The sequence below is a fragment of the Ochotona princeps genome, chromosome 3 (genome assembly GCF_030435755.1).
Source record: "Ochotona princeps isolate mOchPri1 chromosome 3, mOchPri1.hap1, whole genome shotgun sequence".
NCBI classification, from domain to species: domain Eukaryota; kingdom Metazoa; phylum Chordata; class Mammalia; order Lagomorpha; family Ochotonidae; genus Ochotona; species Ochotona princeps.
In genome coordinates this window covers 9,758,444-9,902,622 of record NC_080834.1, presented here as the reverse complement: position 1 = coordinate 9,902,622, position 144,179 = coordinate 9,758,444, and the positions used below count along the sequence as shown (strand labels likewise).

At 43.0% G+C, this 144,179-nt stretch overlaps 2 protein-coding genes across 4 annotated transcripts; one reads left to right on the top strand and one right to left on the bottom strand.

Annotated features, from left to right (window-relative positions):
* Positions 1-43,850: 43,850 nt before the first annotated feature.
* Positions 43,851-49,595, top strand: PFN2 (profilin 2). Of its 2 annotated transcripts, none has more exons than XM_058661429.1 (3): positions 43,851-44,224; positions 46,105-46,297; positions 47,933-49,595. In XM_058661429.1, exons 1-3 carry the CDS (start codon positions 44,093-44,095, stop codon positions 48,028-48,030), a joined length of 423 nt encoding a protein of 140 aa, XP_058517412.1. In that variant the 5' UTR covers positions 43,851-44,092; the 3' UTR covers positions 48,031-49,595. The 2 variants fall into 2 exon arrangements, with proteins under 2 accessions (XP_058517412.1, XP_058517413.1); XM_058661430.1 differs by having other exon boundaries at positions 43,852-44,224; positions 48,256-49,595.
* A 3,861-nt stretch (positions 49,596-53,456) lies between these two features.
* RNF13 (ring finger protein 13) lies at positions 53,457-132,050 on the bottom strand. Of its 2 annotated transcripts, XM_004597700.2 has the most exons (10): positions 131,903-132,050; positions 113,595-113,721; positions 104,934-105,014; positions 88,533-88,658; positions 71,368-71,455; positions 66,510-66,600; positions 61,705-61,810; positions 58,457-58,550; positions 55,037-55,117; positions 53,457-54,797 (listed from the first exon to the last, which is right to left on the bottom strand). In XM_004597700.2, the coding sequence occupies exons 2-10, from the start codon at positions 113,706-113,708 to the stop codon at positions 54,436-54,438; spliced, it is 1,143 nt and encodes a 380-aa protein (XP_004597757.1). In that variant the 5' UTR covers positions 113,709-113,721; positions 131,903-132,050; the 3' UTR covers positions 53,457-54,435. The 2 variants fall into 2 exon arrangements, with proteins under 2 accessions (XP_004597757.1, XP_058517411.1); XM_058661428.1 differs by lacking the exons at positions 104,934-105,014; positions 113,595-113,721; positions 131,903-132,050 and having other exon boundaries at positions 71,358-71,455.
* Between the last annotated feature and the right edge of the window lie 12,129 nt (positions 132,051-144,179).

Here is a 144,179-nt window from a genome sequence, read left to right as displayed (position 1 = left end):
GGGAGGGATGTTTCCTCTCTGGGCTTTGAGATACACAGTAAGTGCTTATTAACAGTGAGCAGACTTGGTGGCAGGTAAATTCTGATGGGCAGGGAGAGACCCTCACTGGTTTCAGACTGAGCCAAGGATCCTTTGACCTAGGTGCAAGTACTCCAGGTTGCCTGCCTGTTCTTTCATGACGAATCACAAAATCCCTAGCCCTCTCTGCCTTCTACAGATTCCTGCTAAGGATACCTCTCTTACCAGGGAGGTGAGGTTCACCTGCTGAATTGCAGCTCCCTATTTGGGACCCTCTAGGACACCGTGCCATGGTTATGTGGGAACAGAGTCAACATTGCGAAGTCATCAAACTTAGGTGAAGGCATCAAAGACCTTATGAAGTGTGGCCTCTATCAGAGGTTGTCAAACTATAGCCTGTCACCTGATTTTGTAAACAATATGCGCTATTGCTCTTTTGTGCTTCAAAGCAGAGTCAAGTGGTTCCAACAGAGACCATTCAGCTCTTAAAGATCAAAATATTTTCTACCTCACATTTTATGGCAGGAGTATATAGACCCTGGCCAAGCAACTTAGCCTTAATCCTATTATCCAGAGAATGTTGATAATACTGATCCAGAAAGTTTTATAGTAATACTAATAGGTATCAAACAAAATGTGTAAGTGCATTTGGCAAACTCTACTTTAAACAAGGATGTCCTTTACTAAGAAACCCTACCAGAGCCATTAAGAAGCCAGGCAGGAAAGCTGGCATGCAGTTTCCAAATTAGTTTAAACTTGGGATTCTACTGTCATAGAATAATATAAAGAATTTGCCTTGTTAGATACATGTGTGTGCCTTAGGGGTACAGCCCTAGAGATGCAGGTGGTTGAAAAGGAATCAATTTCAAGATCCTAATTCCATACTGACTTTTAAACAAAACTGATCCACATGAGAATAAGGCTGCCATACCAATATGGTGGTCTTCTCCCCTCTGGAAGACAGAGACTGCTACCTCACTCTCGCCACATCTTACCACATGTGTGCCTCTTCACGGGGGTCCAAGTACTCTGGATTACCTGGTCCTTAAAAAGACAAATTATGAAATGCCTAGGGCTCCCCATCTTCTACAGATTTTATTAAGCCTAGGGCTTTGCATTCATGAGGTGTGTCAGGGCATGCTGAGATGCTCTGAATTTAGAACAGCAGTGGTACAGGCTTGCGATGCAAGCTAGCAGATACGTGGAAGGAAATGCATAGGTAAAATTTTTTCCTTTACTTTTTTCAGATTTGGTGCTTTTAAATCAATAAGCTCCTGCAACTTACTTCCGTAAGTCATATTATGACTATTTTTATATTTTCCACTCCTATTAATAGCAAAAAGCCTTATATTTATGGTGAAAATTTTTAGATGGTAACTCAAAAGTTTGTAAAGGATCTATATATAATTTCTCAAAATTCTTTTAGAAGGTAAGGGAGCAAGCAAGTTTGGAGGCATGTTTTTGTTTATTTGTTTTTGCAAGGCATAGAAACAGATCATACATACATGGTTTCACTCTCTCAATGATCCAATCAGGGTTGGGCCAGGCTGAAGCCAGGAACCCAAAACTCTATGCAGTACAGGAACCCCAGTACTTCAGCTGTCCTCTGCTGCCTCCCGGGATGCACACTGAACACAGAGTAGTCAGGTCTCCAACCCAGGCCGTTTGATGCGGATGTAGGTGACCCTAGCAGCAACTGAACCAGTAAGCCACATGCCCGCTTGCTCACCCGCCTTTATTTGCAAAGATTTAGGCAGAGTAACAGAGGGAGAAAGGACAGAGAGAGCTCTTGCATCACTGGTTGGCTCCTCAGATGCCCCCAGCAGCCAAGATGGAGCCTCATGGTATCCCCCACGCCCCCATGAGTGGCAGGAGCCCAACTAGTTGGGCCATCTTCTGTTACCTCACATGTGCTTTAGTGGAAAGTGGAGCTACTGAGACACAACTGGGTGTGGTATACTTGCGATGCAAGTTTCGGGTTAACCTGACGGGCTGCAACCCGACCCCTCCTTCCCTTTTAAATTTATTGGAAAAGCAGGCAAGCTAGAGATTGTCTCTTTCAGGATCAATTTCTCAGCACTCACGTCAAGGCACACTCAGATGGACCTGTTCAAGAACACATCCCTAGGGTCCAACATGCAACAGCTACTTGAGTTATTCTCAGCTCTCTCTCTCCTCCTGGCATCCTTCTCCAAGCCAGTCTGATCAGTGACTCCATGTTCTTGCTTCCCCCTCCAAAATTCTCAACTTGGACTCCGTAGAGAGTTTGATGAAGTCATTCACTTGGAGAGATTTTTCCAGCGGGAACCATAGGGGGCAGTAGGTGAGAGACGCCATAGCAGGGAGCTGCGTACTCCCCGACACCATCACGGGCTGTTGGTGCACCTCTCTCTCACGCAGGCCATTTTTCAGTGAGTAGTGTGTGTTTCTGGAGCTCTGCACAAGGAACCTTTCCCAAGAGCTGCCTCAAAGCGCGGCTCGGCCCCCTGTGCCGCGGGAGACCGAGAGCGCGTACAGTCACTTCCTGTCCCCTGAAGAATTCTAGAACACTGCTGTGCCGTCTGCCTGCACCACCCACGCCCAGCCAGCTTGTGGTATTTGGGGCTCTCTCACTTTTTTCAGAAGTTAACGAACAAGCTGGATGGACTGAGTTTGTGGATTTCCTCTAGGCTCACAGTGAAGTGGAGCCACCTAAGAATTCCGACCCATCCTGTGAGGGAAGCCCAGGAATCAGGGCCAACCAACTTGCCCTGATGATTAGGCTCATGTCCTGCTTCCGAGGCAAAGCCGCATCCACAGGGACTGCTCTCAGAAGAGTCCAAACCACCCTTGCTAGAAGAGCCAGGAGGAGTTGGCTTCTTGGAGCCTGATTCCTGAAGGCAAAGGCTGCGGAGCACACCATAACCCCACCTGCTGATTTCCTTAACCTGCCACTCTTTCACTCAAGATCCTTTGCCAAAGGGTGGATGTTTGGCACTGCAGTGAAGATGCAGCTTAGGGAGCCAGCATCCCCTGTCTGAATGCCTGGGTTCAGGTCTCTGCTACTTCATTTCTAATCCAGCTTCCTGCCAATGCACACCCTTGGAGGCAGCCGATGATATGGTGGAGACAGCTGAGTTCTACAGTAGAGACCCCAACTGAGTTTCTAGTCCATGCCTTTGACCTGGCTCAGTTCTACTATTTGGGGAACGAACCTTTGGGTAGAAGGTCTCTGTCTGTTTCTGACTTTCTAATAAAAATTTGAAAAGGTTTTACTTTGAAAATATGAAAATAGTTCCTTCACATCAGCACAATATGTAACAAGGTAACATTGGCTCTGAAATCAATATACTTCCTGATTCTGAAATCCAGTAATAGCCGATGTACTGAGCTGCGGTTCACACAGCTGGCCAGGCAATGGCCCTAATGTCCTCACTGCTACTTTGTTGCAACATGGGCTGCAGCCTCTGATGGGTGACAGTCTACCTGGGCCCATGGCCTTCACTCATGACAATAGCACTTGTAGGCCTCACAGGAACACCCATCATTGCCAAAGAAAAGAGTCTTGCCAAATAGAAAAGGAAAAGTTTTCTTTCCCGGGAACTACAGCAAGTGTCTCGTTTCACAGACTGGGTTATATGCCAAGAGCCAATCACTGGATTTAGGCTACTGAGGTCGATGCCTACTGTGGAGCCACAGTAAACCTTACCCAAACCATTCACAGGCTCGATGCTTTCCTCTTCTTGAGACATATTCCTTGCTTAATAGGACCAGTCTGGCCCTAAGTATCATACTGAGTAATCCGATGTCTGATTTTGCCTCACCCTCCGTTTTCTCCCATGAGTTACACAGCACAAGACCCCTGCCAGATCTAATTGGACAGTCTTGATCGCTCCAGCCTCCAGAACCCAAAGCCACTTTTTCTGTGTGAATTACCCAGCCTCAGGTCACATGTTGCAGTAGCAGAAAATGTACCAACAACAGAGCCATTCATGGTGAGCATGGGCCTTCTGGATCCAATGGCCTGGCATGTTCTCCAGTATTTACAGCTTCTTCACTTCAAATTGCGTTTCAGTCACCCTGGCTGTGGTGTGTTATTTGCACTGCCTGGCTTTTCTTTGCCCTGCTGGTCCACCATCTGCGTACTGAGTCTCTAAAGAAGAGACGGACATTGGAACAGGATCAGCGTTGTTCCGATGGCTCAGAGCAAGAAGGTCCACATAAGCATTTGCACCCTGCTTGGTCCCAGGCACGGGGATCGTCTGTGTGAGCCGATGTTGCTAAGCAGAAAGTCTGAAAGTTTTCTCAAACTCAGTGCTGTGACTCGATGCAGGCTTCTCAGTTGTTTGAGAAAAAAAGTCAGAACACAGTTTAGAACCATTAAAGTCAAGTTTGAAAGCAACATTCTTGGGTCTGTATGTGAGTTGCTAGCGTTTCTGCACCAAAAACCACTAATAGTCCATGGTCAGCTCTTCTTTTAGTCACAACAAATCTGAACATTATAAATAAACACAACAAATCTGATGCAATATAAGGGGAGGAAAGTATTCCCCATCGTGGGGCCTGGTTGGTTTTACCACTAACTCCTTGTTAAAGAGCAATCCACCAACAAGGAATGGCAGGCAGACTGTAAGAGATTACATGTGGGTCCAGTATTATCATCAGAGAGAGGGTGACTACATCCAATCTGTGTGAAAATCAGAGTTGAAAGGAAGTCAGTTCTGCCCTTCCATTATCCAGAAGGTAAAACTGAGGCTTTAAGAACTACATTCAGAGTCAGTCAGCTTGCTAATGGCAGAGCTGGAGAGGACCTGAGAATCTAGAAGGCAGGTGATGTTAAGGATCACCAGGGCTCTTGCTGTCTTGCTCTCGCTGCCTGTCCTGCTTCTATGGTCTGTCCATTGGTAGCGCTCAGAGAATGCAGCTGAGAACATCAAAGAAGAAAAAGAAAGCTGTGTGAGAGCTGCCCTGCCCGGAACTCAGGCTTACACTGAACTGGGACTTTAATGTAGCATATTAATGAGCACTATTATTTGTTGGGGATGTGTTATAGTTTCAAAGGTTACATTAGGCCTTTCACAAAGCTCATCTCATTTAATCTTAGCCATAACTCCAGGTGGTAGATATAATTGCCCCACTTCTACTGATACAGAAGCCGAGGCACAGAGAATTAAAGAGGTTTAAGCTGAGCCACAAGGCTGCATTCAAGCCCGTTTGTCTGACTTGGAAGTCGTTATGCCTAAGATCTGCAGCATACTTTATTTATTTAATCTATCTTTCAAGTATTGACTAGCAGAGAAATATCAGTAAATACAATTAAGAACATTTTCCAGATTGTCTGACCTCAGAATTGCTTTAATTGCACATTAATAATGGAGCCGTCATTGGAAAGATGAAGATGTTTATAATTGCATTGATCTGTGAATGTTTGAGTCATCTTTGGCTCCCTCTCTTGTTTAGGTTCTGATTTGTTTGTTGTCTCTGCTAGATTCAAGAGAGCCAAGGGGAACTCAATAAGGGCTCGTGTAAGGTTTGGGGTCCACCCCTGCAGTCCTGCAGGGGGCCTTGACTTGGGGGAGATGGTGGGCAGTTTCTTCATTCAAGCCGTGAGTCAGGATCTTAAGATACAATGAAAGCAGTACAGTACTGTGAAATGGAGATTAACATCCAGATGTGAGGAAGCAGTATAGTATGCATTTCTGCTTCCAGACAAAGATAGACTTACAATGAAACTGTTTACTATATCTTGACAATAGGATGCTGGACTCTCTGCCATTGTCCATGCCCGCAATGATGGACATATGACTGTGTATGAAGAACTATATGTTAGTAATGATATAGAGGAACTAGGTGGGGTGGAAATGGGGAGGGAATAAGGGCTTATGGAACTGTATCATAAAATGATAATAATAATAATAATAATAAAATGAAAAAAAGATACAATGAAAGCAGGACCTGTCTTCCAACTGTAATAAACAACTGGCCTTAGTTCTACTACCTGTGGTTGTGAAGCACCTTGTAAAGCTGACAAGCATGTTGGGAGATGGTTAAACATCATTCAGGGCTCTCATCTTGGTCCTTTTTCTTCTGCTTCAGCAGACAATTTGAGACTGGGTAATTCACACAGTAAAGTGACTGATGATTCTGGAGACAGGGGAGTTCAAGAGGCCCACTACGTCTGGCAGGTGTCTCATGCTGTGTAACTGGGGTAGGAGATGAAGGGCAAGTGGGCACATGCAAGAGAGTGCAATGGCAATAGCCTGGCTTGGCAAGAATCCACTGTGGAACTAGGCTGCAGGAAATAGGCTCCAGGCTGGTGAGAGTGAGAAATCACTCCTGGCAGACAGCATTACTACTCAGCTGAAGCTGTGGCGTAACCAGTAAAGCCGCTGCGTGCAACACCAGTATCCCGTAAAGACTCTTGTTCATGTCCTAGCTGGTCCACTTCCGATCGATCCAACACCAACTAATACCCTAGCAAGTGGCCCGAGCACTTGGGCCTCTGCCACTCACATGGGAGACTAGAAAGAAGCTCCAGGCTTTGGCCTGGCTCAGTGGTGGTCAGGGTGACTATTTGAGGAACAAATAAACCAGTACATGAGAGATTCTCTCTCTTTCTCTCTCTCTCTCTCTCCTCTCTCTCTTTTTCTAAAACGATGCCTTTCAAGTAAATAAATAAATCTTTTACAGGTTATCTATTTTCCAAGTACTTATCACTTCTTTGGCAGTTTATTCCTGAACTTAAAGAAACAATACTTTCCAAGTTCTTTCTTAACTTCAGTCACTTGAATCACTTCTCAAACTGTCCTTCAATCTTTTCTAGACTACCCTTCAATCCTACGAAGAGGAAACAGGTGCTCACTCTCCCCACACTGCTCTTTGACGTCACAGTGACAAGTAACATCCATGGGGCATACCAACTTTGGTTCTTTACGGAGCACTTGTTTAATGATTCCCTGCCCTGAACTTGTAGGTCTTTGGACGAATAAAGGTCAAAGGAAAGGCTCAGTGTTTTTCACTAGGTTTTCTTTACTCCCTGAGCCCCTGACATCACTCATACTTTTGAAATCCAAAAGCCCTTTTCCTGCTATAATAATCTGAGGCAAAGCATTTGCCTGCCTAGGGAATGCAAAGAAGCAAAGAGACATGAAATACAAAACCACATTAGTCATTTACATACTCAAACTTACATATTAGCAATAGGTGAGTATACTATAAGTTTCTCAGCCTGAATACATACATAAACATATTAATATTTTAATGTTAATATTTACACACATAGGCATGACTAACTCCTGTGGTTTGGGATCATGGTATTTTTTTTAAAGATTTATTTATTTATGTATTTGAAAGCCCAAATTACAAAGAGAGAGACAGAGACAGAGAGAAATTTTTCACCCTCTGATTAACTCCTCAGATGGTCGCAATGGCTGGCTGGGTTGAACTAGACTTCAGTGCCCGTTGACATGTATGAGAGCTGAAGGGGATGTGAGACAGACTGGACCAGAGTCTGTTGTACATACCGGCAAGCATGGGAAACAGGGCAAGGGGCGGGCATGGTGAGGGCTATTGGGTGTTGCCCCAACTAGGCTGCAACTCCCACCGGTTTACATGTGAAGTGTGTGGTGGGCAGGATTGGGATGGGTTCCAACACCCATTGGTTTGTGTTGAAGATGGGTTAGAGGCAGAATTGACCCAGCAATGGCAACCACCAGCATATGCATAAGCTGACTGGGGCAACGATCTGTGCCAGACCCTGTACTGGCAAGTACACACAAGAATCTGGTCTGGGATCACTTTAGGCAAAGGTTCTTTGGGGATCTCTCCAAATGAACTGCCAAACTCAGAACCCCAACCATGAAGAGAATTGCAGGTTCCACGGGCTGATCATGGAGTGCATGTGTCAAAGCTGAGCCACCTCAGTGGCTCAGATGGAGCAGTGGACAGCACATCCAAGTGCACATGGAGAACACGACAGGACATTGGAGCCTGCAGAGGACACCTAGTGCCACAACAGAGGACAGAACAAATTGATCAACTACCCCAGCCAAGTGTTGCCAGTGAAGATCTGGGCAAGTGGAGATGCTAAGGTAGACTATGTCAGCCAGTGGATTCTGAAGAGATTTCATCGTGCTTGGAATGGTGATATTGGCAGCAGTTCATAACAGTTGAACTATCAAAACCACTTGAGCAGTGCCCTCAGAGCATGCCCCACATCGGAGATCCTGGGATGGTTGGGAGGGTGGATGTGGCTTATCCCTTTGTCTCTCCCCTCCCCCCAGATACAGGAAGGAAAAAAGAGAATGTGGAAACAATGGTCTTACCCACTTTCCTGTAGCCCTTGACCCTTTGAGCTCTAATCAACTATGCAAAGATCATTAAAAAAAAAAAAGAAAATAAAAAAAGAAAGAAAGAAAGACCTTAAACTCCACGTTAAATAGGATATAGCCAAACTCCCGGCATGATAGTGTAATGGTTAAGGTCCTCGCCTTGAACACTTTGGGATCCCATGTGGGCCCCGGTAATAATCCTGGCAGCTCCACTTCCCATCCAGCTCCCTGCTTGTGGCCTGGGAAAACAGTCAAGGATGACCCAAAGCCTTGAGACCCTGCACCCACATGGGAGACCTGGAAAGAAGTTCCTGGTTCCTGGCTTTGGATCGGCACAGCACAGGCTGTTGCGGTCACTTGGGGAGTGAATCATCGGACCGAAGATCTTCCTTTCTGTCTCTCCTCCTCTCTGTACATCGACCTTTCCAATAAAATAAAATAAATCTTAAAAAAAAAAAAAAAGAATTGTAGTAGGAACTTCTATTATTTTTAGGTGAAACAAATAGGAGAATTATTCTTGAATACACCCAATTGACCATGACGTCAGAAGTCTGTGCCAGAGCTTGTGAAGGCTTCTGTATAAATAAAGCAGACAGCTTTCTTGCATTGTCCGTTATGATCCTGAAATCGTAATGGTCCGTTTCTTTTCTTCACCTAATCCACATACCCTTCTCGAGCTCCCAACTCGGCTGGAGCTGGACTCTAGCATTTTTCTTTTATTTTGTTTCTCTTATTCTCTTTCCCTCCTTCCTTACTTTTCTGAAGATTTCTTTATTTTTATTTGAAAGGCAGATTTACAGAGAGGAGAGACAGAGAAAGATCTTCCATCTACGGAATCACACTCCCTTCGCACTCCCTCCTCAAAACATGATTCCAACAGTCAGAGCTGAGCTAATCCAAAGCTAGAAGCCAGGATCCCCTTCCAGGCCTCCCACATGGGTTGAGTATCCCAAGAACTTGGGCAATCCTCACTATTTTCCCAGGCCATAAGGAGAGAATTGGATCAGAAGTAGAGCAGCCAGAACATAAACCAGCGTCCATCTAGGATACCAACATCGCAGGGTGGAGGAGTCACTTGCTGTACCACCACACCGGCCTCCCTCCTTCCATCTTTCTTGAAAATGTATTGATAATTTGAAAGTCAAACTTATATAGAAAGAAGGAGATAGAAGAAGATCTTTCCAGATGGCTGCAATGGTCAGAGCTAGGGCAGGCCAAAGCCAGGGACCAGGGCTTTTATCCGAATCTCCTACATGGGTGCAGGAGTCTGGGCCATCTTTTGCTGATTTTTCCAGGTGGGGAGCTGACATGAACACACACCCATATAGAATGCCAACATCACAGATTGGCTTCACTCCACAATGTCTGCCACTCTTCCACCTTTCTTACAGAAGCTTAGGGAAAAGAGAAGAAGTGAAGTGAGAGAAGAGTTGCGAAGAAAGTAAAGACTAGAGAGAGAGTACTTGCCTTGTACCTGGCACTGTTCTGAGAGCTCTGCGTGTGTTAACCTGCACATGTTTTAAGTAGTGAAGGCATGCCTGCTCTTTTTCCATCACAAGAAGAAACAAATGGTTAATTAGTTGACCAGGTAAAGCGGAAGCCTGCATGTTTCCACCTCTTGGTAAAATCACACTCAAAATTTTTTTTGCATTTTACTGAGTAGTTTTTTTTAAAAAAAGATTTACATATTTGAAAATCAGAGGGGGGATGACAGTGATAGAGATAAATGGGAGAGAGAGAGAGATCTTCCATCATTGGTCCACTCCACAGTGGGCTGCAATGGCCAGGGCTGAGCCAGGTCAAAACCAAGAGCCTTGAACTTCCATCTGTGTCTCCAGCTTGGCTGGCCAGGGCCCAGCACACAGGCCATCTTCTGCTGCTTTACTGGATGCAGTATGAGAAGCAGAGCAGCCAGGACTTCAACTGGAGCTTCGATACGGGACTCCAGCCTCGCTAACAGTGGCTTCCTCCGCAGTGTCACAATGCCAGTCCAACTGTGTGAGCCCTAGGAAGCATGGACTCTGTATCTACTCTCATTAAAACTGTCTGGCCTCTCTTAGCACTGGTTTTCAACTGATCTGAATCCAACTCAAACTTTCTCAAGCCAAAAGGGCTTCCATTGAGTCCCTTGTCACTAAGGGCATTCTCTCTTCAGGCACGGCTGGATCAAGGCCCATTCGAGATACAACTGAGCTTTGAGTGTGTTCCTCTGTCCACCTCTTGGCTCTGCTTCCACAGTGCAAGCGTTTTGTTCTCCAGAAGGCTTCCTCCCCACTGTTAGGAAAAACTGCTTCCAGCAGTTCCAAGCTCACCTAGGCCCTGCAAGCAGAGAGAGTAAAACAGACATCATCTGTGTCCCAGTGACCACAGATTGTGCCAGAGGGAAGTCTGGGGCGCCAAAAGATGGGGACCGCTGTTGGCAAGGTAGGGCAATAGGGGCTGGGGAAGGTCAAGAGGGAACTCAGGCCCTCCAGAACTACAGAGGATGAAAGCCTGGTGCCCCAAATAGAAAAACAAAGCTGTTATGCGGCAAGTGGAGAGAACAGAAACTTGGCAGAACCAACAGGCATCCAGGACATTGCCAGACACCACCACTCTCTTCCCACTGCTGTCATCCAGAAGCCACCATCCCCTAGCCCTGCACCTCTGCATCAGTTCTGCCAACTGTTCTCTGCAGCTTTCATTTCTGCTTTGCCACTCCCCTCTCTCAAGGCCCCTTCCCCATTTAGACTTGCATGCCAATCATTCACATTTTAATTTGATTTATTTTGCTAATGTACCATATCTCTCAAATAATATTTGCATTTAAAGCCTAAGTGAGCCATTATAGCATTTATTCCCAGCTTAAATTAATTCTAGTGTAGGCATGCAGGGGAGGGGGTGGCCCTTCCCCCACAACGCACCAGAGGCGACCAGATGTGTGTCTTCCACTATGCAAGCCGTTGTCTCTGAGCCTCCCACTGCTCCCCCCTGCAGATTGCCACAGCCAAGAGAAGAGCATCTGATTGCAGCCCATATCCAGAGAATTCCTTCCACAAACAGTCATAGAGTTTCTTTTAGGCATGAGACACACGGGCAGCCACTTTCCTTCAAGGGGATTTACGGGAGCTCAGAATGAGTTTAGCTTCTCTGGTTACCCAAATCAGTTGATCCAGCCATAGTCATCTGACGTCACCATATCCGAGCAGTCCTTTTGCACTCTTGCCTAACGCTTCATACTTCTTTACACCTGCTCTCGTAATCTCAGCAAAAACACAGCCCCTTACCCTGAGACCTTTGGACCACTGCATGCTTCTTCTTATACCTGGGAAGTTAACCTTCTGGATGAGCACTGCCCATAGCAATAAAGGAGGGTAAAGCTGTAGAGACAGGATGACAGAGCAGCCTCTCAGATGCTATACATGGCCAGAGTTTACAGAAGATAGCATCTCTTCCCCAGCGCTGGACAGAGGTGGCACTCACAAAATCAGTCTACTGAGAGCTCCGACCTAGGGACCTCTGCTGCTGGGTCCACCTTTGGTTCTTAACTACATTCTGCCCACAGGTGGCTCACTGTTGCCCCCACAGTACCTCTTAATGACAAAAGGAGACACTGCCTACCTCCATGCCAAAGCAATACAAGCTAAGCCTCAATCCTTCAAGCCAAGCAATCACGTGACATGTCCAGGGAAGAGGACTGTGTGACCCATTCCGCTGTTGCTTCCACATTCTTCTGGCTGAATTTGCATTAATTCATGTAACCTACATGAACTCTCAGGAAAAGGCTCTACAAATATAGGAATACTAAACAACACACATATCACCAGAGCTATTTTCCCTCATTTCATTGGCGGCATTGATCCCCATGATCTGGTAATCAACAACAACTTTCTAACGCTTCACTGTAAAACACTTTGTTAGAAAACACTGCCTTGCTTGGGCCTGGTGTGATAGCCTAGTGGATAAATCTTCGCCTGGCACGTTCCGGGATCTCATATGGATGCCAGTTCATGTTCTGGCTGCTCCACTTCCCATCCAGCTCCCTGCTTGTGGCCTGGGAAAGCAGTAGGACAGCCCAAAGCCTTTGGACCCTGCACCTGTGTGAGAGACACGGAAGATACTCCTGGCTTTGGATCAGCTCAGCTCTGGCCATTGTGGCTACTTGGGGAATGAACTAGCAGACAGGTGATCTTTCTGTCTCTCCTTCTCTCTGTAAATCTGACTTTCCAATAAAAAAAAAATAGCGCCTTGCTTTTCTTTCTTCTTAGGGCATTCTCTTGACCAGCAGTATGGTAGGTGGGACTTCTAGGCACTAAGTTTATCTTTCCAGGTCTGCACAGATCCTTCTAGAACCCTCTACCAGCAAAGAGTCCATTGCAGCGTGTGTTGGCATGAGGGTCAATAAGCTTTGGGGGAGAAATGTTTACAAGAAGAATTAGTATGTGTGCACAAACAAGAGTGAAGAGATGACTGTGAGTTGGGGCTCACACTTGGAGTTGGCCCCCTGCTGCCGACCCCCTCGGCTTTCCCCTGCACTCTCAATCCTCAGGGCTCTGGCTAGAGTTGGGGAAGGAGGCTGAAGCAGTCAAACAAAGGAGAAAGGCTGCAGGAATACCTCTGTGAGACTTTAAAAGCAGCAAGAAGTACTCCCTTGTGGCTCATATTGCAGAGTGCGGCACAAACTAAAAACACATGACTAGCCCCATTTCGGAAGGGCAATGTGTGAGCCCAGCATCATTGTCCAGGGTAGCAGAAAGCCAAGATCCTGAGCTCAGAGGCAGGCCCAGGGACATCTGAGGGAGCAACAGGCCGGGACCCGCAGGGAGCAAGTATAAAACCACACAGACTAGGAAAGCGCACCCTCCTCTAGCTCCCTGACTAGTAATTTGCTTGGAGGGGGAGGAGCAGGAAAGATGTGCAGCGAGAATTTCTGTGATTCTGTGAATAAAGCCAAGTCCACTTCTAACCATCCTTTGGTTAGTATTTCTGTAGCCCTGCTTCCCACCCCTCCAGGTGTGATGGAGAAGTGAGAGGTTCACAGTTGTGATAAAAGGCATGCATTAATTGTCTGTGGGGTAAACGTAACTTGACTCTTCATTGCCCTGTTTCTCTAGCTCTTAAATCGGCGGCAGGCATTTGGAATCCGACTGGTTTTGGGGGTTGGTCTCATAACATACACCTTTCTCAAGAAACCCCTCGAAGCATGGAATGCCACAGCAGTTTCAGAGGTTATAATACTGGTTTCAAACCACAGTGGGAAATGGAACAGGCCAAATGTGTAACCAAGCTTCTACTGGTTGTCTCGCTTTTAAGACAATTTGAATGTCTGCAATTATTTGCATTTTTGATACTAATTGCTCCTGCCATTGGTGCAAGCAGCCACTTTTGGGTGCAATTAGCCCCTCCTGGGAACAATTACATATAAAAACAGTGCTGCACGTGCAGCTAATTGTGACAAAACAAAAGGAGGCTGAGGAGGACAATTTGGCTCATCAAGTCATAACTCAGGCTTCATACAATGCGCCTACAAGAGGGTGGGGACAGGAGAGTGATACCACAGGGTGTTATGGGCTGGAGCGCCCTGCCACTGTTCATCAAGGTGCTTTAAGAGGATTAAGTTATGCTCTAATTTAATTAGGAAAAAGCACCTCATCACACTGCTGCTTGGTTTCTTGCTGAAGTGAGTTCTAGGCTGCCTGTCAAGCCAGAGAGCCCCCAAAGGAAGAAACCAAACCTTCAGGAAAAAATACCAGATTCTAAGAAAACTGTGGTGTGTTTCTTTTCAAGAATTAACAACTAAAAACATTTTTTTTTGAAAGGCAGAGTTACAGAGAGAAGAAGAGAGAAAGAGAGAGGAGATCCTTCATCCATTGGTTCACTCTCCAGTTGGCTGCAAAGAGCACTGTTGGACCAGGCCAAGCTAGGAGCCAGGGGCTTCATCCCGGTCTCGCAGTGGGTAGCAGGGGCCCAGACAGCTGAGTCATCCTTTGTTACTTTTCCCAGGGTATTAGCAGAGAGCTGGATTGCAAGTGGAGCAGCCAGGACTCAAATTGGACTCCACATTGTCTGCTACATCAAAATGGTTGTCCCCTGTGGCTTTTTGTTTGTTTGTCTACAACATATACTGTCACACCCACTGCAGTGAATTCTAACATGCGCACAACTCCCTCTTCCTCTCTGTACCAGACAGAAATAGAAAGGCAATACAGCTGCTGCAGCTGATGCTATTATGAGCTGCTGTTTGGAGTCCAATCTCAACTGGTAGTAGGCATCCCACACAATCCATGTCATGATTTCCAGGCAGCCCACATAACACTTCACTTACCTGGTTCACATTTAAGAAGGAAGTGAATGTAAGCCCACCATCAGCCTATTTCAATTGAAATTTTCCCTCTCTCTCTCTCAGATACACTCACATGTACATACATACACAGCACCATCACACTGTTAGCTAATTATCTTCAGGGAAGGCAATCGACCACATAGGCTCTACAGTCAAAGTGTCAGAGATGAGAGTGCAGCTCAGCCACTTACTGTCTGAGCAACTTATTTAGCCTCATTGTGCCTCAATTTCCACCTCTGCAAACAGGGAGATTAATGGCTCCTAACAGGGCTGTGACAGCCACTGGAAGGACCAACCCACTAAATACCCAGAAAGGGGTCTAAGCAGTCCCTGTGTGTTAGCTACTTTTGTCATCACTTACAACCTGTTGCTGCAATTATTCTTTTTTTACATTTATTTATTTTTATTTGCATACTAGATTTACAGATAGAAGGAGAGAGAGAGATCTTCCATCAGCTGGCTTGCTCCCCAAAAGGTCACAATGACAAAAGATAAGCAGATTGGGCACCAGGAGCCTGCAGCTTTTCCCAGATCTCCCACATGGGTGCAGGGTCCCAAGGACTTGGGCCATGCTCCACTGCTTTCTCAGACCACAAACAGCAGGGAGCTGGATCCAGAAGTGGAGCAGTTGAGTCATGATGCCAGCAATTGCAAAGGATTAGCTTGCTACACCACCATGCTGATCCCACAGTTACTTACTCTGCTATGCCAAAACGTCAACCTCATAACTCTTCTCTAACTCAAGAACAAGAATGTAAAACAAAAGAATGTACAGCTTTTCAAGTCATCTCAAGCAGCATTTAAAATACATGCTAAGGGCAAGTGACTGGATTCTCCTTGCTGTTGATTATAGGTCAGATTCTGGATAATGAGATATTAATTTGAAAAAGATTGATAAATTACAAATGATTTTCACACTACTTGGAATGCCCACATTCTATATTGGAGTACCTGGTTGGAGTCTCGGCTACTCCACATTCTAGCCAGGTTTTGCTGATGTGTACCCTGCAAGGCAAAAGGGGAAGGTCCAAGAACTTGGACCCCAGCCATCCACATGGGAAGTCAGGATGAAATTCTGTCCTTGGCTTTGCCATTGCCCAACACTGCCTATTGCAGACATTTCGGGAATGAACTAGCAGATAGATCAATCCCTTTCTCCCACTTGTTCTGTGTCGGCAACGCCCGCGTCACCATGTACCCTGAGCCGAGTGGAGTTACAAAAAAAGACAACACACAGTGGGATATTCTTGTAAAGAGAATGCCATTTATTCGAAGTTGGCCTGCCTCCTTTATAGTCTTCCTAGTTCCTCCCAGTATTATCACAATGCTCAAGCAACTCCTAAGCTCCCCCGGGGGCATCTTAAAAAAGGTGAAGCAGGGAAGAGGGAACTTTCAGTCAAGCCAGGGGCTAAATGTATCAGGCCAAGATTGCCCATCCTGTTACCCCTAGAGAAACAAGCCAAGCTGTGGAGTTAACCCTTGGGAGACCAGGCCCTGCAGTCATGGCTTTCAAATAAATGGGAAAAGCAAACAGAAACACTGGAAGAATTCTAAAGGTTAACGTCTAGGAAGAAATTAACCAGTTTTGCACCAAATAAATCCAGCTTATTTCTACATTTTATTTCTTCTTCGCATTGACTGTGTCTTTTTCATCATTCCTCCTCCGATCCAATCTTGCAATTTTGCTGGTATCCTCACCAATAAATTAAATAGATCTTTGACACATGCTCATCATATTTTGTCCTGAGTGAATTTTGCTTCTTTAAATTATAAATTCTTTGCTAGAAGTCATAAGCTCCCTGCAGGTAGGGCTCTATCTTAGCCATGGCGGGGTGCACATTCAGTGTTTCACCCATTTCAACTTGAATCCAAATCAGCTTTCCTGGGGAGAGGTGTATAGTTGGGAGTTTCTAGCAGCTGCTGGCTCCAGTCCTGAGTACGAAGACTGGACCTGAAAAAGAAAGGTACTTAGAAATGTCTACATAACATTTACCTATGTCTCTTACTCCCCACCACACACACATCATTTATACAGAGGATGTGATTTGGATGGGGCCACAGTTAGCCAATCTTGTTCATCATAGTGACCTAGTTATATGAGAGATGTGTCAAGAAATGAGAGTGCATCCAGCAACAGAAAAACAGTCAGGATATCCAAACTAAGCCACTTGCAATGGCCCCTAGCTAGAGGCCCCCTTGCAGGACCCCAGGATGGCACTGGCTATTCCCAAAAGCCCTGGGGACTCCCGCTAAAGAGATGCATCATCCCCGGCTCCATGGCATACAGAGGGCTCTAACCGAGGAATCTATCTTCACATGTCTATAGTCAGCAGGCAAGATGTTCTCCGAGCAGTGTAATCATGCTGCCTGCATATGAATTTATGTAACTTTGGAAAGGCTTCCCCAGTGGTTCTCCTTAGAATTGGAAACCTGAAACAACACATGCAGTTGCTAGCCCTGGGTCATCTACACTTCATCTTGCGTAGAACCGGAATAAACAGCCTTTGACAAGTAGCCCCACAATCATGTTACCACTGAGGTGAGTCAAAACCATCAATGTGGATTCCTTAAGCCATTCCAGCAATATTAAGCTGTCTCTACTCATTTTTGGAGCCTTGCAAACTTTCAAAAATAGCAGGTTGATTCATTTTTTCTTGTTTTTAAGATCTATTTGTTTGGAGCTCAATTGGCTAATCCTATACCATCAGGTGCCAGCATCCTTATAGGTTCTGTTTCATATTCTGGCCGTTTCACTTTCCAATCAGTTCCCTGCTTGCTGCCTGGGAAAGAATCAGAGGACAGTCCAAAGCCTTGGGACCCTGTACCCGACTGGGAGACCCAGAAGTGATTCCTGGCTCCCAGCTTTGAATCAGCTCAGCTCCAGCTATTGTAGCCATTTGGGGAGTGAACGAGCAGATGGAAGCTCCTTCCCTTTCTTTCTCTCCTTCTCTATAAATTTGCCTTTCCAATAAAAATAAGTCAATCAGATTCATTTATTTATTTCAAAAGCAGTTACAAAAAAAGGAACAGAGAGAGAGAGAGAGAGAGAAATCTTCCATCTGCTGGTTCACCCTCCCGACAGCCTCAAGGCAGGAGTTGGTCTAGGCCCCAGCTGGGAACTTAGTTCTGGTCTCCCACATGTGTATGGCAGCCTTAACCCTTAGGCCATCCTCCACTGCTTTCCCAAACACATTAACAGAGAACTGGCTTGGAAGTGGGACAGCTGGGTCTCAAACTCACGCCCATATTGGCTGCCAATATTGTAGGTGGAGACTTAACCTGATATGCCACAGTGCTGGCCAAAACAGTAGTTTCAGTTCTTTGTAATTACAGCACCAACATATGAGAACTGCTTTTCAAGGGAAAGTTCTGGCTATTGCAAAGTATTCGTGCATCCTGCCCAGGAGGGGCCCCTTTTCCAACCACTTGGACCTAAGATGGGCAATGTTGCCTCCAAGGTTAAAAATAACAAAATACACACCTAATGGCTATAATTAAGCAATCAAAACATTATCAGTGGGTGATTATGCGGTCAAGCATTGTGGCTGAGCAGGTTAAGAGGCCGCTTGGGAAGCCAACATCCCATAGCAGAGTGCCTAGGGGTTGGGTCTTGTCTTTGTTTCCTAGTCAGCTTTTTGTTAATACACCAGGGGGCAGCCAATGATAATGGCGCAAGTGCTTGGGCTCCTGCCACCCACACAGGAGACCCAGATGACATTTCTGGTTCCTAGATTCCACCTGATCCATTCCTGGCTGTTTGGAACAATGGGGGAATTTAGCAGCAGTTGTAAGTGGTCTCTCTTTGTTGTTCTGTGTCTCTCTCCACAATAAATAAATGGCTATGAGGTTTCCTTTGGTGTTTTAATAAAATACTTTTATTATTAAAATGATAAATGACTTAAAAAACGAAAGAAATTTCTTGCCAAAAAATTCCTTGGGTAAGGACAAGACTTTTGCTTCGGCCATCTGTTTTGCCCTCTGTCCTAGAACCCCACCTCATCCCCCCAACCTGGCTCCGGCTCCTCCTTTCTCAAAGGGAACCACTATTGAGTACAGCGCCTTTCCTTCTGGCTCTCTTCTGAATGTGAACAAATGCATGTATGTATGTAGTTTTGTCCTTTGTGCAAGCTATTTCTACGTCTTCCCTACCACTCTCAACTGTGGTGCAGCGACATAAGGCAGGGCCTGCAATGCCCGCATCTCATCTGGGGCCCCTTTTGTGTCCTGGCTGCTCCACTGCTGACCCAGCTTGCTGCTAATGGTCTGGTGAAACAGATGAAGATGGCGCAACCACTTAGACCCCTGCACCCATGTAGGAGATCCACTCCCAGCCCAGTGCTAGCCATTGTACTCATCTAAAGAGTGAACCAGCAGACAGAAGGTCTCTCTCTCTCTCTCTCTCTCTCTCTCTCTCTGTTTCTTGCTCTCTCTGTGTAACTCTGATTTCCAAAATTTAAAATAAAATGAAAAAGCTGCATGGTGCCAGATATGCTGGCAGATCTTTGCATCTCTGTGGCTTGCCCATGTGTAGGGCACTCTCCTGGCTTCCTCGCTCCCCTCCAGCTATTTTTTCCTCATCAGTTTCCTCTGCAGGCTTCTCACCTCCCAGGCCTCTGAACTCACATCCCCTCCAACTGTTTCCATCTCCATGTTCCTTCCCTTGGTGATCTCAGGCTTTCTCACGGTTTTAAACACCACTGAGGTGCTAAGATATCCAAGCCACATCGTCCCTTAACTTCAGATTTTGCATTTGGCTTTATGCACTGTATGCATTTGTGAGTTGTGAATCCATAGAAGTGGAACTAAGAGAGAGAGGAAGCTTTTTAGAATGAACGGTACTGCAGCCAAGGTGATGGAGGCTTACTTTCTTGGATTTGATTGATGAGCTGTTAATCGACTTTATCATGGGATAATGAGATTAGAACGCAGAAAGGGAAACCCCAATTAGAAACAGAAAAGTGTTGTCCTGCACGCTTAGTCTGAAAATATTAACTGACTGTGTTGTAAGGCAGGCCTGTGCAGAGAGCAGGGTCTTGGTTCTGACACCAGGAAGGCAGTCTAAGAGAGAAGAGTCACTGTCCACCTGTGCTCTCCCATCCTGCTGGGCAGGTGTCGTCTCCACCAAGCATTTGGATCTGTGCTCTGACTCCTGTACATTATACACAAACCTTGCAGGCCTCTCAGAGAACACCTGTCAATCAACAGCCACATACAGAATCACCAGAGCAACAACACCGTTCACTCCGCACCTGGCAGTCAAGAATGCCTCAGGGACAATCAACTTAGTCTTCTGTTCTTCTGTTGAGGTGAGTAGTAATGAGCTCCATTTTCCAGCGGAAGGAACTGGAACTCAGCAAGGTTCGATGACTTGCTCCAGAAAGTGGCAGAAATAAGACAAAGGGCACAACCCATAGCCTCAGCTCTCCTCCAAGCCTGGATCCAGTTAAAGCAAATTAGCCTTTTGATGCCAGTCAACGTTAAGGGATTAAGTTAAACCGGTGTCCAGCCAGGTTGAAGACAAGGCCCTGTCCTGAGATGGCCAAAATAGGTGGTACCATGGCGAAGGGCTTGGTTGGGAACCAGCGAATGTTCCATCTGTCCCAGTTTGTCCTTCTCACCCCAAAGCAGACACGCAGCAACAGCAGGGACCATGGTGTTTAGGTGAAAGGCCTGAAAGAAGCAAAGGATTCACAAATTTGCTGGAGATGTTGGCTTCCTTCTCTTTGTTGGTTCTGTATCTATCCCCAGGATTTGGTCTCCAGGATGACCTGCAGCAGTGTATGTGTTAGTAAAGAGAATCCCTCTGGCCTTTTCAGCCATCCTCATTCAGAGGTTTCTGCCAGGGGCCCAAAGAGTTGAGAGTTGGGGGACATTTTAAAAAGCAAGACATCACATATCAATGAAAACAGCATCAAATTCATGTGCCTAGGCTGGGAAAAGCAGTAAGTGATCGTCTCAGAAGGGTAATGAAAATACCCAATACGGCAAATGAATAGTGGCTGTTGAGTGTTGGCACCGTGTGCCAGGCACTTTGTATGTGCTCTTTTAGATCTTCTCCCCGAGACCCGAGGAGGTGTGAGTCATGCAGTGCCACTCTCCTCTGTAACGGCTGCTGAGTCAGGATCTTTCTCCTTGGAGCCAAGTTGAGATCACTTCTAATTCTGATGTCAGGCTAGTGTTGCTGCAGCAATGGCTGTGCCCTGACAGCAGAGCAGAGACCCAAGACGGAAGGAAAAGGAAGGCGCCCAGGGCAAGCTGCCATACCTGGAAGTCAAACAAAAAACACAGATTTGTTCATTCACCCACTTATTCAGTCACTCATTTGCCAGCTACTTTGTGACACTCATACTGAGACATAAAGGACCAATTTTTCTAAGAACTTTCCCAGAAGAGTGACTTCAAAGACACTGGAATGGGATTCAGAAGACATTTCACATGTTGATGTAGCCCATTTCTTTCTTTTTCTTTTCTTTTTCTTTTTCTTTCTTTCTTTTTAATTACAAAGTCAGATATACAGAGAGGAGGAGAGAAAGAGAAGATCTTCCGTCCGATGATTCACTCCCCAAGTGATCACAACGGCCGGTGCTGCGCTGATCCATAGCCGGGAACCAGGAACCTCTTCCGGGTCTCCCATGCGGGTGCAGGGTCCCAAAGCTTTGGGCCGTCCTCGACTGCTTTCCCAGGCCACAAGCAGGGAGCTGGATGGGAAGTGGAGCTGTCAGGATTAGAACCAGCACCCATACAGGATCCCAGCGCGTTTAAGGTGAGGACTTTAGCCACTAGGCCATGGCGCCGGGCCCGGATGTAGCCCATTTCCAAACATGTATGACAAGGATGCATTTGTTTTGATGGTACAAGGAAGGTTCATATTGACTCTCCAGTTTTATCTGTAAGAATCTCTTGTGAAATTCAGTCTTCTAAATAGAAGGAGTAAAATCACCCCTAGATCCTCATACCTGTGTTCTGTTAAACAAAGGGTAGAGACTGACCAGCTAAGACCTTCAGCGTCAACATTCTAGGCTGGCTAAAGGTGTAAATTCAACTTCATCTGGAAGGAACTGCTTTTTCACAGGTAGCTCCCACACCCAGGGCCACATCCAGGCCACTGACCCCAGTCTTAACTCTGAGCTCGGAGCAGAGCTGAGAAGATAGAAAGTGTCTGGGTAGGCGTGGTCACATTGGCAGACAAGAGTTAATATGAAAGGAGTCCAACTCCACATTCCTTTAACTGTTGCTTTTCTATTTTTTTTTTCAATCCCATGACTTGTGTGATTGTATCAAGTACTGGGTGATTAAGTGGAATATTCTCCTTGGTGCAAAGAAAAAAAAGTTACTGCTACATCGTGCAAAGGTGTCTCAAAGAACACACCAGATCTGCTGAGCTGACATGGCTTCCCCTCCTTCAATCATTTTCTGTTCCTTTCTGTTCTCTCCGTGGAGTACCTCCTTATTACAGCTCCTGGCTCTCTCATTTTGCAGTTCAACCATTTGATATTGAACTCACCCTTCCTTCTTATAGGAGCTGCAGCCTCTTCTTTCTCCTTTTCCAACTCTGCAAAGATAAAATCTCAGCCCTCAATGAAAATTGAGACTCCGATATGTAGTATACTCAGGAATTAGCTTAATTGGCAAAAATTACTTAATTAATGAATGGGCCAGATAACTGACCCCAGGCCAAATCCAAGATGAGATCCAGTTGAATTACTTTCTTTTTGTGATCTCAGGATGGCACCATGGTCACTGCCTTTTGAAAGCTGTAAGCAACGCAGCTCAGAGCATTTCATGGGGCAACAACTATTTTAACCAAGAGCTGATTGACCATTTCAAACTTTTAACACGTCTTCCCCTGTGCTGACTCTACACTCATGACTTATCCCATTTTCCATTGAGAAAAAAACAATGATCCAAGAGGAACTCTGATTGACCTAGGATACGGACTCCTTACCCCACAGCACCTCATCTGCCTTCGCCCCCATTAGCATTAGTATGAGAGAGACAATTCGCAAAGCTACCTTCAGCATCTTGGGCTTGATTTGTTAAAGAATTATTTATGTATTTCAAAGAGAGAAGAGGTTTAAGTATTATAGAGAGAGGAGAGAGAGACACACAGAGATAGAGAGATCTATTTGATGATTGTCTCTCCCAGATTGTCCCAGTGGCCAGCACTGGACCAGGTGAAAGCCAGGAATCAGGAGCTTTCTCTGGGTCCCCCACCTAGGTAGTAGGGGCTCAAAACATGGGTTATGTTCCACTGCCATTAGCGTGGTGCTGGGCCTGAAGTGTGGCAGCTGAGATATGAACCAGCACCCATATGGGATGCTACCAAGACAGGCGGTGACTTTACCTGCTACACACACCAAGATGTCAGTGCCAGCCTGAGCTTCAGTATCGTAATATTTTTCAGCTGTTGCTTAATTGAGTCACTGGTTTGACAACCCATTGATTCACAAACAGAGACACATAAAATTGGCAATGATTCAAACAACATTTGTCATTGGTCACTTTCAGAGCTTGTGGCTAACAGACAGCTTGGTACAGTTCTTTGTCCGGGTGCCTTTCCCTTTTTTCCTACCTTGTTCTACGGGCTTACAGATGGTCAGAGTCTAAGAAGGAATCCTGAAATTTTCCTCTGCTTTTCAAAATATATTTTTAGTTCATTTTAACCTAGCAGAGATGCCAAGCAGCACATGGAGCGGTAGGCTGTGTGTCCTTGAATGGGAATGGAGTGTTACAAAGCTGGAGAGATTCAGAACTGTTCTTGATATTGTCGGCACTAAATGAACTGAGTTATGTTGGAGCAGTGGTGGGCAAGCAACAACCTGCGGGCCAGATTTGGCCTGCAACCTGCTTTTGTACTGCTCAAAGATAAGAATGATTTTTACATTTTTAAATGGTTGCAGAAAGGACAAGAGAAGACTAATATTTAGTATTGTGTGAGATAAAAATGATGTGGAATTCAAATTCCATGGTAAGATTTAATGAGGAACTCAAACTGCTAATTCATTTAAATAGCCAAGGCTGTTTTCATGCTCAGTGACATACTAAATGTTTGCGACAGACACAATATGGTCCATATGGCCTAAAATATTGACTTTCAAGTTCTTTACCAAAAATATTTGACCACTGTCTTAAAGTATAAGAATCCCTACACGTTTTGGAAGCTAAATTTCTTTTAGTAATCCCATTATGGGAACTGTTATCTATGAATGATGTATGGATGGTATTGCTAATTAACCTTTGTTGATATTTTACTAACTCCTGGGCCCCCTGTTGGATGTTCTCATGCGTTCTCTCACTTAATCATGTCCTGGCCTCCATTGTATGGATGAGAAAGAAGGTTAAGGAGAGTCACTAATTTGCTTAAAGTCACTCTTAGCAAATGTCCAACTGGGATCCAGAACCAAGACTATCTCATCTTAATGTCTATATCCCCAACCATGGAGTCACTATGAGGTTGTGTCACTTCTCAGCATGATGGACAGCATGGATCAGATTGCCAGGTGACCTCAACAACAGAAACACATCCTTTCCAGTTTGGAAGGCTAGTAAATCCAACAGCAAGGTGTTGGCAGGAGCAGCGTCTGTGAGGGGCTGCTTCCTGCTTGGCAGACAGCTGTCTGCGAACTCCTGTCTTTCTGTAGGAGCATCAGTTCCCTGGTGAGAGCACCTCCCTCATGACCTAAAGGCCTCTCAGATGCCCATTCGCAGAGACTACTACCTTGCAGATCTGGGGCTTCAGCATAGGAATTTTACAGAGAAACACACCTTCAAGCCATTGCAATGACTGTTATACGAATTGAATTCTCTTTTTATTTGTCCAAGTTAGCTTGCGCTTAATAAGTCTGTGTGAATCCTCCCACGGCTTCTTCCCCGTTGCTTGGAATTCAGTCCCAACCCTCTTGTAAACCGTTTTTGAGAAGGCAGGGGTTGTTACTGTGCTCTGTAGACGGAAATATCCCCAACTCTTGGTCTAGCTTGCTTTGATTTGGTTTCTTTAAATGCAGTGACCAGAAAAGAATTCCTAGGCAGGATAGTTCTCTTTTTCAGTTCCCATGTCTTTCCTAATGGTTTTTAGCCTTTTATTGTTATCTTGCCTCATCTTGCTGGGGGCTTCAGAAGCAAAAGGGGGCAATGTTTTCCATTTACAGTGACCACCCAAGCATAGCCCTGAAACAACTTGGTCAGCTCCGAGCCAAGGATCCTGTTACATTGTTCCTCTTAGTTTCCTCTGAGTAGTTTGGACAGCATTGTCCTGCAGAATTCAAAGACGTCAGTTAGTTTGCATTCTACTGTGCAAAAGCCACGCACAAGCGCTCACGCTCCGTGTGTGTGTGTGTGTGTGTGTGTATGTGTCCTCACTCTGGGAAAACTGCCCAGTGAAGCAGGCAAGACCTACAGTGCTTTGCAGGAACTGAAACCGCCAGACATCTTTCCAGGAATCCTGGATGCCAGCTCCTCTCTCAACTGGAAGTCAGCAGACTTGTTCCATACTTGTGACTCCAGATACATCTCTCACCAATCAGGCCGACACTCCACAGGGACAGCATCACCTGGGCAGGTGGAGAGCTCGTGTCTGTGAAGGACTCCTATCTTCCCTAGGAACAAAAACAACATTTTGAATTAAATGCATTTCATTCCTGTCTTCTTATCTCCCGCCCTCAGCCATCTATCTCCACCGCATTCAGATGTGAGCCTTCGAGCAAGCTGCGATGTGATTGGCAGCTGGGGGACAGAACCCCGGACACAGCCCCAGCCAGCTAGGCCGGGACACTCCACAAGGATCGGCTTTGCAGGCTGTGTATTGGACATGATGACATTTCCACACTGCATGAGAAAAGACCACGTGCCTCCTGCTTAGAAATCTGCTTCCAGAACAACACAAGCTGTGGGAATGAGGTTCTTTCTGGACACCTGAGTGGCTTTTTCCGTTTTCTGCAGTGTCTCTCACTGCCCTTCCTCTTCACACTACCTATGCTGAGCCGGCCTGTTGCGCTAGCTCCATGTACCATGATATCTCTCAGTCTCTAATTAGAAAATACAATGAAAACTCCACCCCCTCTCATTGTTCAATACTTTCGTTGTCCTATATTTGGATTTTGTTGCTGTTTTCGTTTTTCAGAAAACTAAGGCAGAAACATAAAGAAGTGAAGCAAGATTCTTCTGTAGGAACAGACACCAAGTGTGAGCTAACCCTGCCAGCTGAACTGCGTGGACTTTCCCAGCCAAGTGACCGTCGCCGGGGCTCAAGTCCCTCTGGGCTCCCATCACTTTCAGGCAAATAAAGAAAAGTGGGGGGCTCGGCAGCGTGGCCTAGTGGCTAAGGTCCTTGCCTTGATCCCATATGGCCGCTGGTTCTAATCCCGGCAGCTCCACTTCCTCTCTATCTCTCCTCCTCTCAGTACATCTGACTTTGTAATAAAAATAAAAAAATAAATCTTTAAAAAAAAAAAAAAAAAAAGAAAAGAAAAGTGGGCCCTTCTGGCCTCAATAGAATACATACAAACTGTGAGAAATAAACAGGACATGATATCAGAATTACTTTTCATGGCCTTTGCAATAAACACATGTGATAAAACCATGTGTGAAGACAAAATGTAAGCAGAAAACATTTTATTTTCTTATCAAGAATACTACAGAGTAGAATCTTGTCTTAGCTAGAATATGCATTCTGAGATCTATGTGTAATAAGAAAACCACATGGCATCCAGTGTACTTCTAAAAGAAGAATCAGTCGAGTAAGCACACCTTTTGTACCTACAATTCTACATGAGTGCCAGACGACAGAATATTATTTAAATACACATGCCAAATATATTTATAGGATTTTAATTCCATGAAAAGGACAGTTGTACTGAATTAATAAAATCTACATACAATGTGATTCTGCTATATCTCACATCTTCTGAATAGTAGTAGTAATAGTAATGACGATGATGATGCTAATGTTAAGGTGTTCGCTATAGGGACTGGCACAGTGTGTAGCTAAGTAAGCCTCCGCCACTCATGTGGGCGCCAATTCATGTCTTGACTGCTCCCGCTCGGATCCAGCTCCCTGCTGGATAGACCCTGGGATAGACCCTGAAGTCCCTGAGTTAATCACATGTCTGCTCCAATCTCCTTTCGCGTTGCAGAATCAACCTTGGGCAAGGACAAAATGACGCTATAGCTAAGTTCAGAGGTAAACCAGTGAGAGCACAGTTCCAATGTCTCCACACAGGAGCCCCACCTACACTTCTGGCGCCTCTAGTCTAATTGCTTACTTGCCTTCCTGGCTCCTTGCTTCAACCTGGCTCAGCCTCCCACACATGATGGCCTTTTGGGGAGTGAACCAGTGGATATTTCTGTGTCTCTCGAAAAGGCAAAATAAATCTTTAAAGCAAAAATTATCAATGCTTTCCATGCATTTCCAAAATCTCTTATTTCCAACTAAAAAATTTAAGTGTCTTTATATCAGTCACAGATTCCCCTCCAACCAATCCCATTATTGGCATACGACTGTATACACACAAGAAATTGCAATCATGAACAATGGAATATTTGCACCTAAAAATTCAGTCTGGATCAACAAATTTTTGTATTCTATGTTTTTCAAAATATAATACTTCATGTCATAATGTCAAGTTTTAGAAAAAACTTTTTAGTTTGATTTTTAATTTTAAAGTTTTTATTAAAATTTTAGTTAAATCTTAAAAGTTAATTTAAAATTAATTTTAATTATAATTTTAAATTATAAAAATTTAAATGTATCTTATATATTTTTAAAGATTTATTTATTTTTATTGGAAAGGCAGATACACAGAGAGGAAGAGAGACAGAGAGGAAAGATCTCTGTCCGATGGTTCACTCCTCAAGCGGCCGCAACGGCTGGAGCTGAGCCAATTTGAAGCCAGAGCCAAGAGCTCTTCCGGGTCTCCCATTACACAGGTGCAGGGTACCAAAGCTTTTTGGGCCGTCCTCAACTGCTTCCCAAGGCCACAAACAGGGAGCTGGATAGGAAGCTGGGCTGCCGGGATCAGAACCTGCGCTCATATGTGATCTTGGTGCATTCAAGGCGAGGACTTTAGCCACTACGCTATCGTGCTGGGCCCTATTTTAAATTAAAATAAAAACATTTTTAAGTAAAAATTACAAAACTTACATTTATTCATTATTTTATTATTTCATTTTATCATTTTGTTTTACTATATTTATTTATTATTTTATAAAATTGTACCTTCATAAATTTTAATTAAAATTTAATAAACATTTAACAGCTTTAAATTTTAATTTTAATTAAATTTGTAGTTTTTAATTATTATTATTATTTGCTTAATTTAAATTACAGCACTCATTTTGTCCTAGTTGAAATCTTACTTTAAAGACATTGAATATTTAATCTAGTTCACATAATCTGCTGATTGTTCAAGAAAATAATGTGATGCCCAACTCAATGTCCAGATCTTACTGTCATATGTAAGAATTAAAAGGTTTAACTTGCTAGTTGAGTTTGAGGTGTTAACTCAGACACAGGATTTCTTTGTTCCGCAAGATTCATTCCAGAGCTAACATAGCTATTACTTCTACTGATACCTTCTTCGGAGCATGTCTTCAATGCAAAAACAAAATTCAGTTTAGAGCTATGCTCATAGTTCCGGCAGTGGAGCTTACATCTGTGACACAGAACTGCTAGTACAGGCACGGGAAGCAGCCAGGCTTAGGCAGGAGCCGCAGAGCAGAGTGACGGAGAGCCAGATGGACAGCTTGCCGCCAGACGGACAGCTTGCCTCCGCGATGCACTCCATCCAAGCCATTCGGTGGCCACAACTCAAAGGGAAAGCCTCAACTCTGTTGGCTACTAAGTCCAAAAGAGGGTGTTGACAACTGCCGAAGATCGGGAGATTAGGAGCGTAAATTCCAAAAAGCAGGCAGCCCAAATTTAACAATCCTCACAGTTTCCTAAAGGTGAGTGAATTATACATTCCAATCCAAAGGCACAGACTATTAGGCTGCAGTTTATTTATCTTTGTAAAATTAAGAAACTATAGTTCATTTATAGTTCAGGCAGAGTGACAGAGTAAGAGGAGGAGACAGAAAGAAATCCTACATCTTCCAGGTCATTCCCCAAATAGACGCAACGGAAAGGGCCAGGCTCAAATCAGGAACCGGAAACAACCCAGCTCGCCCGTGTGAATACCGGGATCAGCTGCTGCTGACCCAGGTGCACTGGCAGGAAAGCAGAGCTGATGGGATTCAAACCAGCACTCTGCGTGGCTTGCTGGTGCTTCAGGTAGCAGTTTAACCCGCTCCCCACAACACTGGCTCCCACGTTACCTAAAAACAAACACACAGCTATATATTATCTGTAAGAGATAGCTTATCATTGAATAAATGTTCCCTAAAAAGTCTATAATGAAATTATGATGAATTATGATGAATTATATATCATGCATTTATAGATGATGAATTTTATATATATATATATAATGAAATTAGAAATATTCCTTGTTTTGAACAAATGGATTTAAGATATTTGTTTCACTTAAACTATTACCAACGCCCTTAGGGTAAGTGTAATTACCTGTGGAAGACAGGCAGAAAAACCATCCTGGGCGAACTTGCTGGAAAGGCAGAGCCTCAGATTCTCCTTGCATCAGAATTAACAAGACTCTCAGCTGATTGTTAAGCAAAACACCAGATAGAACATTGCTGTAAAATATTTTCAGTTTTCATGTTTTTGCTTGTGGCCTATTTTGAGCATTAACACGGAGTGTTGGATAATTTGTACTCACTAGTAATGATATATATTGATACGCTGAATATAGAGGATATTGAGAGGTGGGTACTATTAAGTCTTAGTGTGACACATGCTTCTCTTAAGACCACTAAAATGTACATGATTTTAATTTAATCCAGAGACAATTTTCTTCTAACCAAAAGTCACCTCTGGTTTCATAATGGAAATCCATGGGAGAGAAGTCACTCACTACGCAGGTTTTCTAGCAAATGTCCCTGGCATTTCTCAGCTTTATGGCTTGAAGCATGCATTTTTTAAAAATCATCTCTGAATCACCAGAGTTCACAATCCCATCATCTTCACTGTTCACTGTTGCTTAGCCTGAAGATGAGAAATGAAAAATAAAAACAGGGCTCTGATTGATGCTGCTTCTGTGATGACGGAGACAAGGCTCGCTGGCTTTTAAAAGAGAACATTCAAGACCAAATATTTTATTTGGGCATATTTGAAGAGCTAAAATATTTCTATTGAAACTCTTTGTGAGAAAACATTGTAGATATGAAACATCTGTTTTTGGTCATGTCAGTTAAAGACTAATATTTGCACAGGGCAGGGAGGCCCAGTGAGGCTGTGTTGTTTTAAGTACAGTGATGTCTACATGATGGATTTGGGTAGAAGTAGTCACCTTATTAGCCTAGTTGAAACATTCCTAACATATTTGGGAATGTATATATTTGTAACATGGACTTCCTCCTTTTTTTCTGGGGGGACAGACAATGTGTGTGGGCAATGAGCACAGTGACAGATACACCCTGCAGGCTTGAGGTCAGGGCAAAGTGCCTGGGAACAGACAAGAGAGCCACAAATGCTGAATGCAGTACTCCACAGGAGGGCTCATGTACAGGGTCCTGGGGCTCTCAGCAAGCATGACCATGGCTCCTGCCACTGCCTTTGCTCTATTAATTCTCAAACTCAGCCCTGGGCAGTTACTAATCTAACTTCTATCTGCATAGAGGTTTTTCTTTTTTTCCTGGACACATCCTTTCCTTCTGGCCCTACAGGATACTCCCAGCTCATGCTCTGTTTTTTTTTCTGCATTTTGCCTGAGACACAATCATTTCTTCAAGGAGCACTGGTTTTGCCTGTTGGCGTCTGATATTCAGAAAGCAAGACCTGGGTGATGGGTCTGCTCGTTGTTATCTATGTCATTGCTTCCAACTTGCTAGTAATTCATATATGTATGCCCACCAATATACTCATGACCCCTATTTATTTTTGTTCCATCCGTGCACACACTAATGTAAGTTCATGCTGATACCTGTGATGCTAAACTGGCACCATATGGTTCGTTCTAGCTGATCCTCCTTGCTGATTTGCTTTTTCTGATAGACAACCTAGCTCTTGCTATCTGTGATATACTTTTTTATTCAATTGTATGTGCATGTGTATTGGGTGATGGGCACATCTTAAATACATGACCATGTCTTAACCACTGGAAGTTGTGAATATAATGATATTTGGCAAAACAGACTTTAAAACAAACGAGCACAATAGTTCATTGTCAATTACAAACAGGGGCTGGCATTGTGGCACAGTGGGTTAAGCCACTGCCTATGATGCTAGCACCCTGGTGCTCTGCTTCTGATCTAGCTCCTGGATAATACACCTGGAAAAGAGGAAGACGGCCCAAGCACTTGGGCGAACAGAATGGAGCTCCCAGTCACTGGCTTTGGCCTAGCCCAGCCCTGCCTGTTGTGGTCATTTGTCAAATGGCCAGGCAGATGGAAGACCTCTTCCTTTTCTGTTTTGTCTTCCTTTCTTTCTCTGCCTTTCAAACAAGTAAATAATTAAAAAAGTTTAAAAAGGGTCTTTATGGTACAATTAAGGACTTTAGTAGCCTTACTTTGGGCCATCCAGGTTAGCCCTAAAACCAATGACAAAGCCCCCGGGTACATATGAGTGCGCGGAGAACAGCCTCTCAGAGGGGAGAAGGCCTGTAGGCGCAGTAGAGGGTCGCAGCTTCAACCTGAGCACCTGAGCAGAGAGCCTGCCGAAGGCAGAGATGCGAAGGAGTCCTGTGCGGGACTCAGAGTCCACAGCCCTGATAACATCTTGATGTGGGCCATCTGGTTTTCAAACAAGTGGGAGAACAAGCTTTTCTTGTTTTAATCTGTTACAGCTACAACATGTAAAGACTTTCAAAGTTTTTAACCATTTCCTTGTGAGAAACAAACATACCCATTGCTCCTGCCATGAACCGGCCCTCACATGGGATGCCGGCTCTTTTGGAGGGGTTGTTAGCTAGTTGAGCCACTGTGCATTGCCCTTTTTCCTAGATGTTATATACCTCTGGCTCAGAGCCTCTTTCGAGTTAATTTTCTTACACTGAAATGGAAGGGTAGAAGTTAATTTTCTTCAGAGACGCGCAGTTATTCCAACAGTATATATATTTTTAAGATTGTCTTTATGCCTGACACAGTTAATTATCTTCACATGCATGTTGCAAAACTGGCCACTCGGGGCCAGTGTGATAGCTCAATCAGCTAATCTTCCATCTCCAAGAGCCAGCATCCTTGCTGCTCCACTTCCCATGCAGCTCCCTGCTTGTGGCCAGGGAAGGCAGCAGCAGATGGCCCAAACCTTGTAACCCTGCACCCACCTGGGAGACCTAGGAGAAGCTCCTGGTTTTCGATCAGCTCAGCTCTGGCCACTTAGCAAGTGGACCAGCGGATGGAAGATATTTCTTTCTGTCTCTCCTCTCTGCAAATCTGCCTTTCCAATAAAAGTGAATAAATCTTTAAAAAAAAAAAAAAAACAGAAACTCACCACTTACTGATATATTACAGGACTCATAGTTGGTTCTATTGTTCCTTGTGCCAAAATTAAACCCACCGTGATCCTGATAATCAATGGCAAATGCTTCCCAGTGTATCCTCTCAAGATTTTCTTTATTATTTTTGGTTCTTTGAATTTACCTATAAATTTTATAAGTAGTTTGTCAATTCTCTGTCTTGTTCTTGCTCACTCTGACACACACACACATCTCTGCTGGCTTTTAGGGGTTTTTTTTCTTTTGAAAAGTAGCAAAAACAGAAAAATGCCAATAGTAGGTATACAACTTGATACATTTTTTCTGAGTTAACACACCAAATTAACCAGTACATAATGAGTACTTGGTGCTAATCAGCTTAAGCTAGACACAAAAAAACACTGTGTGACTTCCATTTCCACAGTAGTTAGAATAGTCAAAATCATAGAGACGAACAGTAGAATAGTAGACAGAAAGTATAAACAGGACAGCATGAGCACCTCAAAGGTGTACCTTTGGGGCAGGGGGTAACGCTGCCACCTGCAATACTGGCATCCCACATGTTACTGAAATAGATACTCCACTGCCAATCTGGTTCCCTACTAAGGGTCTGAGAAAAGCAGATGATCCGAGGTTTGGGCCCCTGAACCCATGTGGGAGACCTGGATGAAGCTCCCCGTTGCTGGCTTCAGCTTGTCCCACACAGTTACTGCAGCCATCTGTGGAATAACCCAGCAGACAAGATCTCTCTCCTCTTCCCTCTGTAACTCTGACTTCCAAATAAATAAGTAGCTACATATTAATATACTAAGTTAAATAATGTATTAAATATACATACATTTGAAAGTATACCTTTGGGCCCGGCACAATAGCTGAGTGGTTACAGTTCTCACCTTGAACGCACCGGGATCCCACATGGGCGCCAATTCTAATCCCAGCGACCCCACTTCCCATCTAGTTCCCTGCCTGTGGCCTGGGAAAGCAGTTGAGGATGGTCCAAAGCTTTGGGACCCTGCACTCGCATGGGAGACCCGAAGGAAGCTCCTGGCTCCTGGCTTCAGATTGACTCAGCTCCAACCGTTGCAGCCGCTTGGGAAGTGAACCATTGGATGGAAGATCTTTCCTCTCTGTCTCTCCTCCTTTGTGTATATCAGCCTTTCCAATAAAAATAAATAAATTCTTACCTTTTATCTGGTTTCTTACTCTTCATTATGTTTGTGAGGTTCATTCATGTTGCTGACAATAGTTCTATTCATTCACATTGCTGCCTTATATTGTGCTGTGTGACTGTAGCAATGTATTCATTCATTCTTTGGCTGGTAGGCATTTGGGCAGTTCTGTTTCAGGATATGACGAATTGCTCAGTGTTTTAATAGACACACACAAGTATTTTCACTTGTATAAACACCTAGGATTACGTGGTGTTTTGAGATCTGTGCATGTTTAGTTTTAGTAGATGGTGCAGACAGCATTCCAAAATGATTGCATTATTTTACACTTTTAATTGGCAGTGTAGTGCTGATCTAATTAGTAGCACTTGGCATCTCCTGTCTTTTTCCTTCTTTGCTATTCTGATAGGTATGTAGTAATAGTGCATTGTGGTTTATGTTTTAAAGTTGCACTGAAGTACAAATAAGGCTTGTCATCCTGATCCATTTTAAAGGTATAGCTCAGTGTCATTATGCCTTAGTCCCTGCTGGCCTGAGGAGGGCTACTCGGGACCGTGTGAAGCATGCAGGCATACGTTTATTTCTCAGCGTCCTACAGGCTGGGGGGCCAAGGGGAAGATGCCCACTGCTTCATTGCATGGTGGAAGGGCTTGCTGCTCCCTCCCTTGGTGGCAGGGCAAAGGAGGACACGTAAGAGAGACCAGCAGATCAAACTACAAGCCTTCAGCCCTCCTCCACTTTCAAAGACTTATTTATTTTTATTGGAAAGGCAGATACACAGAGAGGAGGAGAGACAAAGATCTTCCATCTGCTGATTCACTCCCTAAGTGGTTGCAATGGCTGAAGCTGAGCTGATCTGAAGCTAGGAGCCAGGAGCCTCTTTCGGGTCTCCCACCTGGGTGCAGGGTCCCAATCTTTGAGCCATCCTCTACTGCTTTGCCTGGCCACAAGCAGGGAGCTGGATGAGAAGCAGAGCTGTCAGATTTAGAACCAATACCCATATGGGATCATGGAGGGTTCAAGGAGAGGATTTTAGCCACTAGGCTACTGCACCAGGCCCAACCTCAAGCCCTTTTATAACCAACATTAATCATGGAAGTGAACTAAACATTGGCCATTAGGTGCCACTTTCAAGCCACTGCTGCCCTGGGGGTTACTTGCAACACATGCCATTGACAGAACACAGCCAACACACAGCTCCATCACCAGCTTCCAGACCCAGGACCCTTTTAAACTTGTCAAATGGAAACTCCATAGCCATTAAATACCTCATTTCCCCACTCTGCAGCCCTGGTATAGACATTCGACTTTCTATCTCTGCAGGTTTGATCAGGCATACACACGCAGAGTACTCATCTTCTGGGACCGGTTTGTTCTGCTCGTCACAATGTCAGGCAGGTATATCCATGTTTTAGTGTGTGTCAGCCTTCACCTCCATTTCTAAGGTGAAAATATATCACTGTCTGCACACGACTCACGGATCTGTTAATTGGTCAGTAGATAGCTGATTTGCTTACAGCTTTTCAGTCTACTCTGAAGATGGGGAAACACCTATTTGAGTTCCTGCATTCGATCCTGGGTATGCACCCTAAAGTGGAACTTATATTCATTTGGTCATTTTATTTTTGAGAGACCACCATACTGTCTCCCAGGGTGGCTGCACCATTTTTCCCTCTCTCCAACAGTGCACAAGGATCCTAATGACACATGTCATTACCCACACTTACCTGATCTTTTTGTTTTTTAATAGAAGAGTGATAGTAAATTGTGATCTTACTTCTCCCTTTTTTTCCCTTGTAATCGGTGAAAATGAGTTTGTTCTCCGTGATCACTGAGCTTGGGACTTATTTTATGAAGTGTCTATTCAAGTCCTTGTCTCTGCTTCTTGCACGCTGTCATTCTTTGTCATCATAGGCGGAGGTTTATCTTTATAGTCTTAATAAGTATGTTGTCAGGTGTGTTTTGCAGGTACTGTCTTATTCTGTAGCGTGTCTTCTGCTACAGTAGCAGGAATCCATGGTGTATATTTCAGTTTCTTTCATTTCCCATCATTTGCATACGTTTGTCTTTTCTATGAAACACCTGTATCATTTTCCTTTAGCTTTTTCATTAATTTCTCTGTCTCTGCCCTTAACACCTGGCTCTGTGACCCTGACTGCATCCCTCTCTTTCGCGTGTTCTACACCAGCTCATGCCACTGGAGTTCTCAGCTCCCTGCCTTTCTCTCACACAATCTCTACTACATGCCTACATGGACAGTGTCAGAGCTCAGTGCGACATGATTTCAAAACGTCAGTACTATAAGGCAGGTTTCCCATCCACTGGGAACTGACAGCAAATAAATGCTGCAAACAGTTGCAGAAGTCATCCCATGAATCAAATCTCCACAAGATGAAGGAAGAGTATCAGAAAAGCTTCACCTTATCCTCTCAGATTCCACTTGGAATCCCATGTAACAGTCCTGAGGACCACCTCTGTCGTCTGCTTAGTGTTGTTTACTTACCTCTAACGTGTATTTTTAAAGGTTTATTTACTTTTATTGGAAAAGCAGACATACAGAGAGGAGAGAGATATTCCATTCACTGATTCACTCCCCAAGTGGCTGCAATGGCCAAAGCTGAGCTGATCTGAAGCCAGGAGTCAGGAGCCTCTTCCGGATCTCCCATGTAGGTGCAGGTCCCAAGACCTTGGGCCATCCATAACCACTTTTCCAGGCCAGAAGTAGGGAGCTAGAAGGGAAACAGAGCAGCTGGGATATGAACTGGTACACATATGGGATCCTGGTGCATGCAACGTGAGGACTTTAGCCACTAGGCTATCGTGCCAGGCCCACGAATAATATTTTTGACCTGCAATGAAAGTACCCGATCGCAGATTTCTTTGTGCTTTTATTCTGTGGTTGGCCTTTTTAGTACTCACTGATATCGTGACTCTTAACCAGCCTGAAACTGGCAGGTAAAATGAGGCATCAGAGACATGGTCTTTGAGGAACCTGCTATGTGCATAATCACTTCCTCAGCCTTGAGTCGGGATGCGGGAACTGCAGGTGGTGGCCGTGATGTTACACTCTTCAAACAGTGCCTACACTTGAATATGCACTTTAAAAACCGCTTCAGATAGAACACACCCATTGCTGAACTTACACTTTTAGTTCTGTAATCAGTATGTTTCTAGGCTTACAGATCATTTTTTTTTCGTAGAAGTTATATCTCAGCCCTACTGAAGAAAAACAAAGCATTTTAAAGCCACATTTGAACACTATTTGGAGTAGGGGGAAACAGCCATTTACCTACATTAAATTTCATTGCTTGTCATTGGTCCTGAGATGAACAACAGCTGCACCATGTCTTTGGGGGTGTCCTGACGGAGTGTCTACCTCCCAGGTATCAACAAGAAGGAAAGCAGTCAGTTTTTTTTTTTTTTTTAACAACCATGTTCCCTTTCCTCTTGAAATTCTACCAAACCACAAAACAGCAAGCTCTCTCAAGCGTAAATTTCTTGGAATGAAATGTACTACATGTGACTCCAGAAACCTCTTTCTGTATCTGGTGAAACAGAGAGGACTCAAAACCCACGGGGAATTGTCCGCGTGTGAGTGAGCTACGCAGGAAGGTACAACAAATCACTGAAGCCTCTATGGCACTGTGCAACGTGTGACTGTGGGGAGCGGGGTGCTAAAGCCACTCCTGGGACTGGGGAGGCCGTTGCAAGATGGTGGCTGGTCCAGGGCCAGGAGGCAGAGCTGGTCTCGCCAGCAGGTAAACAGGAAGTCACAGGGATAGGCTAATGCCCCTGCTGCGATTGCTGGCCTATCAGATAGCACCAAGTGGACCCACGGGGAGAAGTGATTGGTGGAGAACTATATAAAAGTAGCCGGTAAAAGCTGGACACGGACGGACTGGGACGACAGGACGACAAAGGGCTGGGACAGATGGACCGACAATGACAACGACGAAGAAAGACTGGGGGTGATACGGAGACAGACTGGGGGGCGATGAGGAGAAAAACTGGGGAATGAAGCAGAGAGTACGGGAAGAAATGTGGGAAGAAGGGTGGCGGAAAATGGGAGGAAGGGTGGCGGAAGAAGCAGAGAGGAAAGCTTCGACCAATGAGTGCAGGAGCAGCGGAGAGAAGGTTTTAAATGCAACCACTTATGGCAGTGAGGGGTTCGGTTGTGGTTCCGGCGTTTCCCGGACCCTCAAAGTATGACTCAGCGTTTTAGTGTCACCGTTGCTGGGTGGCAGCAACATGTGACTGCTACACAATTGGCAGAGCAGTTCCCTGCGATGTGGCCAATTTGGTCATTATTACAACAGGGATATAATAAACATAAAGTGAGCCCCTAAGTGCTTATCTCATTATCAGTGAACCAGAAAGCTTAGGGACCTGAAGGGCAGCAGGATTGCTGGTGAAGGTACAGTTTGCTGGGGGCCAGCACTGTGGAGTAGCAGGGAAAGCTGCTGCTTGTGGGCACTGCATCCTGGAACTCAAGTCCTGGCTGCTCCACTTCCAATCCAGTTCTCTGTTCATGGTTTTGGAAAAGAGCAGAGAGTGGCTCAACTAATTGGGCTCCTAAACTCACATGGGAGAACCAGACGAAGCTCCTGGGTTTGGTTTGGTTTAGTCTAGTCCTGGCCACTATAGCCATTTGTGGAGCACACTAGCAGTTGGAGGACTTTTGGGTCTCTCCTTTTGTAATTCTGCCTTTCTGATAAAGAAAGAAAGAAAAAAAAAAAAAGATACAGTTTGCCCTTACCGGAGGCTGGTAGTAGTAGCTTAACCAAATGAGGTGTTTACTTGCCTCGTCTAATGGGAGTCTGGGGGCAGGCTAGTGAAACCCCTGGAGCAAATAGGTCCTTTTCCTTCCTTCTGCACCACAGTCCTTAGCGCAGACCCAAAGAGCTCTCCCCACCCCCACTTTCACAGCGCACAGGATCCCGACAAGGAGGAGGACAGGCCAGGGGCAGAGCATCCAGGCCAGGGACCAGTCCTTTCCCTCTTCGCTGTGTGGACAGAGATACAGAACCAAACTACTTCCTGTGAGGTGATGCCTGTCCCTGCACATTGGCAAACTGTTCAGCTGAGCCCCTCGCTGAAGGGCAGGTGGAAGCATTTTCAATCACAGCTGTTACTCCAAGTAACTTCATGTTTCTGTTGGCAGCCCCTCTTCAGCACATGCAATCTGCCTTCAAGGCAGGGGTCCTCGGGCTGAGTCACGAAACTTCGCACATATTAAGATAAAAACGAAATAACGGTTCACAATCTATGGTCACAATCTATGACGACCAAGGACATCAGAAGGCAAACCACCATGGGAGACAACGCTAAACGGCACACAGTGTATTTAGATATTGGAACACATACATGGTACACAACAACAGGTCTGGAATGTTTAGGGAAATATTTGCAGCCACAAAGATTGGTAAGCAACAGAGATGCCCAGGCACAATGCAGAACAACAAGGCAAGACTTTTAAAAATGAGCAACAGATTTGTAGCAACCAAAAACGACATACATATTTAATTCCAGTGGAATACAGAAGCATGAACTGGAACATGCAGCTGAAGCAATTACCCAAAATGCTTCACAGAGAGCAAGAAGATGAGCGCCACGGAGCACAAGGACAGACAGAAGCACACAGCTCTTCTGGGTCCTCCGAGGAAAGAACGGAGATAACTGAGGAAAGGAAGCATTTGGGAACTTGGCCAAAGTGGTGACAGAGAGAAAACCACTTTCCTACGCAGAAGAAAAGAAACCTACATATACACACACCACAGGAAAACTCCAGAACAAAGGGAATGTCAAGTGCGCGAGACAGAAGAAGAGGAGCAGGGAGGGTCCAGACACAGTGGAGTCTCTTCAGAAGTGTCAGTCTCCTGTGGTAGGCCTGAACCATTTTTCAAGAATGAAACCAGCATAGATGTTTTCAAATCAACAAGAAGGGAATTTACCAAGAGACCTCCATCGGTGTCAGTGAAAAGACGGATGTTAGGAACATTGAGAGTGATCACAGAACGCTAACAAACAGGAAACACACAAGCATCTGTGTGAAATGGTCTAGCGAGGAATAGCCTAAAGTGTTCCAAGCTCCTCAGCGTGTCTGGAGGCACAGTTTAACGTGTCATTTAATTTAAAACTTTGATGTATTAAATATGTGAGAGAAAATTTTTAAGGGGAACACTAATAATAACTGAACATATATATCCCCCTAAAAAAGGAAAAAAAAAATCTCGAAGAATAATACATTTTTTTTCAAAGCAAGGATAAAAAAAAACCCACAGAAAACTAATACTAATAAAGTAGGTTTAAACAAGTTCAAATAATGTCAGTAATTATAATTAACATAAGTGGCATAGACCTGTCAAGTGAACAGATCTTTTGCCATATTGGATAAAAAGTCAAAACTCCAAATGCAAGTACATGAACTTCATATGATATACAGCTAAAATGGAAAGACAGGGAAAAGTTGGAAAAGAGGTATAGCGTGGAGAAAGCTATATTAACTAGCTACTCGAAAAAAAAAAAGATATGTAATAACAACTTAATATCTGATTAAAAAAAAGGTTCAGGTGAAAAGTTATACTGGTGGTAGAGGGAACACATAGTACTTTTAACTTAGTTTTCTTTCTAATTAACAGCTCAAGTCCTCGCCTTGCACGCGCTGGGATCCCAAATAGGCGCCCGTTCTAATCCCAGCTGCTCCACTTCCCATCCAGTTCCCTGCTTGTGGCCTGGGAAAGCAGTGAGGATGGCCCAAAGCTTTGGGACCCTGTATCCACGTGGGAGACCTGGAAGAAGTTCCTGGCTCCTGGCTTCGGATTGGCTCAGTTCCAGCCGTTGTGGCTGCTTGGGGAGTGAACCACTGGACTGGAGATTTTCCTCTCTGTATATCTGACTTTGCAATAAAAATAAATAAATCTTTTAAAAAAGAAATTCATAACATTTCACTGTTAAATGGACAAATCTAGAATAAGAACCCCTAGTTCTTTACTGTAGAAGCTTAAGTTAAGTAATGAGTGGATATGTTCAGAAGATAATACTGTATTACTTTCTGCACTGAAAAGCAACTTTGCTATCTTAATTATCCTAAGAATTACTTTCACAATTAATATACTATTTCTAAAAATGATGAGATAAAAGTGCAAATTTTAGATGCCTGAGGGGCTAAGTCAATCTGTATTTTGTTCCTACCACAGCGTTTACCAAGCTGTACACTTTTTTAAAAAAAAGATTTTTTTTTAATTGGAAATTCAGATACATAGAGAGGAGGTGAGACAGTAGGTTGCATACATTTTAACTTCTCATTTTTGTTTCACTCCAAAGCCAACTGACTTAGAGCTTCCAAGGCTCACAGGTCCAAGACCGTGGTTTGCCACACATTCCTATTTCATTCAATAAGAATGGAAGAATTTTTAAAAGAATGAATGATGGAATCCCAACTGAACTATGCTACTAGCAGCTTTGCGGTGCTATCATTCTGGATGCTCGCATCAACAGACGCACTGCTGGCTTCCGATGACACTGCTCTCATTACTCTAGTGATTAGGTACCCTCAAAAAAGTAAAAAAGGATACAAGCTTGTAATTCTTATTTTTCTGCTGTTCAGAATCCTTTGGATTCAGGTTAAAATACACTGTTATTCCGAAAACTCAATATTCTCCCCCTACATACATATTTTTTTCTTTTTGAAAGAATTTTGTTGTGTGGTAAGCAGTATGTAGATGAAATAGCAATAGGTCGTTATGTGTGTGTGTGGAAACTAAGCCCTGGCTGCAAAGCAAACGAGCACAGGCTAACTTGACCAGAGCTCGGAAAACAGACAGCGAATGGAATATACAAAAATCTAAAGTGTAAAGTTCAGCTCATTATGCAGAACATGGTTTTCACTGTTGTTTCAATTTTGGAAAAAGATAGTACTGTGTTGGAAAAGTAGGAGTAATTTAAGATTTATTTTATTTTTAAAAATGTGGAAAAAGGCAGGAATTCTGAATTCTTGTGAATTTATATACTCGACAGATGCATTTCAGAACTGTTTGCTTCTTGACTGTCCAAAATACTCAGTTGGTTGGCCTGTCTAGGCCTTCCATGGGCTGAAGCCAACAGCAGAAGAGTAAGCATTGAATGCGGTTATTTCTAACTGTGCCAAACCAGGATAATCAAACTCTACAAATGAAAACTTACGGGAAAAAAAAATGACAGACTATATTGATGAAGCTCCATGTTAAGGTCCTTCTTAAAAAAAATTTTTTTAGGGTTTTATTTTATTTTTATTAGAAAGTCAGATACACAGAGAGGAGGAGAGACAAAGAAGATCTTCTGTCCAATGATTCACTCAAGTGATTGCAATGCTCGGAGCTGCGCGAATCCGAAGCCAGGAGCCAGGAACATCTTCCAGGTCTCCCACGTGGATGCAGGGTCCCAAGGCTTTGGGCCATCCTCAACTGCTTTCCCAGGCCACAAAGCAGGGAGCTGGATGGGAAGTGGAGCGGCTGGGATTAGAACGGGCGCCTATTTGGGATCCTGGCACATTCAAAATGAGGACTTTAGCCGCAAGGCTTTCGTGCCAGGCTCTTTCCTGTTTTCAGTTTAAACGCACTGAATCATAACACATGTAAAGAAAAGCACAGGACCCGGTGCCATAGCATAGTGGTTAAGATCCTCATCTTGAACGCACCGGGATCCCATATGGGTGCTGGCTCTAGTCCCAGCGCCCCCACTTCCCATCCAGCTCCCTACAAAAGGCCTGGGAAAGCAGTGGAGGGCAGCCCAAAGCTTTGGGACCCTGCACCCACATGGGAGACCCGGAAGAGGTTTCTGGTTCCCGGCTTGGGATCAGAGCGGAGCGCACCGATCGTTGCGGCTCACTTGGGGAGTGAATCATCGGATGGAAGATCTTCCTCTCTGTCTCTCCTCCTCTCCCTATTTCCCGTTTCCAATAAAAGTAAATCAGTCTTTTAAAAAGGAAAAGCACAAACTACATGTGAACAGTAAGATAACATGTGCACAGTGCAGTTTGCATCCGTGTTCCCAGCACGCTGAAACCGAAGGATGAAAACCATCCCCAACATCTACCAGAATGCAAACCAGTGGACAAGCACAAGCGGTGTAGTTCAGTCCGGTGGGAGGCACTTGGGGTTCCCATTCGGTGCCACACAGGTATTATCAGAACTTGAGAAAACGCTTGGTATCCACCTGACAGGTCCCTAACACGCTCACCTACAGTAATTTCCTACCCCGCCCCTCAGGGGTTGTGCATTTCAAAACAAACAGCAGGAAAGCACAGGAAACTTCAGAACCTATCAGATTATTTAGCCACACTGGCTTTTTCCACAAGAAGTACCAAGTTTGACCTCACACGGTAACTTTTACCTTGCTCCGTAACCGTAACGTGGAAAAATAAATTTTCGATGTTTCTCCTTCTTTCCCTGAATTGCCAGATTGCTGTTAAGGTATAACCGAGGGCATTGCTGTGGGACACCTCCAATTCCGTGCCTCAGCCTCTGCGTCTTAAGAGGCTACTAAGACCCGCGAAGGTTCCTGGGACACCCAAGTTCACCTTGTACGAATTGTTTTCAGACTTGGGTTCTCCACTTTCTCCCTCTTTATTTTCACATAAATGTTATGATTTTCATTCAGTGAACCCTTTTCTAAGTCTGATTCTTTGTATTTTCAACGATTTCTTTGCCCCATTGGTAACTTTCCCATTTGCTATCAAGCAGCTTGCACTGGTCTCCCTTGGTTTTGTTCGAGAATTTAAGTCACACAAAGTGATTCACGGCTCTGGGCGAGTTCCTCCGGGCAGCGAATCCAGAATTCCAGGCCCCTGGTACCCAAACGAGGTGACAATGAAAGATCTGCAAAGCTCAGCAACATTCCTGAGAGCTGCGGGCGCCCGCTCCGATTTCAGGAGCACGCCGGCCAGGAAACCCTTTGCGGCCCAGGTGAAACGGGGAAGAGGGAGAGTCAGGGCAGGGGACCCCGACGGAGAACGCCTCCACTGGGCGTGGGCAGCTCTGTCCCCCTCGCCGCCCTCGGCCTCCAACAGTCAGCGCTCGGCATCCTGTCTCCAAGGCAACCCCAGCACCCGACACCGAGGCTCAGGATTCCGCATCCTCAGCCACCACGCACGGCCGCCCGGCCGCTCGGAGGCGTCCCAGCCGCCGCCGCCCCGGCTCCCCGGGATGTCCGGGGCGTCGTGAGGAGAAGCCCCCCGGGGCCGACCCGGACGCTGAGGGGCCGCCACGCCCCGCCGCTCCCGGGCCGGCGCCGCACCGCGCCGCACGTGGCAGGCGGCCGTGATTGTCCCGGCGGCGGCGGCGGCGCCGTATCCCTCCGCGCCCCCGCCCCAGCCGCCCGCCTTGCCCGGACCCTGTCGGAGTCGGGGGCCGCGGAAGGATCGCACGCACGCGCGCGCGCACGTCCCGCGGTGGCGGAGAGCTGAGGGCGACGCGGTGAGGAGCGGGCGACGCGGCAGCCGCCTCAGCCCTTCAGCTGCCTCAGCCGCCTCAGGCCCTCAGCCCCTCAGCCGCCCCGCAGCCCCGCGCCCGCGCCGCCGGCTCGGCGGGCCCCTGGCTCGGCGCGTCCGCGGCTCGTCCCTCGGCGCCGTCCCCGCGTCCTCCCGCCGCAGCTCCGCGGGGAGGGGGCGGTCGGTGCCTGCGCAGAGCCGCCTCCCGCCCGCCCCCGCCCCGCCTCCCGCCGCCCGCCGCGCCTGCTGCTGCTCGCCGTCCGCGCTGCAGTGCGAAGGGCTCGAAGATGGCCGGTTGGCAGAGCTACGTGGATAACCTGATGTGCGATGGCTGCTGCCAGGAGGCCGCCATTGTCGGCTACTGCGACGCCAAATACGTCTGGGCAGCCACGGCTGGGGGCGTCTTCCAGAGCATAACGGTGAGGATCGGCGGCGGCCGGGGAGCCGGCTCTCCCGCACCGGCTCGGGGAGCGAGGGCCGAGGCCGGCAGGTGTGCGGGGCGGCCGGCGCCCGGGGGTGCGGCAGCGGGGGGCGGCGGCGGGCTCGGAGCTGACCGCCCGGGCACCCGGGGGCGAGGGGGCTTCGGCCGCTGCTCGGGAGCCCCGAGGTTTGCACGGCCCGAGGTTGAGGGCAGCAGGCGGGGAGGATGGGAGGCGGGGGGCCCGGGCGGGGGGTCCCCCGGGGGTCGCGGGGTGTGGGAGGCGGCGGCGGCTGCCCAGCCCCCGGGATTCTCGAGGCGACTTTGCGTAGGCTGGCCGCTGTCTGGGCCTCCGCGGCTGGCGAGCAGCGTACGCGGACCACGTAGGTGGATTCGTGAATCTCGACTTCAGCTTCGGCTCTATAGGGCTTGCTTTTTTTTTTTTTTTTTAATTCTCCAAGATGGCGAACTGCCATTGATTTCTCTGTTCCTCCTGTGGAGATTCATCGATATACCGTTATTCCCCGTTACGCAACCTAGCTCTGAAAAAATGAGAGTGGTTTTATTTAATGGGCTTTCGGTAAATCTGTGAGGACCGAGGGACGCTTCACTTCTGCAAGTCCCTCCTCCCTCTGCACTGATGGGAGTGGAGGCACTGATGCGCGTTTATGCCCCACGTTGCATGCTTGTCCCAGGACTGGATCGTTTTTTAACTTGCTGGCCACATGTGCGGGAATATTTGTCACCTTATTGTTCGGCCTGTTTGTCCCCAATCTCCCTCCGAACTGTGACAGTCCTGGCCAGTGTGAGATGGTGGCGTGAATCATCTCATTCCCGAGCGCCGGTCCCCGTTAGGAGTGCTCATTGTGCCTCTGGCACTCAGCACAGTTTAAGATGGAACTGTAGAACTAGGCTCCCCATCCTAGCACTTGCAGGCCTTCTGTGTCCGCAGCCCACTACGATTCTTGCAGAGAATCGGCATCTGGCGAGGAACTTTTTCCCCTGCAGTCCTCTTGTCTTTGTGTGTGAGTTCCCGCTGTCTGGCTGGAAGGTTGCTGGAGTGAGCCTGCAGAAGGCTGGGGCCTGCTATGACTCGGCAGTTCTGATGGGGGCGACGCCTTCCTCATTCAGGGAATGTTAGCATGCACGTTGTCTGCTTTCCGGTTCTCGGGGCTGCCTCAGTTTCTTTACCTCTCCCTCCGCTTTCTCTGTTCGTTCCCTGCTTGCAGCGCTGTAGCCAGCATCCTCTTTGCATTTGCCCAGCAAGAAAACTGATGACCCAGATGGGAGGGGAGGGGGAGTTGGAGATGGAGAGGGGAAAAGAAAGAGCAGTGACTAGAAAAATAGGAGGCAAACAGGAATATGGAAATGTGCTGATGTTGCAGGGAGTGGAGTTCAGAGGGGTGTTTCACGCTCTTCCGAGCAGAGAAGTGAAGTGATCTGCTAAAACGCGGTCCTTATTGTGGGAGACTCTGGAACAACTTTTAAATTTGATGCGACTGACTGCAGTGTGATTAAACACAGGAGACAAGCTGTTGCTGAAAGAGTATCAGCTGTTTGCTGAGCGCCAAATCTGGACAATTACATAAGCACCTTGAGGCCCCACCTGGCTTGCTGTACTTTCTAAATCACTCTCCAGTTTGTAGTGTGTCTGGTGTCACTGCCTGATGTTTAGGGATCCTTTGTCCGGCCTGGCCTTCGGGTAGCTGACCACAGGTTGTACCCTGCAGGAGAGCGCTGAGTGGTGATCGCAGGTCACTGAGCCGGGCTGACCTGCGGCATCAGTACAGACCCAACCCATCCTGTGGAGCCTTGAAAGGAATGAACTATAACTTCATGGTTTTTTTCCCTTGTTTTTTCTTTTGTTTTCTGTGGAGGCAGCCGGTAGAAATAGACATGATTGTAGGAAAGGACCGAGAAGGTTTCTTTACCAACGGTTTGACTCTTGGCGCCAAGAAGTGCTCAGTGATCAGAGATAGTCTATACGTGGACGGGGACTGCACCATGGACATCCGGACGAAGAGTCAAGGTGGGGAGCCAACGTACAACGTGGCTGTGGGCAGAGCTGGCAGAGGTAAGCGAGGTGGCCTTCCGGTCAGAGTTGCATGCAGGTGGACGTAGGAAACAGTTGCTTTAACATTTTGAGTAAAGTTAGTCCATAATGGCTGTTAAGGGAGTTTCTGTGAACTGCCCAGCACTGAAGGGAGTCGTGCCTTAGGGTCACCCACCCGGTGGGAGCTGTTCAGACAGCTGGCCCCCTGCCTCCTGGCTTTCTTCTTAGAATGTTCGCATCCATTCCTCATTTTCTGCTGTGCACTTCGAATGATGAGCCTGTGGTGAATCAAATGGTCGATTGTTCACATTCTTTGATTCTGTTCGTCGTTTTCAATCTTTGAAATCCCTTTCCGGTTTTTTGCCGTGTTTGCATTTTCATTTCACTGCCCAGCATAAAGAAGAAAAGTTAATAGTGGTTCATCTTCCTGCTGGAAACTTTGCCATTAGGTGAGCATATTGAAGGAAAGTGCTCATTTACTAAGATATTTTTGAAGTATGAATGTATCTGACATTCAGATTTGAAAAGTAGAAAATTATGTTTATATTACTTGGTCCAAAAATTCTGCTGAGTCCAGATTCTTGTCTTACTGCACTAAAAATCTTCCTGCTTTTTCCGAAGAAACACAAACTGGGGTTCATCACAATATTTAGCTGATTCAGAAATACTCTCTAGTGTGTCAACCTGGATCAGCATTTTGAAGAGGACTTCTGTGCAGCTTCGTGTAGCTGACTTGGCACATCTAATTTTAAGACTAGTTTTCCCTCGTGAAGGGACTTGTGAAGCATGGTGAGCTAGAATTTAATTTTGGGCTTCTATCATCATCTTTGATTGTTTCAATGGGTGCATCTATTCAGGTGTGAATTTATGCTCAGATTTATCTACACGAAAAATGAATGACTTTGAAATGGATTTTCTCAACTTGAGCTGTTCTGAGATTAGCCACATGATTTTTTACTGAAGAGCACTACTGACATCTAGCGGTTGTGACTAGAAAATGACATACTTGTACAGCGGTTCTGCTGATTGTTCAATTTGCATCATAGAAGCACCTGTTAGAAATAACATGCCTGTTTCAGAATTTTAGAGCCAGTTAAAACCATAGCTACCTGAGTGGGGAATGTTAGTAACAAGCACAAGGTTTGAACTAGTTTAATTTGGCTTTTTCTGAGTGACCCATGACATGCTGTTTAAAATTTGGTCTTAATTTTCCTCTGGACGTAATAGACACATTTAACTTTAATGGTAAGACATAATAGTTTGTACTTGCCAAATATATTAAATCTGGGGAGCATATATAAGTAATCATTCACATTTTTTAAGATTATAGATTTTTTGGACCAACATATATATTGTAACAACTAGAATTGTTTGATAAATGAGCACTCCCCCCCCCCCCCCCCCCCTTTTGGAGATACCTGTGTAGAACTTGCTCTTGCCTTGATTGAGCCAAGGGCCACCCCGTCGATGGCTCCTGCTTCTAGTGTGTTACTGGTTTGGAAGCTTTCCACTTTGGACACTAGTTGACTTCAGTGCTCGACAGTTTATGGAAAACTAACTTAATGTTAACTTATTAATCGGGGTCTGTCTGCTAAAACTTATGTGACTTCCTTGATTAACACTTCTTTTGAAATACTTTTCTTCTTTCTCTTTCAGTCTTGGTCTTTGTAATGGGAAAAGAAGGGGTCCATGGAGGCGGATTGAATAAGAAGGCATACTCAATGGCAAAATACTTGAGAGACTCTGGGTTCTAGCTGCTAGGCAGACTGTTAAGTATTAGGGGAAAATTGCTCTTAAACTTTCCTAGCTGTAAGCTTAAGTCTTAATTCGGGAAATTTTATTAGCAATGCAGGGTGATGGGGTATGAACCTGTGTCTCCTTTGTATCCCTCTGTTGGTGGGGAAAGGTGTCTTTCTTTCTGCCCTCCCCCCCCTTAAATAATTCTGTTCACTTTTGTTTTGTTTCCTTGTGTACTCCAGCATTGGTTATAGTCATGGGAAAGGAAGGTGTCCACGGAGGCACACTTAACAAGAAAGCATATGAACTCGCTTTATACCTGAGGAGGTCTGATGTGTAAGCAGCCTCTCCCCATCTACCTAGCAGCTGTCTTCATCACCACCCCAATTATGGCCACAGTGCTACCAGACTGTAGATGGTAGCTAACTTTTCTTTACCTGTTTTCTGAAGTCATGATTCCTGTTTGCCCAACGAAATCACTTGTATGTTAACCACTGTATGTAACCAACCCTTCCCTGGAAGTGTAATTGCAGCACAATAATGATTTGCATGATACCTTGAAATTGGGGGGAGGGGGCATGCCAAGTTGGGCATTACATTGTCTTAGCAATTAAGGGATATTGATTACTGAAATCAGTTACTGTTGAGCAAGGTGCCGGTTGTACAATCTGATTTGGTCACTGTCTTTTCAGCACTTTGAACATTAACTTGGCTCGTTCAGTCTTCCTTTCGTAGCGCATGGTTGGGAGGGAAAAGTGCATGCATCTTTCCTTCACTCCTCTTCCCACTCCTCCGCACATGAGGCATTTGGTTGGCTTCCATCCTCATTTACGCAGTGCCTGGTTGATTTAACCGATTGCTATCCCTTTTGCTGACGAGCTGTTGAGAGCTGCAGTAGCTTGCTTTAGTATTGTTGCACTTGAGTAGGGCCAGACCTTTCTGAGTAGTGTCTATAGGATGTGTGGAGTGCAACTACAAACCAAGAGCAAAAGGCACTTCCTCCCGTGACCTCACCAGACGGATTGAGCCCCCGGGGACAGTGTGTCATTGCAGTAGCTCAGATTTTTGTTCCTTTTTCTTTGCACACCAGTTCTACTCTTTGAGTAAAATGTCAGAAGGCTGCATTATGGACATTAGATATCCCAGCATAACCATCTGGAGTGTGTCCACTTTGTTCTTCATAGGACCAATTTTGATTTGCAGCTTGAGTTTTTATATGAAGTTGCATTATTGTGGACTTGGCTGTCTTGTGATGAATTTTTTTCATATGTATTCTGTGCCATACTATTGTTAAAATGAACTGTTGCTGTTGTGAGATGGATTTTAACTGACCTATTAAGGGTATCTCTTGAATGGCACTAATTTAGGGACATTCTAGTATTTGCTTCTGTTGTTTGGGCCTTGTGGATGATGTACAGATTTAAAAACAAATCTTGTTGCTGATTTGTCCATTTCTTTCCCTGCACTTTGTTACATCTGGGATACAGTCTAACTCATCTGATTTAATATGCATTTAAACAAATGCCATAACTATTAAAACACCTTGTTTACAGACAGATGAAATAAATTTATTCCAACCAAATATTTCAGACTCCTGTTGTTTATGTAAATTATTGACTTACTGTTACCACTGGTTACTGATATAAGGCAGGGAATGGAGAAAATACCCCCAAGTCTGCTGCAAGCACAACATGGCTAATGAGCCCCTTGTGTTGGCTGACTCTCGCATGCCCACAAGAGCTGGCACTGGGCCAGGCAGGAAACTAACTCGTGCCTCTTGGGATCTGCATCGGCCACAGGCAGGAAAAGAACCCAGGCATCCAAGGGTGGGATGTCTGCATTTTGACCAGTAGGCCAAATACTGTCTAAATTTAATAACCTTTGGTCTATTAAAAATGGCTCCAGGTCATTTTAGGCTTCTCTTCAGCCTTAGGGGAGAAAAAACGACTTACCTCCTAGGAAATAAATATTATACCCCTGTTTCTGGCTGTGGATGTGAGATCTGATTGTAAGCAGTAAGGATGGCCATTGTAGGTTCTTAGTATTGAACCATCACATTCCCTTAGCTGTAGAGGCTGTACTGGCAGGCTGCTGTAGCCAGCGGGGGCCCTCCTGTGTAAGAGGACATGACAGTCCTCTTCACAAAAGACTAACGAGATGCTTCTAGGTTTTCTGGCTGTTGGAGTAACCTGTGGCTGTGGGGTGAGTATGTAAATTTCAGACTATTTCGGTAATACACATCACTTCTGCTATGAACCGACAGGCAGACACTCAGAGCAGTCAGGGCAGTAGGCGTTCTAAAGCTGGTGGCTCTGAATGCTAGCTGTGCCAACTCCGGACTTGGGGAAACGCAGGTAAGAAAGCTTAGGTATTGCATTTCTAGGAACAATCTCCTAGTTTGATTCATTTTAACTGTATGCTACCCTTTGAGAAAAACAGCCTCATCCTTTTACCTTACTGAGAATATATATGGATGCCAGGATTTCAAAAACTTACACGGCAAAATACAAACTTCTAATTCCACCTTCCATGACAGCTTTGAATTTAAAGTGCCCATATCTGCTGTACATAGCAAAGTTTTTCTTTGACAGGTTCTGTATTCTGATTTTGTATATCTGTGTAGAGAGGTAAAAATATGGGAGACACGGGATTTGGGACTGCTTTGGTAGTTAGGCATAGCCTAGAAATTGTGCATTAATAATAACCTAGAATCAGTTTAACCTTCTAAAATCTGTTGGCAGAGGGTTTGGCAAAAACATTTCGAAGTTAGGTTGTAATTTGCGCTATCATAGTAATGGCATATTCACACATCAATTGTCAAAGAAATATGAGAGTGAAGTTACAGGAACAATGGCCAAAATTATGAAAGCCTCCATAAATGAACCTACCAGTGAGCAATCTATGTGTTGCAGGTACGGATGGATATATGACTAAGATGGCAGAAGGTTGAGTTTATCAATAAAATAGTAAAATATGAAACTAGTTATCACCCATTAGCAATTTAAATAGAAAAACATGGAAATAAATGCATTGCATTTCTATAAATTCAAGCCTAAGGAAATGGAACTACACGGACGACTACGCCAAAACGTCCATCTGCCGGCACTCTGTGCAATGACCAATCTGGGAAAACTTCAAGGGAGACAGGCTAAATGAGTAACTCAGTGTCCACAGGGAAGAAAATCGCTCCCGAGTGAAAGTGTTCATTAATGAATGTTAAATAGTATGAAGATAAACCAGAAATAGATGTTTGAGTAAACATATGCATTTTTTTTTTAAGATTTACTTATTTCCATTGGAAAGGCAATTTACAGAGAGAAAGCTTTTCCATCCACTGGCTCACTTCCCAAGTGGCCGCAACGGCCGGAACTCAGCCAATCTGAAGCCGGGAACCTCTTCTAGCTCTCCCACATGGGTGCAAGGACCCAAGGCTTTGGGTGGTCCTCGACTGCTTTCCCAGGGCACAGCAGGGAGCTGGATGGGAAATGGGGCCACTGGGATCAAAAAGGTTTTACAAAGTTTAAAAAGAAATTTTTTTGCATATAAAAATTTGGATTTTTGCTTATTTACTTTGTCTTATTCGTGAATCTGATTGCTTCTACTATAAAGCCACTAAAGATTTCAAGTGAGTATTAAATAAACTAGTGATAATCCTAGTCAGTGCTGTTGATACTTTGTAAATTTTGTTATACTCAAAAGTAACTTGAGTTTCAGTAAAAATTTCTATTTCAGAAAAATGCCTAAAAGAATTAGATCATTATTTTTCTAATCTATCCTGAGAGTTACAATGAGTGGGTGAAAAAGTGTCCACATTCCGCAAATGGCTGCACCAGCCAGGGCCACACCAGGCCAGGCTGAAATGAGCTTCCTCCAGGCTTCCCATGTGGAGGCGGGGCCCATCGGACCCTCCGCTGCCTTCCCAGTGCCCACGGGGGAGGCCGGCTACCTCAACGGTGGCCCGAGACCACAACAGTGATCAAAATGTGAATAAAGGTTGAAGGAATAAGCATGCAATAAACAGCCACATGTCACAGTGACTTTCAGCTTTTTCTTTTTCTGAAATATCCAATTTTGGGTGTTTTTTTTGTGGTTGTTGTTTTTAAAGCCAGCTATTGCACACTTGTTTCAAAATGGTGGGCTTTGTGTTTTACATATTTGAAATGCAGGAAGATAAAAAGTCTTCAGTTTGCTAGGTCATTCGGCAGACAGGGCTGGGCTGGGCCAAGCCAGGAGCCTAGAGCTCTGGGACTCTGGGTGGCAGCGCTCGGGTGCTTCGCAGGGGGCCCCCGGGAGAAAGCTGGATGTGAAGGGCAGTAGGCAGGCCTTGAGATGAGCTGTAAGGTACGCTGCGGTATCAGAATCACTTTGAGCTCTCTTATTTTTCTTTACACTCGCTTAGGTTAAATGAAAGTCAATAAATGACCAAATGGGTTTTAAAACATTAGGGGTACACCATAAATCAAATTTCAACCTCTATAACTACCATGGTAAATCGACATCACATTTCTTAGATTGGTATTTTATGGGGGTGGGAAGGATAATAAAGTAGACCCAACAGATGTTAGATACAATCTTGATTTTTTTCAAAGTGGAGCTACCTGTTTGTGTAATGATTATAAAATTTTCTTGGAACCAGTGTGGTGGTGTAGCAAGCTAATCCTACTTCTGCAGCACTGGAATCCCATATGGGTGCTGCCTCGATTCTAATCCTGGGAGCTCCACTTATCCAGCTCTCTGCATGTGGCCTGGGAAAGCAGTCGAGGACGGCCCAAAGCCTTTGGACCCTGCACCCTCATGGGAGACCTAGAAGAGGCTCCTGGCTCCTGGCTTCAGATCAGCTCAGCTCCGGCCATTGCTGCCATTTGAGGACTGAGCCAGTGGACAGATCTTTCTCTTTCTGTAAATTTGCCTTTCAACTAAAACAATTTCATAAAAGCAATTCAGAAAGTAAAATTTCCCTTCATAATGTTACATGTTTTTAAGTGCATTACTTTTTTTCACAACAAAAAACTCATACCTATTATACATGTTATTGTGTAATATGCTTTTATTCATTAATACTGACCCAAGTCAACACCAATGTAGATATACAAAAAGTGTCTTCGAGGCATTTCTGTACATTATATAAAGAAAAACTGCATAGATTTCAATTTTTTTTGCACAAAAATAAACACCTTTTAATTTCCTTATGTACTTAATTCTCCCAAGGCGGCATGGCAGGCCCAAGATGCATTGATGCGCAGCAGGTGCCAGGGGACCGGGTTTGCAGTGATTTGAACCACAGCCAGCTTCTTCAAGGATTCACCTAACTGTCATAAAGTTACTGTGACAAAGTTCCAAGATGCAGTGTGTGTGTCTGAGCCCAGCCAGCTCTGCACAGTATCATGCATATATATAAGGCTAATATGCAAAGTAATTGTCCAGGACAGCAAGCACTCATTCATAAAGTGAAAAACATGTTTATTAACTTTCAAACTCCCTTCAAACAAGGCCATATAAAAATTCTTAGCATTTTGATTATACGTGTCTGTATCTTCCACATAGTTACAATAGTGTATAATATAATTTAGCTATTCATAATACATTGTTTTAATACATCATTAGTTCTGTTAAACGTAAGCACTTTCAAACCAATACTTGAACAATTTCCTCTGAACACACTTTAGCAGGGCTAGATAGCATAAGATGCTCCTTATTAAGAGGTATATGATCTGAGTATTAATAGTTACTAAGTTTGGTATTTTATGCAGCATTTTCTTTTTTACTTTGATCACAAAAAAACAAACAAAAACCCTTAAGGATACTGAAATTCAGTGAGTCAAATCCAGAGACGTGACTTTAACTGCTGAATTAAATTCATAGATAACACTACAGTGCTATTACAGACCCTATGAGGTCAAGACTGCCGGGAATTCAAAGGTGCCAGCTTTGAGTTTCTCTGGGGGTGCTGATAAGGAAGATGCTAAAATGCCTTGTTGCCTCTCATGAATGGTGGCAATCTGGAGAAATACCAGAACCCACATTCTCCAACTCGGCCATGCTAGGTAACCCAGTGGAGGTGCAAAGCGACTTAGCTCTTGCTGGTTGCTACAGCACTGACTGGGTGCAAAACAGAAAATTTGCATACTTTGATCTGCATCTTAATTACAAGCTGTATTAAAGGTTTTTATAAAAATGTTTTGGTTATATTTCATCCCAAAGAGCTGATTTGATGCTTGAGTTACAGCACCAATGTGTTAATTATTAGTGAAATGAACGTATACTCCTGAAGATAACTACTGGGTCAAAAGGCTGTTTCAGTAATATGATTAAACTAGAATAGTAAAAAATAAGTTACCTCTACAGAGATCTCTGAAGGGATCAAAAAGTGAAATTATGTACCTAAAAAAATTGTACGGGAAATAAACCCATCACCCGTAAGATTAAACAGTGTTCGCTATGTTGTAATCCCACTCATTAGGCTGCAGCTGGACCACAACGCTATGCTCGTTCACCTCGTTCTCCGCGTCGCTGCTGTCGCTTCCCTCATTGTCTTCCTCCTCGTAGTCTGAAGACTCTGTCCCGTTCTGATGGGAGCGGGATTCCGACAGCGCCCCAAAGGACTGGGCACTGCCGGAAGCTAGAGGTCTGAGTAAAGGGGTGTGCTCGGACACCTCGTTTTCCTCTTGACTGCTGTCTGTGTCTGAATCGGAGTCACCTTGAGAAGGAACAACTTTCTGCTTGCACACTGGACAGGTTTTTTTGGTCTTAGTTAGCCAAGGGTCCACACATTTGCAGTGATAAGCTGTGGAGGCAAAGGAGACATCTTCCATTAGTATTTCAGCATTTGCCATGCTTGTTCATGTAGGAGCAGCAGAGAAGCTATAAAGATTCATAAACACACCTTCCTCCTTAAGGGACCATCAGTTAGTACGCAGGCTGGATGATGCTGGGTTGTTGATACTTTGGCTCCCCCCTACAATATCCAAGCTAAATAGAATTTAATCTATTCGTAAATGCAAAGCAGTATATAATTACTCATACCATGGGAACAGGGAAGGATTCGCAGCTTGTCTCCATCTTCATATTCATCTAAACAAATAGCACATACATCATACTCATCTCCTGTAACATAAAACGATACAGTGATTAAAACTACAGAAATAGTGTTAACTTCCCAAACTTAGTTAAATCATCAATTAGTTTAAATACTTTTTGATTGATTAATCACTTTTAAACGAAACCTTTTGTCTGTTTTCTATCAGAATCAAGAAGCTGTTCAAGGGCCCGGTACAGTGGCCTAGTGGCTAAAGTCCTCGCCTTGAACACGCCAGGATCCCATATGGTAGCTGGTTCTAATCCCGGCAGCCCTGCTTCCCATCCAGTTCCCTGCTTGTGGCCTGGGAAAGCAGTCGAGGACGGGCCAAAGCTTTGGGACCCTGCACCCATGTGGGAGACCCAGAAGAGCTCCTGGCTCCTGGCTTTGGATGGGCACAGCACCGGCCGTTGTGGTCACTTGGGGAGTGAATCATCGGATGGAAGGTCTTCCTCTCTGTTTCTCCTCCTCTCTGTATATCTGACTTTGTAATAAAAATAAATAAATCTATTTTTTAAATAAATAAATCTTAAAAAAAAAGCTGTTCAAGTTCATAGGCCTAAAGTTTCAACTTTAACTAAAATAGGCTGAGTGGATTTAAAACAGGTTTATCTTGTTTTGCTTTGTGAAAGACTCCAATAGAATGATGCTTATATTAGATTTTTTTTAAAAAAGATTTATTTATGTTTTAACTGGAAAATAAGATATCCAGAGAGAAGGAGAGACAAAGCTCTCCCGTCGGCTGGTTCACTCCCAGGTGGCTGCAACGGCAGGAGCTGAGCCAATCCCAAGCCAGTTTTGAAGTATTTCTTGCCAAAGGACAAAATCTCCCTATTGAGATTTCTCAAAGTCTATTTTAAATACATAAGCAAACATATCAACATGTACTCTAACGTATTTAGTATGTTAATGAATACGAACAGATGTGCGATGAGATCAGTGATATCAGAGCCTCAGCAGCTGCAGGTCTGAGGCGCTGGGCAAGTGGCTCGGCCTGTGGACAGAGTCTGTCTGCATGCGGCGAGGATGGCGTGAGACACCATGAGCAAAGCCCATCACACCAGGTACTCAGCAAGCGATACGCATCACTAATACCTATCTTTCTTACTATTGAGTTTATCATTTTTTTTTAAAGATTCATTCATTTTATTACAAAGTCAGATATACACAGAGGAGGAGAGACAGAGAGGAAGATCTTCCGTCCGATGATTCACTCCCCAAGTGAGCCACAACGGGCCGGTGAGCGCTGATCCGAAGCCGGGAACCAGGAACCTCTTCCAGGTCTCCCACACGGGTGCAGTGTCCCAATACATTGGGCCGTCCTCTCCTGCTTTCCCAGGCCACAAGCAGGGAGCTGGATGGGAAGTGGAGCTGCTGGGATTAGAACGGGTGCCCATATGGGATCCCGGGGCGTTCAAGGCGAGGACTTTAGATGCTAGGCCACGCTGCCGGGCCCGAGTTTATCATTTTTATAATCATAAGTTTATTTATACGTTTTTAGGATTCAAATAATTACAAGGTTTTTAAAAACATTTATTTTACTTATACATTTACTTTACTTAAAAGGCAGAATTACAGGGAAAGGATGAGGCTGAGATCTTCATTGCTGGCTCATTCCCCAAGTAACTGCAACAGCTGCAGCTGGGCCAGTCTGAAGCCAGGAGCCAAGAGCTTCTTCTGGACCTCCCTCAAAAGTGCAGGGGTCTAAACAGTTGGACCATCCTCTGTTACTTTTCCAAGCACAGCAGCAGGGAGTTGGATCAGAAGTGTAGCAGCCGGGACTCAACCAGCACCCATATCATATGGGACCCAGGCGCCGGAGGCAGCTCAATGCTGGCCCTGACAAGTTTGTAAAGGAACTGTCAGTATTTTAAATGGAGCAGCTTTTTCAGGTTCTGATCAGACTCAACTGGAGGCTAGCACTCCATAGCAAATTAACTTGCATGCTTTTACGTCAGGAATGAAATGATAAAGCATATATCAGAATCCTGGGGTTTGTAATCCTGGTCCTTTTATTTATTAGCTATGAGACACTTGCCATTTTTATGTCTAAATTTCTCAAAAGCTAAACAAATACTAACATACCTATGCCTTAAGGTTGTCGGCATCTTTTTTTTTTTTTAAGATTTATTTTTTTATTTTTATTACAAAATCAGATATACTGAGAGGAGGAGAGAGAGAGAGAGGAAGTGGAGCTGGCGGGATTAGAACCAGTGGCCATATGGGATCAAGGCGAGGACCTTAGCCACTAGGCCACGCCGACGAGCCCCCAACATCCTATTTGAGTACCAGTTTGTGTCTCAGCTGTTCCACTTCCGCATCCAGCTCCCTGCCAATGCCTTGGGAGAAGCAGTGGAGGCTGGCCCCAGAGTCTGGGTCCCTGTCACCCACAAGGGAGATCTGGATGAAGGTTCTAGCTCCTCACTTGGTCCTGTCCCAGCGCTGGTGGCTGCTACCACGTGGGCAGCACAATGAGGATCTCTTTCCACTCCATCTCTCTCTGTGACTTTTGAAATAAAACAAACAAACAAACAAATTAATAAATAAACCTTGGGGGAGGGAGCTTTTTCTAAAGCTAATCCTGAACCTAGTTCTGAAGTATGAACAAATTGTATCTAATTTACACCTCACAGTGACAGTACCGTACATGTTATCAGTGTCTGTTGACTTCTTACAACAGGGCATTCTTTTTTCCTAATTTTTTTGCTGTTAAATTGTCTATTTCAAATAAAATAGTGGTAAACATGGTAAGTTCTTAAAGCATCTTATGACTTGAAAACCCTGCCTTCTTTCTCTACTGAATAAATAAGCATTTGTACTGGTATTCGAAACTGAAATCTGGAGAGTACAGGTCAAATGGATTGACTACGCATGCGTCTACACCGGAAGCTTATGAGCACAAGGAGGGCCAGTTGCGTTACTACGCTAAGACCCCTCCCCAGCTCCATCTGTACCGTGGATGTCACACTGGGTAACTGCTGCCGGGAGTCTCTATTTCCTCATCTATGAAGAGAAGATAATAGTAGAACTCACCTGACAACAGTAGGACATGAAAGGAGATGATGCATTGGAAACAGAGCGACACATGCTAGTGTGAATGTGTCTAGATCATCCAGTGACGGGTGGGACAGACGAGGGTGGGGCTGAGGGGCTGAGCCAGCGTTTAGAACTACTGAAAACTGGTGGCATGCAGAAGCATTCCTGTCATCTTTGTAACTATTTTAAATTCTCTGTAGAGCATGTGCCCCCTTTGCCCCCCGCATCACAGCACCAAGTGAAGGACTGTGTGCTGCTTCTCCAGTCCCACAGTAACCACTCCTCAGTGCATGCAGGGACGCAGAGGTAAGGTCAGAATAATATTCACTCACCTTTCTTGAATTTATGTATAGGGAGTTTCTTAAGCTGATCTTTACGAAGTCTGTTTCTTCTGGCTCTATGTCTGTCCTGAACAAATTTCGTAATCTAAAATTAAAAGAAAAAAATAATACATTCAGACACTAAACACATGAGTGGGAAGCTGCTATAAACCAGTACATTAGGGCTCGGCAGCGTGGCCTGGTGGCTAAGGTCCTCGCCTTGATCCCATATGGCCGCTGGTTCTAATCCCAGCAGCTCCACTTCCTCTCTCTCTCTCCTCCTCTCAGTATATCTGACTTTGTAATAAAAAAAAAATAAAATAAATCTTAAAAAAAAAACCAAACAAACAAAAAATAAATTATGCTTGATTCACAATCACACTGATCCTTAATTAAATCATTAAATCACATTAGTGAGTATTTAACCCATAAATTATCCTTGGAATTTTTTATTCACTGACCTTGGCTATATTTTATTTACTAACAGACATTATAAGCAATATGGAACTATTTGTTTGCATAAATATAAATGTGACTATAGACTCCAAAGATTGAAACTATTCAAGAACAGAAGGTTATGACTGTAATAAATTATAAATGAATACAATTTCCACTAGTCATTATAATTTTAGTTCTGGCAGCATAATGGACAAAACACCTCCACCACAAATACACAGAAATGCTAGATAAAATAGACAAAATGCTTTAAACTTTAACTGGTGTATCTGCAAGAATAAAAGCAAAGTCCCCTGAGACAGAATCAAGTTACAAAGACACTATTCATAAAACGAAATTAGGATAAATATGACTTTATCAAGTTAAGAACTACATCCTCAAAAACAAAAAACAAACAAACAAAAAACACTTAAAACAATTCATGAAACTGGGACTTTTTGGCAAACTGAATATTTGATCAGGGGTTTTTGTCCAAATACATAAGAATATTTAAAACACAATAGTAAGAAAACAAGCTACCTAATAGGAAAAAAATGGACATTACTGATGATATTTAGCCACAGAAGATACATGAATACAAAAATGCATTCAAACATGTTCAGTCAACAGGAAAATGAACATCCAAATCCCAGTTAAAAACGACCTTCCACGAAGAAAAATTAAAATTTCAAAAGTTGACTAAACCAAGTGTTGCTATGAAAGTAGTTGAAGTGGTACTTTCAAACTACCAGTAGGACTGGAAAATGATACAACCGCTTTGGGAAATATTTTGACAACTTTTTATATATCTAAGAAAGAATGCAGACATAGAGTATACATGTTACAATTGCATTTACATCACGATGTGGAAGATACAAGCTCATCCAATGGGATCAAAAGCTGGTCTGTGGAAGCCTGGCTGTGGGAGAGGGCTAGAGGGAAGGAGCACCAAGCAGTGGGAGGACACTTGTGGTGATCAGTAGTTCATTACCTTGGTTGTGATAGTGGTACTTATTTCTAATTTACTAAATTGTAATCGCTTCTCGGCCTTTTGGCTAAGATCAAGTGTACTAAATTGTAGAATTTATGTGTAATCATTATATGCCAATAATGCCTCAAAAATAAAGGCTTTCTTTAAAAAAAAAAAAAAATCCCAAGGAGCCACAACTGAGCCGATTCAAAGCCAAGAGCCAGGAGCCTCTTCTGGGTGTCCCACGCAAGTGCAGAGTCCCAAGGCTCTCCTTGGCCACAAGGGAGCTGGATGGAAAGTGGGGCTGCCGGGATTAGAACTGGCGCCCATGTAGGATCCTGGCATGTGCAAAGTGAGAAATGCATCTGCTAGGCTACTACGCCGGGCCCTAAATGCTTTCTTTATGTACCTGAACAGTAACTCGTAAGAGGAGGCCAACATAATGCAGGCTTTCAAACCAAGAAAAAAGAAACTAAAATTTAAATAATTTAAATTCATTTTAAAAACACAATAAAAAGTAAATAGGAATTATTCCAAATATGTGACTACAATAAATGTAAATGAGTCAATTCAAACAAAATTTTAAGGACTTATTTATTTGAAAGACAAAATAATAAAATGAAAGGGAGAGCTAGAGAGAGATCTCTGCTCTGCTGGTTACTGCCCAAATGCCCAGGCCCGGCTCCCTCGTGGACGGCGAGAGCCAACACACTTACGTCACCAGCTGCTGCTTTTCCAGGTGCATTATTTGCAGGAAGCTAGGTCAGAAGTGATGTTGTGGGGACTCACCCAGCACTCAGATTTGGGATGCGAATACCCCAGGCAGTGGTTTAAACCACTGTGCCACAGTGCCCACTTCTAAATTCACTTTTTTTTTTAACAGAAATACATCACATTTTATAAGGAAAAAATGCAACTGTATGATATTTGGAAGATTAAACTGAATGACACAAATAAAAAAAGTGGAGGACTAAAGTTATGCCATGAACATCCAAAGCAAAAGAAAAGTTGGTGCATCAGATAAAATATATTTAAGGCAAAATTTATCATTAGGAGACACTTTACCTAGGAAAATAACAAAACTATGGGAAAAACACAAAAATTCCCAGGATCAGCAATTTGAAACGCTGGCATTTCCTATCAGAGTGCCACTTTGAATCCCAGTTCTTGGCTTCTTATCTCACTTCCTACTGATATGCCTGGGAAGGCAGAAGATAGCCCAGGTATTCAGGATGGAATTTCAGGCTTATAGTTCCTGGCTCTGGCCTGGCCCAGATCTGATTATTGCAACCATTTGGAGAGTGAACCAGCTTGTGGAAGATACATCTGTCTGGTCTGCTTTTCAAATAAATACATACACCTTTAAAAAAATTAAAAAACTAAATACATTATTGAACATTAAGACACCGACTGGGATGCTCGCCCTTACCCAAGTGCCCGGGTTCAAGTCCAGCTGTGCTCCTGGTTCTGGGTCCTGCCTAACGAGCACCCGGGCAGGCAGCAGGTGAGGTCTCCAGTGGCTGCATCTCTGACCTCCAAGTGAGGGAACGGGACTGCTTCTGGCTCCTCCCACCGCAGACATTTGGGGGGCGACCCAGCGGATGAGCTCTCAGTCCCTCAAGCCAATCTCTCTTTCGCAGCAAGTCACTCCACACTATTTCCGGTAACTTCATCACCTTCCCTATCCCCCCGAGGAAATCACCATTCTGATTTTTTTAACTCAGATTGCTTTCTACCTTTTTCAAAACATCATAAAAATGACCCCAAACAGGATGAACTCTTATAGAAGGCTTCCTTCATTTAATGAAATACTTCAGATCCATCCATGCTATCTTTAAAAAGCTTAGTTACCTACCATGAAAATGACGATGAGGATGAGGCAGATGCCTACTATGATGAGGAAGGGGATCAGGTAGTACTCCAGAGGAAGGCTGAATTCTGGAACCAAGACAATGTGGCCTCTAGAAGAAAACCAAAAATAACAATTAAGAACTGGTAATTAAACTGCTTTAGAGACATGATCACATTACAATTAAACTACAATGCATAGCTCTTTCCTAATATATGATATTTGATAATTTAAATCTATTTCACATGGTTTTCAAAACAACCTGTTGTAAAATTAAGAGAATCTATTAGAGTACTTAAAGGAAAACAGCCAAATAACATTTACTGAGTCGGCCCAAAAGAGACATCGTTTGCAGTATTCCGGGCAAAAGTCACATTTTATATCCAACACCAGGATTACAAGTCGTGGTGGTATCTTGGGTAGCACCTTGGCATCGTGTCAACAAGAACTTCCACCTCAACCAAATTAGGTCTCCCATGGCAAAATCCTACAACCCATTCTAATCAAAATATACTCCTTTCTCCCAACTGTTTTGCACGTTGCTGTTTCACCAGATAAAAAGAACATAGCCCTTGTAACATTCATTCAACTCTGAAAAGTGGAATGAAAAACCGGTTAGTTAAGAAATTTCCAAGTTGTGGCTTCCTCTCTCTTCTCCACTGTTTGAAATGTGTATGTTGTGCGGGTGAGGAATCGGAATGCTGTACCTCTGTTAGCAGTCATTATGGTTATTAACCATGTCATCAGTCACTGTATTGCGTCATCATACAATCTGAGTGAGACCCCCGAGATGAAACTGTGTGAGAAGTACATGCTCTGTGTTGCATGAGCAAATTTTACATGACATAAAACTCTGTGTTGAACATTTCCTGATTTAGGGAAGGGTCTATTTAATGTTCATGTCTATATAATGACTTATACTGTCTATATAATGATTTATCCATCCTTAGGTCTACTGCGCTACCGAAGCAGGATGGTGCTGGCAGTGCCACTTTGTGACCCACCATGGAGTGCTTGCTCTAGGAAGTGAAGCCAGGTGCTTCACAATACGAAGTTAAAACGACAATTTTCAATATAAATGGGGCCAAAAAACCAGGTTGACTCTTGGTATTCCTAGAATACCATAGACTTCAAGAAAAATAACATGAAAGCACATTTTTACTTCAAAACTGCTCTGCACTCTTCCTTCTGTCATTTATTATACTAATATTAAAGAAGCTCAAGCAAACTGAACCAGAAACAAAAAGAAAATACCAGAAATTTCCCCTCAAAATTCAAACACTTTCAAAAACCTATCAGAATTGCTAAAATGTAAGTTGCTTTTTATTTCAATCACTTTCCAGGAGTCTGGGGGATGACATACATTTCTGTACACTGACATATGTGGGTAGGGGGATTCAAAACATCTGTGGAAATTGTACATTATGAAAAAACTATAGATTTCAAAACAGTTTTGCACAATATACATATTCATATTCATATTTCACAAACTTTTTCATGTGTCCTTGCATGATCAGTGCAGAAACCACAGCAGCAGCAGCAGGCCTGGGCTGATCAATGTAATACCCCCACCTTCAGATCGAGGCCAGCTCCTTGGAACGTAGTTTCTGCAAGTGCTGATGCCAATGGCCCCACTTGTACCTGTCATGGCTTTTCCGTGAGTTGCTAATCATTTACCACATCTCAAACCCCAAGTCCACCAACCTACTGTACAGCAACAATGTGAGAGTTTAAGCAAGACTATAATATATCCTGACATTAACCCACTGTGGCTTGATATCTCAGTATTGAAAAGGCCTACACCTCTTACATTCCGGTCTTCTTCTCCCTTCTCTTCGTATGTTTAGGACTTTCTATGGCACACTTTGCCTGGCTGAGATAAATAGTGTCCTATGAAACAAGCTCCAGGGTTCCTCATAAATGAACAGAGCTACTAAGTGGGAATAAATAAACCAAAAGTTCAGGGACTCCAAGCAAAGTAGAAATTAAGAGTCTTTACTAGAAACTAGAAATGTAATCAATTTCACATTTTTCTAGAAGCTCTGTGTAGGATTCATCAGCCTAGGTTCTACATTTAATTTTCTAAATATCCCATTACTAATCACGTGCTCTATCTCAAATCATTTGTCTGTCAAAACACATTGTTATAATTTTAAATGCTCTAAAATTGACAAAAAGTTCTAAGCATTTTCAGTCAAAAGCTCAATTCAAGCTCAAAACACATTCAAGATACCAATTTTTTTAAATCAATATTGCCAGTGGTGGACTTGGTGGCAAGGATGACACAGGGTGAAAACTACAACAGAACATCACTCATTTGGCTTCATTTCAATTTCCTTGATCTGCCCACGTTTCCCACAGCCGAGCCTGCAGAATCATCTCCGTCCTGGGTTTATGTGCATTTGAGAAGTAAGGTATGTTGAACATCTTGCCAACCTTCATGTCCACCCCTAAATACTGTGCAGCCCAGTTAAGACTTCATTCCAGAGTCCTAAGCAACCCTGGGTACAGGGTGCTTGTCTCCTTCATCTGTGTTCTCAGACTATCTTAAAACCAGGTGGCTAGGCCTACATTTCAAACCAATAACCAATCAAATCCCTCAAATCCTTGGTTTACACAGAAGCTCTATCTCATTGTTCTTTCCAACATCCAACCCTCAACCATGAATCCTCAGTGGCTTTCCATCCCAGCCATCTGTGCTACAGATCATGTCAAAAAGCACTGCAAAGTTGCTCTACAGGAAGAGGAATGATGGTTATTTTCTTAATACATTTTTTTTGAAAACCTAGAATCTTACTTTAAAAAGGACATGAGAAGCTTTCTCAGTAAAGTAAGGAACAAGACAACAACGTTTATTATCTTCAACGCTCTGTAGCATGATATCAGAAATATTACAAATGCAGTTGGCTAAAAGGCAGCAATATGAAATTTAAAAAGAAAACAATGATTATGTTTGTGCCTTGTAGCACAGAAAAATAAGATGCATATTTAAAAACAATTAAGTGAAAACTCTATGGTCGGAAATCAGTATGGAGAACATTCAAACAACTCAAATTCAGCATACCATATGATCTGGCAATAGCACTCCTAGGAATATATCCAGAACACTTGTTTTATGAGAAACCAACATGCACTCCTATGTTCATAGCAGCACAATCAGTAATTGCAAAATCATGGAAGCAGCCAAAATGCCCATCAGCAGAGGATTGGCTAAGAAAGCTATGGTTCATCTACTCCACGGAATACTACTCAGCTATTAAAAAAAACATAATGCAGTTCTTTGTGGCCAAATGGGCCAAACTGGAAACCATAATGCTAAGGGGAATGAGCCAATCCCAAAAGGTTAAATACCACATGTTTGCCTTAATTTAAGATGACACGATGTTATGCATAACATGTTATGTTAGGTATGTTATATGTTGTGTATAAACTAAAATTGAAATGTCAATGAGGTGGTCACAGAAGGTGGCTAGGAACTCGCATTTACTTTTAGCATATTGGTTACTCATTACTATGTCAATTAATTCCATAATGATGTAAATTTTTGCTGATGGTATGTTGGAGCTTTTAATTGATCGGGATGATACTCTGCTGGCTCTGTCTTCAGACCAGAGAGGGTATACCTAAGAAGCCGTTGAACTTGACTGGACAATAAGATGCTGGACTCTATGTTTGGTATATGCTTGCAATGGGGGAATCTCAACTGAACTTGAGCTGTGGTTATGCAACAAGGTGGAGGAATCCACCATGGCGGGAGGGTTTGGGGAGGGGTGGGGAGAATCCAAGTACCTATGAAACTGTGTCACATAATACAATGTAATTAATGAATTAGTAATAATAAATAAATTTTAAAAAACCTCTATGGTCCTCATTTTAAAAATAGAAGCGAAACAATATACACTAATGATTTGTTGTATCTTTAAAAAAAACCCCATGCATTTCCTAGGAAAGGGGGACATTTAAAGGTGGAGTCATTGGGGACCCTGAGATGACATCAGGTGGCCATCCCCACTCCCGGGTATTGACTGGGATAACATGGAGTGGTGGCTTCCCCCCTCTCTCCCTCTTTGCCTAGCTACAGGAAGAAGGAGGAGAACATTGAAAACAATGGTCTCATCCTAAGCAGTGGTCCACATGGGCACGCACCCTTCTCAACTATGTAAACATCAAAAGATGTTAAAAAGAATGGAGTAGACAGTAGACAATTATTAACATTTTTGTTATAGTTCTCAGTCAAAACAAAGTGCATTTTTGGAAGAAACACTGAAGGGTTCACTAAACTGTTTTCTATAGTATTAAATTAGAAAATTTTTTCTTAGTTCAATTTCAATTCCTTCTGTAATACAGTTTTTTAGAGAAGTTTCATATAGAAGTTTTTATTCCAAATCAAACTTTTAAATCTTGAAAACTGACTTCTTGTCTTTGTAGAGTTAGTCACTGCTACTACTTCTGGAGTCTGCTTACAAAATACCAAATTTCCTTTTAATAAAATAGAAACATTTCTTCAAAGAGAATGTCATCTAAATGTGAACTACATAAAAATATATAAAGGGTTTGATTAAACTAAAAAATGACAGGTTTTGTTTTCTTTTTAGCAAATGGCTACCTTTCTCTCAACATGCTTTCAATACAATATATAAGCACACATAGAATAGCGCAGTAAGTCTTTAAATCACAAAGACATAGAAAGACAGAATTAAGCAAAACAGTTCATTCAAAGACACAATCCTGATTATACCTAATATTACAGAATTCTCCCCTAGTATAAAGGAAAAATTTAAGTTACATGACTTTTTTATATTATTACTTACCCTTTTTCATATGTAAATTCATCTTTCAGGGAATTGGCTGACGATTCACCAATAAAGACAGATGGAATGTCAATTTTCTTTAACACATCAACTATATAAAATAATAATAAAATTAATATTAAAAGCCCATATTTACAATGCATTCTTAGCTGTTTCATAAGAGCAGCAAGTGCAACTGCAAACAATTACAATCACCTTAAATTTTCCATTGCTGATTTTCTAGATTATAGATTTGATTTCATCATCAAATTTAGAAACTCTGTAACATCTACAATCACAGACTTTTGCATATACAGACTGCCTCACCTATTCTCTCAGTAGTCCTAAAACAGCAACACAATTGTATTTTTAGTATTTCTATTTCCTTTTCCCCTCTTCAGATATGCCTTTTAAGAATTATTTGAGAGGTAGTCAGAAAGACATCTGTTGATTCTTTCCTCAAATGCCCACATGGCTAAGACAGGAACAAATGGAAGCCAAGAACCGGGAACTCACAGGAATTACTTGGGGCATTACTGCGGCATGCCGGGTCTGCACTAGCAGGATGCTGACCTCAGCAGCCAGAGCACAGTGCTGAACCCAAGGAGTACAATAAGAGAGCCAGGTTATTCAATCACAAGGCTAATTATCTGCCCCACAGACAAAACTATGAAGGAGAAGAGAAGAGAGGGGAGGGGAGAAGAGGGGAGGGGAGGAGAGGAAAGGGAAGGGGAGGGAATAAAGCTTCCACATACCCATTTCCAAGAGAGGTATAATCCAGGTAATGACCACTTTATAACAGCTTTAGAAATAACACCGCTTACATCTAGCTTTCCAGAGCTAATGGCTGGGAGGAGTTGATAAAGACACAAGGAGAGGAAAGCTGGGTAAATGTCTACTTCCTCCTATCCCTGGAGGCTATGATAAAGCCTTGCGTTTTGAGTGGTGCTTTCTCAAAAAATTTGACTTACACTTATATTCAAATCCAAACTCAAATGTCACCAAAAAATAATCTGGAGAAAATTAGGCATTACTCAGACACAAAAACAATTCTTTTAATGTTAACAATAGGAAAAAGCAGTCCTATTATTAGCTGTGAGCTAAATAACAGATTTGGCTTTAAATTCCCCTTTTTATACTACAATCTTCAAAATAACTGTTCTACATTCTAAATAGCAACGCAATATACATTATGCCACAAGGCTCCTGGCTTTGGATTGGAGCCGCTCTAACCATTGTGGCCACTTGGGGGGTGAATCATTGGATGGAAGATCTTCCTCTCTGTGTTTCCTCCTCCTCTCCGTGTATCTGACTTTCCAATAAAAATTTTTTAAAAAATTTAAGAAGGGGATTGCAAGAAAATAAAAATAACCATTTCTATCCAAAAACAAATGTTGTATTAGAAGTAGTAAGAATTGTTCTTGTTTTCCATTCTAGGAAAATACTACTACTATGATTATATTGATAAAACAAGAAAATGAAGATTTCTTTTGCATGTATTCCTGGTTAATGGAAGAAGGGGAATAAGGGGATTAACAGAATTTCGATGTATATTAAATGACGTGTGCCATAAAACTTAGCTTCCCCAAAACACACACACAAGATTAGAGTTTTAAAACTTACATAGTTAGAATCTCTAATGCTTCTAACTCTAATGATGTTTTCTAGCTTTAAAACAAAACTGTAAACATTTCCATTAAAAAAAAAACCTATGTATAGAAAGTAACATTACCTTGTACAAGTTTTTGCAAGGATAATTATGTAACCACCATAACTATGACACAGACTATTTGAACCACCCTCAAAAACTGCCTCATCCCCCCTTTACAGTTATTCCTTCTTCCTACCCTCAGCAACCACTGATGGCTTATTTTGGTTTATTATTCTTAAAAAGACAAGCTTTTTTTGTCACCTCCAAGTTGCTTTATGCAAATGTAAACACTATTTTCCTATATATACAGACACACCCTTCTCTCTCTCCTAACGCCCTCTCCTCTCCTTCCTCACCCTATTTCTCTCTCCCTCCTTCTCTCTCTGCCTTTCCCTCTCTCTCACAAACACAGGCATATCTAAATAGCAGGAGGGCAGGAACAAACATGGTTACTCTAGGAATATCTAATCACTGCCTTTATACTGATGAGATTGATAAAATGTTTATTTTCATATTGGGCCTCGCCTTGAAAGCCCCGGGATCCCATATGGGCGCCGGTTCTAATCCTGACAGCTCCACTTCCCATCCAGCTCCCCGCTTGTGGCCTGGGAAAGCAGTCCAGTACGGCCCAAAGCTTGACACTGCACCCGCGTGGGAGACCCGGAAAAGGTTCCTGGTTCCCGGCTTCGGATTGGCGCCTACCGGCCCGTTGCAGCTCACTTGGGGAGTGAAACATCGGACGGAAGATCTTCCTCTCTGTCTCTCCTCCTCTCTGTATATCTGACTTTGTAATAAAATAAATAAATCTTTAAAAAGATGTTTATTTTCATATGAACAGAATCAGTTAGTAATAGAAAAGGGGCTGGTGCTATACAGTGCAGAGTAAAGGACACTTTGCGATGACAACATCCCACATCACAGTTCTTCAGTTTCAGTTCTGATTGGTTAGTTTCCCATTCAACTCCCTGCTAATTTGGGCAAGCAGCAGATGATGGGCCAAGTGCTTGGGCCCATGTAAACTCACATGGAAGACACAGACTGAGTTCCTGGCTCCTGGCTTCAGCCTGGCCTAGCCTTGGCTGTTGTAGCCATATGTGGAGTGAATCAGCAGATAGAAGCTCTCTCTCTTCCTTCTGCCTTCCAAATAAATAAATAAATCTTTAAAGAAATGATTAGAAAGTTCAAGTTTTTTTCCCATTCCATGATACACTTCAGATAGCCTTTCTTTCCTGCCAATACAGATCAACCTCATCATTTTTAATGGTTACATCAGTATTGCTATAGGATTATATGCTCTACAGAGGTATTTTCTATCTTGCTTAGAGATTTTTGTAACCACAAATAACTTAAATTTATTTTAGTTCATATTTAAAAATTGAGATTACACACTCATTAGATGTTTTACTTTTTCATACTCAAGGTGAAACATTTGACTTGTCAATATTACCTAACAATCATTAGAAGTAACATAACTTGTGATATGATATCTAAAGACATAAGAAAAGCTTTTCCCTTTAGCAAGCAGATGAAGAAAGGGTGAGGGACAATGCTATAGGCAAATATGAACAGTTAGCATGGAAATTGCACCATTTACCTACTGAAAATGAAGCCACAGAAGTTCTAGTTCACCAAATACTTTCTAATCTACAAAATAACTGGATATATATTGCCAAGCCGTTCTATTATATCACAGAAAAATTACAATTTTAATGCTCAGTTGCAGTCTCTTCAGATTCATTATCCAATTAACTAATATTTCCATCTGATTGTCTCATAGATGCTTTCCTAATTACTGTTTCCCAAATGCTAATAATCTGTATGTCTTTCCTCCATCAACCTATTCATTCTCATCCAGGTGTCACGGGCACACCTGCTCTCCCAGGTTAAACGCTTGCTAGAACATACAAGAAACTAATCTGGGAATACCTCAAAGTATCTTTGGAGATCTCCCCAATCGAACTGCTGGACTCAGAACTCTAACCAAGAAAAGACGGAAGACAGAACAGGACAATCATTCATCTCAGTTATATGTTGGCAGCGAAATATGGGGCAAACGGAGACTTTATGATGGACCATATCAATCAGTGGACGACCTCATCGAGCGAAACTGGCAACGATTCATAACTGGAGAGCTATTAACACCACTCGAGCACATATCTCAGAGCATGCCCCACATCCGGGACTTGGGGTGGGCGGGAAACCAGGTGGGGCTTCTCCCTCAATGTCCCCCTTTACCTCAGATACATGATGGAAACAATATTGACATAATAGCATTACCCACTTCCCTATCCCCCTGAACCTTTTTTTTTCTTTTTTTTCTTCTTTCTCACTTAACTGTAATTAACTATGTAAAGATTGTCAACAACAATACAATAAAATAGATTAAAAAAAAATTTTTTTGGAGCCATTCTTGGCTCCTCCTTTCCCTTTACTCCCTAAATCAAATCCTGTCAACTCCAAAATAAATCCAGAATTCTATCACCTCTCATCACCTTGACTGCACCAATGTTCTCTGTGGGCACCCTTGACCATATTTCACCTTCAATCTACTCTCCAAAGATCAAAGTGATCTTGTTAAAATACATCAGAATATTTAAAATTTATTGTAAATACTAGGTTTTATATGATGGTGTGAGGATGGCATTGTAGCATAGTGAGTAAAGCCACCCCCTACAATGCAAGCACCCTAAGTGGGAGCTGGTTCAAGTCCTGGCTGCACTACTTTTGATTCACCTCCTTGCTGGTGGCCTGAGAAAACAGCAGAGAATGGCTGAAGCCCTTGGGCCCCTGCACCCACGTGGGAGACCCAGAAGAGCTCCTGGCTCCTGGCTTCAGATCAGCGCAGCACTGGCCGTTGTGGTCCCTTGGGGAGTGAGTCATTGGATGAAGATCTTCCTCTCTGTCTCTCCTCCTCTCTATATTCCTGACTTTGTAATAAAAATAAATAAATCTTATAAAAAAAGAAATATTTAACTCAGAGATTTAACTCTAAAACTTTGACTTTGGTTTTAATCAAAACATAAATTTAAAAACACAGATTTTAAAAAAAAACTGTTTACAATTCCATCAACTAAAAATAGAATTATCCCAAAAGGGTTAAGAATTGAGAATTATCTATAGAGAAGAAATTTTCCTTTTTAAGCAGAAAACCAGAGGAGGAAAATCTACTAATTTTTAGTTCCAAATGCTCTTCAAACAGGAGAGAAGAAAAGTGATACCTGTACTTACTGTCGTTGGATCCCATGCTAATGAGGTCGTCAGAATCAACATTGTGAACTATGGCTGCTTTGTACCCTGCTCGCTGGGCATTTAAAACCTGCAAATGACCAACAATCATGGTAGGTTAGGGACAGTGTCATGTCATAATGTACTTAAAGTTCAATAAACATCACTAGGGCTACACTACATCTATCAACGATATATATCATATATCCAGGACTACTTCATACACACACATAAACACACAGAGGAATAAGCCTCAAGTGTGTTCGTGAAATATTATGATGTTTAGGATTGATGCTCAAGAATGTACGTAGTTTCCTGATTTTACTCACGGCATTAACTGAAACTAGAAACACAGGATAGGAATACCAGCCGAAACACTGACAGGATCCAGTGTAAGAAGCCTGATTACGGACTCTAGTGCTGACGCAGGAGACGAACCCAATGCCTGCAATGCCAGCATCCCCAAAGGGCAACAGTTCAGCCTGCGGAAATCCAGCTCCCTGCTAAATAGCCTGGAAAACACAGGGGAAGATGGCTCCAGTGCTTGAGCCGCTGCCGCCCACGTGAGAAATCTGGAAGAAGCTCCTGACTCCTGCTTGAGCCTGGCCTAGGCCTGGCTGTTACGGCCATCTAGAGAGTGAACCAGAGCATGGAAGATATGTGAGTGTGTGTGTGTGTGTGTCTGTGTGTGTATCCCTCTCTCTGTAATTCTGAATTTCAAATAAACAAGTTTTGTTTTTTAAATAAACTGATACATTGGTCATTTGGTAGCATGTTATTTAACTTCATGTTGTTGTAAATTTTCTATTTTTCTCTCTGTTGATTTTGTTTTATGGCTTTTCATTTAAGGGGATATATGGTAAATGTAATAGAGACTATCACATTTAGATGTGAAGATACAATACAGCATGCACCTCTACTTCCAAACCAAAGATGGACTCCCAATGAATCTGTTGACTGTATCTTGACAATAGGATGCTGCACTCTGCCACTGTCCATGCCTACAATATCAGGTTACACTGAAATAGCAGAATGATGGACTTATGGCTGACTGTAAAGGACTGTACTACTGCAATGATATGGAGGAAATGGGGGCAGGTACTTGGGGAGGGGGAAAAGAAACTCTCACAGCGTATGGAACTGTATCATGGAACAATAAAAGATTTTGTAAGGAAAAATAAATAAATAAATAAATTATTAAATTAAAAACAAAAATAGGGGCCCGGCAGCGTGGCCTAGTGGTTAAAGTCCTCGCCTTGAACACGCCGGGATCCTATATGGGCGCCGGTTCTAATCCTGACAGCTCCACTTCCCATCCAGCTCCCTGCTTGTGGCCTGGGAAAGCAGTCGAGGACGGCCCAATGCATTGGGACCCTGCACCCGTGTGGGAGACCTGGAAGAGGTTCCTGGTTCCCGGCTTCGGATCGGCGCGCACCAGCCGTTGCGGCTCACTTGGGGAGTGAATCATGGGACGGAAGATCTTCCTCTCTGTCTCTCCTCCTCTCTGTATATCTGACTTTGTAATAAAATAAATAAATCTTTAAAAAAAAAAAACAAAAATAAAAAAACCAAATAATCCTATCGAGCGCTGAAGAGCCAGAGGCTTGCTGTGATCAGGAGACATCACAACTCGGGCATGCAAACCCCATCTCTGCTACGTATCAGTGGAATAAATTTAAGCAAATTACTTTTTTCTTTTAGAAAAAAAATTTCTACTTTCTTAAATTTCATGACAATATTTTTCTCATATGTAAAATAATACTTTTAAGATAATGAATGCCATTTCGAATAGAAATTAGTCAAATAAAAGCATTGATTAGCTTTTAATATTTTTACATTATTTTAAAAAGTTTCGACAACAGTGTGAAGTTGCTTACTGTGATTCTACTTAGCTATTTCGTCTTCCCTAAAGTTCACTTCCGAAACAGAAACATTTGTACCAAAAGATACCGGCTTGCTCCTCAGTCGCTGAAGATGGTGCAGTAGATGGCATGCCCAGATGCACATGGGGGTGACGGTCCATTGGGGCGTGCAGAGGACGTCTAGCCCATAGCACAGGATGGAGGGCAGAACAAATTGGACAGTTCTCCTGGCCATGTTGACAACAAGTATCTGGGTGAATGGAGACTTTAAGGTGGGCTATTTCAGCCAGTGGACCTTGGAAGGATTTCCTCAACTCTGGAACAATGAAATCAGTAGCATTCCAGAATTATCAAAACCACTTGAACAGTACCCTTGGAGCATGCTCCACATTAGGGCTCTGGGATGACATTGGGTGGCTGTCCCCCATTCCCGGGTACCGATGTGGTTGGGATGCTGGGTGTGGCTTTTCCCCTTCTCTTTCTTCTCCAGATACAAGAAGAAAAAAAATGGAAATGATGAGGCCCAGTGCCATGGCCTAGCAGCTAAAGTCCTTGCCTTGCATGCACCAGGATCTCATCCAGGCGCCAGTTCCCATCCAGCTCCGTTTGTGGCCTAGGAAAGCAGCTGAGGATGGCCTTGGGACACTGCACCCATGTGGGAGACCCGGAAAAGTCTCTGGGTTCCTGGCTTTGGTTGGCTCAGCTGCAGCCTTTGCTGCCACTTGGGGAGTGAATCGTTGGACAGATTCCTCTCTGTATATCTGACTTTGCAATAAAATAAATAAATCTTTTTGAAAATTGGGAATGATGATCTCATCCACTTTCCCCTATTCCTTGATCTTTCTCATCCTAATCAGTGATCCACATGGGCATGCATCCTCAACAATGTTAACCATCATCAAAAATAAAATTTTTTAATGGCCTGATTTTATTACATGGAAGGCATGAAAACTACCCAAATGTATTACTATGCCTTCTATTAGAAATGTCCTGTTACAAATAAACACAGATCTAAATTACCTTATATTTATTATTTATATACCACTGATAAAAATAATATTTCCACATTACATGAAACAAAGAATGGGTAGGAAAGCATTTGTGTGAATGTGTGTTCATATATATATATATATATATATATATATATATATATATATATAAAACATCTTCAATATATGGAATGCATTTAAATATTTTTGAATGCATGTTTGAAGCATGCAGTTTTACATTTAAACTATGAAACCATGAGCTATGATAGTTATAGCTACTTGAAATACTTATGAATATATATTAAGTTCTTGACACTACATATGGTAGGACAGTCCTGAAATACACTGATCATAATGTGTCTCTCAAAGTGATTACTTAACGTTTTTAAGAAATAGGAGAACTAAATTTTCAAAAAGTTTAGGTCTAACACAAATATTCTATTTTGATCATCCATTCTGGATGACTCAAAGCTCTGCTGTGATCCAATAAAAACAAAACCTGAGTCAAGTTCAAGAGTCAGGAAAAGCCAGAACTAGCAAATTCACAAGATGGAAGAGCTATCTGATTATCCAGCCACTCGGAATCTGAAGGCCGGCTACCAGGGATGAGCACTGCAGTCAACGTCGGCCGCTACGGCACCCTGGATGAACTCAACTACCTCACTGATGTCAGCTGCTTCTTGGAAAGAAACAATGGTGTGGAAAATCTGAAGCATTTTATTTGTTATCCCCAAACACTAAACATGTAAAAGATAGCAGTGCCTTTGTGAATTCATATTTTGTTCATCTTTATAGCTCCATGGCAGCTCAGTGAATTTCACTTGAATTAGTTAAATGTAAAACACGTGTTAAATTACCAGTTCACATTATAACATTTAAACACAAGGGATCAATCGGTTAATTCTCCACCTCCAAGTGTCGACATCTCACATCCAGTATTGGCACCAGTTCATGTCCTGGCAGCTCCACTTACAATTCAGCTCCCTGCTCATGGCCAAACTGTCACATTTCCAGGCCCAAAATCAAGATGTGGGCAAACACATTGCTCTCAGCCTCCTGTAGGAGCAACTGAAGATTCTATTGCAAAGCCCAGTGTGCCTGGGCCAGCAGTCGAAGATGGCTTAGGAGCTTGGGCTCCTGCACACACATTGGAGACTGAGAAGATTCCTGGCTTTAGGCTGGCCCAGTTCCTACTGCAAAAGCCACTTCTGCTCTGTAAAAAAGATTTATTTATTTATTTTTATTCAAAAGGCAGATTCATAGAGAGAGGTATAGACAGAGAGGAAGATCTTCTGTCCAATGATTCACTCCCCAAGTGGCCGTAATAGCCACAGCTGCACCAAACCAAAGCCAGGAACCAGACGCTCCTTCCAGGTCTCCCATGTGGGTGCAGGGTCCCAAGGCTTTGGGACGTCCTCGACTGCTTTCCCAGGCCACATGCAGGGAGCTGGATGGGAAGTGGGGCCGCTGAGATTAGAACCAGTGGCCACATGAGATCCCAGCACATGTAAGGTGAGGACTTTAACTGTTAGGCTACTGCACTGGGACCAAATTACATTTTTTAAAAATAAGCTTACAGTGTCAAAGTTCAGCTCTTTGCTAATGCACGTAGCTAAGGAATGCCTAAGTTACTGGCACTCTGCCCTCATGTACACCTGATGAGTTCTAGCATCCTGGTTCAAACCTGGCCCAATCCCAGCCACTGGCCATTTGGGAAGTAAGCCAGTGGATGAAAGATGTCTCTCCTCCTCTCTCAGTAACTGCCTCTCACACAAAATAAATAGTTTTAAATTACATATTTTCCGTGCAAAAGGAGATATGAAAGACAGAACAGTTTAAGACAGAGAAAGGGGATCTGAAAACCGGAGAGTAAAAGCTGCTCTTTATTTCAGTATTCGTGGAGCTTATATAATAGTATGGCACGGAGTAACTGAGCACAACGCAGAGCTCGGCGGTGAAGCAGAAACAGACGATCGTGGTGGGGGTTTAACATGCAGACATCCAGCAGGTCAGGGCCTTCTTGCCTCAGTGTCCTTGCCCGAGTGTCTTCTGCATGCCCATGTGGGCTTCAAGGCTCACTTCCATCGTCTCCATGAGGCTTGCTCTGGTCCATGCCCTGTTCTACATGCTGTCTGCAAGTACCTACAAGAACTGCTCCCTGGTTAAACTATGCAGGTTTATCTGTTTATATTCTTCCAGATCTCTAACAATGCCTTTTACCCTGCTTATACCTACATATGTAGTGTCCTATTTCCAAACGCATGCTCCGGATGTCCTTAAAATCTCTTGCAGTTATTTAGACATCAAGTTTTTTGCTTAGAGGAGACAAAGTAATCACCATTTTGCAAATGGCTTTATCACTCACATACTATTAGGAATCATCAGTACAAACGGATTTATACCAACTGGCTATGTGATTATTTTCTAGTAATTAATTTCTGAAAACATTACCATGCAGCTGGGGAGAAGTATTTCTTTCATACACCCAAAATTCAAGTGTTTCCATAAACATAATTTCAAATTACAGCAATATCAAAAATTGTTCTCCACTAATATTTACAATTGTTAAAATAGAGAGCTTAGAGAAACATAAAAATAGGAAGGAATTCTGTAAGTCTAAATGTGAACTCCAAAGAACAGAAGCATGTTTTCACACTTTAACAAATACGAAGGCTTCCCAAGGGTTTTGTTGCTGTTTTTAGTGATTTTTAAAGTAAATAAGGAAAATTAAATCAAGGAACACATTAACATATGCACCAACAGGCTTATGAATACAAACAAGGAAAATTCATCCATGTTTGTGAACTATAAAACTCGTGTCAGTCAAATAAAATTACATTTTGAATGAAGCAGCAGCTGGTATTTTTAAGAACACAATGAGGCAGAAATAAAACTTCAACCATTTAGTAATCATGTGCAAGGCTTTGTATTCAGAAAACGCAACCTCAAACACATGGTGTCACATGGAAGTGAAGAACTCAAAGATTCATGAATGAAGAGAATGCACGGTGAACAAACCTAAATCCAAAACAGCTATCGAAGCTGGAACTTTCACCAAAAGTCGTCTGAACATACTTGCCAATCAACTCTCTTAAAGACTGATGCTCAGAGCTATGCACTAAAATTCTGCTGAATGTACTAAATATTTGACTGCAAACACATTGGATATAATTAAATTACAAAGACTAGTTGGCACCTAACCAAAAGTTCTAAAAAATAAGGAGCTGCTTGCTTACTGTTTATAGACAATAAGCCAGATTAGCAGGCTGATAATATTAGAATTGTCAAAAGGCAGGTTCTGAGCTGTAGTGGGCTGGACTTTGACCTGTAGTGCTGGTATCCCATAAGGGAACCAGTTCATGTTCCGGCTGTTCCACTTCTGATCCAGCACCCTGCTTGTGGCCCCAGCATCCACATGAGACACCAAGGGGAGACTCCTGACTCCTGGTTTTGGATCAGCTCACTCCCAGAATGACCACAACGCTAGAGCTGTGTTGGTCTGAAGCCAAGAGCTAGGAGCTTCTTCCAGGACTCCAATGTGAGTAGAGGGGACCAGCACTTGGCCATCTTCTGCTACTTTCATAAGCACACCAGCAGGGAGCTGAGTCAGAAGTGGAACATCTAGGACATTAACCGACACTCCTAGGGGATTCTGGAGCCACACATGAGGAGTAACATACTTTGCCACGGTTCTGGCCCCCATAACCAATTTTTGAACTTAGGAAAATTGAGGAATGACTTTAACTAAAACTTACAAAGCTGAAAAAACAGTGTTTATTTTGATAGGGAAGTAGCAGGGATGGGCATTGAGCACACCAAATTAGAAGGGCAGCAAGGTCTCCTCGGGAGGTAAAACACAAGGACCCGAGAAAAAAATCCAAGGGATTTTTCAGTATGCTAATTCATTTATTCCTTCCATAAACATTTGGAAAAAAATGTAGCTATGTTGTTGAAAACAAACCTCTAAGAAAACATAGTTCAGGGCCCTGCAGTGTGGCCTAGCGGCTAAAGTCCTCGCCTTGAACGCACCAGGATCCCATATGGGCGCCGGTTCTAATCCCGGCAGCTCCACTTCCCATCCAACTCCCTGCTTGTGGCCTGGGAAAGCAGTCGAGGATGGCCCAATGCATTGGGACTCTGCACCGGTGTGGGAGACCTGGAAGAGGTTCCTGGCTCCTGGCTCGGATCAGCATAGCATCGGTGCCATTGTGCACACTTGGGGAGTGAATCCTCGGGTGGAAGATCTTCCTCTTTCTCTCCTCCTCTCTGTATATCTGACTTTCCAATAAAAATAAATATATCTTTAAAAAAATAGTCCATTCACATTTTCTATAATTTTCCATTTTATTTTTAAATAGTCTAAGACAAAACACACTGATGAAGCCAACATGGCCCAGCAAGTTGAGGTGCTGCATGTAACGCCAGCATCCTACGTGGGAGTGGCTGCTTTAGTCCCACCGTTCTGCCCCAGATCCAGCTCCCTGCTACCGCACCGAGAACAGCAGTACAGCATGACCTGCGCCCAAGCCTGCCATGTGGGACACTGGGATGGAGTTCCAGGCTCCTAACTTTGACCTGGCCTACCCTAGCTGTTGTAGCCATCTGGGGAGCAAACCAACAAAAGGAAGACCTCTCTTGTCCTTTCCGCTCGCTCTGTAACTCTGCCTTTCAAATAAATAAATAAATCATTTTTAAAAAAATAACAGAACCCTACTTCACTCACAGATACTGAAAACATTCAAACACTAAATTTGTAATAATTTATATTTTGGAATATTCTCTTAAAATTAATCAAAGGCTATTTTTTTCATACTACTTGTAGTTACTAGAAAATTAACCCATTTCTACCCTGAAAAGCAGATTTGATAAAACACTGGTACCGTTTTAAATGTTTGAGTGTATGTTTCTTGAGGAAAGGAACAATTACAAAAAAAAAACCAAAAAACAAGATATATTTATTTCTTTGAAAAACCAAGTGACAGAGCATCTGCCACCAGCCTGTTCACTCCCCAGACGGCTGCAAAAGGCAGCAGCCTGTGGCTGTACCTGGGTCTCCCCTGCGGATGACAGCAGCCCAAGCACGCTGCTGCTTTCCCAGGTGCATCAGCAGGGAGCAGTGTACCTATGGAACACGATCTGGCAGGAAGCGGTTTAACCTGCTGCACTACAATGTGGTCCAGAAGAAAGCAACAATTGCATCTGTATAGATCTCAAGCCTGGGAGAGTATCTTTCACATAAATCATTGTTCAACCTAAACTGCAACTAAGTGTGATCCAGCAAGATACAAACCACAAATGGGCACTTTCCATACATCTGTTTCTTAGTTCCCCTTTAAAAAAAAACACGCAAAGTTTTCCTTTAGTCATTACAGTAAAAATATGTCTCATAGATTTTTTTTTGTTTTTTCCCAGATTTTCCAAATAAAAGGGCATCAAATATGATTTGATTCTCTCAGTCATGCAGGGCCACTGTGAACAGGCTTGGACCATGAGCACTGGTTTTGCTCTGTAATATCAGAGTAGTTAGTGCCCCTCCTCCCTTAATACAAATAGATTTCCGTTCCAGACTCTCCTACCTTTATATTCTTTCCTCTAGTATACGATCCAGAATTGAACTTAATTAGAACTCTGTTCTTTAAAAAAAAAAATTAGATGCGAGCCGCCGACCAAGCCCAGCACTGCCACCTTGTCTCCCGGGGCCAGCAGGAGCGCCCTGCAGCCTGTGGTGGAGCAGCTCAAGCTGGAGGCCTGCACGGAGCACAGCAAGGTCTCCCAGGCCTTAGCCGAGCTACAGCAGGTACCTACAGCGGGTACCGCTGCAAGGACGCCCCCTGCTTTTCTCTGAATTAGGGAAGAAGCTCACTGAGCAAGGCCTTCAACAGAAAGTGAAAACATTCCATAGGCTAATGCCTTGTAGACATGTCAGACCTTCCCCGAGGCTCGGTCTTGTCACCAACAGCCTACAGAAATTCATGGGCTTCTACTCAGTTAAGGAAATTGAATGAGTTATAAATAATAATGGCCTGATGCATTTGGTAAAGTGTTTAGTATCAAGAAAAACCGAACTCTTACCACCCAACACACCAGTGACATGTTTTTCATAATTGAATGACAAGTGTTTCTAAATCTGGAATATGTTTTATTCACTGGATGTTTATTTACATCACAGAAATAAAAACATTTGTGTTTGTTTTTAAAAAAAATAAGATTTTTATGCCATAACAAAATCCTTATAAATCGTAATCACTAAGTTAGCAAAGTATAAAAATAGGGGACATGGTAGGCTTGACTCAGCCAAGTCTGGATTTTCTAAATGACAAAATTGTTACACTTTTAAACACTACACGAGAGCCGTAACACAGCAAACTTGTTGGGCGAGATGAGTGTCACATGCGTTAGGTTGCCCATTCTGGGTATGAAGCACATGTTATTTTTGTCTTCTTACATTTACTTTGTAGTTGTAGTTGTACTTTTAAAAAATGTGTCACTCCATGCCTATAAAAATGTTCAAAATTTGGCCTATGTATAGAGCACTGCAAATTGCTAAAAACAAATAAATGTGAAAATATCATAACCTAAAGTAATTCTTCATGTTACAAATGTTCTACTTTGGTGATGTGCCTTGGATTTAATGTGGGACACTTCTAGGATACTTGTGTTTGTAATTATGTTTGAAGAGCTTGGAAGTAAAACTTTCTGCTTGGGCCCGGCGGCGTGGCCTAGCGGCTAAAGTCCTCGCCTTGAAAGCCCCGGGATCCCATATGGGCGCTGGTTCTAATCCCGGCGGCTCCACTTCCCATCCAGCTCCCTGCTTGTGGCCTGGGAAAGCAGTTGAGGACGGCCCAATGCCTTGGGACACTGCACCCGCGTGGGAGACCCAGAAGAGGTTCCAGGTTCCCGGCTTCGGATCGGCGCGCATCGGCCCGTTGCGGCTCACTTGGGGAGTGGATCATCGGACGGAAGGTCTTCCTCTCTGTCTCTCCTCCTCTGTGTATATCTGGCTGTAATAAAATGAATAAATCTTTAAAAAAAAAAAAAAAAAAAACTTTCTGCTTAATTAGTCATTTTCTATGACAGCAGAAAAAAAATTAGATGCACAGCAATTCTGAGGAAAACTGTCAGGAAAAGTGCAGTTTTAATGGGGAAGCTTTTTATATAGGTTCATGCAGACACCCTCCCCTCTCTTATTTGAGGTGCTGGCCTAAGGAAGCTGGTATTCCACTAACAGACACATCACTACTGCAACATGTTGATTTAGGCTTACAGAGAAGTTGAATTTGTTTTGTTAGAAAATATTTAGTGTAGGATTGGCAAATGTCTTCTGTGTTGTATGAAAAAACATACTTACTCGTTTCAAGATTACTAGCAAACAAACCTAAATGCTTGGAACTTTGAAAATCTTATGGTATGTCCCAGTGACATCATTTTAAAGTCATTCAACAGCACTTGTATTTAAGCAAGCAATTTTTAAATACTGGGAAATACAATTTAAAACTAAAATTGAAAATGAGAAACAATTTTATCATTTAGAAATACAGCGGCACCAGCATACATTATTGGCAATGCTGGCTTTCTTTACCATAAAGAAAAGCACAGCACAGATCTGTACTGGTCAAAATACAGGTTGTCATCTATTTCGGGTAAAATTACTTAATGTGCACAACTTAAATTTATGTTTTAATAAAAATGAATTTCATATATTAAAGAATTATAGGCAGTGTAGTAAGTAAAGCACTATTTCACAAAAGTTTATTGTAAGGCTATCAGAAGTCAGTGAAGTTTGAAACTGGGGCCACAGCAAAATACTGGGCAAACGGAGACTCTATGATGGACTTTGTCAATCAGTGGATTCTTCAAAGACCTCATAGTGCTTGGAGTGGCAAGATTGGCAGCGATTCATAACTGGTGAACTATCAAAACCACGTGAGCAAGAACCTCGGAGCATGCCCTACATCCGGGACCTGGAGTGGGTGGGAAACTTGGAGGGGCTTCTCCTTTAATATCCCCCTTTAAGACATGAAGGAAACAATATGGAAATAATAGTCTTTTTAAAAAAAATTTTTTTATGCATTGATTACATTGTATTATGTGATACAGTTTCGTTGGAACTGGGAATCACCCCACCCCTCCCCCCCGCCCTCCCCCCATGTGGAATATTCCACCTCGTTGCATATCCACTGATCAAGTACAGTTGAGATTCCCTCTTTGCAAGCATAAACTAAACATAGAGTCCAACATCTTATATAGTCCAGTCTAGTTCCTCAGCTTCCTGGGGAGACCCTGTCCGGTCCGAGGGCAGAACCATCAGATTATCAACCCTCAGCATACCCAACATACCATCAGCAACAATTAACTTCGCTGTGTAACTAATAGTTATCGTATTGAGTAACCAATATGTTAAAAACAATTGCAGTTTCTTAACCATCTTCTGTGATCACCTGTCAATTCAGTTTTAGTTTATACACAACATATAACATAATATACATAAAATAGCATGTTTTACATAACATCATATCCTCTTAAATTAATGCAAACATGTGGTATCTGACCTTTTGGGATTGGCTCATTTCCCTTAGCATTATGGTTTCCAGTTTGGCCCATTTGGCCACAAAGAACTGCATTTTGTTTTTTTTAATAGCTGAGGAAATAATAGTCTTACCCACTTTCCTATAGCCCTTGAACCTTTTTAACCCTAACTATGTAAAGATTGTCAAAAATAATAAAATAAATGAATAAAAATAAAAATACATCATAGACAAAAAAAAAAAAAAAGAAAGAAAGTGGGGCCAGTGGTATAGTGGGTAAAGTTTGCTGCCTGTAGCACTATCTCCTGGGGGAGCCAGTCTGAGCCCTGGCTGCTCCACCTCGTATCCAGCTCCCTGCTAGGGCATATGAAAAAGCAGTGGAGGACCCCTGCCACCCGAGAGAAGCTCCTGGATCCTGGGTCGTGGCTTCAGAGCAGCCCAGTTCTAGCCACTTGGGGAATGAATCAGCAGAAGGAAGATCTCTCTATTTTTCTTTATCTTTCCCTTTCTAACTCTGCTTTGCAAATAACTAGATAAATAAATAAATCTTCAAAAAAAAAAAAAAAAACCAGCAAAATCAACTCACAGAGAGAATTCTTAATGTTCTTTAGGATGTCTGCAACCAGAAAAGGGATTAATACCTTTTCCAATATTGTAACCATTGCATTCTGCAACATACTATTCATCACAAAGTCAAAGTCATTAGCTTACAGGTCTTTCAATGTTGCTGCTTCCAGTTAGGTTTAATATGGTATCTGGTGCAGAATTAGCACAAAAAAACAGTGACATTAAGCAAACCTGAATAATTTCAGTAATCTTTGCACACATCTATTTCTCCTGCTTGCTATCAATTTGAACTAAAAATGTTTTAGAAAAAACTTTGCTTTGTAATAAACTACAGCAGTTTAAACTAGTTAAACCTATCTAAATACTTGATTATTGAAATTTAAATATAAAAAGGCTATTCACAAGACAGGTATTCCTTAACTATTTATATGTATTAAAATGCATATTAAAATGAAAGATCTAAGTTTATATTTGTTGGTATTGATGACTCCTATTCCAATCAAATCTTAATTACTTCTTATACTAACACAGCGAATGCTCCATTTCATTCCATCCATCACTAAAAACGAAGCTTTTAAAAAGACTTGGTGAAGCAAAAAGGTGACATTCTGCACTTGGGATCAGCCTGCTGGGGATTTCACAGACAAATGATACGGAGTCACACTGCTCTTGAAAAACAGCTGTGGGGCCAACATTAAGTTGTTGCCTGCAAAGATGGCATCCCACCTGAGAACCAATTTGAAACCCAGCTCCCTGCCAATGGCCTAGCTAAAGCAACAGAAGCAACCTAAGTGTGTGTGTGCACCTGCCATCCACATGGATGACCCGATGAAACTCCTGGCTTTGGCCAGTTGCAGCCCTCTGGGGAGTGAAGCAGCAGAAGATCTCCATCTCTCTCTCTCTGTATTAACTCCTCCTGTAACTCCTTCAAAGTAAACAAAAAATCTTTTTAAAACGCAGAAAAACAACTGTAACACAGTGACTAGGAGAACTTGTCTGCCCAGCGAGACCCCATGACCATCTCGGGGAAATTTCTGCCATTCTGCCTGCTGATTGTTTCTGGCGTTCTAAGCAGTGTACTGCTTAGCACAATGAACTGCATACAATATAGGCTCTGTTCCCAATAAGCTAAAGTTAGAAAAGATTTACCCATAGCTTTTTAGACAAGCATCAAGAAAGAAGGAAAGAAGATAATATTATGACCCTATTCTATTGCTGATAGGATTGCAGGCTAGCGCAGCCACCATGAAAGTCGGTATGGAGAATACTCAGACAACTGAAAATTCACCCACCATGTGCCCCGGCAATCCCATTCCTGGGAATATATCCAAAGGACCTGATACACAAGAAAGCAGCATGCATCCCTGTATTCACTGCAGCACAATCAACAATTGCGAAAACATGGAAACAGCCTAGATGCCCACTGACAGAGGACTGGATAGAGAAACTGTGGTTCATCTACAGTACTCTAGGGAATACTACTCAGCTATTAAAAAGAACGAAATTCTATCATTTGCATCCAAATGGGCTGAACTGCTGAGACCATTATGCTAAGGAAAATGAGCCAATCCCAAAAGGACAGATAGCATATGCTCACTCTAATATAAGACAACCTCCATCACAAATACACTACAACCAAAAAAGGATAACAAACACACACACACATGACTCCACAAACAAAGGACATAATGGAGACCAGACTACCAGAAATCAAGGAAAATAAACTCTGATACGGAATAAAGGTAGACTCCCAATGAAACTTGTAACTATAACTAGACAACAAAAAATTAAAATCTCTACTGACCAGGCGGCCAACAATATCACAACCCATGTGAACAGCAGAAAGTTGGAACCAGCTCTCTTTCATCTCTAACTTTAAGTGATCGTCTCCTGGTGACGCTCAATGCTAATGTGGCTGAATGGTTATTTTGCTCATCTTCTTACGGAATGGCTCTTTCTTGTTTCAATCTGCAGCTTTGTGGTGTCTAATTATTTTTGCTGTGAATATTGCCTTTTTGCACTTGTTAGTTATTTGCATCTTTTTCAATAACTTCTTGTGATTTATTAGTTGATCATCCATAAGAGACTGTTTGATTGCTTGTAAACACCTGAGATTGTAAATGCCGCTTTCAACACTGTGAGTTCATCTCAGCAGCAGACAGACCACGGCAATATCTCACCCTGTGCAATACTAGCCTGGGTAAGTTGGAGGCACCAACGTGAGCTAACATTTCAGGACTGGTGGCCAAAGGCCTGGGCATGTGGGCCATCCTCATCTTCAGGGGAGGGCTTATGCAGACTAATCTTTATGACTGTTTCCTTGGTTCCTTCTGGGTGGCAAATACACTGTGGATCTTGGACACATTTGAGCTCAGGTCATCACTGAAGCAGTGATGATAAACGGGCAGCAGATTTGTTGCAAAACTCAACTTTGGGAGCCACCTAGTGCTAAAGTGGTAGAAGTGTCCATACAGGCTCAAGGAAAGTAAGTGGAGTACTTAGACTTCCCAGGACAGGCACAACAAAGCTAGATCCCAAGGACTGGAAAAACTAATTAATCCTTCAATTCTCTTCAATTCTCAGGTGGGAGTCAGAGTTGGGCCTAGTGGCTGAGCCATCAGCTGGGACACCTCTGTACCTGGGTTCCTGCTGCAGGTCTAATCGCAGTTCCAGCTTTCTGCTAACAAACATCTTAGCTGGCAGCAGATGCACTGATGGTTCAAGCGACTGGGTCCCTGCTAGTTATGTGGGAGGCCTGAATTAAGCTCCCGGACCTTGGCGTCAGGCTGGCCCAGCTAAGGCCATAGAGGGTACACGTAACAACCTTGGATGGGAACTCTGCGTGTGTATGTATCTTTCCCTCCTGCATTCTCTGTTACTCTCCCTTTCAAATAAATACTAGCCAAGTAAATTGCAGTAGATTTAAACTGACATTTTTCAAGGGAAGAGTTACAAATGAACAGCTGCAAGAAACATGCTCAACGTCACTAATCATCAAGAACATGCAAATCAAAGGTACAATTAGATATCACCATAACCAGTTACATTAGCTCTTATCAAAGATACAAACGATAACAAGTACAGTAGGAATATAAAGAAAAGGGAACTCTTGCACAATGCTGGTAGGAATGTAAATCAGTACAGCTATTTTGGAAAAAAGTACAGAGCATCCTCAAAAAAAGACAAAAACAAAACAAACAAAAAAAATTAACTACCCTGTGATCCAGCAATCCCAGTACTGGGAATATATTCAAGGGCAATGAAATCAGCTAGTTAGACACCTGCTCCCCCATGTTTACTGCTGCACTATTCACAATAGCCAAGAACTGGAAGCAAACGAAGTTATCTACCAGCTGATGAGAAAAGAAAATGTGATGCATGTAAGCAATGAAATATTATTCAGCCATAAAAGCGGAAATCTGCAACAGCACAGATCTAACTGGAGGTCACCAGGACAACCACCACACGCTCTCACTCAGGTGTGGAATATAACAAACCTAATCTCACAAAAATTAAAATAGAAAGGTTGTCACCAGAAGCTGGTGAGACGATGAGGAGAGGCTGACTAAAAGGTACTAAATTACAGCCAGAGAGCAGAAGTTCTGTGACTCTGTGCAAAGTGGGGTGACATAGGTGATGATGCTGTATACTATTTCTCTAAAAAAGAAAAAACCCAGAAGAAAGGATTTTCAACGTTTCATCATAAAGAAATTCTAAATGTCTGAAGAGATGGGTATATTCACCCTGACGGGGATTATGTCATGTGTGCATGCACAAGCACACCACACAAGCACATCACTTTTATGTCAGATAAAAATATTTAAAATAAGAAACACTGCACATATGCCAGAGTACAGTGATTTTTTTTTTAACATTTTCCTTTCTAACATATGAATGGCTCAATTTAAATCTTTCTGTATGTACATAATGATGTATTTTTAATACTTCATATAAGTAAGCAGATAGCTATTAACATAGTTTGATTTAATAACCTTTATCAATCCCCTAATATGCGCTATGATAAAAGCAGATATATAAATATGAAAACTAAACAGTAAAAGTTCACAAATAAGTAATATTACAATGTGATAGAAGGCAACAAGAGAAATATTTGCTAACGAGGAAGGTGATCACTGATAATTTACTCTGCCAAAGAGGGAATAGAATGAAAATTAAGGCATCAAAGGAAGTGACACCTCCAGGCAACATGTAAATGATGAAACAGAGAAAGGCAGTAAGGCCCATCCTGGACAGAAAAGAACAGGATATGAAAAGGCACACAAGCGCAGTCAGGATGGCAGTAACCACATTTACCATTCAGAGTTAACCATCTCCCCAAAACAGGTTACCAAAGGCCGTACTAGTTACCAAAGGCTGTACTAACTCAGAAATCACATAGCCTAATAGTGTACTAAACCTTGTAATCAACAAGATAAGCTTTAATTTATCTGCAGCAAATTACTTAAATGTCATAATAATACTTTCTTCTAGCTGGATAAATCTAATTATTATAGTTTAGTTCTGCATAAAATTTCTAACAGTATAAATTCGAACTACATCAACAACCCTGAGGAGTAGGAAATCTATTGCACTTGATATCAAAGTACAAATTGGCAACAAAGGCAACTGAGCAACTTGTATAAAACACATACGTGCTATACAATGAGGCTGGTTTTATGATACACTGTTCTACCATTTGAAATGCCAGTTCAGTCCACTTCCACAAGAAGGGACAGAAACAACTTATCACAGAAGTGAAATGCTAACGTCACTGTAGATGAAGGCATGGTGGTCACACTGATATTAAAGGGTCCAGGCATTAAAACTTAAGGGTCAAGGTAAGTTTCTACTCCTATACTAGATCAAGTCAGATTACGTATTTCTAGATGCTCAAACAAACACCTGAAAACTCTGCACACAGCAGCTTATATAATAACTATTTACATCCTTGCATGCTCCTTTCCAATCCTACTAAAATCATGAATGATAAAACAGATACAGCCTTGCACCTGTACGTCCACTAAAAGCTTTCAGTATGATTTGTTATCATCTGTGAGACAAGTAAGTCTTCTGTTTTTCTCGCTTTCTTCATCTTCTTTTCCTTTATTTTATTCTAATCCCTTTATTTCTAACCTGAATAATCATGCAAACTGCCTTTAACATTTTCTGGAACATGAGAGAACTTAAATTACTAATAACCAGCAAGCAAAAATACGAAAAAGTACCTTTATATCAAAATTACAATCAAATCTTCTAATTAACACAATAAACGCGCTGGACGAATTGTCCTTCAGTGGTGGAGGCACTATGGGCTCACAGGCATTCTCTGGCTTGGAGTTTATCAAAAAACCCTGAAAGAGAATGGATAATAGTTATCACTCCAATTTCATTTCACTCAATAAATCTTTTTATTTAATGAGTATTGCATTACATTAGATTATCCAACAACTGTAATTGCTGACAATCTCAGAATTCTAAAAAGAGTATTTTATTTCAAAAGCATTTTGTTTTAAAAAGTAACTCCCATCTTAGTATTAAAAAACGTTTAAAACATATAAGCCAATTAACCTCAAACACAACCACTGTTAACATGTAAATATATGCTTTCCAACGTTTGACCTTTAAAATTATCATCTAGTTTTTAATCAAACAACGAAAATACACATAATAAGTGCTTGTCTGGAAATTTATTTCCAGAACGACTAGCCTGAGACTATAAAGACAGATGTAACAAAGATGTTCACGACTATGTTGTTTTTAATAGCAACAACTGGAAATCATGCACACACCAGTAAGGCAGCTATTACATCAACACAGCAGCAAGATAATACACCCATTTTAAACATGAGGCATAAATACATACATCACTTGAAAAGATGTCTGCAAGATAACTGAGTTTAAAAAGCAAACAGTAAATTGTTTTCCCAGGAATACAAGACGGTCTGACATCAGAAAACATGTTAATATAAAATGTTATATCACGACATTAAAAATTTTAAAACCAAATTATTTTTTTTTTAATTATTTATTATTTAACTTCAGTAATTACATTGTATTATGTGACACAGTTACATAGATACTTGGGTTCTCCCCACCCCTCCCCAAACCCTCCCCCCATGGTGGATTCCTCCACCTTATTGCATAACCACAGCTCAAGTTCAGTTGAGATTTCCCCATTGCAAGCGTATACCAAACATAGAGTCCAGCATCTTATTGTCCAGTCAAGTTCAACGGTTTCTTAGGTATACCCTCTCTGGTCTGATGACAGAGCCAGCAGAGTATCATCCCAGTCAATTGAAAGCTCCAACATACCATCAGCAAAAATTTACATCATTATGGAATTAATTGACATAGTAATGAGTAACCAATATGTTAAAAGTAAATGCGGTAAAACCAAATTATTATCTGAAGAGATATAAAAATAAATGCACACAGATGATCTAATTCATATAAGAGACATAATTAGCAATTAAAGCTACTATGCAATGATGTGGTATTATTTCAATATGATATTTGGGTTGGTCACACCAACTGTCAAAATATGGCAATTCCTCCTGACTTAAATGACATTGATTGTGATAGGGAAGATTTTGGGAAAATAATACAACTCTCCTTCCTTTACTCATAGGGTAGCTCTTCTTCTTAACCCCATAAAGGATAGGCTCTTCAGGGAAAAAGAACCGTAGTCATCCTTCCACTAATGAGTATCTGTTTCTCTCTTCTTAAATTTACACATTGCACAAACTGCAGTAAAGCTTTTTCAACATACTTATAATACCAATTCATCTCAGGCCATAAAACATCAAGAAGGCATATAACTTAAAGTAGACAGTATGAACCATGGCCAAATTCCCCATGTCTAGATGACAACTTCATCACGAACGTCATCTGTCTGAAAGCAATTTAAATACACATCCCAATTTCAGAGATGCTAAAGTGTGTAGTAATAACACGCATCTTAGAATCAATGAAACATGGTATACACAGAAATCCAAATAAAAAAGGAAAACAGTACACTCACATGAAAAGTAAAACAATTGACAAACAGAATCCTACATTATACTAAGTCCTCTTGCAGATTCTTTTTCTCAGTTTATATTGCGAGACACATTCATACTGCTAAAATATATTTATCGAATCTTTCACTTTTTTCTCTCAAATATTCCATTGTGTGAATGCCTTTTTTTTTTTAACTATTGATGAGCACTTGGATATTTCATAATTTTCGGGGCTATTGCAAATGATATCATTAAAAACATTCTAGAACAAGTGTTTTTGTGAACACATGTGTGGGGAGCGGCCAACCCCACGCGTATGAGGGGCTGTTGCAAGATGGCGGCTGGCCGGGGGCCAGGAGGTGGGATTTGTCCCACCAGTAGGCAAACAGGAAGTCGCAGAGATAGGCTAATGCCCCCCCACTGCGATTGCTGGACTATCAGATAGCGCCCAGTGGACCCACAGGGAGAAGTGATTGGTGGAGAACTGTATATAAACAGCCCGCTTTCGGCAATAAACCTATTTGGTTTGCCTGCCCCTTTTCGTTCGTTCGCCGCCTTTTTGGTTCAGTTTTTCGTACGTTCGCTTGTGTGTGCGTTCATTCGGTATGTGTGTACCGGTTGCGGTGGCGGTTCCTGTTTTTTCCAGGCCCTCAAGATTCCACATCATTTTAACGTCGCTGCAGGGTGGCGACACACATGTACACATGTACTAAATATATACATAGATGTATAATCACATGATATCAGGTCAGAGTATCAAATTTAAATCAATATTTCCAAGTAGTTTTCCAAAGTAGATTAGATTATCAACTTTTATTGGAATAGCCAAATAACATGCTCATAAAGTAAGTTTATTCATATTTGAATAGGTTTATTCATATTTGAGTGCTTCAAAAAACAGAACTGTACAATATTTCAACATGCTATAGAACCAACTGCTTTTGCTGAAAATGTTTATTGATTAATAGATAATTAAGAGACCATTTAAAATGGTATTTCTTATAAAGAGCCTTAGATTTTCCCTTCATTCAGCTAGTACTTAATGGCAGGAGCTACAATAAGTAAATTAATAATATAATGACAGTACTTAAAAAAAACTGGAGGCAAGCACGGCGGCACAGCAAGCTAATCCTCCAAACTAATCCTCCAAACTATGGTGCCAGCACCCAATATGGTGCTGGTTTGTATCCTGGTCGCTCCACTTCCCATCCAGTTCCCTGCTCGTGGCCTGGGAAAACAGAAGAAAATAGCCAAAGTCCTTGGAGACCTTCACCCAAACAGGAGATCCAGAAGAAACTCCTGACTCCCAGCTTTGGATCAGCTCAGCTCTGGTCAGTGCAGCCATTTGTGGAATGAACCAGTGGATGGAAGCCCTTCTCTCTCTCTCCCCCTTCTCTATAAGACTTCCCTTTCCAATAAAAATAAATATATTTTTAAAATTGGAAGCAAGGCAGCAGAGGATCTTGTGTGGACCCCTGCTACCTGGAAGAAGAAGCTCCTGGCACCTGGCTTCGGCCTTGACCCAGCCTGGCCATTGCACCAGCTTTGGTAGTGAATCCAGAGGATGAAAGATCTCTCTCTTTCGGTTTCATTGTCTCTTTCTCTCCCTCTGTCTTTCCCTCTCCTCTCCTCTTTCTAACTCTTTCAAATAAATAAACCTTTAAAAAAAAAAGACTATAGAAGTGCAAGTGGGAAGTGGGGGAGGGTGGTAACTGGTGGAATTGTTTTCTTAATGAAAACCTAACATTATCAGTTGATTATTAATAACTGTAGTAACAGCAAGCAGTTAACAAATTTCACATTTGTTAAATCCATGGCCCTCAAAACTGTGTGTCAAGTACTGTACCCTGAAATACATACATTTCGATTCATTTTGGCAGTAAATATGATTACCATCATCTCTATTTCATAGATAACATAAGTTAAATGTCAAAAAGTTTAGGAAACAAGTCCAGGGCTAAACACAGCAGCCATGCAATCCCAGATACCTGACTCCAGACCTGTGTATTCAAGAACTACTCAGTACAACTCACCAAACTAACACACACAATGAACAGCAAGAAGAGAAATGCACACTTACAAAAACAAGCAAATGTATGACTCCAAAGTTTGACACAAACAATTGAAATCATGATGTCAATGGAGCCTCTGTCACAACTTTCACACTCAGATATAGACCAAAAAGAGTTACACAACCACAGTGGCTTAATTTTCCTAATCTGAGACAGATTGTTTATTTCAACAACTTCCTAGAATATTAAACATATCATATAAGCACTGGTTCAATTCTGGCTGCTTGACTTCAATCTAGCTCTCTTCTAGCAGACAGGAAAGCAGTGGAAGATGGCTTAATGACTTGGGACCCTGACACCCATGTGGTAGACCCAGATGAAGCTCTTGGTTCCTGCCTTCAATTTGGCCCACACGTAGTCACTACAGCCATTTGCAGAACAAACTAGAGGATGGGATACCTGTCTGTCTCTCCCTCTCTCTCCATAACTCCAACTTCAGAGTAAATAAATCTTCAAAAAAAAAAATCTAATCCAAAATCTATCAGTAATTTCACACATAGGTCACATTTAATTTCTTTTTCACAAATAGTTGGAGATCAACATTATGTATTACAACATCTTTTAATCAGTTGTTGATATGAAATTAAATTTCTTTAGTACTGTCCTCTAAATAAACTGGTCTCATTTCACAAGGATACTGTTTAAGCAGCAAAGGGGTAGGAACTTGCAGACCCAATATGGAAAGCCGAACTACAAACAACATTCCATTGCAACTGCAGAGAATCGAAAGGTTGTAAGAAAGGTGTGGTGTCTGACCTGTATCTCAAACTTACTATATTTTAGCTCTGTCACAAAGCAAAGTAGTCTGAAACCTGTTAAATGTCTATTGATGCGTTGCTATAAGACTGAATTCAATTTCTGGTAAATTTACTAGAGCTGTTATAATAAATATTTACACATGTTGCTAGGAATGGGTAATTTTCTTTTTCCCTGTCAGAAATCAAGGGTAAAATATCACTACACCAGCTTTTGTAAGATTCCTATCTCCTACAAACTCGATAACCAGAAAATTATTTTAATTAAAAATTTTATTCATTGAATTAGACTTTGGATTTTAATAAAAACGAACTCTAAGATACTTCAAAACAAGCTCATTAATAAAAACATTAAAAGAATATTTTAAAAGTTCAATCCTAATAGCTAAAATAACTACATAATTTTTTAAAATCTGATTACTAAGTCCAAAAAGGATTATAAACAAAATCTGTTCTATATTAACATTCTAAGAATTTGAAGGCTTTAATAATAAATCAAAAGTTTCTTAAGTACACTCGGTTAAAAAAAGGGGGGGGATAAGTAAAGCACAAAGATTTTAAGATTTTAAGATGACACCTGCTGCCATGTGCACCATCCAACCCAGAGGGAGAGGTAGGAGAGGGCCATGCCATCAGGACTCACTGTCAGCTTTGGCCTCCCCATTCCCCACCACCATGCATGTCAGCAGTGGGGTGGGGCGGACTGCCCAGGAAAGGGGGTCTGGGGACAAATTAGAATAGCAGCTACCACGGGCTTGTTTGACATGAATGGAGTGACTTCAGGGGCTTCTGTGGACCAGGCCACTGCATTTGCAGATAATCGGGGAAGCCGAGACAGGGTAGATCAGACAGACCATTTCAGAGGGCCTATCCATATCAGTCTAAACACACAACAGCCAGGACTGGGAGTAGATCAGCCCAGGCTAAATTGCAACAGCCACTGGTACTGAAAGCAGTGCTTAGGGTTGAGTTTTCTGACTAGGCTGCAGCATCCTCAGTGTATCAGAGCTGAGAGAAGGCTGAGCTGATCTAGCCCACAGCACCCATGAAAGCTGAGACTGGGAATGGGCAGAGCTGTCATAAGCCACAGCACCTGCTGGCAAAAGCTGAAACTGGGGATGAGCCAGACCACAGCACCTACTGGCACAAATGAGAGAGCTGGGGTTAGTTGTTGGCTGGGCTGAGCTAGGCCACAGTATCCACTGGTGCATATGAAAACCAACACTGGGGGCAGGCTGGGATGAGCTAGGTTGAGCTGGGATGGGTTAGGCCGCAGCACCCACCTACAAATGCAAAACCTGGAACTGGGCCAGGTCAGGAAAGGAGAGGGAGAAGGATCGATACCAATCTTTCTTCTGCTGGTTCACTCCCAAATGGCCCCAGTGGCTGGGACTGAGCAAGGCAACAGCCAGGAACACGGAATTTCATCCAGGTCTCCCATGGAGGTGGCAGGAATCCAATCATGCAGTCTATCTTCTGATGTCCTTCCAGGCGTATTAGCACAAGCTGGACAGGAAGACTAGCCAGGACTCAAAAGCAATGCTCTTATGGAATGCCAGCATCACATGAGGCAACTTAAAAGTGTTACGTCAAGACACTATCCCAGAGCTCAGATTTATAGACTGTCAACATACAGCTTTAACTAAACTCAGTCACCTTAATAATAATGTCACATGAGACTTTGAGGGTATGTTATACAAGAACCTGAAAATTAGCATTTATCCATTGCTGAGATTTGTTTACTTATATTAGAAAGCCAGATTTACAGAGCGAAGGAGATAAACAGAAAAAGATCTTCCATTCACTGCTTCACTCTCCAAGAGGCCGGAACGGCCAGAGCTGAACTGATTCGAAGCCAGGAGCTGTTTCTGGGCCTCCCACACGGATGCAGGGTTCCAAGGCTTGGGGGCATGCTCCACTGTTTTCCCAGGCCTCAAGCAGGGAGCTGGCTCAGAAGTGGAGCAGCCATGACACAAACCAGTGCTCATATGGGACACTGCAACTGGAGGTGAAGATTAGCCAGTTGAGCCATTGCACTTGCCCTTGAGCCAAACTTCTGTTTCCCAAACATGATGGTAAAACAGTACCTGGTTTTACACTCCTGCTTTAAACAACCAGAAAGTCACACGAAAAGATGGTAGCACCAGTTTTCAGACATTGGACAACGGTATAGCACAGAATGTCCCAAGAAGAAGGAAATAAATGAAATGATCCATACAAATGCTTCAGCTTATTACTTATTTTAGGCCTTAATACAAGGCAGAGGCACCTGGTGCTCTGACCAGGCTGAGATAAAGTCCAGAGCTTACAGAGGGCCTGAACAGTCCAATTCTGTGGGGCAGAATACTTGGAGAGAGGGAGTTGGAGACAGCGGTTCCAACAGAACTGCTCAAGTCTTTGTGATGGTCATATGTGTGTGAGGAATTTACTAAAACTAAGGAAAGAACCATCAGAAAGTAAATGGAACAATCCCTGGAGCTCATACAAGTCTATGGCTAGTTTATGCTCCTACAAGGCACAAAAAACCTCCTAATACTCATGCAGAAATCATAAGGGTACTGAGTTGGAGTAGGCCAAACCAGCCTTAAAGCCTTTACAGCAAATGAAAATAGAAACATAAGCCAGGAATATTTGTGGGACATAGCTGAAACATCACCCAGGGCAGTAAATATCTATATTAACTTACATCTAAAGAATACAGAAAAGAATATATTTAGATTCAAAATAAAATTTTAAAAGAAATGCTTTAGTCCTTAAGGTGTGTATTACTAAGAATGAGTTAGACGAGCTTATCAAGGCTGAATTACTTGCCAGCAACAGAACCAGAAGCCCAGTAGCTCTGATGCAAAAGGCCATTACTCTTCCTGGGCTACACAAGGTCAAAATGAGACTCTACCTTTCACCAGTCTCAGTCCAGAGCTCTAATAATGTTGGTACATGCAAACATAATTAACACTTCTATGATATAGTTCATAGAAGGTAATTATTAACATTTATTTATCGTTTTTTTTGTCCTCTCAATTCAGTTTCTTATTTTCGTCTATGATGTCAGCTTATTTCATTAGGTTGTGTAAGTCTGTGAAGTAACTTACAGGAAATTTCTATTTCAAGTCACTTGACATTGTTGACGCCAACTATCACGCAATCAGACCAAAGTCTTATAAGGCAGATATCTGTTTTACAAAAGACCCTTTAATTTTTAAGATGCTGATGTGCATTCCACTGGTGATTGATGTTGCTATTGGGTCAAACCCATAGGTGAAAAAAAAACGATGCTTCTTTTCCCCATAACACACAGTCTCCTCAAATTTCAGATATGTGCCATTACAAAGCAAATCTTTTTAGCAGCTATTGCATAATGACCTGCACCAAAAACCACAAGCAACATATCTGACATAAAAGCATTAGAGTTTGATTTCAGAGAGAAAGGTCAGGGAGTAGCAGTCAGAACAAAAGTGTACACTGACTGGAGAAGCAGCTAATAATCATGAGCTCGTGAGCTTCATGGTTCTGTCTGAACAAAACAACTGCTGGCTTTGCATCTCCAGTCGGATGACCAGCTCCAAAGGGACAGTTAGTGCATGGAATAAGCTAGCCATGAAAGTCTGCAGACTGACACAGAGGCTGGTTGTTCTCCAATCTACTTTCTCCTGTCAGCAAAACAAATCCTGAAGCTACTGGACCTTTCTCCCTCAGCTTTTCCCCACACGGTCTTCCTGGCCAAGCAGAAAACAGATGATATAAAAGTAACTGTAGGCAGCAAAGTTCAGCTATTGGGTTCTTAAATGGGGCTTCCCATGTTCATTAAAGTAATGAACAGCCTGAGGAACGTATTGTTCAACACATTCAGTTGTTCAATATGTCCACAATACTTCCACCATTTCTATCTCTAACTTTTGGCTAACATTCAACTTTACTAAATTCCAGGCCAATTACTGCTGAAGAGTTAGAGATCAAGATTGTGCCCTTAAGAAACAGACCCTGGGCCCGGCAGAGTGGCCTAGCGCCTAAAGTCCTCGCCTTGAAAGCCCCGGGATCCCATATGGGCGCCGGTTCTAATCCCGGCAGCTCCACTTCCCATCCAGCTCCCCGCTTGTGGCCTGGGAAAGCAGTTGAGGACGGCCCAAGGCTTTGGGACCCTGCATCCACGTGGGAGACCTGGAAGAGGTTCCTGGTTCCTGGCATCGGATCGGCGCGCACCTGCCCGTTGCGGCTCCCTTGGGGAGTGAATCATCGGATGGAAGATCTTCCTCTCTGTCTCTTCTCTCTGTATATCTGACTTTGTAATAAAATAAATAAATCTTTAAAAAAAAAAAAATTGTGCCCTTAAGAAACAGATACCCTGGGCCAGGCACCATGGCCTAGAGGCTAAAGTCCTCGCCTTGAATGCCCCGGGATCCCATATGGGCGCCCGTTCTAATCCCGGCAGCTCCACTTCCCATCCAGCTCCCTGCTTGTGGCCTGGGAAGGCAGTCGAGGACGGCCCAATGCATTGGGACACTGCACCGGTGTGGGAGACCTGGAAGAGGTTCCTGGTTCCTGGCTTCGGATCGGCACGCACCGGCCCGTTGCAGCTCACTTGGGGAGTGAATCATCGGACGGAAGATCTTCCTCTCTGTCTCTCCTCCTCTCTGTATATCTGATTTTGTAATAAAAATAAATCTTTAAAAAAAAAAAAAAGAAACAGATACCCTGAGGTGGGCATTGTGGTAATACAGTTGGTTCGGCCACCTCCTGGGGCACCATAATCCATAAGCATGACTTTTCAAGCCCTGGCTACTGCGATTCTGATTTGGCTTTCTGCTAATATGGTTGGGAAGACAGCACATAACAGCCCTAGTGCTTGGACCCATGCCACTCATGTGTAAAACTTGGATGGAGTTCAACTCAGCCAAGCCCAAACTGTTGCAACCATGTGGGCATGAATCAATGGATGGATGGTATCTCTCATTCTCAATCTCTCTGTAATGTTCTGCTTTTCAAATAAAGAAATACATGTTTAAAATACAGGATGGGGATTACAAGATTCTTCCTGAAAAATTCCTCCGGGTCTCCAATGTGGGTGCAGGGTCCCAAAGGCTTTGGGCCGTCCTCGACTGCTTTCCCAGGTGACAAGCAGCAGGGAGCTGGATGGGAAGCAGGATCACCAGGGTAGAACCGGCGCCCATATGGGATCCCAGCATGTAGAAGGCGAGGACTATAACTGTAGGCTATCACACTGGACCTGCTTAATCTTACTGATAATCCAGGAAACACCAAACAAACAATAAAAACAATAAGAGTCACATCCATCAGGATAGTCAAATTTAATTATCAGTGAAGATGTGACAAAACAGTAGCAATTGAGTTTAATTTTATTTATAGAGGGAGGGAAAAATATAAGGTTACAAAACCAAACGCAAAAACCTTCTGGAAGGTCTAAGGAAGACTCCATGATGGATAATCACAGAAAAAGGAACTCATACACCAACCACAACAACCTTTCCAAACGAATACCTTGAAAACAACACCTTAGGTAGGACTTGTTTCATACCATGATAGTCTTGCTCAAGGAATGACTGGTTTATTTGTCTCCTGTTTGATCTGAAGTTAAAAAAGAACCTTAGCCCTTGGTGCACACAGAGCATATGGCAGCCCATCGGGGCCTGCAGAAAGCATCCGGTACCACAGCAGAGAATGGAGAACAGAACGTACTAGACAACTACCCCAGCCAAATGATGACAGCAAATGGAGACACTAAAGTAGGCTATGTCAGCCAATGGACATTGGAAGCCTTTCCTCATCCACAGATCAGTGAGATCGAGAGCATTTCATAGTTACCACATCTACCGGGCAGAACTCCCACAGCATGCACCACATCAGGACCCTGGGTTGATACTTGGTTCCCCATCCCCAGGTACTGGGGCGGTTGGGAGGCTTGGTACGGCTTCTCCCCTTATCTCTTCCCTAACCCCAGAAACGGGAAGAAGAAACAGAAAATCTGGAAACAATGATCGCACTCACTTTTCCCTAACCCTGGGTCCTTCCCACCCTGATCAACTGTGTAAACATCATATAAAAAAGATCCTAAGCATACTTAAGGTGACTTCTATCAATAAGAGGTATAGAGGTAAAACACCCAAGTCTATTAGCATATTAACATATGTTATTTACAAGGTTTTCAAAGCATATAAATCCCTTTTTTACTTTTATATATTTATTTTAGTAACATAAAAAGATTTCATGTAGCTCATAGATAAAATTCGAAGAATACAATGATACTTCCCTCCCTATTCCTTTCTTTCTTTCTTATCTTTTAATTTATTCTATAGTCATAGGCTTAACGAGTTCCGCAAGTAGAAAATAGAAAGACTATTATCCAGCAGGAATACAGATGAGGGCTGTAAACAGCAATCAGACCCCTAGATGTCCATCTCACTTATATACTGAATTTCTGGTACTCTGTGTATCATTAGCTATCTCAAATCAAAGAAAACATGTGATATTTGTCTTTCTGGATCTAGCTTCTTTTGTTAAGCATAATGGTCTCCAGTTGCATACACTCTGTTGCAAAAGACAGGACTTCACTCTGTGTGTGTTTCTGTGGGTGTACCCCATTCTCTCTATCCAGTCAGCAGCTGATGGATATCTAAACTGATTCCATAATTTAACTTTCGTGAGTTAAGCTGCTATAAACATGGGGGTATAGGTAGCTTACTTGCTGATTTCATTTCCTTTGGGTGTATTTCAAGGAATGGGATGACCAAGTAACACGGCATAGCTATTTCTGGGGGAAACTCCACATCGTCTTCCCACCAACATAGCAGTGTACTTTTCCCTGTACAAAATTGCCAGCATTTGCTATCTGCTGACTTTTGGATGAGATATTCTAACTGGGGTGATTTCTCATTGTGGTTTTGGATCCATTGGCTATTTATATTTCACAGGATGCATGTTTTTTGAGGTAAGAAAATGGCGCAGACATAATTTGGATCAATGTTTTTCTACTGGGACTTTTAACATCAATAAACATATAATACCAAAGCACAAATTTCATAATACTTAACCCTGATGAGGGAAGTATTATTAATTTGCATAAATAAGGTGCAATTCTCTGGTTAGGAATTTTTAAAATTTTTTTAACTTATTTTCCATTATACAGTTTTGCAGGTACAGGGCTTCCCCATCCTCTTCCCCATCCTCAGTGTCCCCTGCATTTTGCAATAATATATTCCTTCAGCTATAACCACACCTACAACATTCTGCTCTACAGGTGTGTCATGACATTGTAGGTGCAATGGTGCAGAACCTCACATCTTGTTAGGCTTATTAACTGTTTCATTGGGAGTCTTATCTTTGTTCTGCACTAATCCAGTCTCCATCACACTGCTCATTTATGACAATATATGTGTGAACTTATTTACATAAATATCTTGTCTTGTATTTTGTATGAAGGTTATCTTGTATCAGAGGGAACATATGATATTTGTCCTTTTGAGATTGGCTTATTTCATTGTGTACAATGGTCTCCAGTTGGGATCACTCTGTTTCAAATGGTAGAATTTCATTCTTTTTAATGGCTGAGTTGTATTCCATAGAGCAGATGTATTACAGTTTCTTTATCCAACCCTCTTTCAATGGCAATCTATGTTGTTTCCATGTCTTTACTGTTGTAGACTGTGCTGTTACAAATACAGAGATGCAGGTTGCTTTCTCATATGTAAGTTTCCCTTCTTTTGGATATACTCCCAGGAGTAGGATTACTGGGAGACCATATGGTAGGTCAATTTTCAGTTGTCTGAGAACTCTGAATATTGTCTTCTACAGTGGCTGCATTAGCCTACACTTCCACCAACAGTGGCACAGGATACCATTTCCCCCCTCATCCTTGCAAGCAGGTGTTATTCGAAGAATTCTGCATGTAGGTCATTCTCATTAGAGTTGGGTGGAACCTCAACGTAGTTTTTATTTGTATTTCCCTTATTGCTAGAAAACCTGAGCATTTTTTCATTTCTATCAGCCACCTGAATCTGTTCTTTTGAAAAAAATGCCTGTTCACTTCCTTCACCCATTTGCTAATTAGTTTGTTTTGCTGTTGTGTTTCTGGAGCTCTTAGTAAAGCCTGGATATTATTCCCCTAACTATTGTGTAATGTGCAAACATTTTCTCCCATTCTGTTGGCAGACTTTTTACTTTGTTGACAGTTTCCTTTGCTGTACAGAAGCTTCTTAGTTTGATGTAGTTCCACTTGTTTACTTTAACTTTGACTGCCTGTGCTTTTGGTGACCTTTCCAGGAAGTATTTGCCTATTCCTGTATCTAGCAGGTATCTAAGCTTCCTTAGCTTTCTTCTAATACTTTGATGGTTTCTGGGTGTAAAGAGAAGTCTTTTACTCATTTAGATTTGAACTTGTATACTGTGAAAGGTGGGAATCTTATTTCTAACTTCTACATGCAGCTATCCAACTGTTCCAACATTTGTTGAAAGGATCAACTTTTTCCCTGGGTTATTTTTCCATTCTCTTGCTGAAGATAAGTTGGATCTTCTGGGACTTGTATTCTGTTTCACTGGTCTTCCTCTCTGTTTCTGTCCCAGTACCAGACTAATATGTCTTAGGATCTGGAATTGTGACTCCTCCTGCTTGATTTTTATTCTTCAGGATTGTTTTGAACGTTTGTGGTCTCCTGTGTTTCCAGATGAATTTTTGAATCATTTTTTCTAGCTCTGTTCGTGGTATTTAAATTGGGATCACATTAAATCTGTATATTACTTTCAGTAACAGACATTTTAATAATGTTGATTTTACCAATTCATGTTTATGTGTTTAACAATGAGAAGCAGTAATACAATGCAGAAAGTTTTAAAAACAATATTAAATCTTTAAAAAAAAGTATAGGATGGCATTATGGCAAAGTGAGTTAGGCCACTATCTGTGATAACCTACATGTATCGTCAAAACACAGGCTTGAACCCCCCACTGCTCTGTTTCCGATCCGGTTTTCTGCTAATGCACTGAGGAAAGTAGTAAATGATAGCCCAAGTGTTTGGGTCCCGGTTCCCACTCTGGGAGATTCAGATGAAGCTCCAGCCTCCTAGCCTCGGTCTGTGACGGTCCTGGTTGTTGCAGCCATTTGGGGAGTGAATCAGCAGGTAGAGGATCTCTCTGTGTCCCTCTCCCTTTGAACCTCCTCTCTCTCTGTCACTCTTTCAAATAAATAAATAAATAAATTAGTAAGCAACCAAGCAAGCATGTTAATATCCCTCCCAGAGTTGCTTGCCATCTGAGTCAAAAACAACAGGTTTCAGGCCCAGTGCAGCGGCTCAAGTCTTCTCTTTCAAGCAGCAGGATACAAGATGGGCACCAGTACATGCCCCAGATGCTCCACTTCCCATCCAGCTCCCTGCTTGTGGCCTGGGAATGCAGCAGAGGACGGCCCAAAGCCCTGGGATCCTGTACCCACATGGGAGACCTGGAGGAGGCTCCTGACTGCTGGCTTTGTTGTGGCCATTGAGCAGTGAGCCAACTAATGGAAGATCTTTCTCCCTGTCTCTCCTCTCTCTGTAGATGTCCCTTTTCAGTTGAAATAAAGAAATAAATCATAAGAAATAATAACAGGTTTAAGGCTGGCACCATGGCTTAACAGACTAAGCCTCTGCCTGCAGCACCAGCATCTCACATAGGCTCTGGTTCTCGTCCCAGTGGTTCCACCTCTGATCCATCTCCCGGCCAAGAGCCTAGGAAACCAGTAGAGGAAGGCTCAAGTCCTTTGGCCCCTACACCCACATGGGAGACTCGGCTGAAAATCTGGCTCCTGGCTTTGGATTGGCACAGCTCTGACCAATGCAGCAAACTGAGGGTGAATCAGCTAATGGAAGACTTCCTTGTTTCTCCCTCTGTTCCTGTAACTCTGCCTTTCAAATAAAATTAAATCCTTAAAAAAATACAATAAAAAGTATAACAGGTTTATTGCACTTCAACAGGGAATTTTAAGAAAATTAGAAACGGAACATTCTGTGGTAAAAAGGTACAGATTTCATGTATTCCAAATTACAAAAATCTCATATCATCATGGAATGCAGGATTTTCCAACTATACCTTCATAGGTAGAAGAAGATAAAAATGTCTAACTAGAGAAAAATTGTTCTGAAACTTTAAATAATAAGATAAGAGACAAGCTGAGATAATTATTTGAAGCAAACATACCAATAAGCAAACGCATAACACCAATATGTAAAGAAGTTCCACAAATCAGTAATACAGGCATCTTAATTTTTCAATGGGCAAACAGCATCATCTAATCATTCATTCTCATTTTCTGAGAAAGCAACACTAAAAAGTTCCGTATCAGCAGATATGTTTCAATCAAAATAGCAAAATCTTGGTAGTATCTAAGTACTACAGACAGTATGGGGGGAAAAGCCTCAGTTTCCATTGATGGAATTTCAAATTGTCCCAAAATTCTGGATGGAAACCAAGAAACCAACAGCATTACATTGACTCTCTATTAAAAGATTTATTTAGGGCCTGGTGGTGTGGCCTAGCAGCTAAAGTGCTTGCCTTGAATGCACCAGGATCCCATATGGGCGCTGGTTCTAATCCCAGCAGCCCCACCTCCCATTCAACTCCCTGCTTGTGGCCTGGGAAAGTAGTCAAGGACAGCCCAATGCCTTGGGACCCTGCACCCACATGGGAGACCTGGAGGAAGTTCCTGGCTCCTGGCTCCAGTTCGGCACAGCATCAGCCGTTGTGTTCACGTGCGGAGTGAATCATCAGACCGAAGATCTTCCTCTCTGTTTCTCCTCCTCTCTGTATATCTGACTTTCCAATAAAAAGAAATAAATCTTCAACAACAACAAAAAATATTTATTTAGCCCCTGTACGATGGCCTAAGTGGCTAAAGTCCTCACCTTGAGCATGCCGAGATCCCATATGGGCACCGGTTCTAATCCCAACGGCCAGTCTTTCCATCCAGCTCCCTGCTTGTGGCCTGGGAAAGCAGTTGAGGGCGGCCCAAAGCCTTGGGACCCTGCACCCACGTGGAAAACCATGAAAAGCTCCTGGCTCCAGGGTTCATATCGGCACAGCACTGGCCAATGTGGTCACTTGGGGAGTGAATCATCGGACGGAAGATCTTCCTGTCTCTCCTCCTGTCTCTATGCTTGACTTTGCAATAAAAATAAATAAATCTTTAAAAACAAAAGATTTATTTATTTGCATGAAAGACACAGTGAAAGAAAGTGGGAGAGACAAAATTATCTTCCCACCTCTATCTCACTCCGCAGATGGTCATAATAACTAGGCCTGGGTCAGCCCCAAGCAGGAACTGCACCTTGGTCTCCCTGCAGGGTGGCAGGGCCCAAGAACTTGGGCCATACTCTGCTACATTACCAAGTGCACTCGCAGGAAGCCTGATCGGAAGCGAGGTAGCCAGTCCTGAACCTGGTGTTCTGACACAGGCGTCAGCACTGCAAGTGTCAGCTTAAACTTTTATGCCACAACACTAGCACCATGACAAAATTCTAAATGTGCACTCCACAAATATAATCTTAAATTTTGAAAGGTATCCTACAGGAAGCATTCATTACCTAGGAAAACGGTTCTGAGATATATACTAAAATGTTATCCGTGGCTAATTTGCAAGATAGAAATCCCAGGTGATTTTTTCTTATTTTTGTATCTTCTGAACAGTCTATACCTTTAGAAAAGACAACACATGCACTTCACAATAGTAAACTGTAAGAAATGTTTTCACTTGTTAATCAAGATGACCTAAAACTCAGTAGATAAATTGTGACTTTGTCATGGATCATTATTTTCTTACCTTTAAACCTTCTGTTGGAAGTCTATAACCAAATCTTGCTGGGAGATCATCAAATGTCTGAGATGCATTTTCAAAATCATACTAAATAGAAAATTGAAAAGAACCTAGTTAAAAGCCAGTTTACACATAACACTAAAAACATAAGATTTCTTAAAAGTATACAAAATTTCATCTTTATATTCTTATTTACTATCAGCTTATAAGAAAATGAAAATTGAAACTATGCATCCAATAAAGCAGCAAGGAATATAAACAAGTTACAACATATAAAACTGCTGGAATCTGACTCTGGTTTCATAGATTATATTTGAGCAGCAATAATTCTACAACATCAAAAAAAACTAAGGTTTTCTGACTTTTCCTTCAGACAATTCCCTACCAAAGAATTTTCTAAACTAATCAATTTTTCCCCTCTTCGTTATAAGAGTCTCATATAATTAAAGAGATGTATAGATGCTGCCTCTAGCCATAAATGATGATGTTCCCACAGGGAAAAGAAATAGCATCAAATTATACTCTTAGGCATTATCAGTTTTGAGATAAAGTGAACATTTTTACCCAGAGCTGAAAAATGAAACTACTAATCTCCATGAAGTCAATATATAAATACGGGGCTGGTGAGGCACAGTAGGTATAAATGCTGTCTGCTATGCCAGCATCCCTATGGGAGCTGGTTTGTGTTCTGACAAGCTCACGTTCAATCTAACAGCCTGCTAATGGCCTAGCAAAAGCAGTACCAGATGGTCCAAGTAATTCAGCCTCTGCTGCCCACATGGGAGATCCAGGGGACGTTCCTGGCTCCTGGTTCTGGCCTGGCCCAGCTCTGGACACTGCAAACTGTGTTCAGAATACTGCAGAAGAGAATCAGTGGATGGACAGAAAACCATTCTGTCTGTCTCTTTGTGTCTCTCTTTCTCTCTCTCTCCCTCTCTCTCCCTCCTTTCATTCCTCACTTACTCCTCTTCCCTCCTCCCTCTCTGTAACTAACTGTTAAATCAGTAAATCTAAATATAGAAAACTGTATTCAGTTTCCAGCCCTGCGAATTGCTCTGTGCCTAAATCCTCATCTTGCAAATGCTGGGATCCCATATGGGCACCACTTCATGTCCCCGCTGCTCCACTGCCCATCCAGCTCCCTGCTTGTGGCCTGGGAAAGTGGTCCAGGATGGCCCAAAGCCTTGGGACCCTGCACCCATGTGGGAGACCTAGAGGAGGCGCCTGGCTCCTGGCTTCAGTTTCGCTCAGCTCCAATCACTCTGGCCTTTTAAGTAGTGAATTAGCACACAGAAAATCTTTCTTTCTGTCACTCCTCTAAGCATAAATCTGCCTTTCCAATACAAATAAATAATTTTTTTTAAAAGAGAAATTTGTATTTAGAGGAAGATGAGAATGATAAAATTAACACGTAATCAACATTCCGCCTTTCATAAAAGAGTTTTCATCAATCCTCCATTAAAACAAAACAAAAATGCGTTCTATGTATAAGAAGATAACAGAAAAGATATAACTGTGACTTTCGCTGTATCATTTAATTAGAATATTCGGTCTGTTTCATAGACAGCAAGAAAAACAAGGAAGGTAGACAGAATCAAGCATAGAAAGTAACTTTGAGACCAAGTAAAAAGTTTAAAGATATGTTCACAACTTACAAGCCGTAAAGAGAAAACATTTGTTTGTGAACAAGTAAAAAAGTTGAAACCAAGCAAGAATATTTTAAATGGGACCACACAAGATTTAGAATAGCTAAAGTGATCCTGAACAAGAAAGATCAGGCAAGACGCATCACAATATCTGATTTCAAAGCATACTACAAACTTATCATGATTAAAACAGTATGGTTCTGATACAAAAACGGATACATAGATCAATGGAACAAAACAGTCCAGAAATTAATTCACATAAATACAGCCAATTGATTTTTGTCAAAAGTGCTTAGGCAATACAGTGAAATAAAGATAATCTCTTTAAGAAATGGTGCGAAAAAGCTGGAGATGTGTATATACATACACACACAGAGATGAAATTAGATCCATACTATCACCCCATATAAAAATCAACTCATGACCCCCAAAGCACAGGCAACAAAAGCAAAACTAAACAAATCAAATCATATCAAATTCAGAAGATTCTGCACAGCAAAGGAAATGTTCAATAGAGCAAAGAGACATTCAGTAGAATGGGAAAAATTGTTTACAGACCACCTATATAACAAAGGATTAACATCCTGGGTATATCAGCAACTTAAAAAAACCAACAATAGGGCTCAGCATGGTAGCCTAGCAGCTAAAGTCCTTGCCTTGCACGTGCCAGGATTCCATATGGGTGCTGGTTCTAATCCCAGTAGCCCTGGTGCCCATTCAGCTCCCTGCTTGTGGCCTGGAAAAGCAGTACTGGACAGCCCAAAGCCTTAGGATCCTGCACCCATGTGGGAGACCCAGAAGAAGCACCTGGCTCCTGGCTTCAGATCGGTTTAGTTCTGGCCATTGCAACTGCTTGGGTAGTGAATCAAAGGACAGAAGATCTTCATCTCTGTCTCTCTTCCTCTCTGTATATCGGACTTTCCAATAAAATAAAATAAATATTTTTTTAAAGCCAACAATAATAACATAACCACTCGGTCAAGAAGTGAACAAAGGACTTCAATAGACAGCTATCAAAGAAAAAAATGCTAAGAATCAACAATTATACGAAAAAATACTTTACATTACTAGCCATCAGTGAAATGCAAATGAAAACCATAGTGTGACAGGATGTTTTACACCCCTAACAAATCAGTAGCACAAAAGGTAGGCTACTATAATTTCAATGATCTGTGATTGCCTTATACTTTACGGTGGTGAAATGGTCATTTTTCTATCCAGTTACTGTTTATAACAACTGTCTGTATTCCAACTGAATTAAGGACTTTCTGTTTCTTTTTTTTTATTTTTTAAATAACAAAGAAAAAGGTGGCACTAGTGCCATAGCACAGTAGGCTAAGCTTCCACCTCCAGTGCCGGTCTCCCATTTGGGAAGTGAGTCAAGACCCAGGTACTCCACTTCTAATCTAGCTCTCTCTGCATATGGCCTAGAAAAGCAAAGGAGCCTGGATCAAGGCCTTCACCCCTAGAACACATGTGGGAGACCTGGAACAAGTTCCAGATTACTATGTTCAGATAAGCTCACTTCTGGCCGCTGCTGGCATTTGGAGAAGTGAATAAGTGGATAGAAGCCCTTCTGGCCCTCTTCCTCCTCTCTCTAACTGCTTTTCAATAAATAAAATAAATCTTTGAGAAAAATAAAAGCAAGACTTACATAAAACTCCTAACACCGAAAATGATAGAAGGACCAGGTAAACCTTATATAAATATTCACACAACACTGATTTGGCTAAATATCCAGATAGCATTTCATCCCTAAATCAAATATCCACGGATGAATCCCAGTCAGGCCTCCTATGCCATCCGTGAGAGATGTGCAAAGTCAGATATACAGAGAGGAGGAGAGACAGAGAGGAAGATCTTCCGTCTGATGATTCACTCCCCAAGTGACAGCAACAGCCGGAGCTGAGCCAATCCAAAGCCAGGAGCCAGGAACCTTCTCCAGGTCTCCCTCACAGGTGCAGGGTCCCAAGGCTTTGGGCCATCCTCGACTGCTTTCCCAGGCCACAAGCAGTGAGCTGGATGGGAAGTGGAGCTGCCCAGACTAGAACCGGTGCCCATATGGGATCCCAGCATATTCAGAGACAGGACTTTAGTCGCTAGGCCACGGCGTCAGGCCTGTAGAGTTTTAGCCTGTAGAGTTTCCTGAGAGGTCTCCTGTGAATTTAATTGACATTCCTTCATGTCAATTGATTTTTTTTCACATGCACATCTAATGATCTTTTCCTTATGTTCGACTGAAGAAAGCTTGATTATCATGTGTCTTGGTGAAGATCGCCTCTGGTCAACTCTACTGGAAGCTGTATACCCCTCCTCCATGTTGTTTCCCAATTCTTTCTCTAGATTAGGGAAAATTTCCCAGTCTCTCTTTCTGCGCCTTCTAGGACTTCCGTAACTCTTATATTTGGCCTTTTAATGGTGTCTTTCAATTCTTGAATACTTTTTTTAACTTGACCCAGCTCTGCTTCCAGCTTTTTGTTTTTTTTCCCACTGGTGACAGGAAATATCTTCTAATTTTGAAATTCTTCTGCCTCCTTCATTCTATTTTGGAAACCCTCCATTGTACTTTTAATTTGCTCCACTGTATTCTTCATTTCTGTTATATCAGCTTTCATTTGATTAATTTCCAGTGTGACATATTCCTTAAATTCCTTGAACACCTGCTTTATGTGCCTATTATTGTTGACAAGAAGTTTTATAACAAGTGTTTTAAATTCTGTATCCCGTTTTCTCAATGTCTTCCTCAGTTAACTCTGAGGTTGCCAAAGGTTGCTCCTTTGCAGGGGAGTCCTCAGCAATATTCACTGTACCTTTGTCTCCTCTTTTGCTCTTGGTCATTGTACTTCTGGTTATCAGAGTCTTCTCCTTGGGGCAAGTTTCTAAGCTGTGTCACCCACAGGTCTACAGTTCAACTTTACTTATTGCAGTTGGTAAATGGCTCTTTGTTTGCAGACAGTTGTGCCACTCCCTCCAGCAAGTTCCAGGTCTGGGTTCTTATGCTAGGTTTCCACCGTGGTCTCCATAGCCCCAGCTCCTGACTTGCCAGTCTCCACCTCGTGTGATAATGTGTTGAGCCTGCACCATAGTCGTACAACCTCTCTCCCACTTCCAGTTGGAGTAGGTCCCAGGATTAGGGAGACACAGCTGTCCTAAATAGCTATGTTGTTGTTGGTGCTGATCTTGCAGGAACTTGTTGGCAGTTGGGTCTGGGGGCCACAAGAACCTATTTTGACCCATCTGATGCCATAGTTGGTATTATTTTCCTGTGGGACCAGTGCAAATGCACTCAGCCTAGTTGCTCCCAGCTCAGGGCATGCACAGCTCACTATTGTCCCCTGCAGTCTCAAAGCCTTTGCCACGCTGTACAAAATTCCAGCTGATGTGCTACTACTAGAGTTCTACTGGTCATCAGGTCTGAGGGCTACCTGGATCTGTCCTGGGTGGAACCTGCAGGATGCCACATTGTTGCAGTTCACTGAGTCAGAAATGAGTTCACTCCCAGCTCTGTGCATTCAGCTCGAGGAGCCAAACTGGGCTGCGAACTCCACCCTGTTCCTGCATTGCTCATCTGGGACCTGTGGCTGTATCTCTGCTCCTGGTCAAATCAAACAGACCAGCAGAATGAGCAGTTCTTTGTCTGAGTTCACCTCTTGGGCTCCTGGTGAACATCCCTTCCCATCTTGTTGCTGTTGCAGTTCTGGCTGCAGCTGCAATTCCAACTGCTGTTCACTGAATGCCACTGGGGTATCAGTCACTGCAATACCACACCGTTGTGTCCTCTCCTTTCCTGGGTCTCTCGTCTCCAGGTAACCCTCTGCTGGTGTTCTGTCTTCTCCTGTTTCCGGGAATGCATCCTCTCTGCTTCACACCATTACCCTACTCCGCCATCTTGATTCTCTGACAGTAGGATTCTTAACCAAAGCAGTCTTGCTCCAGCATCCTGGCTCCTAACTCGCTGCCCCATACTGTCTTGTTTTAAAATAAAGTAGCTGATACTCAAGATGTTGGATAATTTGCCAAAGGTCATGCAATTGCAGAGTAGCAGAAGGGGAATTCATCTCAGATTTCAATGCCATTGCTAGAGCTCTGGACTACCATGCTGTATAATCCAGCCATTCATACTACCACCCACTGGGTACACCTCTGCTATTCAGCACACTGATCCTCAAACACTATTAAGTAACCATTTCCTTTGACAAATCCCGACAAAAAAGCACACTGGGGCAGTGGTGTGACATAGCAGTTAAAGCCACAGCTTGCTATACCAGTATCCCATATGTGCACCAGTTAGAGTCCCAGCTGCTCTACTTCCAACTCAGCTCCCTGTAGATGTGTCTGAGAAAGCAGGAGAGGACAGTCCAAGTGCTTGGATCCCCAGAACCACCTGGGAGACTGCGATGTACAGGCCGGGCTAGGCCAGAGCCTGTGACCAGGAGTTTCTTCTGAGTCTCTCAGGTAGATTAAGAAGTTAATACCCGTGTAGTATTCAGAATGATGTTGGTACGTAATGAGTGCTTTATAACTGCTTGCTATTTATTACTTTCTGAATTAAATAAAACTTTCTGCTAAGGATTCTGCCAAAAAGGAAGACTGGTTGAAGAAAATGCCTTTTGAAAATAAGTCAAACACACTACTAAAATAAAGCAGGATAGAACTAAATTTCTAAGGCAAGACTATTAATCAATTCCAATTTATTGAACTCCTACTGTGGAACTGACATATGTGTCAGCAAGAACATAAAGTTTAGTAATGAGACATAATCCTGCCTTCCAGGTACCCAATAGTCTACGAAGCTGACTGACTAGTCAGTAACATGCTAGCAACATCTCCAACTAGAGGGATAAACATTGGGGAATTCACAGTCAAGCAGAACTGAGCGACCAAGGAAAAACAAACCTTAAGATTCAAGACATATGGCTAGAATCAACATGATGTTGATCATACAGGCCAATGTATTTCAACCTGTATTATTGTAAGCTCCAACTTCAGGGATGCTTTTAGTAGATTAAAAGGAAGAGTCAATATTTTCTACAGTTTACTCACTTCCTTTGAATGCTTGTGTCAATAGCCAGTTCCCCTCTCTTCATTTTTAGTTCCCCTTTTTATCAGTAATACGCCCTTACAACCTACTTCCCTCCAGCCACCTCTGCAGCCATCAGGAGCCTAGCATTTGTCTCGGCCTACAGATCGTATTTAAGCAGCTCCCATGCTGATGATTTCTTCACTGGATGACGTCAACAGCCAGCATCTCCTACTATATGAAGCACAGGGAACAATACAGTACAAACTTATTGTTCTTCTAACCATGTTTTTTCTCCACAATAAACAATACTGCTGGAACAGTCTCAGATCTTTTGAGGGAGTGAGTGAAATATAATTCGAATGATAATTATAATGACATAGAAACAATTACAACGTGTCAGAGACTATTAAGTTTGTCTTATTTAATTACCACAACACTGGGCCCGGTGGCATGGCCTAGCGGCTAAAGTCCTCGCCTTGAATGCACCAGGATTCCATATGGGCGCTGGTTCTAATCCCGGCAGCTCCACTTCCCAACCAGCTCCCTGCTTGTGGCCTGGAAAAGCAATTGAGGACGGCCCAAGGCCTTGGGACCCTGCACCCGCGTGGGAGACCAGGAAGAGGTTCCTGGTTCCTGGCTTCGGATTGGCACAGCACCGGCTGTTGCAGCTCTCTTGGGGAGTGAATCATCAAACGGAAGATCTTCCTCTCTGTCTCTCCTCCTCTCTGTATATCTGACTTTGCAATAAAAAATAAATAAATCTTAAAAAAAAAATTACCACAACACTGCAGCTTATAAATAAAGAAACTTAAGCACTTGTAGCAACTAAGTAATTTGAGCAAAGTCATATAACTGGTAAAGCCTCCCAAAGCAGCCCATCAAAAACAATTTGACCCATAACACAGCTGAACTAGGAATAGCAATTCACTTTAAGTACATAAATAAAACTAAAAAGGAGTTCAAAGGTGCCAGAGGGTAAGAAATATCCTAGAGACCGTTCTGAGTTGCTCTGCTTTCAATAACTGCTGTAGAACAAGCCTGGCTCCCTCAAGCTCTCTGATGACATTGAAATGCTTTTTTTTTTTTTAATTTATTTAATGTTTTATTGGAAAGTCAGATTTACAGAGACTTACAAATTTATAGATAGGAAGTGGAGTAGCTGGGATACAAACCAGCACCCCATGGGATCCCACCATATGAAAGACAAGGATTTATCTACTTAGCTACCATGCCAGACCGGGGATTGAAATATATAAGAAATGTCACAATACTATCCTGAAGCACAGCCGGGGACCACATAAACTTTGGTTTGAAAATTCTTGCCTTTCTTTTTCTCTTCCAGTATCTTTAGGCAAGTTAGTTGCAGCCTTGAAAGCAAAAAGCAGTAATCCTTAACACAGACCTGGAATACAGGTGCAGAGAGCACGCATGCAGGCCTGAACGCACACACAGTTCCTCTTTTTCAACCTTCAAAGCAGTGTAAAAGGGGAAATACATGCACTTCCCATTGCAGAGGACAGCAAAAAAGTAGTCTGGTAACAAGAACTAAGAGCAATCTTCTCCAAAAATGTTCATATCCACCGTTAAAGATAGGACCTCCCTGTGCTTGTCTTCAGACTCATCACAGCTAACCTCCAGGTGAAATTCCTTTGGACATCTTGTGGAGTGTCTTGTAATACCACCAGTCGAGATACCACTGAGATCTTACAGCCATTGCAGATACAATGAAATTCAAGAGAAACAATGAGCTTCAACAGAACTGCACAGGCTTGTAGCAGGAACATGTGCACACACCTTCTCATACATGCACTTACTTACATTCTCAAGAACATTACCTATCAGATATTCACTATCTGAGATCATAACTAGATCCTAAGCAATAAAAAGAATGTGCTTAGTTGTTTATATGTAAATGTCTATGATTCCATCATTCAGAATTGATGTGAGGATTTTCTTTTAAGGTATTTTTGAGACATGAATAAATTTTGTTATACTTACTGCTAAAATGTCTGCTTCTACAGGCAGAAGGTTTAAGAACGCAAAGAGCTGGACAGTCAAGATGGTATAGACTTGTGTGGCCGACAGCATGAGCATTCCTATGGAGAGCAGCATCTTGTCAAACCACCTGGAAGACAACAAGGATGTTAACGAGAGCTGGGCTTGGTCCGTGAGAACGAATCACTTGTATGGTATTTCCTAATACTCCAAAATTTCCCTTCAACTTTGAATTTCAAAAGATTGAGCTATTGAACAGATGTGGACATAAACACCCAAGATTAGCCAACACAGGCACCCACATAGTCCACATAACTCAGAGCAAAACCAACCTCCTCCTACAGTGCTCGTTTTACAACACAGATGTCGTAAGGCGATGTCCAGAGAAATGACTTTCAATTTAAAAAGCTAAAATACAAAGACTTTAATTTTTACCCTCTGGCTCAATATAAATTCACATGTTAAGAATACTTTTTATTGGGCACGGCACTATAGCCTAATGGCTAAAGTCCTCGCCTTGAACGCCCAGGATTCCATATGCGCGCCGGTTCTAATCCCGGCGGCTCCACTTCCCATCCAGCTCCCTCCTTGTGGCCTGGGAAAGCAGTCGAGGACGGCCCAAAGATTTGGGACCCTGCACCCATGTGGGAGACCCTGAGGAGGTTCCTGGCTCCTGACTTTGGATTGGCTCAGCTGCAGCACCGGCCCACTTGGGGGGTGAATCATCAGACGGAAGATCTTCCTTTCTGTCTCTCCTCCTCTCTGTATATCTGCCTTTCCAATAAAAATAAATTTTAAAAAGATCACTTTTCACTTAGTTATGTATGATATACTAATAATAAAGTGTGAAAATGAATAAATAAATGTAACTTAAAGTGCAGGTTGAACATCCCTAACAAAATTCCATGTTGTGAAATCTCAGTGCTCTGGAAATCTGAATTTTTGGCTTAGCAGCAAGAAAGAGAACTGCAGTAAGTCACTGGAATAAACACTGGAAAAGAGACAAGAATCTAAACTTCTCACAGTGAAAACTTTGTCCAACACAAACAGGCTAAGGTCACTGTATTCTAACAGTGACTCCTGCTGTGATAAGCTGTTTCTAGAAACACACTTTCTGGCCCTATATTTCATTATCCAGGAACTAAAACACATCCTTCCTGTGCATTCAAAAGATAATTTGGGGGCCCGGCAGCTTGGACTAGTGGCTAAAGGCCTCGCCTTGAATGCCCCGGGATCCCATATGGGCGCCGGTTCTAATCCCGGCAGCTCCACTTCCCATCCAGCTCCCTGCTTGTGGCCTGGGAAAGCATTAGAGGACGGCCCAAAGCTTTGGGACCCTGCACCCGCGTGGGAGACCCGAAGAGGTTCCAGGTTCCCGGCTTCGGATCGGCGCGTAGCGGCCCGTTGCGGCTCACTTGGGGAGTGAATCATCGACGGAAGATCTTCCTCTCTGTCTCTCCTCCTCTGTGTATATCTGGCTGTAATAAAATGAATAAAATCTTTTTTAAAAAAAAAAGATAATTTGGGAAACACAAGAATCATAGGAAATTACACAAACTTTTGTGTATGTTTAAATATAAGTAGTTTCTGTGAAAAGGTCCTTGGGATTTTTTTTTTAAGGATTTTTTTTTTTTCATTGGAAAGTCAGATTTACTGAGAGGAGGAGAGACAGAGAGGAAGATCTTCTGTCTGCTGGTTCACTCCCCAAGAGGCTGCAACGGCCGGAGCTGACATAATCCGATGCCAGGGGTCAGGGCATCTGATGCCAGAAGCCAGGAGCTTCTTCCGGGTTTCTTGCGCAGGTGCAGGGTCCCAAGGCTTTGGGCCAGCCTGCCTTCCCAGGCCAAGGGTAGGGAGCTAGAAGGGAAGTGGAGCCACCAGGATTAGAACTGTTGCTCAAATGGATCCAGGTGCACACAAGGCAAGAACTTTGGCCACTAGGCTACCATGCCAGGCCCAGGTCCATGGTTGATAACATAATCATACAAAACCACAGAAGTGTTTTTGTCATTTTTGGATATTTCAGATTTCAGGTTAAATCTTCCTCCTCTGGGAAGCGTTCAGAGGAGAACCAACAGCAAGCTTAAAACCGCTCGTATCATCTCCCCTTACCGAGTTAACACAGATCGTCAATTAGTAGGACTTAGTAGGTAATACATCATTTGTTGAAAAAATTATGCTTTATTTGGTAAAAAGCATTTAACCTATAAGGATTATAAGTCAACTATAAAAGATTGTTGGAAAACATAAACATCCCAGTTGTAGGCAATAGCCTAGGTTGTCTCGTACTGAGGCAAGTTTACACGGCTGGGAGGAAAGCAGCTAGCAGCTGTTGGGCATTCTGGGCCTGGCTGACACCAAATTTGTGTTAACTGTACCAGCATGTCAGCATATTTATTTATTCTTCTTGGTATTTTTTTTCTTAGTCCTTTTTATAAAATATTTATTTTATTTATTTTATTGGAAAGTCAGAATTACAGAGAGAGGGAGAGACAATGATGGTCCCTCCACAAGTGGCTATAATGCCAGAGCTGACCTGAAGCCAGGAGCTGCTTCTGGGTCTCCCATGTGGGTGCAGGGTCCCAATGCTTTGGGCCATCCTCGACTGCTCTCCCAGGCCACAAGCAGGGAGCTGGATGGGAAGTGGAGCAGCCAGGAATACCGACCAGCACCCATATGGGATCCCAGCATGTGCCAGGCCAGAGCTTTAGTCACTAGGCTATCATACTGTGCCATGTTTTTTTGTTTGGTTTGTTTTGGTTTATTCCTGTTGTTGTTGTTTGTTTTTTGCATTCTTTTTTTTTAAGATACACGAGGATGGTAGGGGGGCTGCCAATTGTCAGGGAAGAAGATATGGGGACTTACTAGACCAACTAATGGCATGTTGGACAGGGGAGGAATGATTTCTGAGGTCTTCCACAGACTGGGTCCCTGCAATGGCAGGTAGTGAGTGAGCTAGCACCGTGATTTAGATGGGGAAGCCAGAGGGCATTTGTGGGGTCAGGTCAAGACACCTGCCATGTGGGAGACCCGGGCTGGGCAAAAGATCATCAGCCACAGTCACAGGCAAACGGGCTCTGGGGCATGCCTTGTTGTGCTGGGCCTCAGAACCCACCTGCAAGTGTTGTGGCAGGAGGTGGGTCATGTCTGGCTGGGCCGCAGTACCCACCACAACGTAAGAGAAACTGATCTGGGGGCAAATTCTGTAGGGGACTTGTGGGCTCACCTGTGGGACTGCAACACCCAGAAGTTCACTCAGAGAACTGGGAGTGGTGACACGCCTAGCCAGGTGGGACAACAGAGCTCACCTGACAGGAACCCACCTGACACTCACAGGAACTGGGGCTGAAAGGAGGTCTGTCAGGGCCAGGCTGCAGCACCCACTGGCACCTGCAGACCATGCCAAGTGGGGCTACTGTACCCACTGACACGTGTGCCATCTAGGGCTGGCAGAAGCCCTGGTAGGAAAACTTGGGGAAATCCCATTCTAAGCTGCAGGTTTCTAAATTCTTTTGGTAGCAAAATGAATTGCTTTATATATTAAATTTTCATAGAAAAATTATATTAAAGTATATTTATGTGCAAAACTTTTTGTAATATGTGGAAATCATGTACTGTAAAAAGGCAAAGCACTCCCCTTCCAGGTCACAGATCCCAATGGGGAGCACAAGAGCCAATCTGGAGGTGAGCCAGGCCAGGCAGGGCTGCAACATTAATCAGCATTTGTGTGGGACAGGTCTGGAGAAAGGTTGGGCTGGGCCAGGCCGCAGAACCTGCTGGCATTCATGACTACCATTATTGGGTGTGGACTGTACCTGGCTAGGCTAGGCTGGGCTACAACACTTGCCAGCAATAGTGGAGACTGTTGATGGACCCTGCCAAGTTGGGTTAAAGCACCTACCAGCACATTCAAGATTTGGAGTTGGGAACAAATCTGGTAAGGGACCTCTGGGGACTCACCTGCTAAGTGCAAGACTGGGCTGTAGGCAGACCAGGTTGGGCAAGGATAGGTTAGGTCTGGGAGTGGGCAAGGCTGCACTAGGCTATAACAACCACCAGTGAGTGCCAGAATGGGTACAGGTCAGTTGGGCCATGCCACAGCACCTGCCAGTGAGTGCCAGGACTGGGATTCTCCTAATGGGCCACTGCTTTCAACAGTGAGCATGAGAGCTGGGACTGGGGGCAGGCCAAACTGGGGACAGGTCAGGGTGGGCTAGGCTGCTATACCCGCTAGCAAACATGAGAACCAGAATGAATGCTGGCCAGCTAGTTTAGGCCATAGCACCAACTGGCAAGTGTCAGAGCTGGATGTGAGTCATTTAAGGCTTGGTTGCAGTACCCCTTGGCAGGCGCAAGATCCAAGGCTAGGAACATGACTGGCAGGGAAACAATAGGCACTCCATTGCCAGGCTCTACTTATACTGGTAAGCACAAGAACCAGGGCCAGTGGCAAGCCAGGTAGTACAAGGCAACAGCACCTCTTGGCATATATGAGAGCCAGATCTGGAGGAGAGGTGGGTAGGCTGAGCTAAACAGCAGTACCCATGGGTGTGAATGAAAGCTAGATGGGATGTGGGTGGAGCCAGGCTGGGCCATAACAGGGGCTGGCATGTGCGAAAAACAGGGCTGCAGACAGGCCAACTGGGGATTACTGGCAGTAACCCATACTGGGCCATGGTACCCACTGGTATATATTTCAACCAGACTGTGGTGAGCTAGCTGGGCTGGGTCACAGCACCCACCGGTTCATGTGAGAGATGGAGCTGAGGCAGAATTGACCAGGCAGCTGCATCCACCAGTATGTGCACTGGCTGATGCAGTAACAGACAACACCTGACCCTGCACTGACTGGCACACATAAAAGTTAAGTCTGAGGTCAGCACAGACAAGGTTTCTTGGAAGACTTCCCAACTAGACCACTGGACCTAGACCTTTGCCACAAGGAAAATCACAGGATGTGTGGTCTGAATCTAAAATGTATGTATTGAGACTGGGTTTCCCCAGCTGCTGATGCCTGTTGGGCACCCAGGGGACACAACAGTCAGCTCATCTTCGCCAGCAAGGGACTTCAACTGCCTCATCAGAAAATGGAAAGAACAGGTTAGGCAACTTTCCTGGCCAAGTTTTGCAGCATTTCTGGGTCTACAGATGCACTAAGGTGCATCAGACCTTGAAAAGATTTTCTCAACCATGGAGCAATGAAAGTAGCAACTTCTCATAACTGTCAAAACCATTCAAATAACACTCTCAGAACACCTCCCCACATCGGGGTTTCTAAGGCACCATCAAATGACCATCTCCCATCCCCAGTTGCTGATGTAGTTTGACAGCAAGGAGTAGCCCATTTCCTCCCCCTCTGCTAATAAACGCGGGGTGGGGACTGAAAACGTTTGTCCTACCCACCTTCTTCCATATCTGACCCTTACCACCTTAATCACATGCCCACATAGATATGCATTTCACTCAATTACATAAAGAATATTAAAGATTTTTTTTTATGGGAAAGGCAGAATTGCAGAAAGGCAAGACAGAGAGAAAGCACTTCAGTCTGCTGTTTCACTCCTCAACTGCCCACAGTGGCTGGAGCTGAGCTCATCCAAAACCAGGAGCCAGGAGGCTCCTCTGTGTCTCTCTTGCAGATGCAGTGTCCCAAGGCTTTGGGCCATCCTCAACTGCTTTGCCAGGGCACAAGCAGGGAGTTGCATGGGAAGTGAAGCAGCCAGGACACAAACCAGTGTACATACGGAATCCCAGTTCTTGCATGGTGAGGATTTAGCTACTGAGGCATCATACCAGGCCCAATTATGTAAACAATATTTTTAAAGAATATTAAAAAGAAAATTTAATTTTTTTTAAATCAACAAAAAAGGCCCCCGATTTCCACAGTATATTTCTTAAAATCAGACATAATTTCAAAGGGAACCTGGAAATTACTTATGGATGGTAAAAGTACTCTATGAAGTTTCTTGTATTCTATGAAACTTCCATGCTTCTGCCATTGGATCTCACCACTGACAATCTAGTCATTACATTCTTTAGTGAGTACAAAGGCTCTGCCTGAGCATGGGAACCAGGGTAGGGGGCAGAACTGGTGGGGGTTATGGGGAGTCGCCCCAACCAGGCTGCAGCTCCAACCGGTTTGCGTGAGGACCGAGTATGAAGTGGGCAGGATCAAACTGGACCACAACACCCGTTGGTTCACGAGAAAGACAGGGCTGGAAACAGAACGAACCCAGCAATCCCAACGACCAGCATGAGCATAAGCTGATTGGTGTGATGGACAGTGTGGGACTCTGTACTAGCAAACTCGCGCAAGAATCAGGCCTGGGATCATCTCAGACAAAGTTTCTTTGGAGATCCCTCCAACTGAACTGCTGATCTTAGAACCCCAACCATGAAGAGACTGTTAGCCAGTGGATTCTGAATAGGGTTCATTGCGATTGGAACTGAGAGATTGGCAGCAATCCAGAACTGATGAACAATCAAAACTGTATGAGCAGGACCCTCAGAGCGCGCGTCCCGTTGGGGATCTAGGATGGGTGGGAGGTTGGGTGGGGCTTTTCCCTTTGTCTTTTTCCCTGACCCCAGACACAGGGTAAAATGATATTGCAAAGTGGGTAATACAATGGTATTACCCACTTTACCTGTAGCCCTTGACACTTTGTTCCCTAATCAACTAAGTAAGATTATTAAAAAATAATAATAATAAAAAAACTAAAAAAAAAACAAAAAACAAAAAACAAAGGCTCTGCCTGGATGGATCTACGTCTTCTTGATGAAGATGAACTTTGGATTTATATCCTGGGCCTCTATGTATTCTGTATTCTCCCATGTCCAGCTAGGGTCTACCAGCTGGTCAGTGTATGTGGCCATCAACACACCCTGAACATTACATTTCCAGTTTTTACTAGACTCCCTCTTTGAAATCTTTCAATTGTTTTAATCTCTATATTAGAATGAAGTATTTTTTTAAATTGCAACTCTAATAACCACCAAGAGGAACATAAGCATCTCAAGGCAATGTCTTTAGAACCATGTGTGCAAGGAGAACACAGGGCAAACACCTTGTAAAATCCTGCTGATGAACAAGCACACATCTCTTTCCCTTCTTCCAGTCCCATTTCTCCTCATTTTTATCCTTTCTTCACTTCCCTTTCCCTATCAAGCTACCAAAGAAAGAACACTGCTCTCTCTGAATTTTGAGTTTGCCTACAATCAGAAGAAAGTTAAACTTCTTCAAAATTCAAAGTAGAGAAGTTTCAAGAAAAGCTTTAAAACTATCTAGCAGGCTAGGCCTAGCACAATGACTCCATTGGCTAATCCTCCCCCTTTAAAGAACCAGGATCCTGGGCCCAGCGGCGTGGCCTAGTGGCTAAAGTCCTTGCCTTGAATGCCCCGGGATCCCATATAGGCGTTGGTTCTAATCCCGGCAGCTCCACTTCCCATCCAGCTCCCTGCTTGTGGCCTGGGAAAGCAATTGAGGACGGCCCAATACCTTGGGACTCTGCACCTGTGTGGGAGATCCGGAAGAGGTTCCTGGTTCCCTGCTTTGAATCGGCGCAGCACCGGCTATTGTGGTCACTTGGGGAGTGAATCATCAGATGGAAGATCTTCCTCTCTGTCTCTCCTCCTCTATGTATATCTGACTTTCCAATAAAAAACAATTTAAAAAAAAATTAAAAAAGAACCAGGATCCCATATGAGTGCCTGGTTCATGCCCCAGCTGCTCCACTTCCTATCCAGCTCCCTGTCTGTGGCCCGGGGAAACAGTGGAAATTGGCCCATAGCCTTGAGAACCCTCTATCCACACGGGAGACTTGGAAGAAGTTCCTGGCTCCTGGCTTCAGATCAGCTCAGTTTCGGCTTTGCAGCCATTTGGGAAGTGAACCAGTGTTTGGAAGATCTTTCTCTCTGTTTCTCCTTTTCTCTGTAGCTCTAACTTTGAAAAATATGTATATGAACATACACATATATTTAAAAAGAACTATCAAGCAGGTTTCTAAATATGTGTCTACTGCTATAATCCTTAATCATATCTAGTTTGCCCACTGGCAGAATTTAGTTTGTACCAGCTGCTCCACTTACCATCCAGTTCCCTGTCTATGGGCTGGGAAAGCAGTGAAGGACAGCCTAAAGCCTTGGGACCCTGCACCCACATAGGACACCCGGAAGAAGCTCCTGGCTCTGGATCAGCTCAGCTCGGACTATTTGCAGTCATTTGGGGAGTGAACCAACAGATGGAAGATTCTTCTGTCACTCCTCTCCATAAATCTGATCTGACATCCCAATAAAAAATTTTAAAAACATTTAAATAAAAAAGAATAAATATTAATGTTTTTATGTACATGATAGTATTGTGGCTATATTTTTGGAGATATCTGGTTTGGTATTTCGAAGTAAAAAGCCATAACAACTGTAATTTAAAATATCTCAAGAAAAAAAACACATGTTAAAACTAGATGAAGGATCGGGATTCATTATCCTATTTACCTACTTTTCCATGTTTGAAACATCTGTGTAATAAAAAGGTTTCCTTCTCATGGTAACTAGGTCATATTAACTCCTCAGTGATCACTTTCAATTTTTTATATATTTTTATTTTATTTAAAACACAGAGACAGGTACAGAAAGACCTTCCATCTACTGGCTCACTCCCTCAGTGTCCACAACAGGCAGAGTAGAGGTGGCCAAAGCCAGGCAGCCAGGACCCAACCTGCATTACTCTGGCAGGTACCAGGGATCCAAGCATCTGAGCCATTACCTGATGCCTCCTAAGATGCATGGAGTAGGACACTGGAATCCGAAGGCAAGCCAGGACCCAAACACTCACACCCTAGTGATACTTTCAGAAAGTCCCAAGCTGACTCAAAGCTGGGAGCCAGGAGCTTCTTCCAGGTCTCCCAGGTGGGTGCAGGGTCCCAAGAACTTGGGCAATTTTCTGTTGCTTTCCCAGGCCATAAGCAGAGAGCTGGATGGGACGTGAGCAGCAGACACAAACTGGTGCCCATGTGGGCTGCTGGCGTTGCAGGGTGGAGGGTTAGCCTGCGGCAGCATCACACCAGCGCTTTTGTCCATTTCTAGCTGGCTTATTTCACTTTAGCATGACATCTGGAAGGTTTATCCACGCTGTAGCCTGTCAGAATGTCCTTCATTTTTATCTTGAACATTATTTCCTTGTCTACATGTGACTAGATGGTTTATCTACTCACTAATCAATGAATACTTGGGTTGCTTCCACCTTTGGCTATTGTGAACAAATATCTGAGTTTCTGCTTTCAGTTCCTGAGTTTGTACCCTGCAATGGAAATGCCAGGTCAGACAATATCTATGTTTAATTTTTTGAGTTGGTGCTATCACATTTTTACAGGGGTGGCATCTTTACATTGCTATCAGCAATGCCCAATGACTCATTTATTCACATCCTTAATGACACTTATATTCTGTCTCACATATGCATCTTCACACTAATGGAAACTAAAATATCTTATTGTGATGCTGATCAATAGTTCCCTAGTGATTGATAATGCTGACTATATCTTCCTGTACTTTTTGGTCATTTCTATACTTTGGAGAATTTTCTGTTCAGGTCGTTTGCTGATTTACAATGTTTTTTGCGCTTTGATTTTTAAGCTACAAGAATTCCTCAATTATTCCAATGTCGGTTGTCTGATTACATACATTTTCTCCTATTCTGTAGACTGGTTTTTGTTTTTCACTTTGTTAACAGTGTTTATTTGTGGCTTGACTGGAGAATCCTCCCCCTGAAAGTGCCAACATCCTTTATGGGCACCAGTTCAGGCCCAGCTGCTCCACTTCCCGTTAAGCCCCCTGCCTATGGCCTGGGAAAGCAGCAGACGGCCTAATGCCTTGGGACGCTGCACTCTTGTAGGAGACCCAGAAGAGGTTTCTGGCTCCTACCTTCAAATCAGCTTAGCTCTGAACAATGTGGACACTTAGTGAGTGAACCAGCATACGAAAGATCTTTCTCTCCTTCTATTCTCTCTGTAAATCTTTCCAATAAAAATAAATAAATCTAAAAAAAAAGTGTTTCTAAAAGCATGAAAGCTTTCAATTCTCATAAAAATCCAACTTATCTACTGTTTCTTTTGTTACCTACATTTTTGCTGTCATGGTAAAAAAATTATTGCCAAACCCAATGTCATCTATACTTTCTCTCAGAGTTTACATATGACCTCTTTTGTTTAGCTATTTGATCTATATTGAGCAAATTTTTTCTATAATGGGGCGTAGGTGACCTGCTTTATTCCTTGAGGGTTGGATATCCCGTTTTCCCGATGCTACTCATTGACTGTAACCCATGAACTTTCCACAGGTTGAACCATCCTTAAACTCTAGGAAAAAGTCCCATGTGGTCATGGTATATAGTAAATTTAATATGTGGTGAATTCAGTTTCCTAATACTCTGTTAAAGATTTTGGCTACAATAATCAAAAGACACACCAATCCATGGTTTTCTTTCTTCAACTTTTTTTTTGAAGATTTATTTCATTTTTTTATTGTAAAGTCAGATATACAGAGAGGAGAGACAAAGAGGGAGATCGTCCAAGTAACCACAATGGCCGGTGCTGCACCAACCCGAAGCCAGGAGCCAGGAACCTCCTCCAGGTCTCCCACATGGGTGCAGGGTCCCAAACCTTTGGACCGACCTCGACTGCTTTCCCAGGCCACAAGCAGGGAGCTGGATGGGAACCGGCACCCATATGGGATCCCTGTGTGTTCAAGGCGAGGACTTCAACAGCTATGCTACCACGCCAGGCCCTCTTTCTCCTACTTATTAAGAGTCATTGTCTGTGTCTAATCTGGCATCAGATTAAATTCAGCCCCTTAGAATGCATTAGAAAATGTTCTCCTCCCTGCAGTTGTTTGGAAAAGTTTGAAGAAATACTGATGTTGGGCCAGGCGTAGTGGCCTGGCAGCTGAGATCCTTGTCTGGTCGCCGGTTCTAATCCTGGCAGCTCCACCTTCCCATCCAGCTCCCTGCCTGTGGCCTGGGAAAGCAGCCAAGGACGGCCCAAAGCTTTGGGACCCTGAACCCACTTGGGAGACCTGGAAGAGCTCCTAGCTCCCGGCTTTGGATCGGCTCAGCTCCGGCCATTGTGGCTTCTTGGGGAGTGAACCAGTGGATGGAAGATCTTTCTCTCTGTCTCTCCTCCTCTCTGTATATCTGCCTTTCCAATAAAAATAAATGAATATTTTTAAAAAATAAAATAAATGAACAAAAATTAATAAATTTCAGTATAGTACAAATGTCTGAAAATTTGCCACATATAAAAGTCACTGTTAAAAAATAATTAAGGGCTTGGCGGTGTGGCCTAGTGGCTAAGATCCTCGCCTTGATCCCATATGGCTGCTGGTTCTAATCCCGGCAGCTCCACTTCCTCTCTATCTCTCCTCCTCTCAGTATATCTGACTTTGTAATGAAAATAAAATAAATCTTTAAAAAATAATAATAATAATTAAAATAAATTTTTAAAAGTCACTATGCATCTCAGATACAAACTGAATTTAGATTTTAAATAAATCTGTCTCTCCTCCTCTCTGTATATCTGACTTTGTAATAAAAACAAAATCTTTAAAAAAAAAAAACCTCTTTGAACAAAAACTTAGAAAGGTGAACTGCATGATTGCATATTCATTGTATAGAGGTACATTAGTACATCACTGATCAAATAGGTTTCCATTTCAATTTCATGATTTATGAATCTCTACCAAACTTTTAACATATGGTTTATCCCTGGAATATCTCTCTATAATATTGCAATCATATCTAAATAAAAATAATTTTTAACCTGAATTATGCATTGGTACCTTCTTCCAAGCTTATATAAAGTAAAATGCTCTATCTTCTATTACAATGCCCAAGTATCTGTAATATAATACCAGAAATGTAATAATACAAGTACAGCAAAATATCAAACAAAACTCTGCCAAAAGGAGACCTGATAATCTTCACGTTCAGGACAATCACATACAATGCATACCAGACACTTCAGTGTCCTACCTTCTATTGTCTCATTTATGCATGTGATCCAGCTTATACAGTTAAAAGCAATGACCGCTACAGTAAGTTAAACAGAGTGGTAGTAGCACAATGGTAAATCTATAGACCAAAAGAGTTGGATTGAGAATCCAGTAATCTAGTAATATATACTTTATGGCCAAGTGATTCTAAACAAAGGAGCCAAGATCATTCAATGAGAGAAAAATGGTCTCTTCAGTAAATGGTATTTGAACAAGTGGATAATACATGTAAAACAATGAAATTGTAGCTTTAGCTCAAACTGCAACGAAAAATTGGCACAGAGTAGATGAGTGACCTAAATATAAGAGCTAAAGTTACAAACCTTTGGAATAAAACATAGGAGTAAATCTTCATGAACTTGGATTTAGCAACTGACATTTACCTATGTCTCCCAAACGAAGGAGCAACAACAATAAAACTAGAACTCAACAAAATTTTAAAAATTCTATGCAGCAAAGGACACTGTCAAGATAATAAAGACAACCTACAGAACAGAAGAAAACATTTGCACCTTATGTACCTATTTTGTAAAGGTGACGTGTTTGGGGCCGACACAATAGCATAGCAGCTAAAATCCCTGCCTTGAAAGCACCAGGATCCCATATGGGCACCGGTTCTAAGGCAGCCCCACTTCCCAACCAGCTCCCCGCTGATGGCCTGGGAAAGCAGTCCAGGATGGCACAAAGCCTTAGGATCCTGCAACCACATGGGAGACCTCTAAGAGACTCCTGTCTCCTGGCTTTGGATTGGCTCAGCTCCAGCCACTGTGGCCACTTGAGGAGTGAATCATAGGATATAAGATCTTCCTCTGACTCTCCTCCTCTTTGCATATCAGATGCCTTTCCAATAAAATAAACCGTTAAAACAATAAATAAAAAAAACACATGATGTATTCAGAATATACAAAAATACACAATTCAATAACAAATAGCCCAATTTAAAAGAGATCCATATTCAAAGAAAGTGAATGCGTTTCACCAAAGAAATTATACAAATGACGAAAATATTTTAAAGATACAGAATATCTTTAGTCTCAGAGAAATACAAACCACAGCCACTTCATACCCTCAAGGACAGCCATCACAATTTTTCATAGTTTTTTTTAAAAAAAAAAACTATACCCCTCCAACACTGCCAGTGGGAATGTAAAAGGGCTGAGCCACGGTGGAAAGCAGTTTGGCAAATTCTCAAAAAGCTAGACAGGATTATTTTAGGATGCAGCAATTCGACTCTCAGCGTATACTCAAGACAAGGAAAAGCCGATACTCAAAATCTTGCACCTAAATGTTCACACGCCCTCTATTTCATTACAGCTAAAACACAGAAACAACCCAACAGCCATCACTAGACAAATGAATAACCAAACTGACATACACATACACAGAATACTATTCAATTGTACAAAGGAAAGTACTGACATGTGCCACATGTAGATAAAACATCCACTAAGCGGAAGAAGTCACACATAAGAATGCTATCACACACTGGATGCTTTCTTTTACATGGAATATCCAGCATAATTACTTCCATAGATGCAGAAAACAGAGTGGTGATTGCTATGGGCTGGAGAAATCAGGGAATTAGGAATAACTGCTTAATGGGATTGTAGTTTTAGTCTGAAGTGATAAAAATGTTTTGAAACTAGACAGAGTAAATGCCCTTACATTGTTTGCTTTAAGATATTTAACTATGTGACTTTCACCTCAAAGATTTTTTTTCCAAAAAAGTACAAATGAATGTTTATAATTCATCTTGAACAAATGTGCACAAATACAAGTACTCCACTTTTAAGGTCAAACATACAAATTCCAAGCACAGTAACTACCCAGCAGTCTTCAACATTTAACAAGTTTTTATATTTAAAAAAATAGAAGTTGGGGCCCAGCGGCGTGGCCTAGCGGCTAAAGGCCTCGCCTTGAACGCCCCGGGATCCCATATGGGCACCCGTTCTAATCCCAGCAGCTCCACTTCCCATCCAGCTCCCTGCTTGTGGCCTGGGAAAGCAGTCTAGGATGGCCCAAAGCTTTGGGACCCTGCACCCATGTGGGAGACCCGGAGGAGTCCCTGGCTTCCCGGAAGAGGTTCCTGGTTCCTGGCATCGGATCGGCGCAGCACTGGCCAGTTGCGGCTCCCTTGGGGAGTGAATCATCGGATGGAAGATCTTCCTCTCTGTCTCTCCTCCTCTCTGTATATCTGACTTTGTAATAAAAATAAATAAATCTTTAAAAGAAAAAAAAAGGCATTGGGATTCTGCACCCACATGGGAGACCCAGAACAGGTTTGGGGCTCCAGGCTTCAGATTGGCTCAGCCCCAGCCATTGCCGCCTCTTGGGGAGTGAATCAAGGGACGAAGGTCTTCCTCTCTGTCTCTCCTCCTTTCTGTATATCCAACTTTCCAATAAAAATAAATAAATCTTTCTAAAAAAGAAAAAGAAAAAGAAACCAGGCCTGAAGCACAATCCCTTACGTTAGAGGATCCAAGTACCGTTTTCAGCCATGGTGTAACAGAACATACACACACCCAACGTGTTTAAAAATGCTTGGCACAACATGGACGCCACAGCTTCTTTCAAAGTCCTTTCTGTGTGGATCCCTAGCTAGCTGACTCTTTTGAAATAATAAATGGAGCCTTGTTAAGTTTACAAAATTTTCCCTCCCTTCTGTTCTCCAAGCAAACAAATCTAAATATGTTACAGAGAAAAGTAACAGGCACACTATTATTATGCAAGAAATTTCATTTCTGGGCCCGGCGCAATAGTGTAGTGTTTAAGGTCCTCGGCTTGAACGCACCAGGATCCCATATGGTCACTGGTTCTAATCCCAGCGGCCCTGCTTCCCATCCAGCTCCCTGCCTGTGGCCTGGGAAAGCAGTCGAGGACGGCCCATGACATTTTGGGACTCTGCACCCATGTGGGAGACCCGGAGGAGTCCCTGGCTTCGCATTGGCTCAGCTACAGCCGTTGTGACCACTTGGAGAGTGAACCATCAGACGGAAGATCTTCCTCTCTGTCTCTCCTCTCTGTACATCTGCCTTTCCAATAAAAATAAATCTTTAAAAAAAGAAAAAGAAAGAAATTTCTAAGGAAGTTTAGAGCCATATCTTTCTTGTGATCCACAATGACATGATTGCTTATAGACCATTTTCTCACAATGTTAGCATCTGGATGCTTCTTCATGTAGAGTACAGAGAAGTTATCATTTTCATTCTTTTACAAATGAACAAACCTTGCCTCCAAAACTAAACTCTGTAACATTCTCTCACCACCTAAATCCCTTCCACCAAAACCTGTTGTCCTCCATGATGTCTGAATCTAGGCTCATGGGATTGCTATCCTCTCCAAACACTGTCTCAAGGTCCATACGCATGTCAGTTCCCAATGTCAGCATCAACATTTTCCAAGTCTACATCCTTCTCTGTAATCATTATGTTTTCTCAACTACTGTAATTAACTTTATAGCCAGCTCTAACCCTCCCCTGCACCTATATTCCCAGATCAATACTCCTAAGGAGGGGTTCTTCTCAACTACAAAATCTACATAAAACCCTTAGTGGGGCAGTTAAGAATCTCCATAATCTATATCCGACTATCTTTACTAGCCTAATCCTTTAACACATTGATACAACAACCTTGCTTTCCCTACCTCTATGCCTTTGCTTGGACAGTATTCTTAGGTGGAACTATCTTTCTTCGTTCCTTCATTCACCCTTCCAACTGCCAACAATATTTGATATGGCCACAACCTCAATGAGAATAAAAGGCCTGAGACATAGTTTACTGAGCTCACATTTAGTGCTTGATTCCCAAGGACACTGAGAAACGAGTTAAGGGAACCAAGGAGGCATTTACCCAAGGTCACCAGCAAGAGAGAATCCAAATAGCCCCTGCAGCACTGTCATGACTCAGTTTCTCTGTCTATACAGAAGAAGACATTGCATTAGCTACCAAAGATGGTGAAAATTACCTGAGGTCACATAAAGGGCTTAGTTAACTATATTTGGCAGATAGTAAGAAATCAATGTTAACTATTACTAGTGTTGTTAGGTACGTGATATGATAAATGGACTTAGAAAACATCGATTATATGCTTTTATTATTTCCATATCAGTATGAGTGTAAACACTTAATATCATATTTTATATATGCTTAATAAATATATGCAGAACACATGCATTTTTAAAGAATATTCCATTACGCTTTCTTAAAAGGAACTCGCTTGTCCAATCTGATGCCCCTCCTGTATTAGCAACTGTATTTTCCTTTTCGTGTCATATGCAATGCCATACGGCCCTAAGATGTCAAGTAATGCACAACACTTTTTAACTTAAATTGCCTTCTGCTAACTTATTATTAATTCCCAGATTTCGTAAGTCCCAAACCATACCTTTCATTTAAGAAAGAAATATTTTTAGGTAATACCAACATGAAAGAAGCATACCAAGCTAATTCAACAAAAACCGAAAAGCATCAAATGGATTCCTATTCAATTTAACTCTAAGACAAAAACCTAACCCTATAGTGTAATCTCCCGTCCTAAAATTAGGGCCTGAAAAACTTGTGATGAATGTGTTATCCTGGGATGCAATCAAGGGAAAGGAACTGAATATTAACAACAGTTTAAGTCCCTCCAGAATGTCTGAGAGAAACTTAAGCAAGAGTAGATGAACAGCACCCCTCCTCCTCCTCCTACATTAAACCGTTCGGAACACACTGTTCTTAAGTTTTTTGTTATATGTGGAGACTTCAGGCTGGTGACTTTAACAAAGGCAGAAGTAAAAAATGTATCAACCAAAACAGTTGTCATTCCTTATGGAAAGAAATAACTGTTTCTATTCAACTGTTTCAGAAATAAATTGGCAAAAAAAAAAAAAATTTAAGGCTTAAACATGTAACAAACTGGTTTTAATCTTCACAACAGTGCAGGGATAACCTCAGAATCTGTAAGCAGCAGCAGCTGCACCCCAGCTTGCTTTGCAAATGAGAGACTCAGCAGGATTTTTCAAACACTTGGGTCTGGCCTAATCCAATCACACACTTTGTGTCTTCCTCCTGAAACACGCTCATTTAAAAAGAAGAGAAAAACAGAGTAGAAATCACCAGAAATATCTTCTTATCCCACGCGACGTCCTCAAACAGTCCCTCCAACAGTCGCTTCTTTCTCTGTGTTTTGTAAATGGTCTTATCAAGCCACGAAATTGATTCCAAACTCCATTAATGAATCCCTATGGGCCCTGCACTCCAGCAAGCGCCGCAGTCCTTATCTCTTGTTTAAAGTTCTTTTTAACTATCGCTGCGGTCCAATTGGGTAACTCTGAAATGGAGTTAATCCCATCGAGCCCTTAACACGTGCCCTTTAACAGAAGAAGCCCTTGACCCCATTGCCCGAAGCTTCCTCTGTTTCTCCACTAGAACTCTTCCCGAGGTCCTCCCACCTTATTTATTTGCATTGTATCCAAACTGCAGATGTCCCCCCCACCCCCCGGAGAACAAGGCATCATTGTGGAAAGGAATGCATTCGTTTTTCACTGTTCCTGCTGCCTCACTGACCAATAGCAAGAGCTAAGCAGGTTGGGGGATTGGGGGGAAACAAGGCAGTGGACCCGAGCACCTGCCCACGGTACTGAAACGGACCACAGGAGACAATTTTGGAAATGCACTATTACCAGCCAAGCACAAAGTGAAGCACTTTACCAGAAGCTGAGGGGAGGAGGTCGAGGGGGAGAGCACCAAAGTGGCGTGAGTGGTTCTGCCGTACCCCGGCTTGGCTTCAGGTCGGCCCACGGCCGCTCGGGCACGGAGCTCTTTCATTAGCGCAGGTCAGCTCCGTCAGCGTCCTGGCACGGCCGCCGCCTTTCAGAAGGCAGGGACGTGGGACCAAGGCCCTGCGACCTAAGCTCCCAGGAAAGGACGGGGCAGAGCCAGCCAGTGCCCTGTTTTCTCCTGCAAAGACTACTCGGTGCCCCGCCGGAGGGCTCTAGAGAGAGAGTCCGACCCAGAGGAAGCCTTGCAACCAGCGAGCCAAGCGCATAACCCAACAACTCCGGGCACACATTTGCGCGATGGCGGTGCAGGACAAGGCTCGATCCCTCTAAGGCCACGCTTTTTCGTATTTCTCTTCTAAATAAATATATCCGTTTCCCCTCGGGAGGAGCAGCCAACACCTCGGCAGCGGGGCCGACTCCCGGCTCCCGGGGCGGCGAGGGGGGTGTGTTCCCTCGGCCAGGCCCCACTGCTGAAGACCGCCGCCCTGCCGCCGGACAGGCTCTTACCTGGAAGCCCGGGCCCCGGAACGCTGTCAGGCTTGCCGGCCGCGTCGCTGCGGGAGATGCCCCTATCCTGAACGCATGACTGAAGCTCCGCGACGACCCCGCGCCGGGAGTCGGAGCGCGGACGACAACACCAAGGCGAGGCGGAAGTCCCGCCCCCGCAAGCCTCACTGGCCCGCAGCCGGAGAGCGCACTCAGCCATTGGACCACGCGACAGCCTGTTAAGACCCCTTCGCACTCCACACGCTGGGTCTGGGTGCTTGCTCCTGCCCCGCTGGGAGAAATGCCCGGTTCGCCCATCTCGTTCTTGGCCGCGTGATCGGTCTTCCTTGGAAGGGAGGAGAAGGGAAGAGCAGGGTGGGGCGGGCTTCTCAGGGGCTGGACCGCGGTTGAAGAAACTGCTCTTGCCAGGGGAGGGGACGGGCTGGTAGAGGGGACTGGCTCCGGGAGCCTGCCGCCAGCCATTTGCCTCCCGCCGTGAAGGCTGTGAGGTCGGCAGAGTGCGGGACCCCAGCGACTCCAGCTACCGGGACAGAGTTCCCCGAGACCCTGCTGGGCAGCTCGGCCTTGGGCAGGCCTGGCAGGGGCGCCGGCTGTTCTTTTTCACCACACTCACCTGGCTGGCTAAGGAGGCGAACGAGAGGCCTCATTCCCTCCACACGAAGCCGTGACCCAGATCAGGGTGGGTGGCAGCGAAACCTACACCTCCGCGGAGCTGGGGTCTGGATGGTAGAGGTGGGCGCTGCCCCAGGCCTGGACCGGAGCCGGCTGACATCAACACATGCCATCCCCAAGGCTCAGCCAAATCCAGACCATGTGATTCATTTCCTGGCCCAGCCTTTTTCAAACCCTTGCCTCCCTCTGAGGAACCCCAAACCTCATCCCTTACCGCCTCCCCCTTCCTGGTTGTCTCAGTTTCAATCCCCTGCTAGCTGCCTTGAAATTCCAGTTATCAGGGAACCATCCCCACGGGTTAACCCGCGGCCCAACTCCCCACCTTAAAACGGCAGTGAGGTTGAAGGCAAAGAAAGCCAAGTGCTGAACTCAGGCGTCCGAGACAAATTTCAGTTCTTTCGAAGACCCTTACACACTTCACCTCCTTCAACATCTTTTAAAATGTTATAGAATGTCTGTAGGATTCCATTACAACCAATTTAGGATGTTGCTTGGGGACTCCTTAGTAGCTGGGACACAGGCATGAGAGAATACCTACAGGATACCTGCGATGTATCCTTTTGTGGCTTTTAAATTGGAAAACCACTCAATATTTAAATGCCACACAAGAAATGTAAAAAGAAAATTTAGAAAATTCATAAAGACCATCAAAGGTACTCGTATCCTCTTTGTATCCTGTGATCATATACATGATACATCTTCTGTTTATGCAGTTTCCATTGGTTGTGAAGACATTCCCTATTTAAATAACACAGAATTCTGCCTTTAACAAAGTTCCAAGCACTGCGGCTGCAGGCAACGGCCCGGATTGGCTGGTGTTTAGGCCAGTGGGACATAATTGAGAAAAAAACAAAACAAGCCAAAAGCCCTAAGTACAATTTCCCCACCAATACCCATGAAAGGGCATTAAAGAGAACACAGCTCCTCAGTAGAAGGCCCGCAACGCAAGAAAGAATTAGCGAAGTAGAGATGCTGTAGAGGGCAATTTCAAAATAGGACAGAAGTGGCATCAGCAACACACGGCACAATACAGATCTCCGCTCTCATTGGTCCATAGAAGCATCAGCCTTGGAAGCTTCGCAGAGAGGAGACTACCTCTGGGGAAGTACAGGAGTCCAGCAAAGAACTTCAAGCACACTGTTGGAATTTTAAAAGATCAGTAACAATAAAAAAGTTGAAGGGGCTGGGTTTGCCCACATCATGCCTTCCCCTACGTGGCACCACTCAGTGCCAAGAGACTTTCTTAGCCTGCAGTGTTTTCTACAGAGAGAACTGAGAGTTTAGAGAGCACCTGGCTCTGCCAGCCATGGGGAACACTGGCCCAGAGGCCCGCAGCCAAAAAACTATTAACAAAATGGCAACAGCCCTTGCCCACAGATAATTACTGTGAATTGGAAAGGATAAGAGTCTCCAATCAAAGTCGGGGCTGAAAACAGAACCAGCCCAGCAATTGCAACCACCAGCTGATCAGGGCGATGGACTGTGCCGGGCCCTGTGCTTGCTAGTACATACAATAATCTGGTCTGGGAACACCTCAGACAAAGTTTCTTTGGAGATCTCCCCAATCGAAATGCTGGACTCAAAACCCTAACCAAGAAAAGACAGAAGAAGAACAGGTCAATCAACCATCTCAGCTATATGTTGGTAGCGAAATACTGGGCAAACGGAGACTCTATGATGGACTATGTCAATCAGTGGATTTGTCAAAGACCTCATCATGCTTGGAGTGGCAAAACTGGCAGCGATTCATAACTGGTGAACCATCAAAACCACTTGAGCAAGAACCTCGGAGCATGCCCTACATCCGGGACCTGGGCAGGGTGGGAAATTGGGTGGGCCTTCTCCCTTAATATCCCCCTTTAAACATGAAGAAAACAATATGGAAATAATAGTCTTACCCACTTTCCTATGGCCCTTGAACCTTTTTAACCCTAACTAACTTTGTAAAGATTGTCCAAAGTATAATAAAAAAAAAAAAAGAACCCCCCCCCCCCAAAAAAGAGTCTCCAATCAAAAGACAAAGAATAGTTGAATGGATAAGGGGGAAAAAAATAGAACCAGTTATATACTGGTACAAGAGCCTCAAGTCAGCTTTAAGAACACATATAGGGCCTAGTGCAGTAGCCTAGTGGCTAATGTCCTCGCCTTGAACGCGCCGGGATCCCATATGGATGCCGGTTCTAATTCCAGTAGTCTCGCTTCCCATCCAGCTCCCTGCTTGTGGCCTGGGAAAGCAGTCGAGGACAGCCCAAAGCCTTGGGACCCTGCACCCGTGTGGGAGATCTGGAAAGAAATTCCTGGCTCCTGGCTCCTGGCTTCAGATCAGCGCAGCACCGACTGTTGCAGCTACATGGGGAGTGAATCATTGGATGGAAGATCTTCCTCTCTATCTCGCCTCCTCTCTGTATATCTGCCTTTCCAATAAAAAATAAATAAACTGACAAAAGATCCTTACATAAAAGAATTAAAATCAACATCTCAAAGAAATACCTGCACTGCCACGTTCACTGAGGCATTATTCTCAGTAGCCAAATATTGAATCTGTCAATCCAGATAAATGGTCACAGAAAATGTGACACACTTGCCACACAATACTGTACAGCTCTCAAAAAAAAAAGGAAATTCTTGCATTTTCAATAACATCATGGGTGATTCTGCAGGCATTACACAAAGCGTAATAAACCAGATCCAGAAAAACAAAGACTCCAGGAGACTGAGACTTACAGAAACAGAGGGGAAGGGTGGTTACCAGGGACTGAGGGGTAGAGGCAACGGGAAGAGAATAATTAAAGACTTACTAGATGAAAGAATCGGGAGAATCATTATGCAGCACAGTGACTATAATAATGTATCATGTACTTGAATACTTTAACAGTAGATCTTACATGTACTTCCCTCAGAAGGAAAAGAGGAAAAAGAAAGGAAGGAAGGAAGAAGGCAGGGAGGGAGGAAATAAAAGAAAAAAAGCAATTTTGCAAGGTGATAGGTGTTCTGATTAGCTTGAGCCTGGCTGTCATTTTGCTATGTCGTTCTGTGTACTTTAAATATAATGAAAATCTAACAGAAGTGCAGCCAGTAGAAGAGGATAGAAGAAACATGGCAACCGTCTATCAAAAGTTAATGGGTAGGGCCCGGCACGATAGCGTAGTCATTAAGGTCCTTGCCTTGCACGTGCCAGGATCCCATATGGGTGCCAGTTCTAATCCCGGCGGCCCTGCTTCTCATCCAGTTCCCTGCCTGTGGACTGGGAAAGCAATCAAGGATGGCCCAAAGCCTTGGGACCCTGCACCCACGTGTGGGAATCCCGGAAGGAAGTTCCTGGCTCCTGGCTTCAGATCGGCGCAGCACTGACCATTGCAGTCACTTGGGGAGTGAATCATCGGACGGAAGATCTTCCTCTCTGTCTCTCCTCCTCTCTGTATATCCACCTTTCTAATAAAAATAAATAAATTTAAAAAAAGTTACTGGTTAAATTCGAGAGTTAAGCAGCAGATTATCAGCTACATTTTTTAAGCAAAAAATAATAAAGCTTACGGAGCATCAACAAAAGGAGGATCAAAGACACACAAAGCCAATAACCAAAAAGAGGCTGGTTTGCTTGTATTCCTATTGGGATAGGGATGGTGTGGGTGGGGGGGAACAGACTTAAAGCAGAGAACATTGCTGCTGTGTAAATAAGACTGTTAAACAATAGTAAAGGGGAAAATACACAAAAAAAGTTACAATAATCTTGAAACAATATCCATCTAGAAAATATATTTAATGTAAGAACTTAAAAGGTTGTAAGGAAAACTTGGCAGATCCACAATTGTAACAGAATTTCACAGGACATTTTCAGCAACTGGATACCTTCTGCAGATACAACACTAATCAGAATGTAGAACCCTTGGAAAATATGCAGAATATATACAGAATCCTGAGGATATTTTTTTTCTTTTTATTATTGATTTTGTATTATGACTTTTCATTTAAGGGTATATACAGTAACTGTGAAATGGAGACTAACATATCCAGATGTGAGGATATAATGTAATATGCATTTCTACTTCCAGACATAGATGGGCTTACAATGAAACTGTTTGCTATATCTTGACAATAGGATGCTGGACTCTCTGCCATTGTCCATGCCTGCAATGATGGCCATATGACTGTGTATGAAGAACTATACTTTAGTAATGATATAGAGCAACTAGTTGGGGGGGCGGAAATCGGGGCTGGGATAAGGGAAATACCAGGAGCCTATGGAACTGTATCATAAAGTGATAATAATAATAATAACAATAATAAAATGTAAAATGTGAAAAAAAAGACTTTGGGGTTTCAGTATTTGCATAACATGATATGAAACTTTATATGTTATTCTGTATATATCATGCTATAAATGTGTATATACTATATACATATATATACATATACATGCACATACAAACACACACATATATGCCATGCATCATATATCACACATTGGAAAAATATTTTAAATCAAAATAGCCATGTAATTATTTTAGAGATTTCTTAAGGTTTTGTTCTTATTTGAGAGACAGAGAGAACTCCCATCTTGGGGTTCATTTCCCAGATGCCCATAACAGCTGGTCCTGGGCAGGGAATAAAGCTGGGAGCTGAAAATCAATTCAGTTTTCCCCACATGAGTGGCAGGAACCCAATTACTCGAGCCATCACTTCCTCTGAAAGGCCACAATGTCAGGAGGCTGTGGTAAGGAGACAGGAATCCAACTCAGGTATTTCAGTAAAGGCTGACACCCACTAGAGTGGGTGTCTCACTAGAGCGTTTTAAAGGAATCCAACTGAAAGGACTAAGCTGCAATAGGAAGGACGCCCCGTGGTCAACACAGATGTAAGAATTAAGTCACTGATTTCCTTCTCTTCAAAAATTTATTTATTTTTATTGGAAATGCAGATTTACAGGGAAAAAGAGACACAGAGAGAAAGATTTTTCATCTGCTCATTCACCCCTGAATGGCTGCAATGGCTACAGTTGTGCTGATCCAAAGTCAGGAGCCAGGAGCTTTTTCTGAATCCATGCATGGATTCAAGGGCCCAACATTTTGGGTTATTCTCCTCTGCTTTCCAGGCCAAAAGCAGGGAGATGGATGAGAAGTGGAGCAGCCGAGACATGAACTGGAACATACAGGATGCCACCAGCACTTAAAGGTGGAGGATTAACCTACTGAACTATGCTGGCCCCTCTTTTCTATCTTTTGAAAGTAGGAGAGATCAAAGAAAAAAATATTTGTCACTGACCATGATACCACTGTTTCTTTCATAACCCTCTTCTAGACTTCTTGCAACATAATTTTTCTCCTTTGGTATGCATCATCTTTATTTATTCTCCATAATTAAGCTAATTCTTTATTATTATAATTTCTTACAGTTAATTTATTTTCCAATTCCATATACTTCTTCTGACTTAGTTACATTTTCCATGTTTCCTTCTTCTATTTGGTAATCCTCATTAAACATAACTTCTTTATGTGCTGATTAAATACAATTATTGCATTTGCCTCCCTCTCTCCCCCCGTTTCTTGCCTATCTTTAACCTCTTACACACACACACACACACACACACACACACACACACAAGATCATATCCAGGAGTTCCATGTTTTGTTTATTACAATAATCCAGCACAGAACACTACCTGGCCAAGAATGGGGATTTGGTGTCCATGTGCTAGTGATTAAAAGAATGACCATTGTGGTCCAGAGTGAAGGTTCAATGGCTAATCCTCATCTTGGAAGTGCTGGGATCCCATGTGAGTGCTGGTTAATATCTCAGCTGCTCTTCCCATCCAGCTCCCCACCTGTGGCCTGGGAAAGCAGTTGAGGATGACACAAAGCCTTGGGACCCTACACCCACATGGGAGACCCAGAAGAGGTTCCTGACTTTGGATCAGCAGAACCAACCTAGTCTGCAACACCCACTGGTTCCAGAGCAACTCCAGTCCGAAAACAAACCAGCCCAGGAATTGCACCTACAAGCTGATTGTGGCGATGACCAGCTGGACTCAGAACCCTAGCCAAGAAAAGAAAGAGGACAGAACGGGTCAATCAACCATCTCAGATATATGTTGGCAGCGAAAACCGGGCAAATGAAGACTCTATGATGGACAGTGTCAACCAGTGAACTCTACAACGACCTCATCGAATTGGGAGTAGCGAGACTGGCAGTGATTCATAACTAGAGAAATATTAAAACCACTAGGGGTTGGGCTTGGCGGCGTGGCCTAGTGGCTAAGGTCCTCGCCTTGATCCCATATGGCTGCTGGTTCTAATCCCGGCAGCTCCACTTCCTCTCTGTCTCTCCTCCTCTCAGTGTATCTGACTTTGTAATAAAAATAAAATAAATCTTTTAAAAAAAAAAAAAACCACTAGGGGTTGATCACAGCTAAATAGTCTCCCCAAGAAGCTGTACATACCATCTGGACAATGAGCAACTGGACTATGTGCTTAGCATATGTTTGCAAGGGAAGAATCTTGATTGAATTTGAACTGTAATGCTGCAACGGGGTAGGGGAGGTCCACCGTGCGGGAGGGGCATGGGGAAGGGTGGGGGGGAACCCCAGAGCCTATGAATCTGTCACATAATGCAAAATAATTAATAAAACAAAAAAAAAAAGAAAAAGAACTGGCACCCATATGGGATCCTGGTGCATGCAAGGCGAGGACTTTAATCACTACACTGTTGCGCTGGGCCCAGATTATTGCATTCCTGTTCACTTGTTCAAACCTTTTTATTTTTATTTATTTTTTTAAAGATTTATTTATTTTTATTACAAAGTCAGATATACAGAGAGGAGGAGAGACAGAGAGGAAGATCTTCCGTCCGATGATTCACTCCCCAAGAGAGCCGCAATGGCTGGTGCTGTGCCAATCCGAAGCCAGGAGCCAGGAACCTCTTCCAGGTCTCCCGCATGGGTGCAGTGTCCTAAGGCTTTGGGCCGTCCTCAACTGCTTTCCCAGGCCACAAGCAGGGAGCTGGATGGGAAGTGGAGCTACCGGGATTAGAACCGGTGCCCATATGGGATCCCGGTGCATTCAAGGCGAGGATTTTAGCCGTTAGGCCATACCGCCTAGCCCAAACCTTTTTAATAATTATATTTACTATAGATAACTCTTTTTTCTAGTTATGTTTATACCCAATAGATTATCTTATTTCATAATATAGAATGTTTTCTTCTGTTATGTTTTCTGTTATCTATATTTCTACGATGTCTTTATGTATTATGCATTTTTTAAAGGCAGAGTGATGGAAAGAGTTATTTTCCATCATCTGGTTCACTACCCAAATGCCCACAACGATCGGGTCTGGACCACACAAAAGTCAAAAGCCAGCAGCTCAATGCAGAGCTCTCCTGTGGCTAGCAGGAAGCCAACTGCTGGAGCCGTCCACTGCTGTCCTGCAGTGTGAGCATCCGCAGGAAGCCGGACAGAAGCAGAGCTGGGAACAAATCAAGGCATTTGGACATGGGACCATCCCAACAATCACCTTCATCACTGAACCCCCATTTCTGAATATTAATTTTAAACACAGTCACTAAATTGAACTCTTTCCCTTTATCCTATGTGTTCTATAATGACAATAATTTCACTCACTCTTTTCCAAATATTTGTTGGAAAAGTTTGGCTACTATCTTGAGAAGAATACTAAGCAATTGACAACCTTATTTTGTGCCAAAGGAAAATGAATTTTAATAAATAAATATGCATTATAGCTCTTTTCATCTTAAGCAATAGTACCAACTCAAGCATGCAGAAGCAGAATGGAAGAATTCATTATATAGAAACAGGGTGTCTCACTAAACTTATGAGCAATAAGAAACCACAGGCCTGCTCTCAGTTCCTCTTCTGCCTTTATATCTTTTCATATGTCTACTTCATTCTTTATTTGTAGCCTCTTTCTCTACTACTTAGTCATATCGGGGAAAGATCTTTTACCCATGGTTCTTAATTAACCTGCCACAATTCTGAGCAAATTGTCTTGTTTTCTTTGGGTCCTAAATGAAAGGAGTCTTACTTTTGGATTCGGACACAACCAACTATTGATAATGAGAGTTGCATCCCATTAAAAATACGTCTGCTAGGGCTAGGGAGCAATTCTCTAATGGCATCATTTTAAGCAGGTCACATATTCCAAGGCAACTTGTACTTCAACGCACAAAAATACAAATGTATACATCAGGAAGCTCCACATGAGCGGTTGTGATGCCTTTAAGCATTTAAATTTCCTCGCCAGTTTCAATGTTAAGTGGAATTCTCTGGAAACACAGATTAAGACAGGACTGCAGATGCAAGTCAATTACAGACAGAGCACTCTTCAAGAAATATAGCAAGTGAGAATGTTCAGCAGGATTAGAGAAAAAGCACACAGTGACGCTGTAGGTAAAATGCAGTCATGGCTTGATTTATTGGGATTCTCTGCAGAGCTGTCTCCCTTGAAATAATAGAGTGGGCCATTGGTAGTCCCTTAAAAGTTAGTCATTGAGGGCCCGATGCAATAGCCTAGCAGCTGGAGTCTTGTACCTGGATTCCTTATGGGTGCCGGTTCTGATCCTGGCAGCCCCACTCTCCATCCAGCTCCCTTCTTGTAGCCTGGAAAGGCAGTGGAAGACAGCCCAGGGTCTTAGGACCCTGCACCCACATGGGAGATCCGGAAGAGGATCCTTGCTCCTGGCTTCGGACCAGCTCAGCTTTGGCTGATGCGGCCACTTGGGGAGTGAATCAATGGCCAGAAGATTTTCCTCTCTGTCTCTCCTCCTCTCGTATATCTGACTTTGCAATGAAAATAAAATAAATATATATATTTTAAAAGAAGTTAGTCATTGAGAAGGCGGCCAAGATTTTATGGCATGGAGTTCCCACCAATTGATGGAAATTCCTCAGGGAAAAGGGTACAGCTATGAGCCTTGAGCAATGAATAGTCACGATTGTGGGAAGGGAGCAGGGTAGGACTCACAGAACATCAAAGCATCAACTACATTCAATATTAATATGCTTTTTATCAAAATGGTGAACACACGAGAAGATACTGTCATATTGCTTACACATTTGAAATATATGAGACAAAGAGTTTAGCATTTTTAAAAAGGTTTACTTATTTATTTGGAGGGTGGAGTTAGAGAGAGAGAGATTGGTATTCTGTTTTTTTTTTAAGATATATTTGTTTTTATTAGCAAATCAGATGTACAGAGAGAAAGAGAGACAAAGATCTTCCACCCGCTAGTTCATTCCCCAAGTGGCCACAGTGGCTGGAGATGAAACAATCCAAAACCAGGAGCCAGAAGCTCCTTCCAGGTCTCCCACGAAGGTTCAGAATTCCAAAGACCTGGACCATCCTCTACTGCTTTCCAGTCCACAAATAGGGAGCTGGAAGGGAAGAGGAACAGCCAGAACATGATCCAATGCCCATATGGGATCCCCGCATTTGGAGGCTGAGGATTAGCCTACTAAGCCATCGCACTGGGCCCAAGATTGGTTTTCCATTTACTGGCTCACTCCCCAAATGGCCTCAATGACCAGATTTAGGCCTGTCTGGAATCAGGAGATTCATCTGGGTTTCCCATGTTGGTGCAGGGGCTATTGAAGCACATCAGCCACGACTCAAACCAGTGCCCAAATCTAATGCCAGTGTCACTACAGTGCTCGCCTCAAGAGTTAGGCTTAGTGATGAAACTCTTCACCCTTTTTATGCTTCTCATTTTCTCAGTCATCTTATGCTAAAACTCAAGTTGGACATCAGACAAGAATCAATCAACAGATTAATATTTCTTGAGTACCTCCCATGTGATTCACATCAAACTGGTTTTAAATATATATATATATATACAAATCTGCCTAACCAATATTGCTTAGGCAGATTTACAAAAAGAAGGAGAGACAGAAAAAGATTTTCCATCCACTGGTTCACTACCCAGTAGGCCACAAGGTCTAGAGTTGATCCAATCCAAAGCTAACAGCCTGAAGCTAAGTGCTTCTTCTGGGTCTCCCCCATGGGTGTAGGAGCTCAATGACCTGGGAATTCTTTCACTGCTTTCCCAGAACAAAAGCAGGAAACTGAATGGAAAGTGGAGCAACTGGACACGAACCACTGTCTGTATGGGATACCGGTACCACATGGTTAATTAGCCACTTAAGCCACAGCACTGGCCTCATGCTAACTGGTTTTTGTTGTTGTTTGTTTGTTTGTTTGTTTGTTTATTGGAAAGTCAGATATACAGAGAGGAGGAGAAATATAGAGGAAGATCTTCCATCTCATGATTTACTCCCCCTAGATGGTCACAACAGCCAGAGCTGAGCAAATCCAAAGCCAGGAGTAACGAGTTTCTTCCAGGTCTTCCACACAAGTGCAGGGTCGCAAGGCTTTGGGCCATCCTATACTGCTTTCCCATGCTACAGTCAGGGACTGGATGGGAAGTGGGGCTGTCGGGATTAGAACTGGCGCCCATTTGGATCCCAGCATGTGAAAGGCAAGCAATAATGCAATACCAACACAGCATCAATATGTTCATGCCTCATAATTCTTTACGAAGGGGGAAATGAAAGGGTTAATTGTAAAGGTGACTGTACTCCTGGAAGTCTGGAATTTCCAAAGAGACACCTGCATCCTGTTACAAGCAAAGCTCCTGTTTCCTGAAAGACCAGGAGGCAGGCAGGAGATAGGGAAAATCTTGGAGTTTTTGGATTTGCAGGAAAGACAGCTACCTTCGAGGCATGCTATTTTATTACTGTCTGCGTTGAAGTGATATGATCAGGACCCCCAAGCCTATACGTTGTAAATTCCAGTCTCTTGCTTTCTGTTTTGTGTCACTGTTAGCCCCCAATCATGTACTTGCTCACTGACATGTAGCTTTTTTATTCTTTTTCTAGAAAAACCCCACGATTATTTCATTTGGGCGCTTCTTGCTTATGGCAAAAGGTTGCCCCTTGGACTAGACAATAAAATCATCTCACTCACCTTGGAGTCTCACTTGGATTCATTGAACCCCATCATCCAGCATTGTAGCATAGTGGGTAAAGCCACCGGCTGTGACACTGGCGTCTGATATGCACACTGGTTAGAGTCCTGGTTGCTCCACTTAGGATCCAGTGCCCAGCTAATGACCTGGAAAAAGCAGTAGAAGACAACCTAAGCAATGGGACTTCTGCCACTCCTGTGGGAGATCCAGATAGGGCTCTTAGCTCCTGGCTTTGGCTGGCTCCAGTCCTGGCCATTGCATCCACCTTGGGAGTGAATCAGTGGATGAAGACCTTTTTCTCTCTTTCATTCTCTCTATAAAATTTTTGAATAAATAAGAACAATTTTTAATATTAAAATAAATTCAATATAAGAATAATGCTCTTGGAGATATTTGAGGAAGAAGGCAATTTAATGTCTATGAAAATATGATCAGACATAAAGCATTAAACCAGGTGCATTTTCAGAGAATAATCTTAGATTTAAGTTTCAGCAAAATGCTCTCTCTCTAATCTCGGTGCTCAAAAGCTTCACTCAGTGATTGAGCAGGGTTTAAAACGCTTCCCAACACCAAGGGAGGTTGAAGCAGATAACAATGACAAATTGTTCTAAATAACATAAAGGCAATGTCTAG

Excerpts from the sequence above, each read along its gene's own strand:
- PFN2 (XM_058661429.1), top strand. The coding sequence starts at position 44,093 with ATGGCCGGTTGGCAGAGCTACGTGGATAACCTGATGTGCGATGGCTGC. Across the intron at positions 44,225-46,104 it reads GCGTCTTCCAGAGCATAACG|CCGGTAGAAATAGACATGAT; the intron begins GTGAGGATCGGC and ends CTGTGGAGGCAG. Across the intron at positions 46,298-47,932 it reads TGTGGGCAGAGCTGGCAGAG|TCTTGGTCTTTGTAATGGGA; the intron begins GTAAGCGAGGTG and ends TTTCTCTTTCAG.
- RNF13 (XM_004597700.2), bottom strand. The coding sequence starts at position 113,708 with ATGCTGCTCTCCATAGGAATGCTCATGCTGTCGGCCACACAAGTCTAT. Across the intron at positions 105,015-113,594 it reads TAGAAGCAGACATTTTAGCA|TATGATTTTGAAAATGCATC; the intron begins GTAAGTATAACA and ends TTTTCTATTTAG. Across the intron at positions 61,811-66,509 it reads GAATTTACATATGAAAAAGG|AGGCCACATTGTCTTGGTTC; the intron begins GTAAGTAATAAT and ends GTTTTCTTCTAG.